This window comes from Mytilus trossulus, chromosome 5 (assembly GCF_036588685.1).
Source record: "Mytilus trossulus isolate FHL-02 chromosome 5, PNRI_Mtr1.1.1.hap1, whole genome shotgun sequence".
Lineage (NCBI taxonomy): Eukaryota > Metazoa > Mollusca > Bivalvia > Mytilida > Mytilidae > Mytilus > Mytilus trossulus.
This window is the reverse complement of record NC_086377.1, coordinates 39,400,293-39,541,759: the sequence shown is the minus strand read 5'-3', so window position 1 is coordinate 39,541,759 and position 141,467 is coordinate 39,400,293. Positions and strand designations below refer to the sequence as shown.

Here is a 141,467-nt window from a genome sequence, read left to right as displayed (position 1 = left end):
CAGACCCTCGCTCCTTTTATGAGGAAGATATAAAGCTGGCCAAACAAATTGATGCGATTAATAACCTGATACGGCAACTAAATACCACAGAACAGGCCAGATCTCCCAGATTTTCACTTGATTTGACTCGACCAACCAAAGGCCACAAAGGTCAAAAAGCAAAGGCGCACAGTCAATCACTACAACTACAAACAAGTCTACCTGGACGGGGAACATCCAAACCCCCTTTTAGCCAAGTTATGGTACCAGCGTATTGGTAGACAAATTGTATTTGACTGCTTTACCAAAACAAAGAAGAGTCGTCATAAACACAGACATAGACGTAACTCCAGAAATCAAGAAACTGAAAATTTGTAGTAAAAACTGTTTTGCTGCCTATTTAGTAACACCCAGCTACTGACTCCTAATTAGTCAATTGCCAAATCAAATCAACCAACATCTCCATGTAAAGGGCTTGAGTACAAAAATTATATCTCATATAATTAACAACAAAGATTATCTTACAGAGCTTACGATAGTAAAAACTGTTTTGCTGTCAAGGTCAATTATACTACAAATTATATATAATAAAGAACAACTCTAAGGAACTTCTACATCTATAGATAATAGAATTAGTGAAATAGCAACAAATAAATATTTCTCACACTGCTCCAATATTAATGATAGTAAAAACAGTTTTGCTGTCTAAAGAACAACACTAAGGAACATCTGCATATTATTAGTTTAACTTTAACAGACCACAAAAAGATCTAATAGTTCACATCTAGATCAAATAGGTCACATCACATGCAACTTCAAATAGCAACAAATCTTTAACACTGACACTGCTCCAGTATTATTGATAGTAAAAACTGTTTTGCTGTCAAAAGAACAACACTAGGGAAATTTACAACTAAAAAGTTTTATTTCAGCATAAGCCAACGAATTAAGGATTCATATCACATGCAAAGTTCTTAATATAGCAACAAAATATCTCACACTGCTCCAGTATTTATGATAGTAAAAACAGTTTTGCTGTCTAAAAGAACATCACTGTGAACTGTTGTGTCTTATATATATAGGTTTAATTTTAAACAAACAACAAAAGGATTTAAGCAGTCATATCACATGCAATTTCAAATGACAACAAATTAATGTCTTGGGCATTGAATCAGAAAAATTGATAGTAAAAACAGTTTTGCTGTCTAGTGGACAACACAAGGGAATATCTACAGTTTATAGGCTTGATTTCAACAGATTTTATAAGTTTATAGCTATAGTCTCCAAAAGAAAAACTTTTTTCAACTGATCCTTTAAAGGGTACAGGATAGTAAATACTGTTTTGCTGTCCAAAATTTTGATCAACATCAAGGTATAAAAAATAAAATTAAAATAATAATAACATTTTATATCCTATCGATAGTAAATACTGTTTTGCTGTCCCTAGAATAAACACAATGGCCTCACCAAGAAGGTCACATAGAGACAAAATAACACCATACAGATACACACCCAGTCTGGCTGTTGCAAAACACAAGGCAAGACTGAAGAGCAAGGAACTAGTACAACCCTCTAGTAATATCACACCAAATAGAACACAAGGGAAGACAACTTATACAAAGTACACACTCAATACAACTAAAGCTGCCCAAAAAATGGTTGATGCAACTGAACAAATGGATGTTCAAGCTGAATTTAAAAGAGGGACACTAGTTATGAAGTTCACTCCTGCTGCTTTTTTTATGTTTCACAAACACACTTTATTATTTTACGAAAATTCTACAAAACTTACCGCCATTTCTCATTTAAAAAGAGACAAAAACAATCTTGTTGTAGAAGAATATCTCAGTATAAAACCAATCACTACTACAGGAATTGGAAGGAGACAGGTTTATAGAATCAACATGTACAAAACTGCTTTTTCAGTAGAAGCCAATGGTAGAGACATAGGTGATTTTATTAGGAATGATCTACACGAAATATTACAAACTCTCCCTTCTACAAGTCTCCTGAACAAAATGAATTCAAGGATACAAGAATCTTGTAGCTCATTCTTAGCAGATAAAAAAGTACACAATTCTATACAATCAATTAAGATCTCATCACATGATTCTCCAACAATACAAGTGCAAAATAGAGGCGACAATGGGGCACTGCACACAATCTCAAACCATGATACAGATGCCGCTACTGCTACTTCAATTACTCCCTCTCAGATCTATCCATCTTGTCCTGCATGTTCCAGGAACATAGTCGATTATGGTTTCATTATCTGTGCTGTATGCGACGAAAAATTTCATTTTCAATGCCAAAACATCACATCAGATTTTTGCAAATCAATGAGCTTCGACGAATTAGAAAGTTTTCAATGTATGCAGTGTAACGTCTCATTAAAAGACCTATCAATTTGTGAACTGGAACCAGGTACTCAAATTACTGAACAGAGTACTAACTCTTTGAACTCACCTGAAACCATAGTAAAAACTGTCCATAATAACCATGAACCTGTTGAACTATCACTTGGAACTGGTTCATCTGATAACATCACAAGATCCAGCCCTCAAGACCACTTGCATTTAAATATGCAAAGTTTCAAACAACCTGTAAACGTAAGAGCTCCTGATAACATAACACCAAACCCTCAGACCTGCTTAGATCAAGTAGACACCACCAACAAGCAAACTAAACAAGTGGCTCCAAAGAAACAAAAGAACATAAAGCAAGAAGATCTTAAGTCGAAGCTTGCTGTAGCTGAAGCTCACATTGCAGCTCTAGAAAATGCAGTTCTAGATAACAATAACACAATAAGGAACTTGAAACTTGCTCAGTTGGGGACATAATGATAGTAGTCAGAATAGAGTAGACTATCTCAGCTCAAACCCTTATGTGTTGACCACAAATTCTTCTATTCAAAACTGCCATTGTACACAACTTGATAACAGGGTTAAAGAACTAGAACGAGAAATGACCAATCTCAGATTAATAAACTTGGAAAACCAAATGATAACGCTCAGGAATCAAAGTCAAAATAATTTCCACACACAAGGTCATGTACAAATGGTACCACCACAACCTATCTTTCATGCTACTCAGACAGCGACACCAAATCCATGGATGCAACAAGCGCAACCTCACCCATTTTTCCAACATGGTGTACCTGCTCCTCCACCGTATATGTATGGACAATCAGTTAGAATACCAGAAACCTCAAGACAAGTTCAGAGACCTAATATTTATCAACAAGTTCAACAGACTCAAATGTTCAATCCTTTACCAAGGGAATTTGTAAATCAGTTACCAACCACTGATAGTAATAACTGTATTGCTGTCGACCAATCATCGTCTCCACACATTTTATTCAACCAATCATACAGGAATCAAGGAAAAGGCAATGGGGAACCAAACATGAAATTGGTTCAGAGACTTAATACTAATCAGCAAGCACAACAGGCTAGAATATTCAATCCACTATCTAGAGAACTTGTTACTAATTTACAAAACTCTGATAGTAATAACTGTATTGCTGTCGACAAAACTTTGTCTCAACAAATTTTGTTTAACCAATCACACATGAATCAAGAAAAAAGCAATGAAGAATCAAACATGAAATTAACACAGCGAACTCATATTGATCAGCAAGTTCAGCAGGCTCAAATGTTCAATCCTCCACCAAGTAAAGTTGTTACTAATTTACAGACCTCTGATAGTAATAACTGTATTGCTGTCGACCAAACATCGTCTTAACAAATTTTGTACAGGAATCAAGGAAAAGGCAATGGTGAATCAAATATGGAATTTAAAGTCACTGAAGATGAAAGGAACACACTCAGCAATGATAGTAAAAACAGTTTTGCTGTCAGTGAAGACTTGAAATTTAATGTTCCTGAAGATAAATATAACACATTGGACAAAGATAGTAAAAACAGTTTTGCTGTCCGCATAGAAAATGCTATGGAGAAAGCACCAACTAGTTCTATACAGGATCGTCACTCTACAGTTTCAAACTTGCCGCACGATTCTCATCAAAAGTTCATCCCATTAATCGACTCAGCTGCTACTACTAATAGTAAAAACTGTTTTGCTGTTAAACATATGAAGATTTCAGACAACTATCCGAAAGCTGTTCAACCACATCAAAATCATTCTGTTCCCAGTGCGCTAAAAAATGTAACCTCTTTTTTAGACAACGGACAATTCATTCTCCTAGATCCGGATATAGCGCCCCCTGTGAATCGAATGATGTAATTTTGGAAAAAAACAAGTCCACTACGTATCGTCACATTCAACATTAAAGGCTTCAATTCTAACAAAAATTACTTTAATGAACTCTTAGATATACATGACATCATACTGCTGCAAGAACATTGGCTTTTTAATTACGAAAAAGAACAACTGAAACAACATCATACAGACTTTCTCACCTTCTCAAGACATGTTGACGATGATGAACCAATATCACCAATAGGTCGTCCAAGGGGATATGGCGGTATCGCAATCTTATACAGAAAATCCATGTCTTCAATGTTTTCTCAACTTCCTGACGGAAACAACAGAGTTCAAGCTATTGAAATATCTACAACTGGAAATCCTACTTGCCTTATTAATGTATATCTTCCTTCTAGAGGTACCGATAGTGGACATGATGCTTACAGAACAGCCTTAGACACTCTTAAAGAAATTATCCTCAAGTACCAAGATACGCACTCAATCATGATAGCAGGGGACTTTAACGCCTCATTTATTAGATATTACAAAGACCCCCAAGATAAACTATTTTTAAAAACAATTTTGTAAAGAGAATGGATTAGAACTCCCAGCAAAATACCCTACTGATCACACATATTTTCAAGGAACATCTAGATCACAGATTGACTACATATTGATAAAAGTTATTGAGAACAATATACATTTAAAAAAAACTAATTCAGGTTAAAATCCTACTTGAAGGTCACAACACCTCTGACCATTATCATGTGTCTGCCGATCTCTGTATAGAACTAAGTACCAGTCAGAAACAGCAAAAAGAAGTTGTCCATACAAAAATTAATTGGGAAAAAGTTAATAAGGATAACTATGCTCTTAAAGTTCAGGAAGTACTAAAAGATAGAAAATACCTTAACATTAGAACACCATATGGAATTGACCAAGCTACAAATCAATTACTTACCGGATTAAATAACGCTTTGGATGCATGCTACGCTCGTAGAAAATCAAAATTTAATAGAAGGAAAAAGATAAGTTGGTCACCAAAACTTGCCAATGCCGTTAGTAAATCCAAAAAGGCATTCTTCCTCTGGAAAAAAGCAGGATCTCCCCCTTCAAAAGATAACATCTATAGTATACACAGGCTTGATTCTAAACGGTAGGTAAGATCAATACAAAGACAACAAAGTGCTGACAAAAGAAATCAGCTACATGAAGAAATTATGAAAGCTTCCGATAGAGACAATGAACTATTCTTTAGGTTAATAAAAACCCAAAGATCATCTTCCTCCCAATTCACTCATACGCTGCAAACTCCAGATAAAGAAGCTTCTACGCCGGATGATATAAATGAACTCTTTAAAGAACATTTTGCAAATTTAGCTAAAACAAAAGACAATCCGTTCTTTGATAAAGAACATGACAACCTGGTCAAATTAGACGCAGAAACAATTGTAAATTTATGCGAAAATGATGACATAACTGTTCAACCGGTTACCTCTTCTGAAATTTCAAAACTTATTTCACAATTAAAAAAGCGGAAGTCTGGAGATGTAGACGGTCTTACTTCAGAACATCTTATATACGGAGGTATAGCTCTAATTGACTACCCGACAACCCTGATCAATAACATTTTCTATACAAAACATGTACCTGCTGCCATAAAAAAGGGACTTTTAACTCCAGTCCACAAAAAAGACAAGGATCCAACAATCCCATCGAATTATAGAGGAATAACTGTAATCTCTATCATATGCAAAGTTTTAGAACTCTGCTTAAGAGTTAGAATCGAAGGTACCTTAAATAAGCAACAAAATAAACTACAGAAAGGTTTCACAAAAGGCGCTTCCTCAATTAACATTGCTCTTTTGATCACCGAGGCAATAAATGAAGCAAAGGATAATAATGAAAAACTAATTTTAATTACTCTGGATGCAGAAAAAGCGTTTGATGTGGTAGATCACATACATCTTTTCTGGAAACTTTATCACCAAGGAATTACAGGCCCTACCTGGTTACTGATCAGAGAGTTGTATAATAATACATCAACCCAAGTAAAATCTCAAGGATGTATCTCGCAGGCTTTCACAAACGAGCAAGGAGTAAAGCAGGGAGGTATTTTATCTGCCAACTTTTATAAATCATACAACAAGAATATCCTAGATACACTTGAAGCTACAAATATTGGATTTAAGATCGGAACCAATTACTTAGGTTGTCCAACATGTGCAGACGATATTATGCTATGTGCAACTTCTGAACAGGATGCTTCAACTCAACTCTGTATAATTGAAAGCTGTACAAAGAATGATAGAGTAAAAATCAATAGTAAAAAGACGGAAATTTTACTGATCAACAAAAAGAGCAAAGAATTTAACCTTGAACTTTTCAACGAGAAAATCAGCGAAAAACTAACCATAAAACATCTGGGTATTGAAAGACAAGACCGAAATTCCCCAAATGTAGTCAACAGAATATCCACCGCTAGAGCTACCATGTATTCTCTCGTGGGAGCAGGCTTGCATGGAATAAATGGAGTAAATCCGTTGATTTCATATAAACTGTGGAGAACATTTGTCATACCAAGAATGCTATATGGTTTTGAAATTTTGAATTTTAATAAGGCTGATATTTTGAAATTAGAGAATTTCCAGAAAAATACATTTAAACATCTGCTATCTCTGCCACAAAGAACTGCAGATGCTGCAATATATATTTTGCTTGGAGCAGAAGCCATTGAACAACTCATCCACAAGGCAATGATTTCTCTATTCCTTAGAATTTCAAAAGATACAAATTCCATTGAATACAAAATAGGAATCAGACAATTAGCAACAAAAGATGATAACTCCAACAGCTGGTATATCAAAGTGGATCATATTCTCAAGGCATATGGATTGCCCTCTGCGCATGAGATAGTCTTAAATCCAAACAAAAACTGGAAAAGATTGACCCATGATATGATAGACTCAACATGGAAAACAAAATGGTCTGAGATAGCTAAAACAAAATCATCATTAAATCATATAGAAATAAGCAAATGGAATTTCCGAAATCCTAATAAGTGTTGGAGCAGTGTCAGAGACAACAAGAGAGATGTTGCTAAAGGCATAATTAAATCCAGAATACTCACTGGAACGTATAAAACTCAAAGTATAAACAACCGCTTTGATTCAACAAAATCTCCACAGTGCAAACTGTGTACAGAAGAAACGGAAGACTATAAACATTTTCTTATGAACTGCAAAAGCCTTAACTCAGTCAGGAAAATTCACCATATTAGACTCAAAAATTTGTTGATAGAAAATCAAATCAACTACAATAACATAATTAAATCTGATGACGATCTACTCCAATTGTTAATTGACAGTTCCACTAACCTTCGGATACCAAAAGCTCAATTAGGAGATATAGATAGAATATGCAAAGACTGGGTATTTGCATTACACACCAAGAGAGCTGAATTATTGTGAAATATACATAACAATTACACTCTGCAAATTAACTGTAAGAGTTCTGGAATTCAGTGAAGGATAATGAACAATAGTACTCGACTCCCTACTGATGAACATCACATCATCTAAAATTTAGCTAGTATCGGTCATGAGAATGGGTATAAATATTAACTTATCGTCATGATTATTAATGACATATATGATTGTTCCATTCCAACCATATTAAAATTCAATAAACAGAGAATTAAATCTGTTGCTAGACGATAATGTTAAATTTTAAATCTAATATGAGCCTCAACGTTATAAGTATAACAAAATTATAATACATGTTAAAATAAATCTACAACATGAATTAATGTTTTTTTTAGATTTTATATAAACATAATGAGGAACCTCGTTTGATAAACTTTTTATCATCACTGCCATAGATGAACCATAAACATATTTTTATCTTTTAATAAGTGGACTCCTATATTCTTATTAACTTTAGGTTTTATCCATTTTTTAAACTTTAAATCTAAATAGTGTTTTAATCTTGTGACAGTATGCTATGTACAGTGGAAATACAAGTTTTTACCTTTTATCCTTATTATTTTGTTTTACTAAAACTAAGTAAATATTAAAGCCTAACAATTTTAATTATTATTTATTTTATAAATAACTGCGCATTTTAAAAAATTAACCTAAAACTAGGATATTTTTAATGCGGTGACCCTGCAAATAGGGTGGACTTCCGAAGAAGAAGAAGAAGAAGAAGTATGTTCTTGAAAAAAAAAAGATTATAAAAGATTCTAAATTTTCTTGATTTAATTTTTGGGTTAAGATTGCAAAAATGCTTCAATTCACAGTCTAAACCCTTATCAGAATGGACAACTTAGAGTCATAAGCAGTTAGAGCTCCAAATCTGTCATCCCATGATGAGTAAGCCTGGACAGAAAATATAATTAACTAACAGATGTGTAAAACTAAATGCTGCGTTTGTTCGTGTTAACATCGATCATTTTTATAAAGTTCTTATCATGCATGGCTAGCATGGAATTTTAAAATTAAAATGAATAAAGGGAAATTTGTGATGTTTTATTTCCCTTCACATCAAAAAGAGTTTTGTTAATTCTTCCAATTGGATGACAGATTTGGAGCTCTAACTACTTATAATTGAGAGAAGATCATGACTATTTTTATCTGAACGTCACTGAGAAGTCTTATGTAGAAGAAACGTGCGTCTTGCCACTCTTGCGTATCAAATTATAAACCTGGTACCTTTGATAACTATAATTATAGATATATCAAATATTTTCAGAGATTGCAAAGATATTCCTTAATTAAAAAAAAAAATCGATATTTGATAACAGCAAATTCCAATGAAAAGAACGACAACAGACAATCTACAGCGCAGTTCGAATGTCTCCATACCCTTGACTTGTTGTTCGTTACAAATTTTGAATAGTACTTAAAAAATATCTGCAGAATATTATTTTCTGTTGTTGTTGATTGTCACTAATCTAATGTTAATTCCTTGGCTTAGCATATGGGCAATCGCAATCGACTTATAACAATACACCATGTCTTCAGTGAACCAACGTTAGTACCAAACATTTGCACGCGGAAATTCGTAAATTGTGCCCATATATCATGATACACAATTTACGGGTGTAAAGATTTATAAGATATTTTGTAATAAAATAATTAAAACAAATTTCTATCAAGTTGATTATCCGTTCACTATTGTCAATCTGTTGTGCATTCGTCAAGAGACAGCTGTCCAAAAAGCGCAACCTGTCGACGTAAAATAAAACTGAAATTCAGCAACATTTATTCGTCATTCTTAAAACTGTTAGATATTACAAGATGTCGATTCACACGACCATAATGTTAATTTCGTGTATTTTGATAATATCTGGATTTATATTTGTATATTCTGCTCCAATTGAGGGTGATGGAACGGCAGAAACTTCGGTTATTGGAACGGATGGGCAAATCGTTCCGGATATAACCGAAACAAGTGACGCAACGATCGGGACTGCTCCATTCGACGACGTGCTTGGTAAACAATTTGTTGATGACGGCGCCGTTGTAGACGAAGATGTAAAAGACCTGTTAGGAGATATAGCCATCGAGGAAGCAAATGATACCGTACCATTCCTAAATGCCAAAAATTTAACTGATGCGTTGGTGGCTGAAGCTAGAAAATTTAACTTTTCTATGAATATTTTCAACCCAACTGCTCCCGGTTATAATGCAAGCGTTTCTTTGAAACTGATAGATGTTCTCACAGAAGGCATACGTAAGTGTTTATAAGTGAGAGTTTACATGTGTATTATATATAAATGCAGTAGTGTGAACTCTATGTTTTATTTTTTTCTTATCTTTAAATGAATTGCATATCTAAAAAAAGATGTGATTGGTCCGTCGATTCTTCAACACCCCCCACACCCCTCCCCCCTGATTACACTATACGATAAACTATGTTACCGAAACTCCTTTCATAGTCTACGTGTGCTTGTCGGTTTCATTTCAGAATTGAATGCTGCTTTTCGGAATTTTATTGCAGTGTAAAAGTGTTGACCGAAGCACATTTTGCATGAAGCGCGGAACTTTTAGAAATGTACGCACGCTCAACACTTTCGCAACCCTATTAAATTACTCATTCAATTCTTTTAATTACATTTTAATGTCTTTAGGGTCATGAAAAAATCGATTTCTATCATTCATTTCTATAATCAACCTTTATTGTGATAAAACGTGTCATCATGAATGTTACACTTCATTGGGATATGAAGGTTGTTTGTAGTACGACGAGCAAGCGTTGTTATCCAATCAAAATAAAGGATTCTTCTGAAAGATATATGTATTATTATTATTATGAATAAATAATCACATCTTAGATACCAGGATTGAAATTTAATATTTAAGCCAGACGCGCGTTTCGACTACAGAAGACTCATTGATGACGCTCAAATCAAAAATGTTAAAAAAGCCAAAGTAAAGTGCGAAGTTGAAGAGCATTGAGGACCAACAATTCCTAAAAGTTTTGCCAAATACAGACAGCTAAGGTAATTCATTCCTAAGGTAGAAAAGTCTATAGTTTTTAAAACTAGATGTGTCAAAGCGACACGAATGGCCCCGTCTCAAAAAATTGATAAATCTGCACATGTGGACACAAACATGATGGTAGTCTCACATCTCAAAAATAAGCTCAAAATATGGAGGCGTATAGAAAAAAAGTATGTATAACTGTGATTTCCAACCATTTTTTACGTTGTAAACCCTTAATTTTGATAAAAATTAGCGGAGCGGAACAAAACTTAAACTTGATCTGTATCTCATCTGATGTCATGGTTAGCTCACATACCAAAATTCAGCCCAATATTTGAAAGCATTTAGAAAAAATGTCCGTATCACTGTGATCTTCAACCTTTTATCAAAGTCCAAAGCCCGTAATTTCGGTAAAAATTAGCAGAGCGGAACGAAACTTAAACTTGATCTGTAACTCATCATGGATAACTCAAATACCAAATATCACTGAGCCCAATATCTGAAAGCATTTAGAAAAAAAGTCCGTATAACTGTGATTTTCAACAATTTATCAAAGTCCATAGCCTGTAATTTCAGCAAAAATTAGCCAGGCATAACAAAACTTGAACTTGATCTGTAACTCATCTTGGTTAACTCACATGCCAAAAATCATCCCAATATCTCAAAGCATTTAGAAAAAAGTCCGTATAACTGTGATTTTCAACAATTTTTTATGTCCACAGCACGAAATTTTAATAAAATTTAGCGGAGCGGAACCAAACTTCAACTTGATCTGTAACTCATCATGGTTATGTCACAAACCAAAAATAAACCCAATATCTGAAGGCGTTTAGATTGATTGATTGTTGGTTGCTTAACGTCCAGTGGCAAATATTTCATGCATATTCAGGACGAGAACAAGTTTACAATAAATACAATAGGTAGGTTGATACATAAGAGGCCATCTGGGATGATGGTCGGGGAAATTTGGACTGCCACTGGAAAATGAGGGTATATTGGATAGGGACAGAAATTTTGCCTTGCAACAGACCACCTACGGACCCCTCAGAAGAGTTGTTGCAAGGGTTGTTAACGTGCAAAGAGCGTGGCACTCTCTTTACACGAGGCATCGCGGATTTAACGTCCCCCTTCTGACCGGACGTGACTGCAAACTTGGTACATCCCGCACAGCCAAACTGACGCCCCACTTCGGCAAGCGTTTTACTGCCGGTCGGGAGAAGACCAAGTGACCATATTTCTATACACCAGTCGTGTAGGCTTTTAGAAAAAAGAACTGCGTATAATGGTTTGTTGCGGAATGACGGAATTTCGGAATTACGGAATTACGGAATTACGGAATTACGGAATTAACGGAATTTCGGAATTAATGGAATTACGGAATTTTGGACAAGGGTAAAACTATATGGCACCGACAACTTCGTTGCGGGGCCATAAAAAAATCAAAGTTTTGTTAACAGATAATTTATAATTATAAACACATCAATGATAACTCTAGTCAACACAGAAGAGCTGACTACTGACCTGGTGTTACCCTCGAGGAATTAAAACTCCGCCAGCAGTGGCATCGACCGATTGGTTGTTAATAAACGCATCATAGATACCAGGATTGAAAATCTATATTTACGCCAGACGCGCGTTTCGTCTACATAAGATCGACTCATCAGTGACGCTGGAATAAAAAATAATGTATATAAATTCATGCCCGATACACACGAATTTCACGAAAGTTATTTTTGAAAGAAAAAAACACAAATGCTTTATTGAGAATTATAAGGATAACATACATTGTTCTTAAGGTACTTAATATGTAAACTTAATTGGGTTAAAAAATAAAAGTCATTGGTTATATATATATATATTTCTCTAATTCTATGGAAATTTATCCCTTTCCGAACCCATTGGATATAAAAATTTAATCAACGTGTGGTTGCTTGTGATCTCAAAAGATTATTGGATGATTTTAAGGGTCATGACCTTTTTAGCTAACTGGATGAATCAAAATATGATAACAGGTGTTAATGAAATCGAGGCGGCTCGGACTTAAAAATTAATAATTTAACTATCTCGATTGGATAAATCCGATAATCCACTGGTATCAATGTAAGAATCTATATATATATATATATATATATACCATAGGCTATATGAGGCGATCGAAAATATATATCCTTTCAGGGGTAAGGGATGACATGAATGAAGGATAGAAAACTTAATTCAAAATTTGGGATTGGAAAAGGGGGGAGGGTAAAAATTGATGCAAGTTTTGTTCAATTGACATCGATTATATATAGATCCTTATTGGTCAATCGATTTTTCCAAAATTAAGTAAAGAGGGGGGTAGGGGGGGGTCATTAAAAAAATATATATTTATTCAGTTTTTTATCCTACATTGAACTTTTGATGTCGTCCCTAACACCCTCTCATCTTAATAAACACCCCACAGGCGGAATATATTGACCTGACTGTACGTGTGATAAAATGCACAGATAAATGTTTCCTTTGAATACGGACATTACATTTAATGGCTATCAAAAATAAAAGAGTCAGTGTAACAGTATTAACATGTTAAAGAACCCCTGTGACAACTATGTGAGTGGTCCGTAAGACTTGTGAGGTAAAATGTTCCTACCCCATTCATAAATAAGAAGGAAATTTACAAAGTTCAATATTCAAATGATTTTCGATGTCTCCTTATCTTCTTTCTATTTATCTTACTGATCCTAACACTAAACAATTATAACATGTTGATGTCTGAGATTATGTTGATATTGATATCTGAGATTATGTCGATATTGATGTCTGAGATTATGATGATATTGATGTCTGAGATTATGTTGATATTGATTTCTAGATTATGATGATATTGATGTCTGAGATTATGATGATATTGATGTCTGAGATTATGTTGATATTGATGTCTGAGATTATGTTGATATTGATGTCTGAGATTATGTTGATGTTGATTTCTGAGATTATGTTGATATTGATTTCTAGATTATGATGATGTTGATTTCTGAGATTATGTTGATGTTGATTTCTAGATTATGATGATGTTGATTTCTGAGATTATGTTGATATTGATGTCTGAGATTATGATGATATTGATGTCTGAGATAATGTTGATATTGATTTCTGAGATTATGTTGATGTTGATTTCTGAGATTATGTTGATATTGATGTCTGAGATTATGTTGATATTGATGTCTGAGATTATGTTGATATTGATGTCTGAGATTATGTTGATGTTGATGTCTGAGATTATGATGATATTGATTTCTGAGATTATGTTGATATTGATGTCTGAGATAATGTTGATATTGATGTCTGAGATTATGTTGATATTGATGTCTGAGATAATGTTGATATTGATGTCTGAGATTATGTTGATATTGATGTCTGAGATTATGTTGATGTTGATGTCTGAGATTATGTTGATATTGATGTCTGAGATTATGTTGATGTTGATGTCTGAGATTATTAATATTGATTTCTGAGATTATGTTGATGTTGATTTCTGAGATTATGATGATATTGATGTCTGAGGTTATGTTGATGTTGATGTCTGAGATTATGATGCTGTTGATGTCTGAGATTATGATGATGTTGATGTCTGAGACTATGATGATGTTGATATCTGAGATTATGTTGATATTGATGTCTGAGATTATGTTGATATTGATGTCTGAGATTATGATGCTGTTGATGTCTGAGATTATGATGATGTTGATATCTGAGATTATGTTGATATTGATTTCTGAGATTATGATGATATTGATGTCTGAGATTATGTTGATGTTGATGTCTGAGATTATGTTGATGTTGATGTCTGAGATTATGTTGATATTGATGTCTGAGATAATGTTGATATTGATGTCTGAGATAATGTTGATATTGATGTCTGAGATTTTGTTGATATTGATGTCTGAGATTATGATGATATTGATGTCTGAGATTATGTTGATATTGATTTCTGAGATTATGTTGATATTGATGTCTGAGATTATGATGATATTGATGTCTGAGATTATGTTGATATTGATGTCTGAGATTATGTTGATGTTGATGTCTGAGATTATGTTGATATTGATGTCTGAGATTATGTTGATATTGATGTCTGAGATTATGTTGATGTTGATTTCTGAGATTATGATGATATTTTGCAATTTTTTTACAGGAGTTCTGGCATGTGAAGAACATAAAATAGAAGAGGTTGGATGTCCCGAGAAAGATGAAGAGAACGACTGTCATTACCAGATATTCACTCCATTGGATGGTTATGGCGGACTTGCATGCCGTACTCAGTGTATTGCAATGTCTTGTAAAGATGTGGTATAATAATTTTACTTTTTCTCCCTTACCAAGTCCATACTCTTCTGTTGATTTTTTTACATTTGATTCCTGTGTGGATTAAAACTGTTTCAGAAATAGGTGTCATGTTAAAATATAAATTCAAGAGTCACAAAATGTTCCTAGTTACATTGTAGTTGTGTTGTTTACCAGAGGGTCTGTTCTTTGTTCTTTCAGTAGTATCTGGTCCATTATGCTCAATTCTAATATCGCTTTAATTGTGTCATATGTACCAAAAACCACTTTCAAATAATACATATGTAACAATCAATCCGTCTTATTGTTATGTGTAAGGAATCTGATGTACAGTAGTTGTCGTTTGTTTATGTAATTTATACGTGTTTCTCGTTTCTCGATTTTTTTATATAGATTAGACCGTTGGTTTTCCCGTTTGAATGGTTTTACACTAGTAGTTTTGGGGCCCTTTATAGCTTGTTGTTCGGTGTGAGCCGAGGCTCCGGGTTGGAGGCCGTACATTGACCTATAATGGTTTACTTTTATTAAATTGTTATTTGGATGGAGAGTTGTCTCATTGGCACTCACACCACATCTTTCTATATCTAATTACATAAATCAGAAATCTGTATGGTATGACCGCTCTTATAAATATATAGACGTAAGTACTATTATTTCCAAATATTGTTCTGTCAACGTATATTTGTTCCACCTAACAGAAGATCCACTTGAAATTTTATAATAAACAATGCCATAACATCTGTTCCCGCTTGAACACATTTTCTCTACCAATTATTCCGTTATGAACATCTACTGTAATATTTATTCCAGTGAAAATAGTATTCAAGAATATTCATTCCAGTGGAAATAATATTCAAGAATATTTATTCCAGTGGAAATAATATTCAAGAATTTTATTCCATTTGGAATATATCCTATAAAGGAACATCAATTGCGTGAAAGTTTAAATCGATTGGGTCACTTTGATTTCTCCCAATAACATTTCTTCTCAATATTTTAAACTCCACCAAATTAATTTCAATTTTCGCCATTTTAGCCAAAGGATGAGGAGGAAGAGCTAGAAGCTGAGGCGGATGGGACAGCAATCCTGGAAAACACTGTAGGTGAAACCGAGGCCGAGAAAACCCTGGTGAATACCATCAATACAATGAAGTTAGAACACACAGAACCTATAATGCTAGCGATGGCGTACCTCAAAGATCATATGAAAATGGACGGCACTGAAACAGTCGTGGACAAATCAGTTGGTGAAGCAGAAACTGAATTGGAGGATGCAATTGACTCTTGATTTGATAGTCGCACAAATGCCTATGATAAAGTTGATTAAATAAACTTTTGAGTTTTTGTTTGGAAAATATTTTTTTTGTATAAAACAACCATACAAAACAAAATGGTTAAATTTAAAGAGCAAACATGCAATCTGTGCAACCTTTGTTTTTTTTTCTGTCTTTGGGGTTATTAAAAAAAGAAAAGAAATTGATGATTCATACGTTTATTGTTTTTTTTTATATAATGTTATTTATTTGTAATGATATTTCCCTTCTGGTTTTCAATATCTAAGTCAGATGTGAAAAGATATTAACGTTGGATGTATTACTCATCTCAACATTTCTTAAATTGCTTCTCCGAATTTAATGTTGATAAAAAAGCAGAGTAAATTTTATTCATTCAAACAACTGCATAAAAACATACTTCTGTTTGCAGATTCAGAGGTTTAGCTTTGAACTGGAGCCGAGGCTACATGGAGTTTGCATCGTCCAAATAGTAAAAGTTTTGCCAAAGTGATATCAATATACTAGGTTCATTCTTATAGCATATAAACTCATTGTTGTGCGTTTACTTTTCTACATTGGCTACAGGTATAGGGGGAGGGTTGAAATCTCACACACATGTTTAACCCCGCCACATTTTTGCGCCTGTACCAAGTCTGGAGTCTCTGGCCTTTTTGCATGAACCCCTCAGGGGGTTCATGCTTATATATTGGTGAGTTTTGGATGTGTCTATGGGCCACTCGATATCTCTCGGCCGGAAGTCAGAATAAAATTCTCGGAACGTCTCGAAAGTTTTCGGTCATTTACACAGGTCTTAATAACTTGAATAATTCAAGCCCTTTCCGTGTCCGATTTTCTCCCACACGAAGGCTTGAACTCCTTGTGATCATTGCCCGCGTCGCCTGCTCTCTGTGAGAGAGAGCCAATCAGCGGCGATCAGGATAATGAGTCTGCGCAACTGTCTTGTAATTGTCTTATCAAACACGTGTGTTCAATTAACACAAATCCGATAATAATTAATTAACTTCAATTAACATTAATTAACATCAGTTTACATCGTTTAACATCAATTAACATCCAAAACTCCTCCTTCTTTAGCTGCCAATTTAAATCAAAATTCCCATATTGCAAAGCGGTGAGAATTTTCCGGTTGACGGTCTTGATCGAGGAAGACGTTCAGGCGTTAATGTAGCCTTCGTAGATCAGCGGAATATAACGACTGAATTATTCGGGTTAAGGTCTTAACAGGTTTTTATCTACGTCTTTGATATGGTCCCTTGATGACCCTTGACGACGCAATTATATTTGTTTCAAAACGACCATTGTACACTGTTTGTATCTGGGTCAATTATAGCCTGGGATCCGGCCCAATCTAGCTGCGCGTCGTAAGTATACTGACAAGATTAGCCAGGACCCCAGGCTAGGTCAATTATAATGTGGTACTGTATGTTGCCTCGATAACATGTGAATAAATTATGTTTGAAGATTTAACCACGGGATACTGAGTGTGTATTTCATCATAGACTTACGGGAGAGAAGAATCTGGTTAACATATTGATTTTTGATCGAAAAACAGAAAGATGTTTAACTTTGTAATGTATTTAGCCTTTTAACTTTTTTCATTCGAGCGTCACTGATGCTTTTTTTGTATCTACTGAACTCGTGTCTAGCGTACATCATTTTAATTCTGGTATCTTTTTATATATACATACCTTTTTATATAATTTGGTTTAAACTTATTTTGAAAGTGTGTACAGGTATTCATAAACTTCTGAATTAAGAAGGCAAAACTAAGTTTCCCAGTAGAATGTTTGAATTGATTTAAGTAAAATCAGGAAATCCTTAAAATTTCAGATGTTTTATGAGACCAAAATAAGTCTCTTCATAAGAGGTCCCAATCAATTGCATGCCACAGGTTTCATCGCATACAGCATCTCCCATGAGTAAAGACAGCTTCAAATACGAGTTGAGGATATACAGGCATTCATGTAGGAAACAAAATATAAAGCTATGATAGATAAAATAAATGCATCCAGAATTCCAAAATTACAAATGTACAAAGCAAACTGAGTAGGTTTGTGCAATTTGCGTAAGTCATCCGGTTTGTAGTAATTATGATTTGCCAAAGGGTTATCATCGGAAGAAATATGTACATTCCCAAGTAATAAATGAAATAAACGAGCTTTAAAATAACTATTCAAATAAAAGCTGTAAATATATTCTTTCAACTGGCTTCTTATATTCACAGTCAATTATTTCAATTCAAACGCAAACACAAATTCAGCAACAATCTTTTGATGACCCGGCAGTCAGTGGTCTTAGGTTCATGTATTGCTTTTCTTTTTTTAAAGAAAGCAACTTGTTTAGTCTTGATCAGTCTTGTACTATTTTAATTTTGGTTTCTTGTGTACAATTTGGAAATTAGTATGGTGTTCATTATCACTGAACTAGTATATATTTGTTGAGGGGCCAGCTGAAGGACGACTACAGGTGCGGGAATTTCTCGCTATATTGAAGACCTGTTGGTGACCCTCTGCTGTTGTTTTTTTCTTTGGTCGGGTTGTTGTCTCTTTGCCACATTCCCCATTTCCATCCTCAATTTTATCATCATAGATACCAGGACTAAATTTTGTACATATACGCCAGACGCGCGTTTCGTCTTCAAAAGACTCATCAGTGACGCTCGAATCCAAAAAAAAATAAAAGGCCAAATAAAGTACGAAGTTGAAGAGCAAGGAGTACCAGACTTCCTAAATGTTTTACCAAATACAGCTAATCTAATCTATGCCTGAGGTAGAAAAGCCTTAGTATTTCAAAAATTATAAATTTTGTGAACAGTAAATTTATAAATATAACCATATCAATGATAATTCATGTCAGTCAGCACAAAAAGTGCTGACTACTGAGCTGGTGATACCCTCGCATAGCATAGCATTATGTCAATTCCCAGAGCAGACCACTAGGTACATTCTTATAGGAATACATTAGGTTCATTCGTATAGCATAGCACCAGGTCTATCCTGAAGCAGAACACTAGGTACAATTGTATAGAAATACACTATGGCAATTCTTAAAGCATATAATTAGGTCCATTATTAATAGCAGACCGCTAGGTACATCATTACAGTTATACAGTGGGTCCATTCCTGAAATAGCAGTTAGTACTCATGCAGTCAGATAAATGAGAAGCTGTTCGATTACTCAAAAAGATGTAGATTACACTGGATCCATATTCTGATATGCAAAGCTGTGCCTCAATCAGATGCATAGGAGACAAGCTTGTGGTCTCTTAAGCAGCAGATGCTTTTGGGGAAGCTTCACACTAAACCATACAGACACATATGCTTTATCCCTTCTTAATCACATGTATGAGATGATGTACTCTTACTCAAATCTGAATAGCACACCACTGTGTACATTATTGTAGAAATAAACTCGCTCCATTCTTATAGAAAAGCATTAGACCAATCCTATATCATTATCTTAGGTACATTATTAGAGCAATACACTAGGTCCATTCTTATAGCAAAGCATTAGATCCAATCTTATATCAGAAAAATAGGTACATTATTAGAGCAATACACTAGGTACATTTTTATAGCAAATCATTAGATCCAATCTTATATCAGAAGGTTAGGTTCATTATATGAGCAATACACTCGGTCCTTTCTAATACTAGTAACATACCATAAGATCTATATGTATAGCACAACATCAGCTACTTTATTAGAGTAATACACTAGGTATAATCCTACAGCATAACATCATGTTATTTCTTATAGCAGAACACTAAGTCCTTTCTTATAGCAGAACACTAAGTCCTTTCTTATAGCAAAGCATAAGATCCATTTCAGAGGCGGATTTAGGGAGAGGCATTGGCCCGGGCCCCCCTTAAATGTAAAAAATTCGGTTAATTATATAGGGAATCTCTGAAGTATGACCGGAAAGGGCACCCTCTTAGGCAGTCATTGGGCCCCACAAATTCTAGATCCACCAATGCATTCTTATAGCAAACAACTATGTACATTATCAAATCAATACACTAGCTTCATTCTTATAGCATAGCAAATAAACTCATTATAGATACCAGAACTAAAATTTGTATATACGCCAAACGCGCGTTTCGTCTACAAAAGACTCATCAGGTCAAATAGTATTGCAAAACCCTAGGTACATTATTATAACAAAACACTAGGTTCATTCTTATAGCATAGCCTAATGGCCATTCTTATAGCAGAACACTAAGTCAATTTGTATAGCAAATAACTATGTACATTACTATAGCAATACACTAGGTCCATTCTCATAGCAAATAACTAGGTACATTACTATAGCAATATACTAGGTCAATTCTCATAGCAAATAACTAGGTACATTACTATAGCAATTCACTAGGTCCATTCTCATATGAATAACTAGGTACATTACTATAGCAATACACTAGGTCCATTCTCATAGCAAATAACTAGGTACATTACTATAGCAATACACTAGGTCCATTCTCATAGCAAATAACTAGGTACATTACTATAGCAATACACTAGGTCCATTCTCATAGCAAATAACTAGGTACATTACTATAGCAATTCACTAAGTCAATTCTTATAGCAAATAACTAGGTACATTACTTTAGCAATACACTATGTCCATTCTCATAGCAAATAACTAGGTACATTACTATAGCAATACACTAGGTCCATTCTCATAGCAAATAACTAGGTACATTACTATAGCAATACACTATGTCCATTCTCATAGCAAATAACTAGGTACATTACTATAGCAATACACTATGTCCATTCTCATAGCAAATAACTAGGTACATTACTATAGCAATACACTATGTCCATTATTATAGCAAATAACTAGGTACATTACTATAGCAATACACTATGTCCATTATTATAGCAAATAACTAGGTACATTACTATAGCAATACAGTAAGTCAATTCCTATAGCAAATAACTAGGTACATTACTATAGCAATACACTAAGTCCATTATTATAGCAAATAACTAGGTACATTACTATAGCAATACACTAAGTCAGTTCTTATAGCAAATAACTAGGTACATTACTATAGCAATACACTAAGTCAATTCTTATAGCAAATAACTAGGTACATTACTATAGCAATACACTTGGTCAATTCTTATAGCAAATAACTAGGTACATTACTATAGCAATACACTAAGTCAGTTCTTATAGCAAATAACTAGGTACATTACTATAGCAATACACTAAGTCAGTTCTTATAGCAAATAACTAGGTACATTACTATAGCAATACACTAAGTCAATTCTTATAGCAAATAACTAGCTACATTACTATAGCAATACACTAAGTCAATTCTTATAGCAAATAACTAGGTACATTACTATAGCAATACACTAGGTCCATTCTTATAGCAAATAACTAGGTACATTACTATAGCAATACACTAAGTCAGTTCTTATAGCAAATAACTAGGTACATTACTATAGCAATACACTAAGTCAATTCTTATAGCAAATAACTAGGTACATTACTATAGCAATACACTTAGTCCATTCTTATAGCAAATAACTAGGTACATTAATATAGCAATACACTAGGTCCATTATTATAGCAAATAACTAGGTACATTACTATAGCAATACACTTAGTCCATTACTATAGCAAATAACTAGGGTCATTACTATAGCAATACACTAAGTCAATTTTTATAGCAAATAACTAGGTACATTACTATAGCAATACACTAAGTCAATTCTTATAGCAAATAACTAGGTACATTACTATAGCAATACACTAGGTCCATTATTATAGCAAATAACTAGGTACATTACTATAGAAATACACTTAGTCCATTCTTATAGCAAATAACTAGGGTCATTACTATAGCAATACACTAAGTCAATTCTTATAGCAAATAACTAGGTACATTACTATAGCAATACACTAAGTCAATTCTTATAGCAAATAACTAGGTACATTACTATAGCAATACACTTAGTCCATTCTTATAGCAAATAACTAGGGTCATTACTATAGCAATACACTTAGTCCATTCTTATAGCAAATAACTAGGTACATTACTATAGCAATACACTAAGTCAATTCTTATAGCAAATAACTAGGTACATTACTATAGCAATACACTTAGTCCATTCTTATAGCAAATAACTAGGGTCATTACTATAGCAATACACTAAGTCAATTCTTATAGCAAATAACTAGGTACATTACTATAGCAATACACTTAGTCCATTCTTATAGCAAATAACTAGGTACATTACTATAGAAATACACTTAGTCCATTCTTATAGCAAATAACTAGGGTCATTACTATAGCAATACACTTAGTCCATTCTTATAGCAAATAACTAGGTACATTACTATAGCAATACACTAGGTCAATTCTTATAGCAAATAACTAGGTATATTACTATAGCAATACACTGGGTCCATTCTTATAGCAAATAACTAGGTACATTACTATAGCAATACACTAGGTCCATTCTTATAGCAAATAACTAGGTACATTACTATAGCAATACACTAAGTCAATTCTTATAGCAAATAACTAGGTACATTACTATAGCAATACACTTAGTCCATTCTTATAGCAAATAACTAGGTACATTAATATAGCAATACACTAGGTCCATTATTATAGCAAATAACTAGGTACATTACTATAGCAATACACTTAGTCCATTACTATAGCAAATAACTAGGGTCATTACTATAGCAATACACTAAGTCAATTTTTATAGCAAATAACTAGGTACATTACTATAGCAATACACTAAGTCCATTCTTATAGCAAATAACTAGGTACATTACTATAGCAATACACTAGGTCCATTATTATAGCAAATAACTAGGTACATTACTATAGAAATACACTTAGTCCATTCTTATAGCAAATAACTAGGGTCATTACTATAGCAATACACTAAGTCAATTCTTATAGCAAATAACTAGGTACATTACTATAGCAATACACTTAGTCCATTATTATAGCAAATAACTAGGTACATTACTATAGCAATACACTTAGTCCATTATTATAGCAAATAACTAGGGTCATTACTATAGCAATACACTAAGTCAATTCTTATAGCAAATAACTAGGTACATTACTATAGCAATACACTGGGTCCATTCTTATAGCAAATAACTAGGTACATTACTATAGCAATACACTAGGTCCATTCTTATAGCAAATAACTAGGGTCATTACTATAGCAATACACTTAGTCCATTATTATAGCAAATAACTAGGTACATTACTATAGCAATACACTAAGTCAATTCTTATAGCAAATAACTAGGTACATTACTATAGAAATACACTTAGTCCATTCTTATAGCAAATAACTAGGTACATTACTATAGCAATACACTAGGTCCATTATTATAGCAAATAACTAGGTACATTACTATAGCAATACACTAAGTCAATTCTTATAGCAAATAACTAGGGTCATTACTATAGCAATACACTAAGTCAATTCTTATAGCAAATAACTAGGTACATTACTATAGCAATACACTAGGTCCATTATTATAGCAAATAACTAGGTACATTACTATAGAAATACACTTAGTCCATTCTTATAGCAAATAACTAGGGTCATTACTATAGCAATACACTTAGTCCATTATTATAGCAAATAACTAGGTACATTACTATAGTAATACACTAGGTCAATTCTTATAGCAAATAACTAGGTATATTCCTATAGCAATACACTGGGTCCATTCTTATAGCAAATAACTAGGTACATTACTATAGCAATACACTAATTCAATTCTTATAGCAAATAACTAGGTACATTACTATAGCAATACACTAGGTCAATTCTTATAGCAAATAACTAGGTACATTACTATAGCAATACACTGGGTCCATTCTTATAGCAAATAACTAGGTACATTACTATAGCAATACACTAGGTCCATTCTTATAGCAAATAACTAGGTACATTACTATAGCAATACACTTAGTCCATTCTTATAGCAAATAACTAGGTACATTACTATAGCAATACACTAGGTCCATTATTATAGCAAATAACTAGGTACATTACTATAGCAATACACTAAGTCCTTTCTTATAGCAGAACACTAAGTCCTTTCTTATAGCAGAACACTAAGTCCTTTCTTATAGCAGAACACTAAGTCCTTTCTTATAGCAAAGCATAAGATCCATTTCAGAGGCGGATTTAGGGAGAGGCATTCGCCCGGGCCCCCCTTAAATGTGAAAAATTCGGTTAATTATATAGGGAATCTCTGAAGTATGACCGGAAACGGCACCCTCTTAGGCAGTCAGTGGGCCCCACAAATTCTAGATCCACCAATGCATTCTTATAGCAAACAACTATGTACATTATCAAATCAATACACTAGCTTCATTCTTATAGCATAGCAAATAAACTCATTATAGATACCAGAACTAAAATTTGTATATACGCCAAACGCGCATTTCGTCTACAAAAGACTCATCAGGTCAAATAGTATTGCAAAACCCTAGGTACATTATTATAACAAAACACTAGGTTCATTCTTATAGCATAGCCTAATGGCAATTCTTATAGCAGAACACAAGTCAATTTGTATAGCAAATAACTATGTACATTACTATAGCAATACACTAGGTCCATTCTCATAGCAAATAACTAGGTACATTACTATAGCAATACACTATGTCCATTCTCATAGCAAATAACTAGGTACATTACTATAGCAATACACTATGTCCATTATTATAGCAAATAACTATGTACATTACTATAGCAATACACTAGGTCCATTCTCATAGCAAATAACTAGGTACATTACTATAGCAGTACACTAAGTCAATTCTTATAGCAAATAACTAGGTACATTACTATAGCAATACACTAAGTCAATTCTTATAGCAAATAACTATGTACATTACTATAGCAATACACTGGGTCCATTTTTATAGCAAATAACTAGGTACATTACTATAGCAATACACTAAGTCAATTCTTATAGCAAATAACTAGGTACATTACTATAGCAATACACTAAGTCAATTCTTATAGCAAATAACTAGGTACATTACTATAGTAATACACTAGGTCCATTCTTATAGCAAATAACTAGGTACATTACTATAGTAATACACTAGGTCCATGCTTATAGCAAATAACTAGGTACATTACTATAGCAATACACTAAGTCAATTCTTATAGCAAATAACTAGGTACATTACTATAGTAATACACTAGGTCCATTCTTATAGCAAATAACTAGGTACATTACTATAGCAATACACTAAGTCAATTCTTATAGCAAACACCTAGGTACATTACTATAGTAATACACTAGGTCCATTCTTATAGCAAATAACTAGGTACATTACTATAGCAATACACTTAGTCCATTCTTATAGCAAATAACTAGGTACATTACTATAGCAATACACTAAGTCAATTCTTATAGCAAATAACTAGGTACATTACTATAGTAATACACTAGGTCCATTCTTATAGCAAATAACTAGGTACAATACTATAGCAATACACTGGGTCCATTCTTATAGCAAATAACTAGGTACATTACTATAGCAATACACTGAGTCCATTCTTATAGCAAATAACTAGGTACATTACTATAGCAATACACTAAGTCAATTCTTATAGCAAATAACTAGGTATATTACTATAGCAATACACTAAGTCAATTCTTATAGCAAATAACTAGGTACATTACTATAGTAATACACTATGTCAATTCTTATAGCAAATAACTAGGTATATTACTATAGCAATACACTGGGTCCATTCTTATAGCAAATAACTAGGTACATTACTATAGCAATACACTGGGTCCATTCTTATAGCAAATAACTAGGTACATTACTATAGCAATACACTAAGTCAATTTTTATAGCAAATAACTATGTACATTACTATAGCAATACACTTAGTCCATTCTTATAGCAAATAACTATGTACATCACTATAGCAATACACTAAGTCAATTCTTATAGCAAATAACTATGTACATTACTATAGCAATACACTTAGTCCATTCTTATAGCAAATAACTAGGTACATTACTATAGCAATACACTAAGTCAATTCTTATAGCAAATAACTAGGTACATTACTATAGCAATACACTAGGTCAATTCTTATAGCAAATAACTAGGTACATTACTATAGCAATACACTGGGTCCATTCTTATAGCAAATAACTAGGTACATTACTATAGCAATACACTAGGTCCATTCTTATAGCAAATAACTAGGTACATTACTATAGCAATACACTTAGTCCATTCTTATAGCAAATAACTAGGTACATTACTATAGCAATACACTAGGTCCATTATTATAGCAAATAACTAGGTACATTACTATAGCAATACACTTAGTCCATTCTTATAGCAAATAACTAGGGTCATTACTATAGCAATACACTAAGTCAATTTTTATAGCAAATAACTAGGTACATTACTATAGCAATACACTAGGTCAATTCTATAGCAAATAACTAGGTACATTACTATAGCAATACACTAGGTCCATTATTATAGCAAATAACTAGGTACATTACTATAGCAATACACTAAGTCAATTTTTATAGCAAATAACTAGGTACATTACTATAGCAATACACTAAGTCAATTTTTATAGCAAATAACTAGGTACATTACTATAGCAATACACTAGGTCCATTCTTATAGCAAATAACTAGGGTCATTTCTATAGCAATACACTAAGTCAATTCTTATAGCAAATAACTAGGTACATTACTATAGTAATACACTAGGTCAATTTTTATAGCAAATAACTAGGGTCATTTCTATAGCAATACACTAAGTCAATTCTTATAGCAAATAACTAGGTACATTACTATAGTAATACATTAGGTCCATGCTCGTAGCATAGCATTAGGCCAATTCTTATAATGGTGGTTGTGGTGTATAGATTCTGCGTACTGACGTTGTTTATCATCTTAATAACGTGTTATACTGTTTTTTTTATTTGTCTTTGTTTTCTTCTTATTATTAATATTACCTTTACTGTTTAGTCTTTTATCTGTGGTATCCATTTTTGCTGGTGTGTTTTGTAGAAGTGACTTTTTGTGTTTCTTGGGTAGAAACTATAAGGAATAGGTCTACCAAATGTGGTGTATGGAATGATTGTAAGGTGTTTAATTGTCAAGTGTCATCTTATCTCATTTTCATGATTCAGTTGTAATTTCAGTTTTTGGGTTTATTTTTGATACTATATGCAATTGGTCAACTACATTTTGTGAATTAAAATATTTTAACCCGTACATGTCAGTCTAGTAGTTTTTTTCTCAACTTGACCTCAATTCATGGTTGATTGCTCACTGTTCCGTTTTTGTGTTTTGGTCTGTTTTTGTTAAACTCTAAGCTATATGTCAACTTTAATCTGTGTATGGAATGATTTTAAAGCATATAATTATGTCTGTCTGGCAGGTATAATTCGACATTGGCCTTATTTTCATGGTTCATTAGTCAATGTTAAATTTTCATAGTCAACTTTGTTTCTTAGATACCATAAGCATGATCAGCAATAATTCAACTATATTTAATGCATAGATTAATTGTAAGGTGTACATGTTTGTCTGGCAGGGTTCATCTGACCTGGACCTCATTTTCATGTTTTAATGTCCAATATTGCAGTTTCATGGTAAAGTTTATTTCATTTACTGACAAATTAATGAAACTGTAAGCAGTAGGTCAACTTTATTTGGGTATGGAATGATCGTAAGCCGTGGTACATTTATTTCTGGTTTGGTTTATCTGAACTTGACCTCTTTTTGATCAAGTAAAGTTTATTTGATGCTTGCAATAAAGCTTTCTATCTATACCAATCAATATACAATCATTAATTTGTCAGTAAAGAAGGCGAGTAATTTTAGCCTGTGCACTCTTGTTCTCATAATTGAAGGTCGTTCATTTGACTTAATTTGCTTACATCCATTTCATTTGAAATTTGGGAAAGTTGTCTTATTGGCAATCAGTAAATCTAAAATTTTAGAACTTCATTCTATATATAATCTGTCAGCTGAGTTTTTCACTTATTATGAGTAATAGGATAACTATATTTGGTATATAGTATCTTTGTTCATCTAATCTTGACTACATTCCATAGATCAGCGATTGCAGTTAACCTTTCTCAAGTGTCCAAAAACTTTTAAAAGGCCCTTGTGGTTATGTGAAGTTAACACCTGGAATATAAAAAAGACACAACAAACTTCAGTGAATACACATTTATTACAAGCCCTTAGGGCACATGATTACCTAGGGTTACACCAGTAAACAATCTGCTGTACACAGTTCTATAAATATTCATGACAAAAAACATGCATACATAAAAATAAAAATACCCATAATTCCAACTTCAAAGATGACTCTGAGTCATCAAAATGTTTATGATTAGGCACAATTCACTGTGTGCATGACAAAATAAAGCAACTGACAATGATATAATATACCTGACATATATGACCTGATTTACTGAAAATTTGTCAGACTTAAAGGGGAAGACCTTGATTCAAGGAGATAACTCTTTAAATCAGTGATGCGATTGTAAAAGTCAAGTTTCATCATTGTATTTAAAGTACTTTCCTGAAACAGATTAGAAATAATCTGTGTAACCTAGAGGCTTAGAATATATTTATTAAAATGGTTGACACAAACGTACTGATGATTTTAAGAATTATTTCCCTTATCCTAGGTCTACCCCCTTAATAAATGAAAACGTTTTCACAACTTTTCGACTTTTTTAAACACCCTTTTTTTCACAGTCCTGAAAACACATTAACTATTGATCGTCATCTATAATGGATAATAATGGTCTACATATTCTAATATAGAAATAAGGATTTGTATAGTGAGCTCAATAAAATGTGTTACACGAATCTGGATGGGGTTCACTGTATAGGGAATAATGGATTTAGAATAGAGAAACCCAAAAAAAGAGAAAAAATGGAGGAAAAGAAATAAAGCAAAGAAATGATGAGATGATGAAATGAAAATAAAGTAAACTGAGCCAAAAGGTAGATTGGAGGAAAATGCCAAAAATATAAAGCATAGCGATAATGAGAGAATAGAGAAAAATGGCAAAAAATAAGGATAACAGAAATGAAGAACATCCAATACAGACCTCTTTTGGTTGAAATTTTACTGAACGAAACTCAAGCACAAACCATTCATCATTTGAGGGGCTGGGCAATTTTATATTAAAAATAAATTATTCAGTTTTAAAATTATTTTGAGATAAAAATAAAATTGTTTCAGAGAGGAAGTGAAATTGTATTGAAAATAAGTTAACAAAATAGCAGGGCCCACTCACCAATGGCCCCTAAAATTTGGTGGGGGCTATTAAAATTTCGTTTTTTTTGTACAGGACTATATATATTGCCTACCAAAATTTTAGCTGTGGGCTACCATGCCAAAATTTTAACTTCAATCCAGTAGTACTGTTATATAAGCCTTCATTGGACCATATCCAGAAATTTTCATAAGAAAGGCCCACTGACTGCCCAAAAGGGGGCCCGCTCCAATCATGCTTCAGTGATTCCTTATATAAACACCCAAAATATTTCCACAAAAGAGGGGGGGGAGCCCCTGAAAACTCTCCTAAAGCCACCTCTGATATTATTTGCATTTATTGTTTTTTTTTAATGGATATGTTCATTTACTATCAAAGCTGAACCATTTTTATAAGACTGAAGTCAATAACACAAAAGGGTCAGAATAAAGAATAATGAAAAAAAATGAATATAGTAATAAGGAAATTTATAAAGAAAAGAGAATAGGGTGCATCAGTACTAAGAATTACAGCTGAAAATAAGAAATAAGTTAAAACAAAATTGATTACAGAAAAAAAGGAAGTAGGGAATAAAAAAAAAAAATTTACAGAAAAAGTCATTTTCTTAAGAATTTAAAAGAATAAATTTTATTTTTTTATTTATAAAGATAAAGAAAAATGCTAAAACCATTAAAAGGATACAGAAATTAAGAAACCCCATCCATACAAATTAATAAATGGCACTGGATGTTAAGTGATGACAATAGATCGCATTGCTCTTAAGCCAGGTGAGCTTTACATTAATTACCGCTTTGTGTGCATCATTTCATTAATGGGAAATATCAATCATACTTAAAAGACATTTTTGCAAGGTTATCCTCTTGAACCTTCAAAGAACATGGTAAATTTAAAACTACACTAATGATAAGGAATTTTTTGAATTTTGATCCTTAAAAAATAAGAAAGATTTTTTCTGAAAATGTTTTGAAATGAATGGATGAACACATGCTGCAATGATAGCCAATATGTGAATAAAAGAAAGATTTGAAAAAAAATTACTAGCCAATATGTGAATAAAAGAAAGATTTGAAAAAAATTACTAGCCAACATGTGAATAACAGAAAGGTTTGAAAAAAAAATTACTAGCCAACATGTGAATAAAAGAAAGATTTGAAAAAAAAATACTAGCCAACATGTTATGAAAGAAAGATTTGAAAAAAAATTACTAGCCAACATGTTATGAAAGAAAGATTTGAAAAAAAATTACTAGCCAACATGTTATGAAAGAAAGATTTGAAAAAAAATTACTAGCCAACATGTTATGAAAGAAAGATTTGAAAAAAAAATACTCAGGTCACATAAAAATAAAAGAAAGATTTGAATTTTTTTTACTAGCCAACATGTTAATAAAAGAAAGATTTGAAAAAAAAATTACTAGCCAACATGTGAATAAAAGAAAGATTTGAAAAAAAATACTCAGGTCACATAAAAATAAAAGACAGATTAACAAAAATATATTTACTACACTAAAACAAAGATTTGAAGAAAAAAAATTACTCATGTCACATAAAGAAAGAATAATTTAAAAAAAGTATTACTGAATTCACAAAAAGAATAAAAGAAATATATTTCAAAAAAGAGAATTACTCATGTCACATAAAAATGAAAGATTTGAAAAAAAAGAACAACTGATGTCACATAAATACACTATATATCAATACATGAAATAAGTACAACCTAAAATAAAATATGCCATCATTAGTCATAAGAATAAAGAAAGAAAAATCTATATAAAACAAATGATAAAGGTATTTAACTCTTCCTATAACAAAGGGAGCTAACTGTTCCAATTACAAAGGTAGATAACTCTTCATATTACAAAGGGAGCTAACTCCCAATTACAAAGGCAGATAACTCTTCCTATTACAAAGGGAGCTAACTGTCCCAATTACAAAGGTAGTAAACTCTTCCTATTACAAAGGGAGCTAACTATTAAAATCAATATAAATGACCATGTTTACAAATATCTTGATGAGATGAGGCAGCACTTGACAAGGTAGTCTCCGTTGATATTCTCCCTGAGACGAAGAGGTTACCATGACACAGAGGTAGTTGACTGGAGGTAACTATGGTTACCTAATTTCGAAAGTCAATTTTGACATACAATTATTTAAAATTTTCTAAATGTTCAATTGAAATAAATTAATATGAAACAATGCAGCTGATTTTCACACATAATAAATAAATTGTTTAATTTACATTAAAGTTGTTGGTAGAAGAATCCTTAAAATTCTTGATGCTTAAGTGATATAAGGCAGAGCTTTTGTTGTTGGGACATTTTATAAGAAATTAAGTGAAATTTAGCCTGGATTAGATTCAGACGAAGGGCACAACCTTCACCCCCTCCCCCCAAATAAAAAAAATATAATTTGATTTGAAATTAGCCTGGATTAGATTCAAAACGAAAGGCACAACTTTCACCCCCTCCCCAAAAATTAGGATTTGTTTTGGGTCAAAATATGGTAATTTAACTCCTAATTCCTAGGAATGCCCCCTAACATCAAATCTTGAATCCATGCCTGTTGGCGGAGGTTTGATAATAGTTAGGGAAGACACATCATAGGCGACACGAAAATTCATAAGCATGCCTGCCTTTCCCTAATATTTAGTATCCATCACTTATTACTGTTTATAACTGTCATGGGACTGCTTACAATTTGAAAGTTAGGTGTTAGTTAAAGAAACAATTTGTGAATCTATTTCTATAAAGTTACATTTTATTGAATGATTTTAATATTAACTGAGTGAAAACAAATTGGTAATGTCTTTATGTCTTATGTATTCAGGACTTTTTTTTTATTCAGTAAGTTACTGACAGATATTTTTTCTTACATTATGTGTTTCTTTCGTAAGTATACAGATTGTTATATACATCATCAAAATTTAAGAACATATTTACTTGAAATACCTGAAACTCAGATGAGGGAGCTACCATTTGATTTTTATGGGGGGACTAGGATGGATTTTTTTTTCCTGCATTTTTTTTTAGATATAATCTCTGTCCTGCCTTTTTATTTTTCACTCTGTTCGGTCCTGCCTTTTTTTTTTAGTTTATCCTGCCTTTATTTACCTAAATTGAGTCCTGACTTTTTTTTTTTTTGCAAGTATCTCATCCTGTCTTTTTTTTTACTCAAAACTCCTGTTCTGCCTATTTTTTTCAAATTTCATCCTAGCCCCCCCCCCCCCCCCCCATAAAATTCAAATGGTAGCTCCCTAATTATAAAACTATAATGTTATAAAATTCAAATGGTAGCTCCCTAATTATAAAACTATAATGTTATAAAATTCAAATGGTAGCTCCCTAATTATAAAACTATAATGTTATATAAGATTTCTTTATGAGGGGAATTTTTTTTCTTCAAATTTTGATCTCAAAATATCTGTAAATTAGACTATGTACTAAGATTAAAATCAGGGACAAGAACACATGACTATATTCCTCTTCAATTAATATCATTTAAACATTTCAAGGTCATTGGGTAAGCTTCTGTTTTATAGTTTGACTAATGTGATATTACAAGGTCAAAGGGTCAGCTTTAATTTAGCTAAACTGAAGTGAAGTTTCAAGGTCATTAAGTCAGCTTTTTTCTAGTTTAATTTATCTACAAGGTCATAGAATCAGCTAAAATTATTTGATATCATAAAGTCAAAGGGTGAGCATATGTACTTTCAATATTTCAAGTTAAAGGGTGAAAACTCTGTTAGTTTAATGGATCTGAAATTTCAAGGTCAGAGTGTAAACTTGATTAGTGTTATAAAATAGGATATATCGATGTCAAGGGTCAATTTTTGTTAATTTTAAATGACCAGATCTTCATTTTGTGATTCATGGAACATTAAAGGGGCAATTAATATACAGTGCAATTTGCAGAGGCAATATAAGGTCAGGTTTTTAAAAAGCGGAATTCTTAATGATACTAAATAATTCATCTTACTAGTATATAGATGGATGGCAATTTACTACCATGGAAGCACACATGTGCTTTATTGCAGAGGGTGGAAAATTTTGATCAAACCAATCAAAATGTTGTATTTAGGAGGAGAAAATGTAATAAAAAACTTCACTGTCCATAAGATGACTATTTTTATGAAACTACAGCTAAAAAATGTACAATGATGACAAAATGAAAAAAATGTAAATAGATTTTAACAAAATTTACAGCATTTGTAAACATGAAATAAATCAGACTAAATAAAATCAAACATTCTAGCATCCTGTTTTCTGATATGTCGTGAGACATATATAAATAAACGATAGCTAGTAAGAGGTATGATATTTATCAGACTTCAAATAAATTACACCTAATGAAATCAATGACAAAAAACTTGTGCAACCAAATTAATTGATTTTGATAAAAACAAGGCCAAATATTTAACTGAGATATTAGAAACATGTAATTGGTGATTAATACTTTAATTTGAGGTTTTCAGCTACACCAAATAAGTTCCCATGTTAAATTAACAACAACCTGTACTTTTTTTTTAAAATTTACAAAAACTAAAAACTAAGTTGACAAAAATTTCATAAACAACACAGAAAAGAACAAAAATAAACAAGTCAACTAAAACAAACGAAAAATCTCCCCTAAAAATATGCATGTGTGCGAAAAAGATTGAAAAGTTTGAATCATCAGCGAATATACTTAATGTATATCTGAAAATACATACATTAAGTTGAAATACTTAAATATCTTCCTGAAATACATATTAAGTTTGATTAACATTAAATTTCTGATCAAAATTATGAAATGTGAGACTGCAAGCTGAAACAATGCATCATCCAACTTTTATGTGTTTGCCTGAAATTTGGTTTTTGTTAAGCTGCCATCTCAAATCTACCTCATACAAATGTGGAATATCAACACAATGTATTCAATGAAGGTAGTAAAGGGGTATCTAGTGCCAAATGTATGAAATTTTCTATTTTAAGTGACGAGCTATTCTATAAAAATGTAAATTAGAGGGGTAGGAATGGAAGTTATATTTTTTAGATAGGAGTTGTAGGTCATTTTTTTTTTGTTGGTTGAAAAGCTTTTTAAATTCCTTCCTTCCACCCCTCATCTATTTCAATGGAATAGCCCACACATGCTTTTGTGCAAAAAGAGAAATCTCCCTTTCAAGCCAAACCATTCATAGCTTCGTCTCTATTCTTATTTAAATTTCATATTTGCACATACCTCCCCTTTACGACCCTCTTCAATATACAACATAGGTTAGGCTGATTGTTTCCAAACTTGCATCATAAAGGGAGATAACTCGCATCAATAAGGGAGGTAACTTGTATCAAAAGGGGAGATAACAGGACTATATTTCTAATTATTTACAATATTTCCTGACAAAAGTAAATACTTGTGATTTCATAGAAATATGAAAACTTTTATCATTATAATAAAATAAATATATATCTGAAAGAAATATGTTTCCTGTGGTAGAAAATTGAATAAAATTCCAAGAGAAATGACCCGACCATAAATCTAATTGAAAATGTGGATTTATGTGAAACTAACATGGAAAATTGCAAGTGACCTTCATCTGAGGGATATTCAAATACCTGAGAGAAAATATGTTTGACAATTTCAATTATAGCAGTGCAATTATATAAGTTATAGGGTGCCAAATGCAAGTTCAAACCATCTGCATATATCAAATCTGTTATGACATTAAACAAAGAATTACATTCTACATGAAATACACAATTTCTTTTAAGTTTGCCATATGAAGATTGACTCTTAGAACTGAATAATCATTAAATAATTATCTTAATATATCAACAACATCATTATGATGTTCTAGGAACCAACCAACCGTAACCTTACACTCAGCAAATAGAAAAATGCAAAATTTACATAGCTCACAAAAATCAACAAAAACACGAAACATATATATTATCTAGTCTAGTCAAAATAAAGACATAAATATTAACAATTCTTCCCTGTGTAGTAACAGTAGTTGCTTAGCAACTATAAACAACAGATCTATGTCTTAATGTAATCAAAAACAGTTGTTAAGCATCCACTGCTAACAGATCTGATATTTCCATGGTTACACTTGACCCTGACCTTTGAGGTAGCGTAGAACATACGTCAGAGCAGTCTGTAACTGAGGTTGTAGCTTGTAACATTTTAGAGATTAAATCTCCACTGTCTTCAAGGTCATGGTCGCCATGACTACCCGCGATTTGTCCTGGAGGAGCACCATTAGCCTGAGAATTCTCACTTGATGTAAGCACTTTTGAGGTAGCGTTATCAATATCATTTGAATTTCCTGATGATTTTCGGTCCTCATACTTATAGCCTCTTTCTGAGTTTTTGTGAGGTAACATTGGGACATTCCCGTCCGACTGGCTATGAGTAATGTAAGAATCTTGGTGAGAATTATCGGACACCTGCTGTGAACTTTTTGATGCTATCAGAGCTGTGCGTTCGCCTACCTTCAAAATACAAAAAGTTATCTACCTGGTGATTTCACTCCAATATGTGACAATATTTTGGCCTAGTTTACAATTAACAAAGAATAACAACAAAGCTCACACTAAAAACCACAATTGATAGAAAGATACTACTGGTCTTGTTGGCATATGTATTATTTCTCTGATGTTGGACAATCATATTTCGTTTAATTTATTGGCATATGTATTATTTCTCTGATGTTGGACAATCATATTTCCATGGAAATTTGATTTCGTTTGTAACAGTAAAGTTTGACCTATGAGACTATAGAAAATTTGTACTGAATTAATGGTTCACTTTCATGACGGGTGTAGCAAAAGCAACAGGATCTGCATACCCTCCAGGGGCATCTGAGATCATCCCCAGTACTGATTTTGTGGGGATTTGTTTTGCTCAGTCTATCTACTGTGGATCCATTATTATTTGTTGGATACCAATTTTCGTGGATTTCGTGGGTACAGGTTAACCACGAAATTTAATGTTCAACGAATACCAAATTTTCTATAGGGTTGTATGCAGATTTCGCAAAAACCACGAAATCAAATATCCACGAAAATGTAAGTTTTCCTCAATCCACGAAAATTGTTACCCACGAAAATAAATGAATCTACAGTATGTTGTTTTGTGTACTGGTGTTTGTATTTTCTCTTTAACCATAGCATTGTCAGTTTATTTTTTAACTTATAAGTTTGAATGTCCCTTTGGTATCTCTATTTTTCCATTCATGGAATTCAAGAAACTTGCTATCTGACACATAATAATGAATTGACAGTTTTATATAAACACCAGATTATTATCAGCTGTAATTAGCTCTAGCTGTATATTTTTGTGCTGTTTGATTACTGTCTCTGTATTGGATACCCCTCATCTCCTTTTATTCTAATTCATATATGAAACCTAAAGATCACCTCGCTATATCAATAATACAAGCTTCTTCAACTTACATCAAAATTTCTGATATGGTACATATGAAACATTAAACAAATACCCTTTACATGGATGTTGATGTGGTTCTGAAGTGTTACTCATTTTTTTTATATATATATATCAGACCATTGGTTTTCCCTTTTGAATGGTTTTATACTAGTCATATTTTGGGGCCCTTATAGCTTACTGTTCGGTGTGAGCCAAGGCATCATGTTAAAGACCATACTTTGACCTATAATGGTTTACTTTTACAAATTGTGACTTGGATGGAGAGTTGTCTCGTTGGCACTCATATCACATCTTCTTATATCTATGTACTATTATCGATGTTTTCTGTTCTTTGGTTGGGTTGTTGACTCTTTGACACATTCCCCATTTCCATTCTCTCTATATACTAGTATATTGACCACTCACCTGTCCATTTATAGGACTAGCAACGTAAGCTCTGATTTTACCATTAGGTGCTTTCCCATTACAAAGATAAATCACTCGTCCATTACCTGGGAATCTAACAGTATCATCAGGTCCCTAAAAATACATACATTTATTGAAGAGATATTATGATCAAATAAACTCTGCATCAGGATAGTTGTACACTGTGTAACAAATTTACCCTGACTTTTAAACAATCATTACCCATGTATATATGCCCTGTTTATGACGTTGACAATGAATTTTCTTACAATTTTTTTTGTGACGTCATTTTAAGTAAAAAACAATTGAATTTAGTCAATGGTATTAGGGGGTATTCAAACTGACTTTATGAAAAATTGCACTGAAATTTATTACGACAAAATATCAGCCAATGAAGTTGCTAGAAATTACTATTAATCAGGATAATTTACTTTTTCATTACTATAAACTTGCAAGGCTGGCACAATTGAGAAAATCTATTTTTTAGATGATGATCAACAAAAATCTATTATGCACCAACCTTAGTATCAGAGAGTGCATTTTCTTGTATCATTGGCAGTCGTGAATCCTCATCAACCATGTGATAGGGTGATCTCCCATTGTGGTTGCTAAGGTAATGCCCAACATTTCTATCGCCAAGGCTACCATTGACTCCTTGTTGTGTCATGTACATTCTAGCATAATGCCTGTAATCAAAGAATGCAAAAGGTCAGTTAGAAAAATATGATAAAACCTTAGACACATTAAAAAGAAGTAAGTTGAGAGGAACAACACTATTGCGCAAAAAATAAAAACAAATACAGTTGACCTATTACTTATAGTTTAAGAAAAATAGACCAAAACACAAAAACTTAACACTGAGCAATGAACCTTGAAAATGAGGTCGAGGTCAAATAAAACCTGCGCGACTGACATAAAGATCAAAAAATATTTCCATACACCAAATATAGTTGACCTATGGCATATAGTATTAGATAAAAAGACCAAAACTTTAAAACTTAACTTTGACCACTCAACCATGAAAATGAGGTCAAGGTCAAATGACATCTGCCCGCTAGACAGGTACACCTTACAATCATTCCATACAACAAATTTAGCAGATCTATTGCATAAAGCATGAGCAAAACAGACCAAAACACAAAAACTTAACTATAACCACTGAACCATGAAAATGAGGTCAAGGTCAAATGACACCTGACAGTTGAACATATACACCTTACTGTCCTTCCATACACTGAATATACAAGCCCTATTGCTTATAGTATCTGAGATATGGACTTGACCACCAAAACTTAACCTTGTTCACTGATCCATGAAATGAGGTCGAGGTCAAGTGAAAACTGTCTGATGGGCATGAGGACCTTACAACATACATGTGAACCTCCCGACGGGAGTACAAAACTCCCGTTTTCAGGGGTCTCCTCCCGTCCTCCCGTTTAGGAGAAAAAACTCCCGTGTATGAAATATTTCGTAAATGAAAAATTTCAGACGCCATATTTGATCATTTCTTACTACTGTAAGAGTGTAATTGACACCTGTGTAAAAGTTTACCTGTACATCAAAGAAGATGTATAGTTAATTGGCTTCACTTGACAGCTTGGGTGTCAAACATACTGGTAATCAACGATGTTTAACCTATGGCTAACTGCCGTTGTGTTATAAAAACGATGTGTATTGGGAATATTGAAATACATTTTTGTTACTTCCCTTTGTTTTATCCTGTTTTCAGTTATTTTGCTTTTAAAAATGTAAATTGTAAAAAGACTAGAAATGATTAATATTTTAATCAAATAATCATAAAAGGATGTTGATTAAATGAATTTAAATGTTTTGGGACAAGTAAAAAAATATAAATTTATAAATTATTTTAGCAATCTAGACCTCCTTTCAATGATCAAATTGAAGTTTATATTACAAATCTGTTTATAACCCATGTAATTGGAATAAATAATATGAACATTTGGAATAAAGATAAAAAAAAAAGACTGATAAAAGTTCTAATTGGGATTATAAAACCTTAGGATTGAGAAAAGAGTTGATGTTAGAATATATAACATTTGATTGTGTAAGCTAGAAATAGCAAAACATTTTACACTGTTTAACTCTTTTTTAGTTTTCTACAAATATGACTTTCATAATGCTTAAAAGCCATGCAGTACTACTGTTAGTGTTTGTTATTTTTTTAATTAATTTATGATGTTGCAAACAAACATGTACAGCTTATTTCTTTCTTATTTGTCTATACATTTACCAATGATAAGGAGATGGAGACATGAATAAAAGATATAATGATTTATTTGCAAGCAGTGAACAATCATTTATCAAAAACAAAACAAAACTAAACAGGAAACAGATTCTTCTTAACATTTTATTTTATTCAAATAGAAAGGCAATAAGGGTACTATAAACATATTACAATTTGTAGAAAAAACACAATTTCTACATCATACGGTTATATTTACGACCAAATTTATGTCGATAAAAAACCTCCTGATCTGAGTCCTAATCTCCTGACCAAAATTTCCAAATCTCCTGATCTGAGTTTCACAGTCCATCACATGTATGTTACAAGGTACGCACATACCAAATATAATTATCCTATTACATGTACTTATAATTACAGAGAATTCAACATTACAAAAAATCTGAACTTTTTTTTCAAGTGGTCACTGAACCATGAATATGAGGTCAAGGACATTTGACATGTGACTGACGCAAACTTCGTAATAAAGGCATCTATATACAAAGTAATAAGCATCCAGGTCTTCCACCTTCTAAAATATAAAGCTTTTAAAAAGATAGCTAACGCCGCCGCCGGATCACTATCCCTATGTCGAGCTTTCTGCAACAAAAGTTGCAGAAAACAAAAACCAAGAAATAAGAGCCTCTTTCACATAATAATAGATAAAATTATACAATATCATAAATGAAGTCAGAATGTCAGGAAGGTTAAATTGGGCTTAAGACAAAATTGGTAATAATTGTTACATACCTGCCAACTGTCACTATTTGCGGGGGATTTCCCCCATGGAGGCTCCCAAATTGAGTATTTTATATAGCAATTATGTGCACAATTTTTCCAAAACAATTAATTTTACAATGAATTGAGGCTTGTAAAGGTATGAAGAAGCCAAAAAACAACATTACACTGTATTTGAAGGCCCCTTTGAAGGTTTTTTAGGAGTATGGCAGCCATCTTGCACACAAAACCCCCATGGGCATTTTGAAAACTTGGCAGGTATGTTGTTATGGCAGAATTAATGGACACTTGTATTTAATTTAAAGACTGTTGAGATTTAGAGGTGTTTGTTGTTCATGTGTGTTCTTGAGGGGGCAATCAAATTGACATTTGCCTGTAAGTCCATTGATAGTATTTTTTCATAAGAAAACATCTTCAAAATTCTCAGAACACACATGACTTTTAGTCAATTCTTTTCCACAAAAGTAGACACAGAGTTACCTACCTTTGTCGAACGATGACAACAACAATACAGATGACAATACTACTGAGTCCTATTGAACAGCCTATAATTATACCAAGTCTCTCGTTGTACTATACAGAGTTACCTACCTTTGTCTAACAATGACAACAACAGTACAGATGACAATACTACTGAGTCCTATTGAACAGCCTATAATTATACCAAGTCTCTGATTGTAATATACAGAGTTACTTTTTACCTTTGTCTAACAATAACAACAACAATACAGATGACAATACTACTGAGACCTATGGAACAGCCTATAATTATACCAAGTCTCTGATTGTAATATACAGAGTTACTTTTTACCTTTGTCTAACAATAACAACAACAATACAGATGACAATACTACTGAGTTCTATGGAACAGCCTATAATTATACCAAGTCTCTGGTTGTAGTATACAGAGTTACCTACCTTTATCTAACAATAACAACAACAATACAGATGACAATACTACTGAGTCCTATGGAACAGCCTATAATTATACCAAGTCTCTGATTGTAATATACAGAGTTACTTTTTACCTTTGTCTAACAATAACAACAACAATACAGATGACAATACTACTGAGTTCTATGGAACAGCCTATAATTATACCAAGTCTCTGGTTGTAGTATACAGAGTTACCTACCTTTATCTAACAATAACAACAACAATACAGATGACAATACTACTGAGTCCTATGGAACAGCCTATAATTATACCAAGTCTCTCGTTGTACTATACAGAGTTACCTACCTTTGTCTAACAATAACAACAACAATACAGATGACAATACTACTGAGTCCTATGGAACAGCCTATAATTATACCAAGTCTCTCGTTGTACTATACAGAGTTACCTACCTTTGTCTAACAATAACAACAACAGTACAGATGACAATACTACTGAGTCCTATGGAACAGCCTATAATTATACCAAGTCTCTGGTTGTAATATACAGAGTTAGCTACCTTTGTCTAACAATAACAACAACAATACAGATGACAATACTACTGAGTCCTATGGAACAGCCTATAATTATACCAAGTCTCTCGTTGTACTATACAGAGTTACCTACCTTTGTCTAACTATGACAACAACAGTACAGATGACAATACTACTGAGTCCTATGGAACAGCCTATAATTATACCAAGTCTCTCGTTGTACTATACAGAGTTACCTACCTTTGTCTAACAATAACAACAACAGTACAGATGACAATACTACAGAGACCTATGGAACAGCCTATAATTATACCAAGTCTCTCGTTGTACTATACAGAGTTACCTACCTTTGTCTAACAATAACAACAACAGTACAGATGACAATACTACTGAGACCTATGGAACAGCCTATAATTATACCAAGTCTCTCGTTGTACTATACAGAGTTACCTACCTTTGTCTAACAATAACAACAACAGTACAGATGACAATACTACTGAGTCCTATGGAACAGCCTATAATTATACCAAGTCTCTCGTTGTACTATACAGAGTTACCTACCTTTGTCTAACAATAACAACAACAGTACAGATGACAATACTACTGAGTCCTATGGAACAGCCTATAATTATACCAAGTCTCTCGTTGTACTATACAGAGTTACCTACCTTTGTCTAACAATGACAACAACAGTACAGATGACAATACTACTGAGTCCTATTGAACAGCCTATAATTATACCAAGTCTCTCGTTGTACTATACAGAGTTACCTACCTTTGTCTAACAATGACAACAACAGTACAGATGACAATACTACTGAGTCCTATGGAACAGCCTATAATTATACCAAGTCTCTCGTTGTACTATACAGAGTTACCTACCTTTGTCTAACAATAACAACAACAGTACAGATGACAATACTACAGAGACCTATGGAACAGCCTATAATTATACCAAGTCTCTCGTTGTACTATACAGAGTTACCTACCTTTGTCTAACAATAACAACAACAGTACAGATGACAATACTACTGAGACCTATGGAACAGCCTATAATTATACCAAGTCTCTCGTTGTACTATACAGAGTTACCTACCTTTGTCTAACAATAACAACAACAGTACAGATGACAATACTACTGAGTCCTATGGAACAGCCTATAATTATACCAAGTCTCTCGTTGTACTATACAGAGTTACCTACCTTTGTCTAACAATAACAACAACAGTACAGATGACAATACTACTGAGTCCTATGGAACAGCCTATAATTATACCAAGTCTCTCGTTGTACTATACAGAGTTACCTACCTTTGTCTAACAATGACAACAACAGTACAGATGACAATACTACTGAGTCCTATTGAACAGCCTATAATTATACCAAGTCTCTCGTTGTACTATACAGAGTTACCTACCTTTGTCTAACAATGACAACAACAGTACAGATGACAATACTACTGAGTCCTATGGAACAGCCTATAATTATACCAAGTCTCTCGTTGTACTATACAGAGTTACCTACCTTTGTCTAACAATAACAACAACAGTACAGATGACAATACTACTGAGTCCTATTGAACAGCCTATAATTATACCAAGTCTCTGATTGTAATATACAGAGTTACCTACCTTTGTCTAACAATAACAACAACAGTACAGATGACAATACTACTGAGACCTATGGAACAGCCTATAATTATACCAAGTCTCTCGTTGTACTATACAGAGTTACCTACCTTTGTCTAACAATAACAACAACAGTACAGATGACAATACTACTGAGTCCTATGGAACAGCCTATAATTATACCAAGTCTCTCGTTGTACTATACAGAGTTACCTACCTTTGTCTAACAATAACAACAACAGTACAGATGACAATACTACTGAGTCCTATGGAACAGCCTATAATTATACCAAGTCTCTCGTTGTACTATACAGAGTTACCTACCTTTGTCTAACTATGACAACAATAGTACAGATGACAATACTACTGAGTCCTATTGAACAGCCTATAATTATACCAAGTCTCTGATTGTAATATACAGAGTTACCTACCTTTGTCTAACAATAACAACAACAATACAGATGACAATACTACTGAGACCTATGGAACAGCCTATAATTATACCAAGTCTCTGGTTGTAGTATACAGAGTTACCTACCTTTATCTAACAATAACAACAACAATACAGATGACAATACTACTGAGTCCTATGGAACAGCCTATAATTATACCAAGTCTCTCGTTGTACTATACAGAGTTACCTACCTTTGTCTAACAATAACAACAACAGTACAGATGACAATACTACTGAGTCCTATGGAACAGCCTATAATTATACCAAGTCTCTGGTTGTAATATACAGAGTTACCTACCTTTGTCTAACAATAACAACAACAATACAGATGACAATACTACTGAGTCCTATGGAACAGCCTATAATTATACCAAGTCTCACGTTGTACTATACAGAGTTACCTACCTTTGTCTAACTATGACAACAACAGTACAGATGACAATACTACTGAGTCCTATGGAACAGCCTATAATTATACCAAGTCTCTGATAGTAATATACAGAGTTACTTTTTACCTTTGTCTAACAATAACAACAACAATACAGATGACAATACTACTGAGACCTATGGAACAGCCTATAATTATACCAAGTCTCTCGTTGTACTATACAGAGTTACCTACCTTTGTCTAACAATAACAACAACAGTACAGATGACAATACTACTGAGACCTATGGAACAGCCTATAATTATACCAAGTCTCTCGTTGTACTATACAGAGTTACCTACCTTTGTCTAACAATAACAACAACAGTACAGATGACAATACTACTGAGACCTATGGAACAGCCTATAATTATATCAAGTCTCTTGTTGTACTATACAGAGTTACCTACCTTTGTCTAACAATGACAACAACAGTACAGATGACAATACTACTGAGTCCTATGGAACAGCCTATAATTATACCAAGTCTCTCGTTGTACTATACAGAGTTACCTACCTTTGTCTAACAATGACAACAACAGTACAGATGACAATACTACTGAGTCCTATTGAACAGCCTATAATTATACCAAGTCTCTGATTGTAATATACAGAGTTACTTTTTACCTTTGTCTAACAATAACAACAACAATACAGATGACAATACTACTGAGACCTATGGAACAGCCTATAATTATACCAAGTCTCTCGTTGTACTATACAGAGTTACCTACCTTTGTCTAACAATAACAACAACAATACAGATGACAATACTACTGAGACTTATGGAACAGCCTATAATTATACCAAGTCTCTGGTTGTAGTATACAGAGTTACCTACCTTTATCTAACAATAACAACAACAATACAGACGACAATACTACTGAGTCCTATGGAACAGCCTATAATTATACCAAGTCTCTCGTTGTACTATACAGAGTTACCTACCTTTGTCTAACAATAACAACAACAGTACAGATGACAATACTACTGAGACCTATGGAACAGCCTATAATTATACCAAGTCTCTGGTTGTAGTATACAGAGTTACCTACCTTTATCTAACAATAACAACAACAATACAGACGACAATACTACTGAGTCCTATGGAACAGCCTATAATTATACCAAGTCTCTCGTTGTACTATACAGAGTTACCTACCTTTGTCTAACAATAACAACAACAGTACAGATGACAATACTACTGAGTCCTATGGAACAGCCTATAATTATACCAAGTCTCTGGTTGTAATATACAGAGTTACTTTTTACCTTTGTCTAACAATAACAACAACAATACAGATGACAATACTACTGAGACCTATGGAACAGCCTATAATTATACCAAGTCTCTCGTTGTACTATACAGAGTTACCTACCTTTGTCTAACAATAACAACAACAGTACAGATGACAATACTACTGAGTCCTATGGAACAGCCTATAATTATACCAAGTCTCTCGTTGTACTATACAGAGTTACCTACCTTTGTCTAACAATAACAACAACAGTACAGATGACAATACTTCTGAGTCCTATTGAACAGCCTATAATTATACCAAGTCTCTGGTTGTAATATACAGAGTTACCTACCTTTGTTTAACAATGACAACAATAGTACAGATGACAATACTACTGAGTCCTATTGAACAGCCTATAATTATACCAAGTCTCTGATTGTAATATACAGAGTTACTTTTTACCTTTGTCTAACAATAACAACAACAGTACAGATGACAATACTACTGAGTCCTATGGAACAGCCTATAATTATACCAAGTCTCTCGTTGTACTATTAAGAGTTACCTACCTTTGTCTAACAATAACAACAACAGTACAGATGACAATACTACTGAGACCTATGGAACAGCCTATAATTATACCAAGTCTCTCGTTGTACTATACAGAGTTACCTACCTTTATCTAACAATAACAACAACAGTACAGATGACAATACTACTGAGACCTATGGAACAGCCTATAATTATACCAAGTCTCTCGTTGTACTATTAAGAGTTACCTACCTTTGTCTAACAATAACAACAACAGTACAGATGACAATACTACTGACACCTATGGAACAGCCTATAATTATACCAAGTCTCTCGTTGTACTATACAGAGTTACCTACCTTTATCTAACAATAACAACAACAATACAGATGACAATACTACTGAGTCCTATGGAACAGCCTATAATTATACCAAGTCTCTCGTTGTACTATACAGAGTTACCTACCTTTGTCTAACAATGACAACAATAGTACAGATGACAATACTACTGAGTCCTATGGAACAGCCTATAATTATACCAAGTCTCTGGTTGTAATATACAGAGTTACCTACCTTTGTCTAACAATAACAACAACAATACAGATGACAATAATACTGAGTCCTATGGAACAGCCTATAATTATACCAAGTCTCTGGTTGTTATATACAGAGTTACCTACCTTTGTCTAACAATGACAACAACAGTACAGATGACAATACTACTGAGTCCTATGGAACAGCCTATAATTATACCAAGTCTCTGGTTGTAATATACAGAGTTACCTACCTTTGTCTAACATGACAACAACAATACAGATGACAATACTACTGAGTCCTATGGAACAGCCTATAATTATACCAAGTCTCTGGTTGTAATATACAGAGTTACCTACCTTTGTCTAACAATGACAACAACAGTACAGATGACAATACTACTGAGTTCTATGGAACAGCCTATAATTATACCAAGTCTCTGGTTGTAATATACAGAGTTACCTACCTTTGTCTAACAATAACAACAACAATACAGATGACAATACTACTGAGTCCTATGGAACAGCCTATAATTATAACAAGTCTGTGGTTGTAATATACAGAGTTACCTACCTTTGTCTAACAATGACAACAACAGTACAGATGACAATACTACAGAGACCTATGGAACAGCCTATAATTATACCAAGTCTCTCGTTGTACTATACAGAGTTACCTACCTTTGTCTAACAATAACAACAACAATACAGATGACAATACTACTGAGTCCTATGGAACAGCCTATAATTATACCAATTCTCTCGTTGTACTATACAGAGTTACCTACCTTTGTCTAACAATAACAACAACAATAGTACAGATGACAATACTACTGAGTCCTATGGAACAGCCTATAATTATACCAAGTCTCTCGTTGTACTATACAGAGTTACCTACCTTTGTCTAACAATGACAACAACAGTACAGATAACAATACTACTGAGTCCTATGGAACAGCCTATAATTATACCAAGTCTCTGGTTGTAATATACAGAGTTACCTACCTTTGTCTAACAATAACAACAACAATACAGATGACAATACTACTGAGTCCTATGGAACAGCCAATAATTATACCAAGTCTCTGATCCTTCAAAATTCCACCATCATCTAAACATAGTAAAAAATAACATTTATGAGATTATTCCATCAATCTTCTTGCCTACTTTCAACAAAACCCGATCAGACTTAATTTTGGATTGGTAAAATTGTTGCAAACATTAACTGAAATTGTTTATTTAAAGTGTATATAATGTATGTACAAGTCTTGTGATTAGAAAATCAACTTGTCTTGAGGTCTTGTGGTTGCATGTTTACCTCATAAGACTGTAAATTTGGTATTTGCTGCTTCTCGCGCTCAGGCAGTATGGTCGGAGACTATCTGGTTTAGTGGCATGTCATATATGTGATTCTTCCAGTTGGAGTCAAAGTCTCCCGCTTTTTAGACCCTCTTCCGTCCCTCCTGTTTAAATTTGAAATCTTTCACTTTTTGAAAATGTCAACCTTGCAAAATTTTCAGTAGACATTTTTGTTTTTCGAAATCATATCAAACAGAGAAAAAGTCAGAGAAACTCGAAATTGATATGGAAAATTCTGAGAATCTGGCTCAGTATGTCCATCTAGTACAGAGCATGTAAATTAATGATATATGTGGTAACCAGAGAACAAACCTTCATCTTTCTTTGTGGTGATTATGCTGCCTTGCTCACAATGTAAAGTACAAATCCAGGCTTTAAGCTCTACTGTCCTTGATGGGTGACTTTCACCTTTGTTGGTACAAGCTCTCACTTTGAAGTAGTAGTTAACTTCCTTACTTATCCCATTAATAGTGGCTTTAGTCATTGTTCCTGTTTAAAAATAGTCAAATTTTAAATGGATATTTAAAATTTTACTTTTTATATAGATTAGACCATTGGTTCTCCCGTTTGAATGGTTTTATACTAGTAATTTTTGGGCCCTTTATAGCTTCCTGTTCAGGACTTGGTGTAAGCCAAGGCTCTATGTTGAAGGCGTACCTTGACCTTAAATAGTTTACTTTTATAAATTGTTACTAGGATGAAGAGCTGTCTCATTGGCACTCATACCACATCTTCCTACATGTATTTGCATGTATGGCAAAAAAAATATAAAAAAAGTTTGAAAAAGGCAAATGACCTCCACTCTAAATAAGTGCATGATGGTTTGACAAAGTTATTGATGTCTAAAAAGACTTTAAACCCAGACTATATCTAAATGTTAACTGCAGTAATAAAAAAAATTTAAGACTATTTTATTAGTAAATTACAGTAAAAACAAGTAACTGCGAGCTACTGCTCACTGATGATACCCCCGCCGCAAGTGGATAATATTAATAGTGTAAAAATATGCAAGTGTTCGGTAAACAGGAAGTTGTAAAGTGATCAATATGAAAACGCATCACACGGTAGAGCTGACTTAGATAAACCCTGAAACTAAATTTCAGAAATCCTTGTATTGTAGTTCCTGAGAAAAATGCGACGAAAAATATTCATGGGACTGACTGACGGACAGACGGACGGACTGACTGACAGCCTAAGTTATAAGAAGTCATATTTTCACAGAATTCCATGAAGGTTTTCCAAATATTTCCTCTGATACTTTTCTTTAATGCATACCATTTTTCTCGAGAGACTGCCACAAGTTTTCTGGGTCCTCTTTCTGGTGGTTATACTGTATGACGTAGGAGGTTATTACACCATTCTGTTTAGTCGGAGGTTCCCACTGTAGATTGACCTTGTCTTCATCAATACGCTCTATGTACAATTTCTCAGGGGGAGAGGGCACTACAAGAAACAATATTAAGTATACAAGATATTAAAACAGACAAAAGTATAGCATAAAGGCAACAGTAGTATACCGCTAATCAAAACTCTTAAATCCATGGACAAAAAACAAAATCTGGGTAACAAACTAAAACCGAGGGAAACGAATTAAATATAAGAGGAGAACAAAGACATAACACTAAAATGTATCACACACAGAAACGGACCTAGCATCAGACAAAATCCCATGAGAATAACAAATATAACATCAAAACCAAATACATGAATTTGGTATAGACAAGTACCGTGACACGTCTTAGCATAAAATAATAAAGTTAGACAGTGAAAATAAATATTTAACCTTTATGAAGTTCGGATCTTCCACCAAGTCCAAGGTTAAAAGTTTCATTTTTTTTTCTATTATTGATTTTCTTTCATTTCAAACCTTTTTTTTCAAGTTTCCATGGACAATTTCATGACTGATATAAATCTGGCCTTATATGTGTGTAATAAAATTAGCATGATATTATATTGACATTTTTTACTAGTTTAATGCTTTTTTTTTTCTTAAGACCTTCACATCTTGTTATAGAAAACTAAAAAACAAGAATGTGTCCCCAGTACACCAATTCCCCACTTGCACTATCATTTTCTATGCTCATTGGACCGTGAAATTGGGGTAAAAACTCTAATTTGGCATTAAAATTAGAAAGATCATATCATAGGGAACATGTGTACAAAGTTTGAAGTCGATTGGACTTCAACTTCATTAAAAACTACCTTGACCAAAAACCCTAACCTGAAGCGGGACAGACAGACGGATGGACAAACGAACAAACAAATGGATGCACAGACTAGAAAACATAAAGCCCCTCTACTATCGTAGGTGGGGCATAAAAATATGGCTATGCTGAAACCTGCTAAACAAGAATGTGTCCATATTTCATTGATGCCTCACATCCTTTAACATTTTCTATGTTGAGTGGAGCGTGGAATTGATGTCAAAACTCTAATTTGTTTTTGCATTAATATTAGACAGATCACATCATAGGGAACATGTGTACTAAGTTTCAAGTTGATTGGACTTCAACTTCATCAAAAACTACCTTGACCAAAACTTTTAGCCTGAAGAAGCAGGACAGACAGATGAATGGAAGAATGGAAGTATGAAAGATATACTGACGAACAAACAGACAAATTTTCAAAAAAACATAATGCACAAGGTGGGGCATAAAAGAATATGGGTTTGCTTAAACCAGCAGAACAAAATGTGAATTAGAACATCCCATTGCATTTAACTATACATACACCAGCAGAAATAAATGTGAATTAGAACATCCTATTGCTGTTAACTATACATACCATCTTCTAGAGTTCTAACATCTACAGGATCACTGAAGATTCCATGGTCATGTGTTGTATGGGACCTCACTCTGATACTGTAGTAAGTATACGGTTCAAGATTCTTCAGTTCATACTCTAATGCATCACTGTAATTAAAAACAAATTATAAAATATGAGGTTCAAGATTCTTAAGTTCATACTCTAATGCATCACTGTAATTATAAAACAAATTATAAAATATGAGGTTCAAGATTCTTCAGTTCATACTCTAATGCATCACTGTAATTAAAAATAAATTATAAAATATGAGGTTCAAGATTCTTAAGTTCATACTCTAATGCATCACTGTAATAATAAAACAAATTATAAAATATGAGGTTCAAGATTCTTAAGTTCATACTCTAATGCATCACTGTAATTAAAAACAAATCATAAACTATGAGATTCAAGATTCTAAAGTTCATACTCTAATGCATCACTGTAATTAAAACAAATTATAAAATATGAGTTTCAAGATTCTTTAGTTCGTACTCTAATGCACCACTGTAAAAAAGAAAGAGAAAAGGGTCAATATTTCTTTTAACTGGTTAAAAAATATTATGAATTTATTTGAGATTCAGGATTTTTCAACTCATTTTCTAATGTATCACTGTATCAAGAAAGAGAAAAGCCTCAACATTTTTTTTTAACTCTTAGTCATACTCAAATATAATACTCAAAATAAATAAATAATGATATAATTGTAAGAGTCCGCTATACAAGATGTGCATCACCTGTAATCTGCAAATATTATGAGCAGAAATTGAGAACTCTATGTTTCTTATCGGAATTTTCCCCTAAATTACTGATGAAAAAATTATATAGTATGAGCACAAATTGGTGTCCTGTCTAGTGATTATTTTCCAATTTGATTGCATTCTGTGAAGCCATTTTCAAGAAGTTCAGGATTAACAGAGAGTGTGAAACAGAGGACGACAGACATCATATGTGGTCCCTAGTTTTTAGTGCAGTACAAACAATCTAAGGAGAATTAATTTCAAATTGATTCTTTTTTTTGATACGTTGGTTTACAGATCCAAGCTGATTTACTACAAATATTACCTCCTAGCATACATAATCTTCTGTGAATTATCCTTTTGATGGAACTGAACAGTGTAAAACTTGATGTCATACTGACGTCCAGGTCTCTTCCATCGTACCATTATCTCGCTGGAAGACATGGTTCTAGCAATAATCTGCAGGGGAGGGGGTGGAAGTGGAGTTTCATTGGGTGGAACGGTCTGGAAAATCTCCTCCACCGTAGCCAGTGCATTGCTAGAACCATCCACTACAAACATCAACTCGTAGAACTTCTCACTTTCTGAAAGAACCAATATTTAGATTACATTAACATCCTATTCAATAATGATTTTACACACATAACATTCATCTTTTGATGGGGAGTGGGAGAATGACAGTGGATACTATCATCTTACTAATTTTCATGTCCTTCTTTTACTTTAGGGGTCCCAACCCGTATAGAGCATTTCTAAACTATCCTAAACCTAAAATCTTACCCCAACCCATACCTTACCATAACACTAGCCCAAATCTTAAAACATAACCCTAATCTAAAACAACCCCTAACCTAACCATTACCATGAATGAATCCTACCCTAAAGTAAAAGAAGCAAACATTTTCTTAAGTTGAAAAATAACACAAATAAACAATATCACATATTTGAGTGGGAGTTATTTCCCTTTGCAGGATAACTGGTGTTTCTATTTCTATGACTACCCAAATTAATTTAAATGGAACCAGCAAGATTTTTAAGAGATCTGCACTAGAGTTAAATCATACAAGGCTTAAACTAATTAAAATAGTTCAGAAAATATTATTGAAGTTTTCTAAAGTCTATAGTGGTCAGTAGAAGATAAATTTAGTTGGGTTTAAGAAGGAATCGCCCCAACATGGCATTACAGATGAATAACTCTGTTATCCAATTATTAGAACCTATAGTCTACTTTTCTATTTTTTGCTGTATATTCATCAAATTTAGAAAAATTGCATCATTGACTTTTTCATGAAATTTAGTATAAATAATTTTCAAACGTAATCAAACCAAACATCATTATAAAAAGGGTCCACAAACTATTTTAAAAGTTAAATCAGTTTGAAGGATAAAAATCAGTTGAAAAATGCATCTTTTCCTGATATGTCACAGTTTGACGTCTCAAAAATAACATTTTACTTTAACCTGTTCTGTAACTGTAACATATGCCCTTAAAGTAAAAACAGCATAACATTTTCTTGAGTTGAAAAATAAAGAATATCACATATTTGAGTGGGAGTTATTTCGTTTTGCAGGATAACTGGTGTTTCTATTTCTATGACTACCCAAATTAATTTAAGTGGAATCAGCAAGATTTTTAAGAGATCTGTACTAGAGTTAAATCATACAAGGCTTAAACTAATTAAAATAGTTCAGAAAATATTGAAGTTTTCTAAAGTCTATAGTGGTCAGTAGAAGTTAAATTCTAAAAAAGTTCGGTTTATGAAGGAATTGCCCCAACATGGCATTACAGATGAATAACTTTGTTTTCCAATTATGAGAACCTGTAATCTACTTTTCTATGGCAAACCCTAATCATCTTGAAAAAAAATTCAACTGCCCAATACCATTAGGTATTAATCATTGTCTTAAAGTTTCACTCAAGGGGTCCAGATGAAAGCACTAACAAGCACATACAAATCACTATTAAGCCTTTTATCTATCAAAGATAGGTTTAATATACATATAAACATCTGTTTTGGTGGTAAAAAACAATGCATATACATTTCATAACATTTGGGTGATGCAAACGTAAGTAAGAGAATGGAAACTAGTTTTTGGACAAAACGCAGATGGCATGAAAAGCTAAATTCTAAGGCAAAAAGCAAATAAAAGCTTTATTATTCAGTGAGTAACTCTTTGTTACATTATCAATCATGTGAAGAATAGTATCTCATACTCAAATATCATTCATTTACAGCTGATTGCATTGAGTGTGTAGGAAAAGGTAATATCTTTGGTTTAGCTTGCTGGCTGAACTTAGGTTAGGTATACTACCCTCCTTTCGAAGTAGCCTAGTCCTACAGACAAATTGATTGGTTATTGGTTGGACTAATCTACTCTTAAAGGAGGGTAATTTACCTAACCTAATAATGACTTCACGGTTCAGCTGGCAAGAAGGCTTACCAAAGATATTATTTTTATCTACACGCTCAATGCAAACAGCTGTAAAACTATCTATAAATGAACCCTCCAGTAGTCTGAAGTGAATCTATCTACAGTGAAACCTGTTCAAACCGAACCTCTTCGGGACTTAAGATCTTGTTCGGTTTTGGCCTATTGAGTTTTATCAGGTTCACAACACACCTAATTTGATATAATGGTGCTTAAGAAAATGTTTGGTTTATACAGGATTTGGTTTATACAGGATTCTGTTTAGTCAGGTTTCACTGTATAATGTACAGTAATTACCTCATGTCTATCACCATGCAAAGCACACACACACAAAGCTTATAAAGCAGCACCTGAAAGCAGACTATGTGTTATAGGATAATGGCTCAAGCTAAAAAAAAAAATAAGCCACATAAAAATTATAAATATGCCATGTATTGTACCTACAAAATATGGGTGTAACCCCTTTAGGTACAGTGGATTCATTATTATTTGTGGGATACCAATTTTTGTGGCTTTGTTGGTATACATCTTATCACAATAGACAATATCTGATGCCATAATGGAAAAGTAATCGTTGTATGGTGTCAAACGTTCAAGATGCGCAGATTCTCTGGTCAACTGTGGCAGATTTCCAAAATAGCAATAAGGTGAACCACAAATTCAAATGTTCATCAATAGCAACTTTTGTTATGCTTATATGCAGAAATTGACAAAACCAAGAAATCAAATATGCACTAAAAAAGTATTTTGTTAATCCATTTAAATTAGTAAAATGTAAAGTAAATGAATCCACAGTATTTGATATTGAAAGAAATAGTTATAATTATAAGTAAAGCTTAGACCATAAAAAATCTCAGCTTCAGAAATATAAAAAAATAATATGTAATCTAAAGAATAAAGTTTTACAGAACTAATTTCTGAATAAGTTAAGTGGTTACACCCTTAGAAAATCTTAATCTGAATACATCACTTATATAAAAGCTTAGCAAATAGCAGCAACAACTATTGCCGAAGGAGGAGGAAGATTACAGAGGCTCAAGAAGGGAAAATACTCAAGTTATAATATTTGCTTAGTTTGATTACTGTAAATTCAGAAATTATTGCGTGCATTTATCATTGCGATTTTGTCATTTTACGACTTTGGGAAAAGTCATGCTTAATTCAGTTAAAATATTACAAAATGCGAGTTTAAATTATTGCGTTTACAACTCAGTCGCATTATTCGCAATAATAAAAACCTTGCAATAATTTCTGAATTTACAGTATTAACTTGCATTCAAAAACGCATTGAAGTATTTCAAAGTCTTTCACCCTCAATCTATAAACTGAAATTTCTGACACTTACAGTTAAACAAACTTGACACTGATTATGTTGACCCTTTTGGAACCTCAAAATGATGTGAAGTCATCCAAAATATAAAGAATTATTTACTTAATGTCTTATACATGTATAAACAAAGTTAAAAGATTTCAAGCAGAACAGAAAAGCATGCATAGAAACGTATTCAAAAACATATTTTCTAGTGTTGCACCATAAATTAAACATGATAAAGTATGTATATGACCATATATGCCAACCTATTTCTGGTCAGTAAAAAACAAATTTCAGATGTCCTTTTAAATTGGAACTGTTCCAGAAAGTGAATTGGAAACAAATAGACTTTTGTCCATACACCTTAATTTCAGCCCAAAATTAGAATACTAACCATAACAGTTGGCATATATGCATGAGTGAATAACTAATTAAATAACTATATCAATCAAATGAAGCTGAAGAAATATAAATTCTACCATTGCATCAAGTATTTAGATAAAGTGGTTTTCCTCTGAACACACTTACATTCTATAATTCTATAATTTCAAGAACAAAAGCAGCGAAACTAAAAGTGCAACAGATTCAGTGATGAAATACTGTAAGCCAAATTATTTTCTTGCAATTTTCTTTTGCATTTTAATACCTCTTTCTGGTTATTCAAATTCATGATTTCATGATTTACTATTAGACAATGAATCGCTTTCAAAAATAAGTTGGTTTACGGGAAGAGTTTCCTCTAATGACTTTTCCATGATATGTAGGGAAATATATTTTCTTCATCAATAATATTCAAACATATCCTTTTTAGGGGTGACTGGAGTGTCATCAGGGATTATCGGCTTTTCTAAGACCTTATAATAGCGATTTCAGCAGAAAGCAAAAAGGCTAACATGATTGATGAAAATTGATTGACCAATGAAGAACTGAAACCAATCTAAAGTAAACCAGTATCCTTTGATTATTAAAAAATAATCAGTCTTTTATGAATATGAAAATCAGCTTCGATTCTGATTAATTTTTAACAGAATGAATGGTTCCAGCTGTCTAAATTAGTGGCTATACCCTTAAATTCTAAATCAATAATACCCTGACTAAAAAAGCATTCAAGTATAATAAAGTCTTACCAAACACATTTTTTCTAAACCTAAATGGCAAGAGAAAATTCTTACCAAGACCACACATTATATAATTTGTGCTTTTAATATCATGTATTTCAAAAATTTGAGCAGCATCTATGTTTTGGATCTTCTTGCTGAGGTATATCTTATAACCAATGACTGCCTGGTTGTCTGTTATGTTCCATTTAACATCAACACACGTCAGGTTCAACTGAGAAACATGGATCTGAACTTTTACTGAAAGAAAACAAACACAACTAATGTTATAATAATTATGATGGGGTTGGGGTTGGGGAAGAGGGGAAGGAGGGTCCCGATCCCGAAATCCTAGGTTTAAAAACATGAAATCCTGATGTCCCAAATTAAAAGAAATTAAAATCCCAACTTCCCGAAACTCGAAAAAAGAATTTCAGGATCCTGAAATCCCAAGCTTAAAAACACCTGATCCTGTAAAATTTACTGCCCCATCCATTGTTTATATCACAAGAAGATCACAAATGTTGAAATGGAGATGGAATAAAATAAAATTTCAAATTATTATACTCAAACTTATTTAAATATCTATCCATACAAGGAATAACTTTTTAAACACTTGCTCATGCAACTTTTAATACTGTTCTCTTAGATGAAGGGGGGATCGGTGGGGTCCTGATCCTGAAATCCAGGGCTTAAAAACATGAAATCCTCAGGTCCCAAATTTAAAGAAATTTAAATCCTGACATCCAGAAATTCGAAAAAAGAATTTCCAGTATCCCAAAAGGATAAATCCCGAAATCCCAAGCTTAAAAACACCCGATCTTGACAACCTGAAAAAGATACTCCCCCGCCCCTTATATGAACAATCAAATAATTTGTCTAACATGAGTATGGATGCATAGAATTTTATAATTACCTTGTGGTTTTTCATTATGTTTTGGTGTTCTATGTATCAGCCAGGGCCACTGAGCATCTAACAGCTTTGGAAATCCCACTGCTGTACCTGCTAATACTCTTACTTTGTACTCTGTGTCTGCTTGGAGTTCTGAAAGAGAAAGGTATTCTGAATAACATGTTCATTATTAATTCTGATTTACTAAAATTGTTTATCTTTAGCTTTCCTAGGATGTTAGTCTGAAAAACAATCTTTCTAAATAATCTATTTAAATAAAATACATTTATCTTTTTTGTAAAACGTTCAATAAGGATCACATTTTACCTTATTGTTGTAATTTATGTGTAAAATCATACAAGTGTTCGGTAAACAGGAAGTTGTCAAGTGATCAATCTGAAAATGCATCACACGGTATAGCTGACTTAGATAAACCCTGAAACCAAATTTCAGAAATCCTTGTATTGTAGTTCCAGAGAAAAATGCGACGAAAAATATTCATGGGACGGATGGACTGACGGAAGGACAGCCAGAGGGAAAACAGTATACCCCCCTTTTTTTAAAGCGGGGGTATAATTATATCATAAACATATCTATAAAAAAGAAGATGTGGTATGATTGCCAATGAGACAACTATCCACAAAAGACCAAAATGACACAAACATTAACAATTATAGGTCACTATACTGCTTTCATAACAACACCTGATATAATATTTTTACCTTTGACAGTGTAACTCTGGTTAGTAGCAGACACATTCTCCATGATTTCATGTCCACCATTAGACACAAAAATCTGGTACCCTGTGATTACACCATTGCATTTCTCAGGAGGAACTAGATCCCATTCTACATCTATACTGGATGGAGATGAACTAGAAAGTCTCAGATTTGGAGCTGCATCAGGAACTGAATAAGAAGATAATTATTAATTGTAAAAGTTCAATAGAGATTTTTCAAGGCTGTTTGCTATGAAATTTGAAAAATAAAATTTGCTGTTTCAGAAACTAAAGGACTATGGGTAATGTCACTGTTCATATTAACCCAAAATGAAAATAATATTACGCCATTGGTTGAATTTCCATTGTGCACAATGTTTTTATCCAATCATAATGTTTTGGTGTATGCATTTGATAATATTATCCCCAATCCATAAGATTCTGCAACCGTGAATTAATCTTTTAATTTACAGTTTCAAAAGTGTCAAGAAAATATTGTGATTTGCTAGCAGTCATTTCAAAAAATTATTTTCAAACAAATAGTGTCACGTTATTCATATTTTTGTACAAATGTAAACTATAACAAGAATGTGTCCAAAGTACATGCATGCCCCACTCACACTATCATTTTCCATGTTCAATGAACCTGTGAAATTTGGTAAAAAAATATCTCATTTGGCATTAAAATTAGAAAGATCATACCATAGGGAACATTTAATTCCAACCATACCTGATTCTAATGTTTTAACAGTCACTGTATCTGACTGGGCTCCAGCGCCATTCCTACTGTAGGCTCGTATGTAAAACTTGTAATCTGTATGAGGCTTAAGATCATGTATGCATTCATTTTTCTTCAATGTAACTGCCTTCTGTGTTACTGGAAAAAATATGATATTATCAATTATGGAAGTAATTACATACAAATGTAACACATATTTTCTTGTGACATTGTGACTTTAAACATTTTTTTTTGGGGGGTTTTAATCCTTTTTTGACATTTTCTGAGAATGTTTGTTTTTTCATAAAAGGAATTATCTTAATTGGACAAATAAGTTGGTCTCATTGGGGTCTAAGCCTGATGCGGGCTTGCTGTTTTTTTGTAAGTGTGACACGTGAAAGTAAAATAAATTATTGTGCCGTGAAAAATGGAAATGAAGTCTATTGGGACATGGGAAATTACAAAAAAATGAGAATTGCTTATGTTCATAGTGTAAGCAGGATATGGGAATCTGACAAAACAGTAAGCGGGATTTGGGATCAGAACCCCCAAATAAATTACAATATTGTTTGTTTATCTTTGGGGCAAGTAGCAAAGTAGCTCTTTATTGCAGATGATCCTTTTTGTGAATGTTTAACATATTCAAGGCTATTTATATTCACATTATTTTTTTTTGCTCACAAAAGTCACATAACTATAGCTCCCAATGTAAGAAGTTAGTTTTATAGTATCTTTAAATAGTATTATTTAAGAGTTATGTCCCTTATTACAGGTATCCAACATCACTCAACTTACCATCCTTCAGCTCTCCATAGTGAACAGTATAAGCTAGAACAGGGCAGCAGTCTGGATACTCTGATGGTGACCACTGTATACACACTTCTGTACTGGTGACACTTGTTACGGTCACATTTCCAGGAGGTTTGGGTGCATTTTCTGAAAAAAACAAAAATTATAAAGGCTTTAGCTTTTTTTTCTTAAACTAAAAAGGTAATACAACTTTTATAAACAAGGGTTGTATTGGTTTCGTGGTCCACTGATTTACAAGCAAATTTAGATTCATTGTTCTTTTCAAATGCTCAAATAAATAAGCTGTATATAAATAAATCTACCGGCATATCTTATTCTATGATATAACATAACAAAATATATTTTCCTTATAGAGTTATTCCCCTTTACAAAATACTTTAAGTTCAATAATTTAATCTTATTGGTCTAAACATTGCCTGATTCATACTGATTATCCCTTCATAAAATTACCTATCATGGTTTTAATAGGCTAGAATAAGTATGAAATAGACGGACCACAGACATTTGAATGTTTGACTCAAGATTGTCATTATCGACCTCTGCCTTTTTTTACTTTTATCCCCCCTCCCCAACAATTCCAGTCTTAATTGCCATAATACCATATATTGATAGCATGTGACACAACACAACAAAATCATTAACCATGTGAATATACACAATACAAGTAAATATTACAAGAGTCTCCTGTTCTCAGTTCTATAGACTGTTTAAAACAGAATCACAGCTTATTTACCCAAAAGGGTAATCTTGAAGGGGATAAAAATTAAATAATGCAATCTAAATTAAATCTATAATAAGATTTTCATCATATAAATATTGTAAAATACCAGCTGCTTCACAAGCTGTGCTCACTCCACACAAATCTACCTACTGTGACTTGCCACAGATATTTGACATTTATAAATATCTAGAAAACCTGTCAATGAGTACAAAAAAGTTCACAAACCTTTCAGTATAGTTTGTAATCTAACTATTATAGATATTTGTTAAGGGGCCAGCTATAGGACGCCTCCAGGTGTGGGAGGGTCTCGTTGCATTGAAGACCTATTAGGACCTTCTGCTGTTAGTGTGTTCTATGGTCAGGTTGTTGTCTCTTTGACACATTTCCCATTTCCATTCTCAATTTTATTTCTATTGTAATTGCCATATCTACACAGACATTGTTTTTGATATTTTACATTATCAATATACAGAAAACTAGCTATCAGTACAAAAAGTTCCCAAACCTTTAAGTATAATTTATAGTTTGGCAATTGCAATGTCTACATGGACAGTGTTTTTACATTTTACATTATTAATATGCAGTAAACTCAGGGGTGGATCCAGTCATTTTATAAAGAGGTGTTTCCTACCCAGGACAAAGGGGGGTAATTATATGTCCCCATTCAAATGCATTGATCGTCCAAAAAAGGGGGTTCTAACCCTCGAACCCCTCCCCCTGGATCTGCTACTGAAACTAGCATCCAGTACAAATAAGTTCACAAACCTTTGAGGATGATTTGTAGTCTGGCGATTGCCATGTCTACACCGACATCGTTTTTGGCAATACACTGGTAGTATCCTGAATCACTTGTGCTACTATCTATCAACAGCTCATTGTCTGGGTTTATCTATAAAAATACATCAAAACATTTTTACAAAATATATCATAAAATTTTACTTCTTATACTAATAAATTGTGCAATGTTAAAGAAATAATTCATGGCTCCAATGGTTAAATGTAACTTATTTTAAGACTAGATAGAGATTTTTAGCATTATGCTGCTACCAATATAGACCAGCGGTAGAATCCAAAAATATTTTTTTTAATGCACCCACCGAACACACGGCTAAATTATATATCATTGAAAAGATAAAATTATTAACTTTAATATTAATGATGCCGTAAGCATGAGAAGTGGTCGGAATTTTGCATAATTGAGGTCAAAGGTCAACAATTGAATAGTTCAAAATTTTGTCTTTACTGTCTATTTTGGGCTAAATTTAGGAACATAAAACATATTAAACAATCAGGGGACAATATTTCATTCAACATATATGGAACCTGTTGTGAATACCAATTTTTTTCTATACATCGTCATTTTTAACGTTAAAATTGACGTTTTTCGTTATATGATACATTTTGTTTATTTATGACTTAATTTAGTTTCCATACAAGGATGACCTTGAACTTTGGTAATATTTTTTTCCCATAAAAATGAAGTCTGAAGACGACTTGCTACTATACAAAAGGTTAAAGTTAGGTAAAGGAGGGATAAAAGTTAATTTCATTGATTTCAGTTTCAATGGTCATGATGGTTATTTTCGTAAACTTTTTACATTTTTTTTTTCAAATAAAGGCTGCCATATATATTTTTGCTGTAAAATCAAAATGAATTCAAATAAGGTTTATAAAATATGTTAGCATCATGTCAACGTTTTTTGACGTTTTTTAACATTCGGAATGCCCGATCGTCCTTCCATAATAAACGGAAATAGCTTCAGTGTCAAAGTTAACTAAACGTGTATTAAATCAACAGAAAAGGTGGACAAAACTAAAAGCAAAACAAGTGTATGTATGAATTAGCATTATTAAGACGTAAAAAGGTCAGGTAATCAAGCATCATCATCATCATCATCTATATCTTCCAGGTGTGTATTGATGGTTTTACAAAGGTCTGATGCTTGACATTGACAAAGTTCAGTACAGGACAAATTCTGTTCAAAACACACACAACTTTTTCTGCAAACTGATTTTCCTTTCCATGTGCACACCAAATCTTGAAGGAAGTCAGATGACATTTGACCTTCAAACAAGACAGGTTCAAGACCACACTATCCTTCTTTCCAACCAAACTGTAGAAGCGATCCAATAGCAGACTTGGCGATATGTGTAGTCATTCAGATATTTGGTTTTGAAATAAGACCTAAGGACGTGCTGTTTGAAAGATGCTTCACAAGGAGGGAATCGGACCAAGCTAGAATCTTTACATGTGGCTAATTTCACCCAGAAACTGTTCAGATTATTATGGCAGCCTTTGGACTTTCCTTTAGGATCATAAAGCCTAGTTACGAGTTTCCGACTGACGGCTACTGAATCTTCTATATCTAATAAAGATATCTGGGACAAGTCAATGAAATCAACAGGCACTTCTTTTAGTGCCTTTAGCATGATTGGATTTCTTGCCTATGCCAAATAAAGACAATGTAGTATCACATCCTGTAATAGCATGTGCAGCTGGTAGAATTTTGCACAAAACTGAATTTAACGACCCACACAGCTCGTGAACAGGAATATAACGCGGACAATCCTTAATGCTAGGGATCATTCCTGTTTGAAACCACAATTCAGATATATGAGTCATCTGTGGGAAATAATGTACTAAAAGTACTAGCACGTCCGTATCCGGAGACTTTACAATAATGCGACCGTTTACACCGTTTTCCCTGTACAGTTTGTCAGCATTCAATGCATGCAGAATAATATATGTATCTGCCTCTTCTTGTGTACTTGACAATTCACTGCAATCTGATATACCTTTTGGACTTATTATTTTCACTATTTCTGGATTGGCAAATTATCCAGCAAGGTAGTTTTTGTCCATCCATTAGACAACTATTTTCTTTAATATATTGCAAAGTGATTTCACCAAGAAACTTTATAAGTGATTGCTTGTTTTCACCTGAACTAAGAAACGGAGTCTTAAGAGGCTTCACATCTTTCTGAACAAGATTGTTTATCACTATATGCATTGTCACGACGGGGAGGCTCATGACGCTCTTTTGGCTTGTTGAATGGTACACAGTTTATCAAAGACATTGTCTGCTCGTCGACTGGTAACGATTTTTCCTGTCCTCGTTTACCTTTAACCTGTTCAGCATGTACAGCGCTTGCATCTGTCATTTAAATCTGCAGTTGGAAAACAGCCCTAGCCATAGAATGGAAAGTATCCTTGTCATCCACCGTTTCCGTGTTTATGTCAATGTTATCTGATCCTTCCTGGATAAGACAACCATTGGACGACAGTGGTACAATACCGTTTGGAACATACACGCAATATTTGATCCTATCAATTTCCTGACTTGATAAGCTTGTTAGGTAACGCCTTACCTTATCATACGAACTGCAAAACCCATGAGCATTTAATGTTTCCACTAATTGTTTTGATCCAAATTCGTGATACAATTGGAATGCAAGACCAATTTGAAATGGAGTGATAACATTAGTACTCATTGAAACTATGTTTTCTGTAAGCGACATACATTTTCGCATTTTTTCTACGGTAGTATGATTTTGGTTTGTAACGGCCAGAAAAGACGTTTCATCTATTAACCAACAAATAAATTTGGTCAGGTTGGGGGGCATTGATTGAATTGACAACGGCAGAGAACATTCGGAAGGTGTTGGGTAATAATCATTGCTTAGATCAAGGCTATGTATATCACGCCTTAAAATATTGGCAGCGGTGTGTAAAATCTGTTCTTCACTTGTTGTATTTTTGGAACTTCCAATTTCCAAATCTAACTGTGCTATTTTGAGTTTAGATTTTAACTGACTTACAGCTTCGATTGCGTCACCGAAAGATATAGAGCTGCTGAACATGATATTTGATTTACCCTGGCCTTGTTGTGGTTGTATGACAATTGCATCGCCGTAATAATTCATTAACCTATTTTGCAATTTATATGTTGTGTATTTATCGGCATAGTTTTGGGGAAGCAAGACACGAAATTTCTCAAGCAAGGTGGACATCATAAAAGCCTTATGCTTTACCATCAGGTCTGAATTAATTTCTGATACCAGCTTCACAAATGCAGTATCGTGGTCAGAAGATTCTGCTTTTGCTTTTTGGGGTGTTTTCAGTAGATATTATGTTATACAGGCCGAATGATAAAGGGCATTTTCAGTAAAATTTTCATGTAAAACCATTGACTCAATTTCATGATCCGAATTTTTTCTAGCTGCCTCAAGTATATTCTTAATTCTGTCTTCTGATTCCACTTTGTGCAATTCAGCATCTTTTTTGTAAGTTTAGTTCTTACAAAAAAATGAAGGCCGTACTTTAACCTATAATGGTTTACTTTTTAAATTGTTATTTGGATGGAGAGTTGTCTCATTGGCACTCACACCGCATCTTCCTATATCTAGGAATACCACTCTGATCGAGTTGTGATTCTATATTCTTGTTTATAACAAGATAGATTCTGCTTACTGGTGTGAGATTTACAACAAGATCTATGGTATTTAACATCAACATTTTCCGAAAAAAAAAATGATTAATAGAAGCCATTTTTACGGAAATTCGACCATACGATTTTCTTACGGCATGTTTAAAATACAAGTTTAACATGTATTCTTTCATTTAAAAAAAAATCCAGGTGTGTGTTCTTTGGGTGCATTAAACTCCTTAACTAAGCGTCTTTTCAGATTTCGCCGCTGCACTAATAATTCTATCAATTCTAACACAAAAAAAACAGGCCTTTTTTGCCTCCCAAAGCTATCTATTAGACAAGATTAGAATGTGCCAAAATTTAAAAAAAAAATAGTTTAAAAATTAAGTGTACAAATACTTATATGTTCTAGACTTACTCATGTTACAATCAAAATATTTAATTGAAAATCATAACCCTAAACTCTCACATAAATGTCAATTTTTTTCTCAAGTGTCATTCCCAATACAAGTGACATTTAAAATTAATTGTAATGACAAGGATGTGTAATTAATTTATATAAAAAAAAGTTTTGATTACAAAACAAAAGTAGAGTGTCATATTAGAATAATTGATACATGTAATAAATCTAATCATCTTAGCATATGTTCATTTGCATTTTGTAATACATTTCACAATATTAGTTAAGTTTAAAAATTGTTTTCCATGATACATGTATTAACCTTCCCTTGAAAGAGATATTCCTCAATCATCTAGGTAGGTCTATTCCAGAATTAAATGTAAGTACAAAAGGGGGGATGGCATTGGATGACATATTTTCTCCCTAGACTCAAATACACCTTAACTCTATTTGTACTGTAAATTTTTCACGTCATAAAGAAAATGTCTGACGCCACAGTAGAGAAGTGATTGATGTATGACGTCAAAAATTCAAGTGGGATAGATGCTTCGGTCAAGCGGGACAGATTTCCAAATAGCAATATGGTGCATCCAAAACAATTCTAATTAAAAAACTAAATGTGTTTTTGTGTGGAAACTTGTTTATAACTTTTTATTTACATTGGGTGACCTCAAACCTGCCTAACAATTTTTCTGGAACAGCCCTTACTAAAGAAACAAACAATAAGATCAATATGATAGCAAAGAAAACAATATCAAACCTGCATATTTTCCAGGGATTCAATCTTTTGTCCGTTTTTGTACCATGTGACTTTCGGTGTAGGAGTCCCTCCCACGGTACACTTTAATCGGAACCTCCTGGCTACAGGGTACCCCTCGCTAACTGGAGCTTCGATTATGAATGGAGGCACTGAAAATTAAATATTAAATAAATAGTTTAAAGATGATAGATTTTTCAATATATAAATACAAGATAATATTTCTGGCTAGATTTGGACTTTACATACCTACTCCCTTATTCACAAATGTTTTTTTATGGACACCAATATATTGATGAAGACCATGTTGACCTTTTGATGTCTTTAATGATGTTGTTGTGTCAGTTTGAGAATTTTTGTCAGATGTTTGGACTCTACAGGTTTTTCTCTTCGATACATGGTAAAATATTTTCCTTGTTATCAGTCACTTTATTTTCAAAGAAGACTTAATGCCGTTAGTTTTCCCGTTTGAATTGTTTTACATTGTCAATTCGGGGCCCTTTATAGCTGACTACGTAGTATGTGCTTTGCTCATTGTTGAAGTCTGTACAGTGACCTATAGTTGTTAGTTTCTGTGTCATTTTGGTCTCTTGTGGACAGTTGTCTCATTGGCAATCATACCACATCTTCTTTTTTATATTCAATAGCTCATAAAAGATCATTTACCAAAATTTAAGCAGATTCTTGATTTTTGTTTTGAAGATTTGAGACCCAAATAATGCCAATGCTAAAAATTATACAAAAGTCTTAGTAAGCCTTTTCACACCTTTTAAAAAAAGACTTAAAAAATAAGTTTCATAACTTATTAATATTTCAAGCTTATTTTGTAACTAATCCTTTGTGATTTAGTTTCAGCTGAGTACATCCTTAAGTGGTAATTTTCTATGTAATGTTGGTGTCTTACTGATGTATACCTTAAATCTAAATTCCACGTCTAGATACCGACAAATTCGCTCACACCAAGTTATATCAATAAATGCTAAGACATTTTTTTGTCTTATTCCAATTTGTTATGCAATATTGGCAAAACAAAACGAATTGACATCTCATGGGAGATTTATAAAACAGAGATCTCATCTACTGTCATGATTAATTTGCATGAATTAGGAAACTAAGGTTAAAATCTGACATACAAGTGCAGTCCATTAATATCAAAAGAAAAAAAAAAACAATTCTAAAATTTCGTAGATTTCTTATCCTGTCCAATAGATTTTGACAGCTGTGTTAAGGATGTCTGTTTCAAATATACCTTATTGACTTGTGCTTCAAATACTAGTTCACTGAACTATACTTAGTTTTTGTTATTGATTTTTAATTTATCAATGTTTCAAGTCAATTCAAATTGATAAGTTAAGGTGGTACCTAACATTACAGGGAGATAACTCTGTAAAGTCAGCTAAACTTTTTAATTATGTTGTGTTGTAAAAGGAATATTAAGCTTCTCAGTGATCAAAATTGGTGTTTGTCAAACTGCTATATAACCAGTGTAACTTTTCTGACAAAACAGTTGGTTTAAAATTTTTGAAATTTTTTTATTTTTGTTAAAGGATCAAAGTAAGTACTTTGTCAAAATTTTATGAAGATTAAACGAGCCAAATCAATTTTAGTGCAAGTGTTGGGTACCACCTTAAGTTTAATCTCAAATGTTTGGATAATTGATTGTCAGATTCTTTTCAGTGTTCACTCAACTTTGTCACTCTTTCATTTTTGAGGTTATTATTTTAGCCTTCAGTGTATTATATATTCTATATGTAAAGAAAGTATTTATGATCTTGAGATATCAAAGGGGTGTTCCAAAATTTATCCAAACCTTCAAATAATTTATTTATTTGTGAGAGCCGTGGTGTAGTGGTAAGTGCATCAGAAGACTAACACAAAGGTTCTTCGTTCGATTCCCGTTCTGGATGAAAATTTCAGGAACACAATTTTCGGCTCTCCCTTGACACCATTTGCAGGTATGGTCTTGATGATAGTCTGTTGGAAGGGGACAATAAATGGCTGACCCGTGTTAAGAGAGAGCAATATCTCTTGCACGTTAAAGACACCCTAGTAGATTTCGAAAAAGAGTAGGCTAATGCTGCTACAAGGCAGCACTAGCACCCATAAAGTGGAAAGGGATTAATATAAGTTGCAAAACTTGTTTCCCAATACCCTATAAATAAATATGTTTAAACTAAATAATTTAATATGGATGGTTGCATTTTTCTTTAAATTTTTAGGCAAAATGATTAATTTTATTTTGTAAAAGACTTATATTAAACAGTTGATTAAATATTAATTTAATTTTTTTTGGCCGCCTTTTATACTAGAAAATATATGGGAACTCAATTAGTAAAATGTGTAATAAATTCAGTGTTGATGGCAGCCCTTTTATAAATGTTCTGTTAAATTATTCACAGATTATAAACATATTGTGATCATGGAATCATTTTTTGTACAGTATAAATGCATTGATTACTTTAAAGACATTATTCATGTCACGAACCAAAATAGAAATCAATTAGCTTATCCAATTATATTTCAGTACACTTAAGTAAAAGTCAATAAGGTCAATGTGAAATAAACATCCAAGACATAAATTGACAAAATCTTTTGATGAAGATAATATGCATAAAATAAAAAACTGCATGTACAAATTTATTACCAAATTTTAAAACTATACTGTTCTTTTTATAAACATTCCGGTAAGAAGTATTTTGAATACATACATTATTCATTAATTTTCAATGTTTTTACATTTAAAATGTCCATACCTCTGACTTTTGTTTGCTTTTTGTTAATTTACAAATATTTCATGCAAATTTTTCTTAATTGTACAATGGCAAATATTTCATGCATGTTCAGGACAGAAACAAACAAATTAGGTAGATTGTGCAAGAAAGTTATTTAATTGTCTAGTGGCTAATGTTTCATACAGGTTCAGGAAGTGAATTAATGAATACTTTATATAACATGTAAGTTTTGCAAGTTATGGTTGAGCAAAATATAGTGTCATGAATTTTTACTGCCACTGAAATACTTACCTTTGACATTAAGTTTGGTCTCAGCTACTGCATCTGGGAATCCAGGTGACGAAGCCACACATTTGTATGTCCCAGCGTCAATCTTGCCAACTTCTATAAACTTTAAGTTACTTCTGCCAGAAATCTCCTTAAAGTTATCATCTAATGTTGGATTTCCATCTATAAATAAATAATTTAATTTTGGATGTAACATGTCTTCTGATTGGCTGACGTTATTATGTTATGAGCCCATAGACATAATTCAGTCATGTGACCTTGACGTCATCAACGTTTTTTCATTGTTTTCTACGGTTTAAAATGGAATTTGGAATTAAATTATAAGAAATGACTGTAATTATTTTTCTGTCTAATAATCGAAATAACATAAAAAATGTGGTGCACACTGTTAAATAACCCACAACGCGCATTATTCAGTGTGCACCAATTTTTTTAAGTTATTTCTTCATAGACAGAAAAAAATATTACAGTCATTCCTTAAATAAAACAAAGTTCTTACTGTGGAAACATATATTGATGATTTATAGATTGATGGATTTGTGGTGTTAAACATATGTCATTTCAAAGCTCAGACTATGAGGTTTGAGTTTTGCTCATTGTTGAACAGTGACACAGTATTGTAAATTTCTGTGCCATTTGGTCAATCATACTGTGTCTTATTATTTTTATATTGATACTTGAAAACTCATCGTATACTACTGTGAATTCATTATTAATTGGGGAGGGGGGTAAGCATTCACGCTGATTTAATTGGTATAGGGAAACCATTATCTTTATCTTACAAATATAAGTGAATATACAGCATTCTTTTTATTTTTAGGGCATTATCTATTGTATTTTTGAAAACAAAGATTTTCTTTTTTTCAAAATGCATCAAGGTTTTGTTCTGAAGTACAACATATATATATCAATTTAAAAAAAGCACCACACCAAATTTATTAATAGATTTAAAAACCTTTCATCCATGTGACCACTGGAGATGGATTTCCGTCAGCCAGGCATTCTAACGTAACTGAGTGTTTTATTGTGGCATTCACTTCTTTAGAAATAGCCACAATCTTAGGTGGTCGTCTTTCTGTGTCTGAAAAAAGTAAGTTGAAAATTTAATATGTGTGAAATATTTGCCACTGAACAGAAAACAAGATTGAAAAATTTGTACCATTTATGTTATTATTCAATCACCAAGTTGAAAGTAAAAACAGCAGTTAGAAATTTTTGCTAGGTCTTTATATTTACCATATATATATATATGCATTTTAATAAAAATGACAAAAGTTACCCCTATTGTCATTTGATTTAGAAGATATAATTAGACAAGGACACAGAAAACTGTACAATAAAATATTGCAAACATGTTTTGACATTCAAAATGCACAATTAAATCTCTGCATAGATAAAACACTATGTTAAATTGAGAATGGAAACACCTGGGAATGTGTAAAAGAGACAGCAACCTGACCAAAGAGCCCAAGATGACCAATGCTTCTTCAACATACTAACTGTATGGCGACTTGTAAACTAATTTTGAGGCCAAATTTGCAAAAAAAATAAATAGAAACTGTAAATTTTTAACATTTTGCTTTTAAGATAGTATCTATTTGTCACAATGCTTAAAGTGCAGATTATGATTAACCCCTACAGAGTACGGTACAATAATTAGCTAAAAGATCAAACAAGTCAAAACCATTAATGACAATTTTTGCTGGTTCTTCACTGGTTTGTCAAATTTAACCATATAATTTAACAAATATGAAATATTTAAAAACAAAAGAATCTCTTGTCATAAACCATTACTCAGACAATGCTTGCTGCTTCTGACTGTTTTGTCAAATGAAACCATATAATTTTACAAATATGAAATATTTAAAAACAAAAGAATCCCTTGTCTTTTATACCGATATTGACAATGCTTGCTTCTTCAATGTTTTGTCATATGAAACCGTATAATTTTATGAATATGAAATATCTAAAAGAACAGCATCTCTTGCCTCTATAAACCATTATTACCAATGCTTGCTGCTTCTGACTGCTTTGTCAAATGAAACCATATAATAAAACGAATATGAGATATTTAAAAACAAAAGAATCTCTAGGCTTTTATACCAATATTGACAATGCTTGCTTCTTCACTGTTTTGTCATATGAATCGAATAATTTTATGAATATGAGATATTTAAAACAAAAGCATCTTTTCAGTTTTGCCTTTTATAAAACTCTGCTTTACAGAGAAGATAATCTGTCATCTAGTATTGATTAGGTGTCTAATGAAACATATCTACTTGAGATATACATATAAGCTATAAACATTCTCAGGAATCTGAACTTTGGACTTTTAGAAATAACAATCCCTGTCACTTATTTAAGTCCAATGCTGTTGATTCATTATGTTTTATTGGTTTAAATTTTGGTACTGTGGATTCATTAATATTCGCTGGATACCAATTTTCGTGGATTTCAAAGGGAACAGGGGAACAACAAATTTCAACTTATTACAAATTTTCTAAAGGAAAGTATGCAGACTTTATCAAAATCATGAAATGAAGTTTCCACCAAAATGCAATTTTATATGAATCCACAAAAGTTGGTACCCACGAATATAAATGAATCCATGGTAGTTGGAGAAAAGTTAGCTATTTCTTGGTTCTTAATTTTTTGCCGTATGTATCAATTGCTCTTGACAAATAATAACAAGAAAAGGACACATCTGTGGCGACAAATTAAATGAATTGAATATGAATATAGAAATGAAATGAAAGTTTACTAAAGCTAAGATTAATTTAAACATATTTATCTATAGTGGATTGGGAAACAAGTTTTGCATTTTATATTAATCCCTTTCCACTTTGTGGGTGCAAGTGCTGCCTTGTAGCGGCATAAGCCTACTCTTTTTCGAAATCTACAAGGGTGTCTTTAGCGTGCAAGAGATATGACTCTCTTTTAACACGGGTCAGCCATTTATCGTCCCCTTCCGAGGGACTATCATCGTTTCCTCAAGACCATACTCAAAAATGGTGTCAAGCTAAGATTTGCAAGTGTTTAGTATAACCAAAGCTTTTCAAAAAGATCTAGATTTCTTGAACTAGAGTATTAAAATATTAAAACTACCAGGAATATAATTTAGTACGCCAGATGCGTGTTTTGTCTACATAAGACTCATCAGAGACGCGCATATCAAAATAGTTATAAAACCAAACAAGTACAAAGTTGAAGAGCATTGAGGATCCAAATTCCATAAAGTAAACTATATGCTCTGGTCTAACAGATATAGAATTTTGCTCCTAGATATTTTCATTTTCATTAGAGTACCAAGAATGACATGAAACTTTTCCCATTGATATCTATAAAATTATGGCTAGACAATTTTCCACTAAAAATATGAATTTCATTGGTATTCCCTCTTTAAAACACCTTTTTAAAACCTCTTGGAGCCAAATTAATCATCTAATTATCATTAATGCACCAAGTTAATAGCAAATCATGATAAACTCCTTCTTATAACCTTTTCCTATTCTTAATTAATTGAATACAATTTATTTTTTGTTTGGTCATTGTTATTGCTTTGGTGCAGATAAGGTATAAAAAAAAACCAGCTGATACCAGGGTCCATGTATTTCCTTTATTAAGTAATTACTGGATCAGTGTTGCCTCCTTTTGTGAATATAAAAACATGAGAATGGTCAAAGTAACAACACCCAAATTTGTTCTTGATCTAATTATTTGATGCTTATAAAAATTGTGATATTTGTGGGTAAGTTTCTAATCATTTGGTCGAGGCAACTAAAACTCAAGAACAGAAACCAGTATTGAAAGTACTAGTAAAAGTATTAGTCTAAGGGTAAACATAATTGCCCCCTATGCCACACAGGGGCAAACAATGTAATTTTATCAAAATTTAAGTCAAATATAGTTAAAGGTTCACCCCTAAGGAAGTGACTTTTGATCACTTATGCTCAAGTAACACATATGGTACCATAATGTTAGCTGCAGAACCATAGCTCTTGGGTGTTTAAAATATTTTTTTGAAACATCAGTAATATGTTATTTCTGGAGATGACAGACACAATTAGATAGACTGCAGAGAACATATATTCCAGAGACCTGAGTGCACTAAGATCAGTAAAGTACTTTTGCACCATATTAGTGCACTCAGGTCATTAGAATATATGTAATAAAGTACTTATGCACTATATATCATGTTGCCATGGAGTATAATAATTTCCAACTTACATGCAAACAAAAATGAAGGATTTGTCCATATACGGTGGTATCATGCAGTCTATTGACTGCTGATATCTAACACCAGAAGAAATTCCCAGTTTGTCCATAGTGTATATTGAATTTCAAAATTATACAATGGGCAGAAAATGTCCTACATTTTTAGTTAAATAACCATCCTTTTGTTTAAAATCCAATTTTAAAAGCAAACTTTTTATAGCAGTATACATGTACTACACAATTTGCAGCATGACACCATAAAATGTATTCTGACATTCTTTATATTTCATGCTTTATAATAAAATTTGATTAAATTGCTAAATGATTCCCTCCAAAATTATTGAAAGCTACCATTTTGCAAAACCAAAATACAGGGTTAAATCAAACACACCTATTTAGGCTGACAGTGACTGAAACCCTTATAATATGCTTATTTGTCTGGATGGGATTTACATACTAGATATAGGAAGATGTGGTATGAGTGTCAGTGAGACAACTCTCCATCCAAATAACAATTTATAAAGGCAAACCATTATAGGTCAAGGTAACGCCTTCAACACTGAGTCTTGGCTCACACTGAACAGCAAGACATCATAGAAGAAGATTGGAGAGTGTGAAGACAATATTTTATCATGCTGGGGTCCGAAATTTTTTAGCTGACTGTACAGTAAACGTTTTGCTTATTTTTGGATTTCAGAATCCTTCCGTACGGAAAGTTCATAACATACAATAATCGTTGCATTAATTATATACGGTTGTTAAAAAATTACAAACAAGAATGTGTCCTCAGTACACGAATGCCCCACTCTCACTATCATTTTCTATGTTCATTGGTCCGTGAAATTGGAGTAAAATCTCTAATTTGGCATTAAAATTAGAAAGATCATATCACAGGGAAAATGTGTACCAAGTTTGCAGTTGGTTGAACTTCAACTTCATCAAAAACTACCTTGACCAAAAACTTTAACCTGAGGCAGGACAGACGGACGGACGAATGGACGGACGAATGAACAGATGCACAGATGAACGAATGCACAGACCAGAAAACATAATGCCCCTCTACTATCATAGGTGGGGCATAAAAACCATGAATAAATCTAAATTAAGTATCAGTTTAAAATGTTTTAATTACCATCAATTTTATTATACATATCTTCTTTTTTATAGACATGATAAAGAATAATGTGAAAAAGAACAGAATAAAACAACAAAAGAAGATTGGAGAGTATGGGGTAAAAAAAAATATCATGCTAAGGTCTTTAAATTTTTTAGCTGTCTGTACAGTAAACGTTTTGCTTATTTTTGGATATCAGAATATTTCCATACAGAATTTATTACACATATATCTTTCCATTAATTAAATGCAGTTGTTAAAAAATTACAAAAAATGATGAATAAATCTAAGTTAAGTATCAGTTTAATATGTTTTACAATCAATTTTATTATACATGTCTTCTTTGTTATCATTGAATTTTAATGAATTATATATTTAGATGTTATACAAGTGTTACATATCAAACTGATCCAAATACAAGATAACTAATTATCAAGCTTAAAAGTGAGAGATTCTGTTGACATCGCCACAACTTTACAAACATAAATTGCTCAAAACACAACTTTTATTTGAAATTTGACGTCTTTTATGTAAGCTTCTGTATAACTGATAATGATACTGTCATGTGTTTTAATCTCTGTTCCAATTTTACACCAGAAGCGACTGTAGTTCTAGTTTTTAAAGCTATTTCTATGTGTTCGTAATTATATCATGCCCTAGATTATTGAGGACTCATTCAACAGTGTTTTATATGTGTGCCAACAAAACCTGTACTGATGCAGATACTGTTAACGTTTTTTTTAACAAAAATATTCCCCGCTTAATATTTAAAAAGAAAATCATTTTCTTGCAATGCATCTGTTATGCAGATCAAAAGACGAGAAGATGATACAAAATTGTGAATTGAGATTAACAGATATGACACAAGTACATTTTTTAGTGTGTCTTTCTATGTTGTTATGTTACACTATTGTTTCAGTGTAGGATGAAGGTTGGTGCCTATTTAAACATTTAAACCTGCTGCATTTGTTTGCACCTGTTCCTAGTCAAGAACTTGATGTTCAGTGGTTGTCATTTGTTTGCACCTGTTCCTAGTCAAGAACTTGATGTTCATTGGTTGCCATTTGTTTGCACCTGTTCCTAGTCAAGAACTTGATGTTCAGTGGTTGCCATTTGTTTGCACCTGTTCCTAGTCAAGAACTTGATGTTCAGTGGTTGCCATTTGTTTGCACCTGTTCCTAGTCAAGAACTTGATGTTCAGTGGTTGTCATGTGTTTGCACCTGTTCCGAGTCAAGAACTTGATGTTCAGTGGTTGTCATGTGTTTGCACCTGTTCTGAGTCAAGAACTTGATGTTCAGTGGTTGTCATGTGTTTGCACCTGTTCTGAGTGAAGAACTTGATGTTCAGTGGTTGTCATGTGTTTGCACCTGTTCCTAGTCAAGAACTTGATGTTCAGTGGTTGTCATGTGTTTGCACCTGTTCCGAGTCAAGAACTTGATGTTCAGTGGTTGTCATGTGTTTGCACCTGTTCCGAGTCAAGAACTTGATGTTCAGTGGTTGTCATGTGTTTGCACCTGTTCCGAGTCAAGAACTTGATGTTCAGTGGTTGTCATGTGTTTGCACCTGTTCCGAGTCAAGAACTTGATGTTCAGTGGTTGTCATTTGTTGATACAGATTAATAGACCTTTGGTTTTCTTGTTTGAATGGTTTTACACTAGTTATTGTAGGGACTCTTCATAGCTTGCTATTCTTTTTGAGCTATTAGAGGCTCTGTGTTTGAAGCTGTATTTAATTTGACCTATAACAGTTTACTCTTACAAATTGTGATTTGCACTTTTCTGTAGAGCTATTTAAGGTGGTACCCAACACTTTCACTCAAATTAGTTTGGCTCGTTTAATTTTCATAAAAATTTGACAAGTATTTACTTTGACCCTTTAACAAAAATATAAAAATTTCAAAAGTTTTGAACCAACCATTTTATCAGAAAAATTATACTGGTTATATGGGTGCTATAAACAGTTTCGTATAAAAAACTAGGGGTTATTCCCTGACTAAAAATAACCATGGAGGGAAACCCCTGTTTATTAACTCAATTGGTGCAAACGTATCATATTTTTTGTGTTTGATAGTAAAAAATAGTTAATTAGCTTTCAATTAAAACAGGTTGAATGATTGAAATATTTTTAAAAATTAAATTAACTTTACATGTTTTGAGGGGAGACAACTTTGTAAACATCCTGTTTTTTTTGGCAGTGAAAATTGAAAACTTATTTGCAGCCACTGTAGCTCTTTTCGGAGCAGGAAACCGTACCCTGAAACAAGATTTTTTTGAAAGGCCAGGTAAAAACCTACAAATTTCATACAGTTTTGATTATGAAAAATGTGCATGGATCATGTCTTCATGTCTGAGCACATGACCTGGTTTCAAGTTTTTTTCTGTCAAAACTAGAGCTTTTTTCCCCCATGTTCATTGGATGAAATGTTTTTAATATAATAAAAGTACACATTATTTTTATTTCATTATAAACTAGAGAACATTCTGATTCCAGTGATATCAAGTTTTATACAAGTATCTTTATTAATCAGTCCACCACTAAGGGTCACTTATGCATGGTCCCTAAAAATGTGACGTCATAGAAAAAAACTGTTGATTGCACCCTATAGCAGTTTGACAAACACCAATTTTAATCATTGAGAAGCTTAATATTCCCTTTACAACATAACGTTATTAAAACGTTTAACTGATTTTACAAAGTTATCTCCCTGTAGTGTAAGGTACCACCTTAATAAAGTAGAAACAGTCTTATAACCATGGACAAACCCATCACGGCTAAATAACGTGTTTTGTTATTTTCAAAGCATTCAAACCTTTAAAGTACATTAGAAACAAATTTTCTCCAATTTCATTGTTAATTTTAGGGCAAAAGATACAAGAGCTCTATGAATAGGAGCGTCAGCTGACCTCTCACATTCTAGACAGAAATTATCCTTATAAGTTCTGAGGAATTACAGATATATTAAGATCTTGATAATGGCTATTGATTATGTCTGTCTGAGAAAACACAGCCTTGACTTAGATCATCGACATAGATTCATGTACCCTAGTGTCAAGCGATGAAGTCTTAAGATTCCTTGTGCAAGCAAAATATTGGGATAAAATTTAATAAAACCAAGATGTAAAGAAATAAAAACATTAATTATTCTAGAATTGCAATTTAAATTGAAAACCACAATTAAGGAATAACAATAGAATCATTTTAGAATTAAAATTAATTTGGAATATGTCCACAGAACACTTTCATGACTTTCATGCTCAGTTCAAGTTATCACTGACACATTTTCATTTTAGCAACAAAAAAAAATCTTGGTTAAAACTCTAATTAGGCACATATTTTTCAAGCATTGTCAATTTATTTTTCGATTTATGAGTTTGACTGTCCCTCTGGTATCGTTCGTCCCCCTTTCAAAAATTCAAATCATAAATAGCATGTGTTTTAAGTATCAAGTGGATATAACCAACCACAACTTTTGAAAACAAGTAACCATTTCTAATCAAAAACATCAACCTCAGTGCTTTTTACAATAACCTATACATCTATAAATCCTGTGTTGCCCACTTGAACACAATTATGCTATCTATCTGTAATAACCTTGAGTTCTACCTAGAAATGACTGTGCTACCTACCTACCTGTTATAACCTTGAGTCCTGCCTGGACATGCCTTCTGCCTACCTGTTGTAGCCTTGAGTCCTGCCTGGACTAGACACGCCTTCTGCCTACTTGTTGTAACCTTGAAACCTGCCTAGAAATAACTGTGCTACCTACCTGTTATAACCTTGAGTACTGCCTAGAAATGACTGTGCTACCTACCTGTTATAACCTTGAGTCCTGCCTGGACATTACTGCTACATACCTGTTATAACCTAGAGTCCTGCCTGGACACGACTGTGCTACCTATCTGTAATAACCTTGAGTCCTACCTAGAAATGACTGTGCTACCTACCTGTTATAACCTTGAGTCCAGCCTAGACATGCCTTCTGCCTACCTGTTGTAGCCTTGAGTTCTTCCTAGACATGCCTTCTGCCTACCTGTTGTAGCCTTGAGTCCTGCCTGGACTAGACATGCATTCTGCCTACTTGTTGTAACCTTGAAACCTGCCTAGAAATAACTGTGCTACCTACCTGTTGTAGCCTTGAGTCCTGCATGGACTCGACTGTGCTACCTACCTGTTATAACCTTGGGTCCTGCCTGGGCACGACTGTGCTACCTACCTGTTATAACCTTGAGTCCTGCCTGGACACGACTGTGCTACCTACCTGTTATAACCTTGAGTACTGCCTAGAAATGACTGTGCTACCTACCTGTTATAACCTTGAGTCCTGCCTGGACATTACTGCTAATACCTGTTATAACCTAGAGTCCTGCCTGGACACGACTGTGCTACCTATCTGTAATAACCTTGAGTCCTACCTAGAAATGACTGTGCTACCTACCTGTTATAACCTTGAGTCCTGCCTAGACATGCCTTCTGCCTACCTGTTGTAGCCTTGAGTCCTTCCTAGACATGCCTTCTGCCTACCTTTTGTAGCCTTGAGTCCTGCCTGGACTAGACATGCCTTCTGCCTACTTGTTGTAACCTTGAAACCTGCCTAGAAATAACTGTGCTACCTACCTGTTGTAGCCTTGAGTCCTGCATGGACTCGACTGTGCTACCTACCTGTTATAACCTTGAGTCCTGCCTGGACACGACTGTGCTACCTACCTGTTATAACCTTGAGTCCTGCCTGGACACGACTGTGCTACCTACCTGTTATAACCTTGAGTACTGCCTAGAAATGACTGTGCTACCTACCTGTTATAACCTTGAGTCCTGCCTGGACATTACTGCTACATACCTGTTATAACCTAGAGTCCTTCCTAGACATGCCTTCTGCCTACCTGTTGTAGCCTTGAGTCCTGCCTGGACAAGACATGCCTTCTGCCTACTTGTTGTAACCTTGAAACCTGCCTAGAAATAACTGTGCTACCTACCTGTTGCAGCCTTGAGTCCTGCATGGACTCGACTGTGCTACCTACCTGTTATAACTTTGAGTCCTGCCTGGACACGACTGTGCTACCTACCTGTTATAACCTCGAGTCCTGCCTGGACACGACTGTGCTACCTACCTGTTATAACCTTGAGTCCTGTCTGGACTCGACTGTGCTACCTACCTGTTATAACCTTGAGTCCTGCTGGACACATCTGTGCTACATACCTATTATATCCTTGAGTCCTGCCTGGACATTACTGCTACATACCTGTTATAACCTTGAGTCCTGCTTGGACATTACTGCTACATACCTGTTATAACCTTGAGTTCTGCCTGGACACGACTGTGCTGCCATATTAGATCAATAGTAACTGGTACATTGTTGACTTTGTTAAAACTTTGGTATACTGAGCAGTGGAAGGAACCGGCATCAGACTCTGATATATTGTGTATCTGTAATATTCCTGAGTATAGGGTTATATACCTGAAAAATATCAGTAATCATAATATAGCAATACAAATCCTGATTGCTTGATGGATTGTTGGTGTTTAATACTGTAATATTCCTGAGTATAGGGTTATATACCTGAAAAATATCAGTAATTATTACATAGCAATACAAATCCTGATTGGTTGATGGATTGTTGGTGTTTAATACTGTAAATTCAGAAATTATTGCGTGCATTTATTATTGGGATTTTGTCATTTTAGACTTAAATGTGATTTTTATTTTTACGATTTTGAGAAATCTCCTGTTAAATTCATATAAGATATTTCAAAATCAGGATTTAAATTATTGCGTTTACAACTCAGTCGCATTTTTCGCAATAATAAAAACCTTGCATTAATTTGTGAATTTACAGTACCACTTTCAGTATTATTAAATATATCCTTACGGTCGGTTTTAATTAGAGGTGATAGCAAGGGTGTCCATAGAGAACCACCAACTTTGGCAGAAAACTGACAAACCTAGCCATGGATTCATCAGTGGCAAGAGGGCTTTGAACTCACAGTGAATAGGTTGACATGCCTTCCCCTGAAATGTTACATGAGCAACACAAGAGGTGCCACATGTGGAGCAGAATCTGCTTTAATAACCCTCCCAGAGCACCTGAGATCACCCCAGTTTTTGGTGGGGTTTGTGTTGCTTAGTTTTTAGTCTTCTATGTTGTGTCATGTGTACTATTATTTGTCTGTTTGTCTTTTTCTTTTTTAGAGGTAGTGTTGTCATTTTATTTTTGATCTATGAGTTTGACTGTCCCTCTGGTATCTTTCACCCCTCTTTTTACGGTGTTGTTGAGGGTTAAGTTTTGAACTACCTTGACTTCCCATGAAGGTCTTGCCTTGGTCTGTAAATTTGTGAATAAGCATGTAAAAAAAAAAATGCTAAGCAGATTACAAGGTCTAGTACAAAGCATTGTTCATAAATAAGACCATTGGTTTTCTCATTTGAATTATTTTACAATTTGTTGTGGGGGCTTTTTGTTTAGCTTGCTTTGTGGTATGGGTTTGGCTCTATGTATCACTTTATCAGGTAGATGTTAGCTTTAAGTCTACGTTGAAGTGGTTCATTTATAACTTTGAGATATAAAACAGCAGTAAAAGTATAGTTCCTCTGTTTTAATATATGTCAAGTGTACCAGTATGCATGGGTTTTAATTGTGTCATAAAAAATTAAGCCATATTGCATCTGTTTTCTTTTTCTTCATGTACTTTTGTAGAACTGGCACACATTTTCTATTTAAGATCTTTAAATAAGTATGGGTGTTTTTCTTTTTATCAGTTGCAGTCATTATCGATAGACCTTTTCAGCCCTATAGAACTAAAAATACACTAATTTGCAAGGCATAAGTATCAGTTTACTTTGAAGATAATATTTCCACCAGTGAGAATTTAATGAATATACAAATCACACCCATTTTTTTATGGATTTTTTTTTAAGGTAAAATCATTTATATAACAAACATGTTTTATTTATAAATGTCATAATTATGGGTTTTTTATGACTTTTTGTTGCCCTGTAATTTTTTAGATCAATATCTATATTTCAAAATAAAAAATTTGAAAAATTCTTCAAATTTTTTGGTCAGTATAAAAAATACTAATTTTAACTTGTTAATCAATTCTGTCATATGTAAGATTCTGGCCATACATGGGAAGGGGTCTCATTTGGGGAGGAGGGTCTGATCCCAGATCACACTTATTGTTTTGTCTTGCCAATTCCTCTGATCTTTCTATCATTAGTAATTTCAAGTGTCCCTACCTCCTCCTGTGCCCCCCCCCCACACTTTTTTTATATTTACCCCCCTTCTGAGACCCACATGTAGGGAAAAGTGGTATCTTTTTACAGGCAGTCTTTGAATACTGATTCACACATATGTCGCCTAAAGGTCTAAAATTTTGAAGATGTAGCTAAATGTTATTAAATAACACCATATTTGTCTTATTTGCAATTACACCAAATGCCCTATTGTATTTGTTAAGTACAACTACAAATAAAATTACATAATTCTTTATGTCAAAGAAATGAACATATTTTTCTTATTTGTTTGAAAATTCCTTGCATTTCTAATAACAAGTTTTTCTCAATATAGCTAAATTTTAATGACACATGTTTCAAATAAAATAAATGTATACATTTTTTATAAATTTTGAACATTTGAAGTTGTTTTTTTTAAAAACCAGTCATGAAGTTGCTGCACAAAATCTATGAACAGAGGTAATAAAAACTAATTTATTTCTACATGAAAAAAATCTTATAAACATCAATTAAGACAATGGACAAAAAAAGTGAACAACATCTGGAGATTCTTTTTCCCCGCAGGTCCTTTGATCATTATAAGGATGCACTTAGGTTAGGTTTTGGAATTTGTGTAAAATGTTCGGACTCCTTGGTGTTTTTCCATACAATACAATGTCTGGAGAAGAATCCCAAATTTAAAAAAATGGCTTAAAATTATTCCCAAAAAGACAATTTTTTTCCCAAACAATGCAGTTTCAGAGTAATTGTGCATGAATTCAAACTGAAAAACATTCATTTATACTTTTTTCATGCCTAAATTTACTATATGTGCAGATTTCAGGATCTATTTATGTATCATCACTAACAAAAAGGGGTCTTATTTCAAAGCAGGGTTTGACTCTTGAAATGGGGTCTGTAAATTGAAGTTTCAATCAAATTCATGGTTTATATTCAAAATTCTCAATTTGATGAAAATTACACATATTTTCCCAATAAAAAAGGGTAGAGGTAGTTTTGAGAAAAGCCAACAATATCACTGCAATGTTTTGAATTAAAGATTGAACCATAATTTACTAGAGATGACAGAATAATTTCATTTAATCTTGAAGCAAGTGCAGTCCAAATATTAAGTAGAATCTGATGTAATATTGTCCATTCAATAAGCAAGGGTCTTCATGGAGGCTCTTCTTTTTTCTAATACATGTACTATTTTCAGGCCATTTATGGTATATAAAAAAAATTGGCCTATCATTCTCTATTCTATTATTTTGGCACCCTGTTATTGAACTATCCTATACTGTAAATTTAAATAATGCAACTACATGTAAGTGAGTACATTGCAATAATAAGACTTTGCATTCTTATATCACTGATACATACATCTGTATGCAGATTTTCTAACATTGCAATAATTAATCTCACATTTTTGTACATTTTAAAAAAATCACAATAATAAATGTAATAGGGGAGGGTTGAGATCTCATAAACATGTTTAACCCCACCGCAATGTTGCGCCTGTCCCAAGTCAGGAGCCTCTGGCCTTTGTTAGTCTTGTGTGATTTTTAATTTTAGTTTCTTGTGTATAATTCAGAGTTTAGTATGACGTCCATTATCACTGTACTAGTATGCATATTTTAGGGGCCAGCTGAAGGACACCTACGGGTGCGGGAATTCTCGCTACATTGAAGACCCATTGGTTTCCTTCGGCTGTTGTCTTCTCTATGGTCGGTGGTTGTCGCTTTGACACATTCACCATTTCCTTTCTTAATTTTAAGCAATAATTTCAGAATTTACAGTATTTCATAAGCCCTTTGTTCTGCACATTTGGCTTTTGCCCAGATTATTCTCCATTCTTTACTTAACTCTGTTGAAATTAAAAAAAAGAAAGTCCCAAGTCAATGGCAAAATCAAAACACATTAAACAAATTGTCATTTTCTTGACTTGGTACAGGCATTTCCCATCCAGACCCTCACAAGTCAGTGCATTTCACATAATATAAATGAATCCATGACTTATAGGACAGGGTAATTTACAAAATGCATTGTATTTGTAATTAGGTCTTTAGTATCAAGACATTTTACAATTTGTAAATTACTTTAAAATTGACAAATCAAATATGACAGGCAATTTCATTTAGATGCATGTGTCAAGTTGTTATTTACTGATCCGCCATTTAATAAAAAGGGAGGCGTGTCAGTTGTCCAAAAAACTAGCGTAAACCTCACACAACAACTATTTTGAGTCAATTATGGGCCTATCCAAGGTCAGGCACCATACCAGGAGCTGTCTAAAGTAATATCGTAAAAAAATTGTTTTGATAGGCGGAGAACTTGGTGTTAATGGAAAAGCTTCAACTGTTTGTGTTAAATTATTCACATCTTTTATGAACAAGAGCTAGACTTCTGTTAATGGTTGAAATCTGTTTGCTTCTCCTCTCTATGTCATAATTGTTTGCTTTTAATTGTCATTGAGCTGTTGTCTCCTTGATGTATACTCAACATCTCTTTTTAGGCAGCAACCATTTGATTTTCTGGGGAGGGGGGCTATGTTATTTTTTTCTGGACAATTTTTTTTTTTTTCGCAACAAGTCGAAAACAATTTTTTTCTTTAAATTTTACCATTACATATAGTGGCAGCTGAGGGGGAAACAAACAATTTTTTTCCCTCAGAATCAGACTTCTGACATCCAAATATAATGAATCCACAATAATCACACTGAAAACTGGGCTAGAGGTATTATGGGAGAGTATGTTTATTAAATTTCAGTTAATTTTTTGGAGTTAGTGTGAAGCCCATTTTCCCTGAATTAGTATACATTCTTTTTAGGGGCCAGCTGACGACCACCACCGGGTGGGGGATATTGTCTCTGCCTTGAAGACCTTTTGGTGACCTTTGGCTGTTGTTCACTCTTTGGTTGGGTTGCTATCTCTTTGAGATATTCCCCATTTCCATTCTCTATTTAATTTGCTGTACTTTCCAATTTTGGCTGTATATTTTGAAATACCATCTTTAATACTTAAGTTCTTAAAAGGCTGCCAAGATTTTCAGAAAGCATTTTCTTATATAATCTCCAGGCAGTTTCTAGATCAATAAATCAAAGACTATATATTATGAAAGTAAACACTATATTCATTGCAACTTTCCGTTTAACATTGTGACAGACAGAATCATTGTATCTATACAAAATCTCAAATACAATTATATCCTTATGGTATTTCATTGATTTGTTAAGATAAGATGTTCTTAAATTCTTCTGTAGAAATAGTTTGTTGGTGCGAATATATTTTATCACCATTTTAGAATATATTCCTAATTGTGGCTGTGTGTGGGTGTCATAATAGCTATTTTTAGGTCAATAAATTGACATTTCATGGAAACTGTGGTGTTTCACTCCTTGAAAATTATTGTCTATAATCCGTGTCATACAAGGCATTTTTTAATATACATGTAGCAACTATAAATCATTTTTTCGATTTTAAAATTATAAAATAGAAAGTTAAAACCTTACAAGAATTTTTTAAACGCTCCACAAAAATAAAGCTAGGGCAAGGTATGAAACTGTTTTAAAAGCTATATATGTTTAATTGCCAATTTATTGAACATTGCGTGTTATAAATAGCAATACTGTATAAACAAAGCCATACACATTCTAGAAAACTATCCTAATGATTTAGATTTAACAAGGAGAGTTAAGGTTGGGCAGGGGCGGATCCAGCCATTTTAAAAAGGGGGGTTCCAACCCCCAGAACCCCCCTTCTGGATCTGTGCCTGTTGAGGTTCAAGTTTTCAAAGACAAATTTAACCCCTATACTTTCAGATATGTTTGATGATGATATTATTCAAATATGAATATAACCCCAATACCCATAACCATAACCCAACTAAAACCATTACAGTTTTGACCAGATGCTCTGCAGGGCGCAGCTTTATACGACCGCAGAGGTTGAACCCTGAACGGTTGGGGCAAGTATAGACACAACATTCAAGCTGGATTCAGCTCTAAATTTGGATTGTGATTAAATAGTAGACACAGCATAGGTTTCTGACACAGAATGAATGTGGTCTAATGAACTTAAATTTTTTTTTTTTGCCTTTGAGCAATTCACTATGCTGTTGAATATTAATCCTCTCAAAAAAATGTTTAAAGGAGTTTTCTTTTTATTTATTAAATTTTTCAAATGAGAAAAATTGAACCCCCCTCCCCCCAAAATTTTTTTTCACATCCCCCTTTCCTTTATTCCAATCTCAACCGATCTCAATTTAAAATTTCTAATGGAGTTTGTAACAATAATTACTCATTTAAATACATCATAAAATATTAAAATGTAAAAAAGTGCTTGTTATCACTGAATGGTAAAGATTGTTTTAATTTATCAGTTGGTAGTAAAAGTAAATATACATTGTATATTGTATAAAACAATGATTTAAGTTGATTCAACTACTATTCTGGACAAAGAAAGATAACTCCAATTGAAATTTCTTGCTATTGCACAATATTGTGCAATTAGATATTTCTTGCTATTGCGCAATACTGTGCAATTGAGAATACTTGCTATTGCATAATACTGTGCAATTGAAGATTTCTTGCTATTGCGCAATACTGTGCAATTGAAGATTTCTTGCTATTGCTGAGTACTGTGCAATTGAAAATTTCTTTCTATTGCACAATACTTAATATAATTTTGGATCCTGATTTGGACCAACTTGAAAACTGGGCCAATAATCAACCAGATGCTCCGCAGGGCGTAGCTTTATACGACCGCAGAGGTTGAACCCTGAACGGTTGGGGCAAGTATGGACACAACATTCAAGCTGGATTCCGCTCTAAATTTGGATTGTGATTAAATAGTTGACACAGCATAGGTTTCTGACACAGAATGAATGTATTCAAATGAACTTAAAATTTTTGTTTTCTCTTTGAGCAATTCACTATGCTGTTGAATATTAATCCTCTCAAAAAAATGTTTCAAGAAATTTTCTTTTTATTTATGAAATTTCAAATGAGAAAAATTGAACACAATTTTTTAATCACATCCCCCTTTCCCTTATTCCAAAACTAATTTCAATTAAAATATTCTAATGGAGTTTGCAACAATTACTACTCATTTAAATACATCATAAAATATTAAGATGTAAAAAAACTGCTTGTTATCACTGAATGGTAAAGATTATTTAAATTTATCAGTTGGTAGTAAAAAGTGAATATACATTGTATATTGTATATAACAAAGATTTAAGTTGTTTCTGGACAAAGAAAGATAACTCCAATTAAAAAAAATTCTTGCAGATATTTCTTGCTTACTATACTGGACAAAGAAAGATAACTCTTAATTAAAAAAAAATTTGCAATTTCACAATATTGTGAAATTAGATATTTCTTGCCATTGCACAATACTGTGCAATTGAAAAGACTTGCTATTGCACAATACTTAATATAATAATTTTAGATCCTGATTTGGACCAACTTGAAAACTGGGTCCATAATCAAAAATCTAAGTACATGTTGAGATTCAGCATATCAAAGAGGCCCAAGAATTTAATTTTTGTTAAAATCAAACTTAGTTTAATTTTGGACCCTTTGCACTTTAATTTAGACCAATTTTAAAACTGGACCAAAAATTAAGAATCTACATACACAGTTAGATTTGGCATATCAAAGAACCCCAATTATTCAATTTTTGATGAAATCAAACAATGTTTAATTTTGGACCTCGATTTGGGCCAACTTGAAAACTAGGCCAATAATCAAAAATCTAAGTACATTTTTAGATTCAGCATATCAAAGAACCCCAAGGTTTCAATTTTTGTTAAAATCAAACTAAGTTTAATTTTGGACCCTTTGGACCTTAATGTAGACCAATTTGAAAACGGGACCAAAAATTAAGAACCTACATACACAGTTAGATTCGGCATATTAAAGAACCCCAATTATTCAATTTTGATGAAATCAAACAAAGTTTAATTTTGGACCCTTTGGGCCCCTTTTTCCTTAACTGTTGGGACCAAAACTCCCAAAATCAATACCAACCTTCCTTTTGTGGCCATAAACATTGTGTTTAAATTTCATTGATTTCTATTTACTTTAACTAAAGTTATTGTGCGAAAACCAAGAATAATGCTTATTTGGGCCCTTTTTTGGCCCCTAATTCCTAAACTGTTGAAACCAAAACTCCCAAAATCAATCCCAACCTTTCTTTTGTGGTCATAAACCTTGTGTCAAAACTTCATAGATTTCTATTAACTTAAACTAAAGTTATAGTGCGAAAACCAAGAAATTGCTTATTTGGGCCCTTTTTGGCCCCTAATTCCTAAAATGTTGGGACCAAAACTCCCAAAATCAATACCAGCCTTCCTTTTATGGTCATAAACCTTGTGTTAAAATTTCATAGATTTCTATTAACTTTTACTAAAGTTAGAGTGCGAAAACTAAAAGTATTCGGACGACGACGACGACGACGACGACGACGACGACGACGACGACGACGACGACGACGACGACGACGACGACGCCAACGTGATAGCAATATACGACGAAAATTTTTTCAAAATTTGCGGTCGTATAAAAATCTAATTACATGTTTGGATTCAGCATATCAAAGAACCCCAAGAATCAATTTTTTGTTAAAATCAAACTAAGTTTAATTTTGGACCCTTTGGACTTTAATGTAGACCAATTTGAAAACAAAACCAACAAGAATGTGTCCACAGTACACGGATGCCCCACTCGCACTATCATTTTCTATGTTTAATGGACCATGAAATTGGAATAAATTCTCTAATTTGGCATTAAAATTAAAATGATGTTATCAAAGGGAACATGTACACTAAGTTTCAAGTTGATTGGACTTCTACTTTATCAAAAACTACCTTGACCAAAAACTTTAACCTGAAATTTGCACCATCATTTTCTATGTTCAGTGAACCGTAAAATTGTGGTCAAAACTCTAATTTGGCATTTAAATTAGAAAGATCATATCATAGGGCACATGTATACTTAGTTTCAAGTTGATTGGACTTCAACTTCATCAAAAACTACCTTGACCAAAAACTTTAACCTGAAGCGGGACAGACGGACGGACGGACGCACAGACAGACAGACGAACGGAGGCACAGACCAGAAAACATAATGCCCCTCTACTATCGTAGGTGGGGCATAAAAATTAAGAATCTACATACACAGTTAGACTTGGCATATCAAAGGACCCCATTTATTCAATTTTTGATGAAATCAAACAAAGTTTAATTCTGGACCCTAAATTTGGACCAACTTGAAAACTGGGCCAATAATCAAAAATCTAAGTACATTTTTAGATTTAGCATATCAAAGAACCCCAAGGATTCAATTTTTGTCAAAATCAAACTAAGTTTAATTTTGGACCCTTTGGACCTTAATGTAGACCAATTTAAAAACGGGATAAAAAATTAAGAATCTACATACACAGTTAGATTCGGCATATCAAAGAACCCTAATTATTCAATTTTTGATGAAATCAAACAAAGTTTAATTTTGGACCCTTTGGGTCCCTTATTCCTAAATTGTTTGGACCAAAACTCCCAAAATCAATACCAACCTTCCTTTTATGGTCATAAAACTTGTGTTTAAATTTCATAGATTTCTATTCACTTATACTAAAAATATGGTGCGAAAACCAAGAAAAATGCTTATTTTGGCCCCTAATTCCTAAACTGTTGGGACTGAACTCCCAACATCAATACATACCTTCCTTTTGTGGTCATAAACCTTGTGTTTAAATTTCATTGATTTCTATTAACTTAAACTAAAGTTATTGTGCAAAAAACAAGAATAATGCTTATTTGGGCCCTTTTTAGGCCCCTTTTTCCTAAACTGTTGGAACCAAAACTCCCCAAATCAATCCCAACCTTCCATTTGTGGTCATAAACCTTGTGTCAAAATTTCATAGATTTCTATTTACTTAAACTATAGGTTGTATATAAATGTTCCTTGATAATTTTGTATTTTTCAGTCATTCAAAATTGTACTATTTCAGTACAACATTGTACAGTTCTAGTACTAGATTTGTACTTCAAGTTGACAGTGACAGTATTTTTACTTTTGCTGTGGTTGTACATTACAGGTATAAACCTTTTTTGGCAGAAAGTTAAAATTCAAAATAGTTTAAAACTAATAGCAGTTTCAATAAAATGTCTGTTTAAATAATGGTATACGAAGAGTACTTCATATCCATTGTATATTCATAGTATATGAACGATCGTTTGACAACCTACATTATATAATTACTACTAAATTTTTACATGTACATTTGCACACTGCACAATTTTATAGCACTACGATAATAAATTACACGCAAATTAAAACGCTGTTTAAGTACTGAAAGGTGAAGAACACCATGCTAGTTCACCTCGGTAAAAATGCATCTTCAACAAAAACGCCCCCTCGTAACTGACCATTAGTCAAGGTCGTTCAACCCCCCAATAGTGGTAGACTCTTTCAAACATTAAAGTTCATGACTTATTTTTGGTTGATCTGAACAGTTTTGCAGATCAATTTTTCAGATACAGTTTCTGAAAAAAAAGCTCAAAATTGCTCAATCGGCCAAATGAGCTTAAAATAAAAGACTAAAAATTTTAAAAATGTGAAAAACAAAAAAATGTGAAAAACTGTAAATCAAAAATATAATTGCAATTATGTTATACTCTCAAAACGTCAGCTGCCCTTCATCAGTCCTATGGATAAGAAATTCTGATTTTTAGTTTAAACATATTTATTTATAGTGGATTGGGAAACAAGTTATTGCAACTTATTTTAATCCCTTTCCACTTTGCGAGTGTGAGTGCATAGCCTTGTAGCAGAAATTCTGATTAGTTTAAAGATGTTGGATAAAAATTTCTGCTAAATATCTTATTTTGAATGAATTTGATTTTTATGAGCTAACAGATGAATACAATGACAGTCCTACTGATAAAAATAGATCCAGACTGATAGAAAAGCTTCTAAGTAGTATCATGACACTACTTTACAGTAAGAGTAAGTAAGTAAGTAAGTTATTAAGTTTATCACATATTTGTAACGAATACCTTGGGTTTTGCATATATGCAATTACCTCAAAATTGCCCTGGGCAAAAAAGAGTATATTGATATTGTGGCCTGATTCCAAATGACATCACGTCATTGCGTCCTTAACGACACTTTTGTGATACAAAATTTTAGATTTTACCTTTTATGTTTCATTAAATTGTAATAATTGAACTGTGTGTCTCTATTCTGCACAACTTAGATATGTGATAAATAGATTATTACATGTCTTTTCCATATTGGCCCTGGTATCATCCCTCGACCCATATCATCCCTCAGCTAAAGCCTTGAGGCCGATATGGGAGTCTCTGGATGATACCAGGGCCAATATGGAAAGGCCATGCTATAATCTATACTTGTTACCTGCCCTGTAACTCTTACCTGTTATTATGAGGTAGAGGTGAACTGTTTTTTTCCCAGACATAAAGTGGAGGAGGTATTCCATCAATCTGACATTTAAATCTGGCCACCCCCCCTAATTTAACTTCCTGATCAGCTGGCTCAATACTGAAGGACTTTGAAATCCCTAAAAATAAAGAAATAATTACTGGTCAGTTGGCTCAATACTGAAAGACTTAGAAATTCCTAAATATAAAATCAATTTCTATTTCAGTAAGTTATAAATTTCATATATCATGTATATAGCTAACAAGGATTAAGGTTATGTTTTTGTTGTGTGGTAGTTCTCTAATGTTTGATGCATTTCCCTCAGTTTTAATTTGTAACCCGGTTATGTTTTTTTTCTCTATCGATTTAAGAATTTCGAAAAGCCGTATACTGCTGTTGCTTTTATTTATACCATGCAACCTATAGTGGTTAGTGCATCTGACTACTAACACAAAGGTTCCTGGTTCGATTCCCGTCTGGGATGAAAATTTCAGGAACTGAATTTTCAGCTTACCATTTGAGAGTATGGTCTCTAGGAAACGATGATAGTCCGTCGGAGGGGGGCCATAAATGGCTGACCTGTGTTACGAGAGCCATATCTCTTGCACGTTAAAGACACCCTTGTAGATTTCGAAAAAGAGCAGGCTAATGCTGCCACAAGGCAGCACTCCCACCTGTAAAGTGGAAAGGGATTAATATAAGTTGCAAACTTGTTTCCCAATCCACTATAAATATATATGTTTAAACTAACCTGTCCATAGTAGCAATGGCCAATATTTTAGCTCTCAAAGTTTCTACCCTTTATAGTAGACATGTAATTTCTTTCACTTTTTAATAACCCTAAAAATTGTTTACATTACCTTTGGGGGAAAAAAGACAAGCCTTTAATTGCTTACATGCACTTCACTTGAACTTTGGAGGATTAAAAGTTGTCTCATTGGCAATCATACCACATCTTCTCATTTTGATCAGCTAATACAACTCAATAATGTCTTACAGAATCTTATGTTGAATTTCATTGAACATGGACGGTGAGCTGCCCAGCGTGGGCAAGTACATGATACGTAAAATCTAAAATGGTTTTTTTTTCATTAACAAATTCATTTTTGTGTACAAGCAAAGAAACTGCCAAAAGTAATTTCTACTGTAAAGTGGTGAATTAAATCAAGATCTCTTTTCAATTTACGAACATGAGTTTAACAATAAAGTTGACTATCAACATTAACCTCTGCAATTATTCCAGCTAAAAATCATTTTTGTGTACAAGCAATGACATTACCCATAATACTTTCTATTGTAAAGTGGTGAATTAATCATGATCTTTGGCAACACCACTTTTAGACATTGATCTGAAGTCTAAAACGTAAAATTGGCGTGAAAACCTAATTGGATTGAAAAAAATTCTGCTTGAGTAGGTTTTAGTCAACAGATCAATGTTTTGTGAAGTGGTTTATGATTAATTTCTAAAAAAAATCAAATTAAAGCTGGAATTTTGTGTCTTCCCATGTTTAAATGTTTGTATAAGCTGTCTTCAATCATAGCAGTCCCAGATTTCACATAGTTCACAGCCTCTTTTGGGTACTAGTTAATAGGGTTTCTCATGGCTTCCTTTAACCAGTCCCAAAAAGAGGCTGTCACGTGTCAAAGAAATCTAAGACCACCATATACAATAGACATGATAGATTATACACTCACAATTTTTATTTATATTTTCTATAAGTGTTTTTGCTAGATGTATTTCTCTTTGTATCCATCTGATGAGTTAATTGTCCCTAAATTTCACGGATTTTTATTGTTTGTTCTTTTTTTTGTAGTTCCACCACTATCCAAGGTTAGGGGAAGGATTGTTATCTGTACATTCTGTATGTGCCTGGTCCAAGTCAGGAGCGTGTAATTCAGTGGTGGCCGTTACATATTTGTTTTTTGTTATTTTTGTATACATTAATTAGGCGGTTAATTTTCTCATTTGAATTGTTTTACATTTGACATTTCAGTTTTTTTTTTATATAGCTGACTAAAGGGGTATAGGCTTTTTTTATTGTTAAAGGCCATACTGTGAGTGACCTATGTTTGAAAACTATACTGCGTCATTTGATCTAGCTCTTGTGAAGAGTTGTTTCATTGGCTTCTTTTTAATAGTTTAATACTTTAAACATATTTTATTGTCAAAAACATTGACAATAGGAATAGACACAAGTTTTGCAACTTAGATCGAACGTCTTCTTTTTAATATTCAACAAAAAGTAAAACCTTCATAATATTATTAAAGGCCTTGAAAAGACAAATGCAAACCAATTCAAACCAGAACCAGATGCTCCGCAGGGCGTAGCTTTATACGACCGCAGAGGTTGAACCCTGAACGGTTGGGGCAAGTATGGACACAACATTCAAGCTGGATTCAGCTCTAAATTTGGATTGTGATTAAATAGTTGACACAGCATAGGTTTCTGACAGAGAATGAATGTGTTCTAATGAACTTAAAATTTTTGTTTTCTCTTAGAGCAATTCACTATGCTGTTGAATATTAATCCTCTCAAAAAAATGTTTGAAGAAATTTTCATTTTATTTATGAAATTTCATTTCAAGTGAGAAAATTGAACCCATTTTTTTTAATCACATCCCCCTTTCCCTTATTCCAAATTAATCTCAATTAAATTTCTAATGGAGTTTGCAACAATAACTACTCATTTAAATACATCATAAAATATTAAGATGTAAAAAAACTGCTTGTTATCACTGAATGGTAAAGATTATTTTAATTTATCAGTTGGTAATAAAAAGTGAATATACATTGTGTATAACAAAGATTTGAGTTGATTCTGGACAAAGAAAGATAACTCCAATTAAAAAAAATATTGCTATTTCACAATATTGTGCAATTAGATATTTCTTGCTTACTATTCTGGACAAAGAAAGATAACTCTAATTAAAAAAAAAATATTGCTATTTCACAATATTGTGCAATTAGATATTTCTTGCCATTGTGCAATACTGTGCAATTGAAAAGACTTGCTATTGCACAATACTTAATATAATATTTTAGATCCTGATTTGGACCAACTTGAAAACTGGGCCCATAATCAAAAATCTAAGTACATGTTTGGATTCAGCATATCAAAGAACCCCAAGATTTCAATTTTTGTTAAAATCAAACTAAGTTTAATTTTGGACCCTTTGGACTTTAATGTTGACCAATTTGAAAACAGGACCAAAAATGAAGAATCTACATACACAGTTAGATTTGGCATATCAAAGAACCCCATTTATTCATTTTTTTATGAAATCAAACAAAGTTTAATTTTGGACCCCGATTTGGACCAACTTGAAAACTGGGCCAATAATCAAGAATCTAAGTACATTTTTAGATTCAGCATATCAAAGAACCCAACCGATTAATTTTTTGTCAAAATCAAACTAAGTTTAATTTTGGACCCTTTGGACCTTAATGTAGACCAATTTGAAAATGGACCAAAAATTAAGAATCTACATACACAGTTAGATTCTGCATATCGAAGAACCCCAATTATTCAATTCTTGATGAAATCAAACAAAGTTTAATTTTGAACCCTTTGGGCCCCTTTTTCCTAAACTGTTAGGACCAAAACTCCCAAAATCAATACCAACCTTCCTTTTATGGTCATAAACCTTGTGTTTAAATTTCATAGATTTCTATTTACTTGTACTAAAGTTATGGTGCAAAAACCAAGAAATATGCTTATTTGGGTCCCTTTTTGGCCCCTAATTCCTAAATTGTTGGGACCTAAACTCCTCAAATCAATACCAACCTTCCTTTTGTGGTCATAAACATTGTGTATAAATTTCATTGATTTCTATTCACTTAAACTAAAGTTATTGTGCGAAAACCAAGAATAATGCTTATTTGGGCCCTTTTTTGGCCCCTAATTCCTAAACTGTTGAAACCAAAACTCCCAAAATCAATCCCAACCTTTCTTTTGTGGTCATAAACCTTATGTCAAAATTTCATAGATTTCTATTAGCTTAAACTAAAGTTATAGCGCGAAAACCAAGAAAATGCTTATTTGGGCCCTTTTTGGCCCCTAATTCCTAAAATGTTAGGACCAAAACTCCCAAAATCAATACCAACCTTCCTTTTGTGGTCATAAACCTTGTGTTAAAATTTCATAGATTTCTATTCACTTTTACTAAAGTTAGAGTGCGAAAACTAAAAGTATTCGGACGACGACGACGACGACGACGACGACGACGCCAACGTGATAGCAATATACGACGAAAATTTTTTCAAAATTTGCGGTCGTATAAAAACAAACGCTTGATGTTTGTACAAAATAATGAATGAAAAAAACAATATTATACAGCAACTAACAACAACCACTGAAGGCATTGAAGGAGGGTCAGGAATCGTAGCGTCTACAAGCATATATTAATAATACAAGGCTCTACAGAAAATTTCAAAATGAAGGTGGACGTGCACAAACACCGACCAAAAATGAAATAAACAATCATCAAAATTATTCATATCAAATCTTGTAACTGAACAACACTACTTAAAGTTGACATGAGAATAATAAGGGGAACTTTCTTCATAAATCAACACAAATAAAATTTAATATCATTTAACCAAGTTTTATGTTCAAGTATTACATCAAAGAGAAGGGTGTTTCATAAATTTTATGCAACACTTTAAAATAAATATGATTGTGTAACTTTCACACACGCTTCAACAATCGGAAATCTTCACTGACGAAATCAAATGATACTCAATCAAGATAAAGTTCGTAATTACAATCTCAAGTAATTCGTCTTTTAAATGTATCCTACATTTGAAACGAACTTGTGCAAATCTCATAATTTCTTTAAAAAAAAATAGGCCATTGATTTAATTACAGAATTTTGATTAAGATGCAAATTTACAGTTGACATAATAACATTAATATTGAACAAGTACATGGAGTTGTGAAAACGCCAAAAATCTTCACTGACAATATCGAATGAATATAATTTCAATCAGGTTGAATCTTTCAGTTTTAACATGCAGTCTGCTTCAAATTGTTTTTGTATCCTACATTTTAACCAAACTTATTCAAATTCATAAAATTTCTTTAAAAAAATAGGCCATTAATTTAATTACAGAATTTTGATTAAGATGCAAATTTACATGCGACATACTAATATAAATATTGGAACAATTGGAGTAGCGAAAAAGGCAGAAATTTTCACTGACGAAATCAAATCGTATTCAATCAAGATAAATCGTACAATTTTATCATGCAGTCTATTGCAAATTGTCTTTAAAATGTGTATCCTGCATTGTAACTTAACTAAATATGCTAAATGCAAATCAACAGAATTTTAAGAAAAAAAGTAAGGCCACGGTTTTTTAATTTGTTGGTTTACGGATTTTCTCCATGAAAAAGTCGGGTCGGTCGGTCGGAAAAAAAAGAAAAAAAATATCTTTCAAGACAGAAAACTGATATGCAAAATAAAAATATATTTCACCTTTCTAATAATATGTTTGTCATACTATTTTTTCATCGTTCTTAAATTTTAATTTGATGAAATATTATTGCTCAGCTGAAAAAAAAAAGAAAAAAAAAAGTAAAAACGTCGTACGAAAATAAGTTTCAAAACACGTGTCAAAAATGTAATAGACTCGTCCACTGGAAAACGAGAATATCAGGCTAAATAATCTGTTGTCATGCATTCCCGTTTTTTATCCAAATGGACGATATTTTTTTTTTATCTATTAAACAAGAAAATTTCAAATGATTTGTTAAAATTCAGTATTTTAACTTGATGTCTTGAACTTCCACCTGTCCACATTTGGACAAGTCTATTTATATGAGAACATGCATCTTACGGACTGGTGACAATTAAGGGAAACGAACTTATTGTGTAATTAGTTTTAAACACAGGTTTCGTTCCGCAAAATAATTTGCCCAAACGACATCTCAAGGTCATTAATAATTGATTTGTCCATTTTTAGAAACGTAAACTGAAAGTTTCATTTTTCACAACAGAAAGTGTCATCACTTCTGTTAGTGATTAATGCATTTCATTTCATAAAAAAGGATATTTTAATTATTTTTCAGGGATAATGCATTTGTTAGGGTCGGCGAGAATAAAAAAAAAAGCCTGAAAATTCGATTTTATTTTTATTTTGGAAATCCACAAAATCGGGTCGGCGGATCCGTAAACCAACAAATTAAAAAATCCTGGCCTAAGCCATTAATCTAATTCCAACATTTTAAATAAGATTCAAATTTAAAGTTGACATAATAACATAAATATTATAAACAATTGGAGTGGTGAAAAAGACAGAAAACTTCACTGACGAAATCAAATCGTATTCAATCAAGATAAATCGTACAATTTTAACAGTCTGTTGTAAATTGTCTCTAAAATGTGTATCCTACATTTAACTGAACTTACAATAATATATGCAAATCAATAGAATTTCAAGAAAAAAATAAACAATAAATTTGTTTCTGCCATTTAAATTCTGATAATGATTTACAGTTGAGAAAATAAATGTTTGATTTCTGAACATAATCAGATCATAAGAAAATGTTACATAAATGCTGTACCAATATTAGGTACATTTATATGTTTTGAAAAAAAGAACACTTTTATACAGTAACGTAACAACATCCATTAGAAAGTTTCCTCAAGGCCTTTGTCCTTTTAACATAACAACAAGCATTAAAATCTATTACAAATGTATACATGTAACTGTTATGTCCCATTATATGCCAAAAAAAACTTTATAATGGATGAAATTATTGATGTTAAACTAAGTCTCATTGTACTCAAAACTTTCTGAAATTTGACTGGTAATTCCTGAGCAGTATGTTTTTTTTCTTCTCATTGTTGAAGGCAGTATACAGTTGCCTATAATAATAAACCCACTTCATTTGAGATTCATTCAGTGGATTTGGCAATCTTACTACATTTACATGGCTTATGGTTTTGTTGACTATTTCTCCAGTTAAGAGGGATTATTAAAACTCTGCAATAGGCAAGCATGATATATTAAACTGCAATTTCAGCCGCTAAAAGAGATTTCTCAAAATCTGTTTTCACCTGCTTGTCCACCGTCCAACTTATCATTCATTTTGCAAAATATCAAAATGTGTCAGTCATTTTCAGAATTTGGGGGGTTGGGGGCAAAACCTTTGAACCAAATTTTAAGAATTCTGCCCCTTAAATCACCAATTTATCATTTTGAGCTAGCTTTAAGTATTACTGCATAAAAGTTTGGCAAATAAACATAGGAGCTTTGTCAGATAGAAATTAACCTTATGCAAATGATTATCAATATGAATACATCTATTAACCTATTTCTGGTGGACAAAATCTCTATGCAATTAGGTTAAAAAAATCTCGAAGCAATTAGGTTGACAAAATCTCTATGCAATTAGGTTGACAAAACCTCTATGCAATTAGGTTGACAAAATCTCTATGCAATTAGGTTGACAAAATATCTATGCAATTAGGCTGACAAAACCTCTATGCAATTAGGTTAACAACTTCTCTATGCAATTAGGTTAACAAAATCTCTATGCAATTAGGTTAACAAATTCTCTATGCAATTAGGTTAACAAAATCTCTATGCAATTAGGTTAACAAAATATCTATGCAATTAGGTTAACAAAATTTATATGCATGCAATTAGGTTAAGAAAATCTCTATGCAATTAGGTTAAGAAAATCTCTATGCAATTAGGTTAAGAAAATCTCTATTCAAAATCTGTAAATTTCAGGAAAATAATTTGATAAAAGATTTAAAATAGTCTAAAAATCATCTTTTATTTGGAGTTGAATGTTCCAAAGTCAATCAAAGTATAATAAAATTGAGAAAGGAAATGGGAAATTTGTCAAAGCGACAACAACCCGACCATAGAGCAGACAACAGCCAAAGGCCACCAAAGGGTCTTCAATGTAGCGAGAATTCAGCTTGTCCCTAAAAAAATGTATATGTGCATTTGCATCAGGTTGATCTCTATTTGTCGCAGCTAATATAATATTAACACTTACTTGCAACTTGAAGATGGACCTGTCTTGCAATAACAGTACCATACTTGTTCTTTATAAAACACTCATAAAATCCATTATGATTTCTGTTTTTGTTCTTAGAATTACGATTTTTCTTCACTTGTGTGAAATAGAGGGAGCCATTTTCTCTGACTTGTACCCGTCTGTCAATGACCACAGGCTGGCCATCCTTAAACCATGTGATGGTGACCGGACCAGCGTCCGGTGAGGATGAGGCAGAACAGTTCAGCAGTAGTGGACTATTCTTTTGAGCAATAACAACTGATGGTGCTGGATGGATGGTGATCCCAGGATCAAGTTCTACATTTCCTGAAGAAGAAAAAATAAAATTGAGAATGTTTTTTTGTTTTGTTTTAGCACCACTTTAGAACTTTATTATAGGCTATTTGGTGGTTGCCAGTTTTTATAGGTGGAGGAAGCTGGAGTGCCTGGAGAAAACCACTCACCTTTGATAGGAAAACTGACAATCCTAGTCATTTAAGATTGGAGTCCAGTGCACACGTAAGAGCGGGGTTAGAACTCACAACCTCAATATTGACTGGATTGTGATTATAGTAGTAACTACTTACACTCCTCTGCCACCAGGCCCCCCTAATTGAGAATGGAAATGGAGAATGCATCAGAGACATTTATTTTACAGTAACAACCTGACTAAAGGGCAGAAAACAGCCCAAGGCCAACAATGGAAATTTACTAAATTCTGAAACAAATACGTAAATTCAGAAATTATTGCAATGTTTTTATTATTGTGAAAAATGAGACAGGGTTATAATCGCAATAATTTAAAGTCACTTATTGATTATTTTTGTATAAATTTAACAGGGTTTTTCTCAATATATAGCTAAAATTATTATCACTTTTATAGTCTGCAATGACAAAATCACAATAATAAATGCACTCAATAATTTTCTGAATTTACAGTAGTTATCTTGAAGTATCTGAACAAATCTAATGCTCCTGCTACTTTTGCCTGTGGACTTTTTTAACTTTTAGTTATTTTTGTATAAATTAAACAGGGTTGATGTTCATAGCTGTAATACAGTTTTAGAACTATATAACTTTAAAGTACTGAAAATAAAAACTAAATAATGTTATACTATTTTTAGTACTTATAATTAAGAATGTATAGTTCTAATTTTCCTTATCATAACTTCACAGTACATTATGTAATGAATTTGAACTGCAACTTGTAAGTAACAGTTTATGACTTTAAACATGTAATACATTTAAGGAGCAAAAACTATTAGTACGAGTTCAGTGCATTAAAATCATTGCGCTCAAATTAAGTAAAATATTCTCTATCAGATCAGATTAAAATACTGTAAACCAACTTATTTTCGCGAGCAATTTATTTTCGCGACTTTCGCGAGTGGAATAAAAACGCGAATATAAATCGTCGCGAATACGTAAAACTTGGATTTTTCCTTATAAAACATCATCAAGTGAATCAGAAAATTGCGAAATAAAATAGCTGCGAAGTGGTTAAGAAAGGGTAAAACGCGAAATAAAGTATCTGCGAAAATAAGTTGGTTTACAGTACTTATTAAAAGCAGTAATTGTAATAACTTTTATATTTTATAGTACATATTTTTAACTATTGAAACTTGAATTTCAATTTGTAGTCAAAATCTCAAGTACTGTAAGATTATGGTTCTAAATTATAAATCTAAGTACTTGTGAATAGAGAATAGCAAGTACAAGAAAAGTACATCTCCAAAAATAGCAGTGTAAAGACAAGACCTGGGTCGAGTTCAATATCGTAGCTGCTAACGTAGCTGCAAACAATATTTATAAAGCTACTACACGTTCAATAGTCAAAATCTACATAGCAATACGTAGCTGCTACGATATTAAACACAGCCCTGATTCCCACAAAAAAATGTACCACTTAAATTGATCTTCAACAACTTCAGGTTACACTTAAAATCAGTTTAAGATATAAGATATTTTCAGTAATCTATAGCCACTAACCAGGGTTGAAAATAATTTAAATTTTCAAACCCAGCAGCAACAGGTATATAATACAGAGTGTCCAAATTTAGTTTTTTTTATATATTCACCAAAACTAAAATGTATTGAAGCAAGTCAATTTGAGAACAAAGTCAATGAAAGTATTACTTGAATCTAGAAATTGATAAAAAAAAAAAGATTGCTGAAAACTTATCAAACTTTATATCTAAGGGCTATATAGTGTGCATGGCTAAGGTTTAATCTACTAGCTGTCACTAATATTTAAGTTTGAACTAACTTAAACCTACTTTGAATTATGTGAGCATGATGGCTAGTATATTAACCCTTCTAAATTGTGTTCAGTTTTCATTATAAGCAGGGTCTGATCCAGTCATTTATAAAAGGGGGGTTCCTTTTGTAACCCAGGATAATGGGAGGGGAGGGGTTCAACTATTTTTCTTCATTCAAATGCATTGATCATTAGAAAAAAGGGGAGGGATTTGAACCCTGTAAACCTCCCCAAGATCCACCACTGATACGTTTCCTTTGCTTATCTATTTTCCAGAATTCAAAATTGTTCTAAAATCCAATATTTCCTTGTTTTAACCCCTAGACAAGTTGGAAATGTTACAACTTAATTCTATCCCTAGAGACCACCCTACATAACTGCTTAGGTTGACTTTGTTTTTTGGATTTTATTGCATTAACCTCAGTTCTTATCATTGATCAATAGTTGATTGCTATGAGCCTTCAGTAACTAAAGGCTATAAATTCATGAAATCTATTGTAAAATGGATGTCCATTTTTCAATGTTAAAGTATTATTTCTGATTACTAGTAAAACATGTTTGCTGATCAAATAAAAAATCGTTTTTCTTTATTATATATTATTTCTTAATAAATATTTTGTATCAAAAAATGCATAAACACAGGCTTAAACCACCAACCTTAGATAGGAAAACTGACAATCCTTGTCAATTAAGATTGGAGTCGAGTGCACAGAGCAAGAGCTTGGTTCGAACTCACAACCCCAGTGTTGACAGGATAGTGATTACAGTAGTAACTAATTAGACACTCGGCCACCAAGGCCCTCTGACAGTATGAAAGATGTTACAAACCACCTACACCCAGTGCCTCAGCAAAAAAATAAATGTACAAACAAAACAAGCAAAAATATTATTGTTCTTGGCCAAATAATTTTAAACTTTTTCATTTACTTCAAGCAAAATCAAAATCAATCACAATTTAACTGTGTTACTATCGGAAATATGCTTGGAAAATTAGATCATGTATTGTGAATTAATTGTACCTTTATTATATTATGTATTGTTCTCTGCTATCTGTTGTTTTGTCACATTGTATATATACTTGTTTATGTATTGCCATAGCATATTATTTATGCTTTCGCAAATAAAATATTCATTCATTCATTCAAGCAAAATTTAATATTTCATGTTTGTTTAAAAATCAAATAAAAATACGGTTTTAAACTACATGCACCAAGAGTTGAAGACCTTCTTACGTAAAGTCTCTAAGTGTAGGGCTTTGATTATAGTCATTATTTTAAAAAAAATACGATATGTACACATCTCATTCAAAATTATGCATGTCCCTCATTCTTTGTCAACCTTGCAATTAAAGATTTAAATTAAAGCTTGAAGAAAAAAAATTAAAAAAACTTTAAACATGCACATTAACTTGACAGTATAATCAATCATATCGTAATGATCAAATATTTGAGCAATAAACAATTAAATGCCATTTTAACAATTCAAAAAACTATTTACATGTATGTTAGTTAGAAGATTAAAGGCTATTGAGCATAACATGACATATCTCATGACAACTTTGTTTCTTCGTCAAATTTTAGTGCATGTGTTCTCATTTAATTTAAAGAACAATACATCTGCTTAAATGTATGTAATATTTATTTCCAATAAAGTCAAAAATGAATGGAGAATGTGTCTTTGGAATTTTTTGGTTCAGGCAAACTTAAGTTGAAGAGAATGGAAAAAAAAATCAACATTTTTTTCTATTTATTGAAGGGACATAACTTTAGAACAGTAAAAGTAACAAAATCCATATTGTGTATTAGTTTCATAACATGTGGTTGAGGAATACGAAAGTCAAAGAACAGAAACTAATTTTGGATTTAACGTACAGATGGACCAGGGTAACACTTAAATTGCCAACTAACAGACGGAAGGCACTGACCGAAAAACATAATGACCCTAAACTGGGGCATAAAAATTGCTAGCATTATAATATTTACATCATGTATATAGCCTTTTCTGAAATAACAATGTGGATAGAAATGCCCTTTAACGTCAGATGTCACATGGTCATTTTCTATGCTACTATATATAAGTGTCAAAACGAGTAAAATTTTATCATGATTTGTCAGGTCTCAAATAATTATAGGTAAACATAATTTTTGGGAAAAAAAAAACTTAATTTGTCAAAATAATTTCTACATTTTATTTGAATAAACCTCCTAGGCAAGATTTTTTTACCGTTATTTGTCATAAAAGTACCCACCATCATTACGACCCTTCACCATTGTTGACACTATCAACCACAACTTTTTTTTAAAGTTTTTCAAAGATTTTAATAATAAATGCACACAGAAACAACTAAATATACAGTACTTTTAATTAGTACCCAGCTATAATTTGCTTTGGCCATTGAGAACTGTGGTAAGTTATTACTTGTCCAATATCAAGACCACAGTTGTCTTGTACTATAAGACAAACCTTAATTTACAGATACTTTCATTCAATCCTTGTATAGAAATGACTTTTTTCAATATAATGTCTATCTTTGGTCTTACGAAGGAAATCAATGAATTGTTTAAAATAACTTTTTATTTTTAACACTGAAAAAATGACAATTTGATCTTCAACATCTTTCTAATTTTGTTCTATTTCTCCATTTAGTCATGGGAAAAACATGAAGATTTTACATCATATAGGATTGTCAAATGAAATGATCAAGGTTAAAATAGTAAGTCTGTATGAACCAACAGAATATTCATTGACAAAAGAAATAAGCCCTAAGTTTCAATGTCAAAGGCGGCCATTCAATACGTATACAGAGTCTAAAAGCCCCCCCTAAATCCTCCTCTGCACACTATGACAGGCATCCTGTGTTCTTTTTCTTGTGTAAGATTAATATCAATATAAGGTTAATATAAATTAAAGTATAAAAAAAAGTACAAAGGTTATAATTAATGAATTTATTAGAAAACTTTTAGACACCAGGATTTTTGTGACCTAAATAAAAATATTTTTAAAGTTAAATAATACTGAAAATAAATTAAGTCTATAAATTGTGCGTTTGACACCTGTTCCCTGGTGTTACACTGACTTAATAACCTGTTGATTACAGGTAAAAACTTAAATGTCACCAGTAGAGAATTCTTATCTCAAGTGCAGTTAAAGTTGATCTACATGCTATAAATATCAAGTCTTAGCCCATTAACAAACTACGCATACACATCGACTCTCTACATAACATTTTAAAAAGATCTTTTATGCATGCTCTTCAAGGTATAAAGTGACATATATTCGCCAGAGTCATTCATCATTTTTGTGTAGTGTTCGTAACTCAAGACATTTTAAAAAACGTAATTAATCAAATTTAAGTTTAGACCAATTTTGAAACGTAAGATACAAATATAATACCAGCCAAATTAAAAGCATTTTAGGGGAGGGAGAAGGCAATATATAAATAACACATACATTGTAGCTGACAAAGTGGGTGATAGAGCAGTTTGGTACCACGATAAAACATTGTTAACTGTGGGGTGAAGCCCCATAGCCATGGGAAAGAGCAAATTTTCTCCCTCGTATTAGCCAATCAAAATCTAGCATTTTTACATAAAGTATGATAAAACCAAATAAAATATGAGTGTCTGAATGGTGGTCCAGTCCTTCTTTCTTTATTCTATAATATTTAAGTCCATTTCCCTACTCCTCTGATATGGATTATTATATTTAATATTAACTTTACTTTAAATTCTAGCAACATTTGCTTCCTAATTATTTCTTACTCGCTTTTTTCCCATTTTTTTTCTTTTTTTTTTACCCTATATTCTACACCAAGTCCATTATACCTATTATTCTCTTTTCTGTAGTTCTCATCCACATCCTCATACATGTACATGCCCTTGAACGACTAACATATGACATATATTAATAAGGTAAATTTTACATGTATATATATATATACATATAAAAAAGATGTGGTATGATTGCCAATGAGCATGATGAGACGAACTCTCCACAAAAGATTAAAATGACACAGAAATTAACAACTATAGGTAGGTAACCAGGCCTGTAGCCAGGAATTTCCAAGGGGGGGTCGTTGGACTCACAAACTCCACTTTAACAGTCACAATTCGAACAGAACATTGACTTTAACATTGCTTATTTGTTTTCAAGGGGGGTTCGTCCAAACCCCCCGAACCCCCCTGGCTACGGGTATGGTAACCATAGGGCCTTCAACAAAGCCCATAGGGCATACTCAGCTAAAAAAAAAGGCCCTGAAATAACTTTCTGGTCAAATTTTAATTCAAGTTAAGTCTAATTCTTTCAGATGTATAACTTACGGGTTACATAAGCTCATGCAAATATACTTCTTTACTGAATAATAGTTCCACAAATTTAATTTTGAATAAATATTTAATCATAGAAAAGAGGGTTTGATTCAACTGACACCAAACTGTAACCCAAGAATCTGCAATGAGGAGAAGCCTTCAATGTAACCATGCATAATTTTACATTCGTAATCATGGAATAAAAGATTTTTTGGGTTTGTTTCCCTCCTTTTTTTAAACAATTTGGCAATTCAATCAATGCTTACTAAGTATGTTGTAAGAAATTGGCTTTTCATATTTTACTTTCTCATTTTTTAAAGAACTTTTAACTTTTATCCGACAATACTTTTCTGTAAAATTTATAATATGACCATTTTTATTTATTTAAATTAATTAAGTTATGCTGAAACCCAAAGTGGCAATTTTTATAAACAATAATATTATTGTTTTTCTTTTAAGTCTCCAGGAAATCCTGTAAGATTAAAACAGCTTTGTTTACAAAATGGGTTCAAATTAAGTACTAGGTACAATTTGGATACAGAAAGTGTAATGACCTTTGTAAGTCAAAACAAAATTCTTGAGACGGAAGGCAAATTTAAATAAGATATTTATATGTACAACCCTTTAAGGTGTAAAATGACACATATTTACATGGTTATTTGTTACATATATTTTTAAATGATTCACATATTTCTTATCTGAGTTTTGAATTCACACACAAGACAAGAACAAATCTGCATTTTGTACAGTGACGGATCCAGAACTTTTCCTAAGGGGAGGCCCGCTGACTGACCTAAGGGGGAGGGCCACTCCAGTCATGCATCCCTATATAATCAACCAAATTTTTCCCACGAAAAGGGGGGGAGGGCGGGCCCTCCAGCCCCCCCTCCCCCTGGATCCACCTATGTTGTCTGTAAACTCAAATATTTCTAGATTGATCATTTGTTAAATATTGTCCAATGTATATTTTAAAACAAGTTTTGGAGCAAAAACGTAAATTTCTTTCCACACTTATTTCTGATAAAAATAAAGACTTTTTAAGTGTTAAATACATTATACCTCAGTGAAGCAAAGGCCCTGCAGAGAAAAATAAAATTCTATTATTATATAATGATGTAACTGTGTCACGGAATAGAAGTTTCTTCATAATATGAGTTCCACATGGAAAAAATATTCTGGAATAATATTACAGTAGATGTTCCTAATGGAATAAATAGTATAGAATACTTGTTCCATCAGGAACAGGTATTATGAAGTTGTTTATAACAGTTTCCACTGGAACTACTGTAAGGTGGAACAAATATACGTTGACAACTGTCCACGCAGTCAACTCAATTTTTCACTAGCCATTAGGGTAACGATCAAGGAGGGGACCTAAATGGCTTTCAATATATCAATTTTCAAAAAATAAACCTGCAACCCTTAAACCACCAAAAATCAAAAAGTTGTCCTTCAAACAAATCTTTATAAAAAGAAATGTTAAATCTCTCCCATCACAACCCTCGTAAAGATAATCTTCTATGCTATCTCCAAGCTTTTAATTTTAGTATGTCAAGAAGTCCAAAATTTTAAAAAGTTTTAAAAGGTCAAAATGTTGACATTTTGTTTTACCTGAGTGAGCCATAGTTAAGTTCAAAAGAGTTCCTATGCAGTTTTAATAAACAATAATTTAAACTGATCTCATGACATGACCTTTTCAACCTTCAAACCTTTTATCATAATGACCTTTTCGACCTTCAAACCTTTTATCATGATGTAAAGTTTCACAAGATGCAAAGAATATATTGATCTCTCAAAGTGGTTGCAGATAAGAAATTGCTCTGTTTTACCTGAGAACAGGTTAGACCTATGAGAGGTTATCCAAGGTCGCAATCACCTGGTTTTTATGATGCACATTAAAAGACTATACCATCATTTTAAAATTAAGTTGTCAGTTGAAATTACCTTCAAAGTTCATTGTATTTGTTAAAGGTGCAGAGAAAACCCTGGTACCATGCCCAAGTTTATTATACTAGTTGTGATGTGGTTTGATACAAATTACATATGACAGAGTCTGAATTATGGCGGGGAAACAAAGGAAAAAGAAAGTTTTATCTACAAAGTCTTAAAGTCGACACCCATATGACATTACTACAAAAACTTTGGGTTTTTATATGAATATCCAGCTGCATGATTTTTTTCTGCATTTAGTATGTAAACAATATTTTATTCAGAAACAGATAAATAAATACGTACATAAATACAATACACAGATTGGAAAACAAGTGACAAGTCACTTATAAATACAAATTCCTCTCCTTTTGAATGGCAAAATCAATTACAATGGACAGAAAATGTACAATCATATAAGGATCATAGAAAAAGAAATCAAATGTAATGGAAATTAACACATAATGCAGATAGTATTTTATTATATTGGGTGACATGTTGTTGGGCCAACAAGAATAATTATGTGAATCTCTTAGTTTTCAATATATATAGTCTTGAACAATAAGAAAGTTCATCAAAGATCATAATGGATCTGCTTGCATAGTATATTATATAACTAATTATAACGTTATAAAGGGGCATAGCTCAGGAACAGTCAAAGTGACCCCACCCACATTCTAACTTGATCTGAGTTTTGTGGCAGTAACTGGTAATAATGTGTATATTAAAGTTTTATAGCATGTGGTTTAGGCAATTAAATTTAGAGAACAGAAACTCTTTTTGGGAAGATTAAGTTGGGATGTACACACAGAAGGACGAACATACAAACAGATGGACAGACAATGGTATTACTCTTAATGCTCCCTCTGTTTGGAGAATAAAAAGGGGAAATTCTGGACTCTACAGTATGTGTTTAAAGCCAAATAAACAAATTCTTCAAGGACGTTTGACCAAAAATAGTGGGAATTTAAGGGAGCTATATATACATTTCAAAATTGCATAATTTGTTAATTATATCAATCCACATTTTTTGTGACGGCTGTAAGTCATAATATGTATGCATTGTTTGAAATGTATAATGATTGGATGAAATCTTTCTTTACTAAAAAAAAATCTTTTATTCTTCCTGGTTTTGTTTAGGAACACACACTGATGTGTTCCATCATGAAAATTTGTTTCATTTTATAAATTAGAAAAAAAAGAAAATGTGTCAATTGACATTTATTTATCTTATTTAATCTAATTTCCCCCTCAATTATTGTTTTTTTGTGTTTACATTTATTCATTGATTAGTAATATAAAACTTAAAACAATAAATTAATAGTGTCACAATAAATGCCGATTTGACATAATTGTTTGATTAAACATGCATAGCTTTTCAGGATGGTAATGGAACCGTCATGTCATACAAAAAATGCACATTCAACTTTATAAAAAAAATCCCACCATGTTTACACTTGTTTGATGAAACATGCACAGATTTTCATGGTCAATTTGTTTTTCAGACTGGCAGATAAAGAGATATTATCTTAATTTTTATATCCTTTTAGAAATTTTCTGTCTATGGCAGCTATATCTTCCCCGCTCTTCTGAAAAAATTGCTTAATTAACTTTTAAGTATTTTAAGGGGTATCTTACATTCATCTTAGGGTAAATTTCTAAGAAATAATGTTAATATGATTTAAATTGCTTCTTAGACATGTAAAATAATTCTTGGCCCTAACAAAAGAGAATTATTTTCTCAGGGTAGATTTACAGCTATTTTCATTAAAAGGATGAAAGGGGTGGCCTTTAGAATTATTACGGTAGGCCATAAAATATCTGCAATTTTTTGGAGATTCACTTCCAAAAGTGCCTACAGAAACTTTAAACAGGTGTTTGGGGGGAAACTAAAGGGCAGGTAGGTTAATTAATCCTACAACAATTGTGACAATTTATAGTCTGAACACTTTTCTCTCTTTACATTGATGTTTTACAGTATAATGTACTTAGAAATCAGCTATTCCCAGATATACATGCGTTTTGAAGCATAGAAAGAGGTTGCAGTGGCGTATCCAGGGGGAAGGATCCAGGGGGAGGGTTCCAGGGGTTGGAACCCCCCTTTTTTTTTTGAACGATCAATGCATTTGAATGGGGACATATAGTTGGAACCCCCCTTTGTCCTGGGTTGGGAACCTCCCCTTTTAAAATGGCTCCCTGGATCTGCCCCTGATGTTGGTACATGTAGGTTAAGCCTTTAAGCACTTTGCTCTCTATAGTATTATACATTGATGTTCACATTACAATTGTACTTATTAAGAAATAAGCTAATTCCAGATTTACACAGACATTTTGGTTGGTCCATATAGGTTAATTCTACAATTAAGCATTAACACTTCTCTATCAATACCTAGATATTTTACTAAACAATTAAAGCTAATTCCAGCTGAGTATTACAAATCAATCCATGAACCAGGAAGTGATGGAGGCTGAGGGAGATAAATTCTAAGGATAAGCATGTAATAATAGAACACTTTCGAGTTAAAATTCATCTGCCACCGAAAAAAAATCGTCAATTATACGTGCCTTTATGACGTCATTTACCAGAAAGAGGTGGTCGCCTGTATCCCTGCACTATTTATGTTCATCAAGCGTCTTAGTGATCGTCATTGTGCAGGATAAACTTGAAATAATGGTTGTTCTGTAGGTACTTAATGACAATTCCCTAATGACAGCAATGCTGATTGTCAATTTTGAGAATTCAATTTGCCAAATAATCCGTACAATATAGGATTATAGTTTTCCAACCACTTGCTCAACATTGGAATGGAAGTGACAACGCCCCTAAACGCACAAATGAAGTTCACTAAAACCAGAGTTTTTGACGGAAATGCATCGAACTCGAAAGTTGTCTATTACAACTTGACATAGATATTTCTCTTTCCCTTTCTGCACCCATTGTATAAGAAAAAATAACCAAGGTATCAGATCTTTATTGGTTTTAATTGGCTTTAAAATTCTTTACTTAAAATATTCATTTGCTTTCTACACTATAACATAGGGACTATGCCTGAACTTCTCTACCCCCTGACTATATACAGATATGTAGCTACAAGTACAATGTACATGAATGCATACCTGCCAACTGTCACAATTTGCTGTGATTTTCCCCATGAAAGCTTCCTAATGGAAATTTTAAGAGAACAATTGTGTCCACTATTAAACAAAACAGTTAATTGTACATAATTGTTGTGTATAATTCGGAGTTTAGTATGACGTCCATTATCACTGTACTATTATGCATATTTTAGGGGCCAGCTGAAGGACACCTACGGGTGCAGGAATTTCGCTACATTGAAGACCCATTGGTTGCCTTCGGCTGTTGTTTGCTCTATGGTCAGGTGGTTGTCGCTTTGACATATTCACCATTTCCTTTCTCAATTTTAATCTTACAATGGCTTTACTGCTTTTAAAGGTATGAAGGAGCTAAATAAAAACAACATTAAATTACATTTGAAGGCCCCCTTGAAGGTTTATCATTTTTTATTTTTATCATCATTCCAATTCTAGATTTTATTTTGACTGCATGACAAAAGTTGCCTCCTCATACAAGATTATTAAGTTATAAAATTGCCATGATAGCGTTTGGAATTTTTGTAATTTTTCTACAGGCTGTTCAATGTCAATACATCACATTGATGGAGAGAAATTAATTTGGCTCAAATAATTATGAATTGCTGACTGATTGAGAAATACTGGATGAATAAAATATGGCACAACGTTAACATTTTTGAAGTTACCACATGCTTAAAACATCTGACTTTTAGTCTTCGGGATAAATTTTGTGGCCACAATCCGCAATGCCAGTATTGTTTTATTTTTTATAAAGATTTGAAGAAATTCTATATATATATTGTGGGTATAATTCTTATTCTCCCACTTCTGCTATTTCCGGATGCTTGCTTCTCTATCTAATTTTTGAAATTTTGTCAGATTTTTCGGAATCCTCTTGTTTTATCCATGTATTGCCATTATAAAAGAGATTGCCTACAAACTCCTACTTTTCTTTTCATAATTTTATTACATAAAGTTTGAAATGCCATTTTTCAAAATCTTATAAAATCCTTGTTATTATTTCATAGTGCTTGACACAAAAAAGGAGCCAATATTAAATATATGAAAAATCTAGAGAAAATTATTTCCCCCCAAATTTTTCAATGGCTTATATTTCCAAAACAAGCTCACGAACCCTCCTTATTTCTGCTTTTTTAGTTTCTTTTTTCATAAACTATCAATACATAACAGTCTTATAAAAAGCTTGTTATTTTTAAACAGAGTTAAGCGAACATCCTTAAGGTGGTATGGGAGTCTAAAATAAAAATGATAGAATTTGTTCATACTTTGTCAAAATGTAGTATCTATTGATACATGATCAAAAATATTATAAAAATGATAGGTCACCGTGCATTTTCTCAAGCTACAGGTTGTGACAAAATGACAAATTTTGTTTGGATTATACAGGAAAAAACACCATTTTGTAAATAAAAACTAAACAAAATGATAGAATTGTAAAATAAATTAGGAAAAGATTGCTTTCAGACAATGCTTTGAGAATATCAAAAGAAAAGATAGGGTCACCGTACGTTTTTTCCGACTAAAAGACAAAATAGGAAAATTTCATGTAGAGTCCTAACCCGAATAATCCAGTCGTTATATTACGCTCCCTATCGATCACTACATTAACCTCGAAAGGTGGAGAGAATCGGAGACGGTAAGGGCTTGAATTATTCGAGTTAGTAGAGTCCTTTAGAAAATGCACTGTTATAGAGTTACCTCCCCTTAAAATGCCAATTTGAAAAAAAACTTCAAAAACAACCAAAATTAATCTACACTTTGTAAAAATATTAATATTTCTAAGTTATATTCTTATAAATTAGTTCTTTTAAATGAAACTTCACATTAAATTCTGCATTCCTCCTTCAAATTTTGCTAATTTGATAGAAAATATGGACCTTAGATTCTCTGTTTTTTACAATCCAAGATGGCGAAAGACACCCATACTACCTTAACAAGCCTCACCTAGGACTGTTGGATCTGTGGTTTAAGTGATGATTGCTGACTAAATCATTACTTTGAATAGAGAACTGAAACAAAGAATTCAGTAAATTTTTTTTCATTTGTAAAGGGGCATAACTCTAGAACCGTAAAATCAACACCACCAAAATTCAAATTTAATCGGTATTTTGTGGAAATTAGCATTGTGAATAAGTATTATAACATTTGTTAGAAGCAAACTAATGTTGGAGAATGGGAATCAATTTTGGGACTTGCAGACAAGGGTATAACTAAATAATGCTCCCTCCTGCTTATGTGGGGACAAAAAAATAAGGTTTTCCCTAGTTGAATCAGGTATAACATGCACTTAAAGAACAGTTGTACAAGAATTATCCCCTACTTTAGAGGAACTTTTCATGAATATTTAATAAATTCCCCATTATTTCTTTTCAAAATAGTTTCATTAAATCAATAGTTTTATTATCATTTTTATAGTACCTCAAACTAATCTATTCAAATAGTTATATGGTGAATTTCACACTTGAAGCATGACAATAGTCATAAAAATTCATATTGTGATTTTTATATCCATCATAAAAATAATAAATTTGTCTCCAAATATGTTAAAATCTAAATGAATTAAACCAATAGATTATGATTTTATGCATTCAATTCGTCATCCATAATTTATTTACATGCATTTTTAATTTGGTAATCTGTTCAGGCTTAAAAAAATATATATATTTGTTATTCAGCCCAATTTAAGACCCGACTTAAAAAATCCTTCTCGGTACAGCTTCAAATACATGTACAGGTACAATGCAGTATCTAATTTAATTTTTCCAATTAAATATTCACTGTGTACATTAATGATTAACTGTCAATTCAGAAATTATTGTATATTATTTTTGTGAATGGAAACAAATGTGAAAACTAAGTTATTATGATTTAGGAAAATCTGTATAGATCTTTATAAACCAGATAGCAGAACGTAAATTTTTGTTATTGCCCCTAACACGACCCAATTGAATTTTTCACAATAGTAAAAACCGCTCAATAATTTCTGAATTTACATTAGCAGAATGCAAGTTTTAACTTTTTGCTAATGCGATTATCACTCAATTGAACCAATATACATTCTTGTACTCAAGAACATCTGTATCGTTTTAAAAGACCTAATAAATTCAAAAGTATCATTTACCAACACCTTAAGAAGCACAACCATCCTTTTAAATATTTAGCAGTTCAACCTTTAGAAGTAGTAAATAAGCAGCCTGGTGAATCGCATTCAAAGTTTGTACGATCACGGAAAATAATTGAATTAAATTGGATTAAAAAATTACAGACAGTTTACCCTCTCGGTCTAAATGATAATATCATGGGAATTGGTAATATATCTAGAACCAATTCCGTTAACATTTTGGATATTGTTTCTAAAACTGTTCGTAAAAACCGTTCTCACGGTTGTAGAACAAATCGCAATCAAAGAAAATTTCGGGCCAATCATACCAATATTTCGGACCTTATTTCTATTTCAAAAAACAACGGCAGACATTATCTGTTAACAAAACTCTGTTCGTTACCGGTTAATAAGTTAAATAAAATTTTGGAGGATTGCAACACAATTTCATATAGCAGTCCTAAGTATGAAATTATTCAAATTATTATGGCATATTGTTATTCTAAATTATTTCCCAAAATTGATCGCCCTAAGATCATAAAAAACATTTTATTAAAATTAAGTATGTCAACAAAGGCTTTGATTTTGTAAATATTGCCGGTATATTTAACGACCATTCTGTTAAAGAACAAATTCCTGGATATTTTGACAATACTGAGCTACCTCTTATTTGTTATATTTACAAGAAATCTACCCGGAAATTTGTGTTTAATTATAGTCAATTGTGTAAAGATGTTAATATCAGTGAAAATACACCTACTTCATGTAATTGCAGTAATTCCGAATATATGTATGGACCCATTTCCCATGTTATAACAGGAGATCTTAACATCGTTCAAGACCGAGAGTTAAAATCATTTCTCAGTAAAGGACCTAAATATCGTCCCCCGTTAATTATTAATTGGAATGAGTGTCGTAATATCATCCACGACTCACTCCTTACTTACTGTATGAAATGGATAAAACGGGAAAAAGCTGACAAAAAATCTTTGGACTCTTTTTTTAATTCAGTAATGAAGATAGTTGATATACGTATTCAACATTTTAAAGAACATTTTACTATTAACAATAACCACAATAAACCTATTTCTCGTATCAAACATAAACTAAAAGAACTAGCCAAGGAATTTGTTTTTGTCCCGGCCGATAAAGCTGCTAATAATATTATTATTGTTTGACGTAAATTTTACATCGAGGTTCTGAAAAAGGAAATCACCAATTCACCAACATTCCAACTGACTCCATTTTCAGAAAACGAAATCTGTAACAAACATAAACTTTTAGCCACCGCTTTACAAGCAGAGCCAAATACAATGAAAGTTCCAACTATGTATTGGCTTCCGAAGCTACACAAAACCCCTTACAAATATAGATTTATTTCGTCTTCAAGCCATTGTTCAACTACTAAATTGTCTATTATTCTTACCAGCACACTTGGTACAATTAAAAACCTTATAATAAATTGTTCAAATAAGGCCTTCGAAAATAGTGGAATAAATTACTTTTGGAGTGTCAAGAACTCGTTGGAAGTACTTGATAAATTGCATGCTTATATTGGTGATTTTGAATCTGTTCAAAGTTTTGATTTTTCTACCCTGTATACCACATTGCCTCACATTCTCATTAAGAAAAAATTCACACATCTAATTAAATGGGCATTCAAAAAATCAGAATGTGAATATATATGTTCAAACTCTTTTGGGTCATTTTTTAGTAGCAATAAACAAAAAAACTATGTTAATTGGACATGCTTTGATACTATATATGCCCTTGAATTTTTACTAGAAAACATTTTTGTTCGCTTTGGGGATTCCGTATATCGTCAGATTATCGGAATTCCAATGGGGACTAACTGTGCACCACTTATTGCGGACCTCTTTTTGTATTGTTACGAGTTACAATTTATGACAAAAATAAGCAAAGAACCATCAAAACAACATCTGATAAACAAATTTAATAATACTTTTAGATATTTGGATGATATTTTGGCTCTCAATAATGACGACTTCAGTATGTATATTAATGAAATTTATCCTGGTGAACTCACTTTAAATAAAGCTAATACTAACAATGACCACTGCCCTTTCCTCGATCTTGATATCTATATCACTAACGGAAAGCTGAATACTAAAATTTATGATAAAAGGGATGATTTTTCATTTCCTATCGTTAATTATCCGTTTTTAGATGGTGACGTTCCCTTGTCACCATCTTACGGTGTTTATATATCTCAACTTGTACGATTCGCTCGTGTATGTAACAATGTTTTAGATTTTAACGAGAGAAATTTATGTATTACTGAAAAATTATTACACCAGGGTTTTCGATATCACAAACTAGTCAAAACATTTACTAAATTTTATCATCGGTATAAAGACATCATTCGTAAATATAGCTCAACATGCAGACTTTTTATACGTTCAGGTATTTCACATCCAATTTTTTATGGAAATATTCTTTACAAAGCACAAAGGTGTCAGTATTCACCTCATAAACTTACAAAACCTTTGAATAGACTTATTAAGAAGGGATATAATTACGATACTGTTGTCAAGTCATTAAAGATTGCATATTTTGGCGTTAATATTGAGTCACTGATAAGGTCTTTGCGTCGGAACTAAACACATTTATTCTAAAAACAGTTGTTGGCATGACACGGGTTATGTTCTTCTCATATATGTTATGATGGTATGATACTAAACCCCTTACGGGAAGGATTGTGCCTGATGTTCATATGATGAAATCATAATCTTTCAGTCAGTTTAATTGAAGTCTGGAGCTGGCATGTCAGTTAACTGCTAGTAGTCTGTTGTTATTTATGTATTATTGTCATTTTGTTTATTTTCTTTGGTTACATCTTCTGACATCAGACTCGGACTTCTCTTGAACTGAATTTTAATGTGCGTATTGTTATGCTTTTACTTTTCTACACTGGTTAGAGGTATAGGGGGAGGGTTGAGATCTCACAAACATGTTTAACCCCGCCGCATTTTTGCGCCTGTCCCAAGTCAGGAGCCTCTGGCCTTTGTTAGTCTTGTATTATTTAAATTTTAGTTTCTTGTGTACAATTTGGAAATTAGTATGGCGTTCATTATCACTGAACTAGTATATATTTGTTTAGGGGCCAGCTGAAGGACGCCTCCGGGTGCGGGAATTTCTCGCTACATTGAAGACCTGTTGGTGACCTTCTGCTGTTGTGTTTTTTTATTTTGGTCGGGTAGTTGTCTCTTTGACACATTCCCCATTTCCATTCTCAATTTTATTGTAATTTGAATTAATAAAAACTCGCAATAATTCCTGAATTTACAGTAAACGGAGATGCTTTGAACTTTAAAAAGTGCCTATACTAAAGTATCCATATCAAAATATGTCAACATGGTCAAGGAAGGCATGAAAATTAAGGGTATTCTGGGAGCCAGGAAACAGAACTATATTTATTTGGCCTCACGAGGTTTACATCACTGATTTCCCTGGCTTCTAATTCTATCTTTTTTTTAAACGTGCCTGCGATACAAAATCATCAGTCACTTACATACATTAATACAATTGTGCAACACAAATAAAGGGATAAATAATTAACCTAGCTAAGAGAAACCATTACGTTACAGGATGCATTTAAGCAACCCATTCCTGGAATTAAACATTCTAATCTGTTATGAAAATGGACTTGTGACAGCTTAATAAATACCCAGGAGTAATCAGTATAGGTTTAAAAGGAGCAAGTTGATATACAGTGTAACCTGCCTAATCTGACACCCGAGTATTCCTACATCCTGCTTTAACCAACACATTTTTCTGGTAAAAAAATATACAAATCCTTGCAGGAAAAAACTGAGTATTTCGACACCCTGCTTAATCCAACTTTTTTTCGGGTCCCCCAGTGTGTCAGGTAACAGTCAGGTATACACTGTATATATAAATTCCAGCTTTCTAGTTAAGAGAAGGAAACAATTAAACAATCTAAAAGCGCTTGTATTGTGAAGTTACAATGAATGTTACTCTAAATAAGATTTTTTTGTTAATATATTTTATTGTTAACTTTGATTCAAAATATTATCCAAGGTTACATGAAAATCTTGAACAGAAATTTTAGTCTAAATTTAGATCAAAGACTTTGAATACAGGGAAATATTGAACCACAAGTTTTCTGTGAAATTTTGAGTCAAAGACATGAGGATACAGGGAAATCTTGAACAAAAGCGCAAATTTCCAGGACACTCTGGGTCAAAAACATGTAACCAAACTTATTCCTTTAATAGATTCCATGAAATCATGTACAAATATTGATTTTGTTAACAGCTGTTTATTGTTAAACACTTATTTTTGAGAAAAAAAATGCTTTGATGTAGCATGTGTTTTTACTTCCTTGTCAACAATACAAGAATAAAGGGTACAAATAGATCAATCTCCTCTCACCATTTAAGGAGGCCAATTTAGGGGGCTCATGAGGCCTAGTCCCCCATACAGGAGGCCAATTAAGGGGCCCACGAGGCCTAGTCCCCCTTACAGGAGGCCAATTTAGGGGCCAATTTGGCCTAGTCCTCCTTATAAAGCTATTAATCATGATTACACAATGCATTCTACTTAAGAATTTTTTACAAGTCCTACTCTGAAGGTTGTCTTGTTGGAGGGTTACGTAATGGGGGTACTTTCATGACAAATAACAGTAAAAATTCTTGCCAAATAACCTTAACAGTAATATTTTGTGCATGACGATATTAAACATGTACACTTTCTATTAGGACCTAAATTAATAAATTGTTTGATTCCCCAATTCCGACCCTGCCAAGCAAGGTGTGGGTAGGTAAATTATGTAGGTAGGGAACTAATTTTATTTTAAAAAAAAACATTATAGGACGATCTCAGGCAAGCCTGAAAATCCAAAATGAATAAAATAATATTTGATCTAGTTTTGACAATAAAATTTTATGAGTAGCACCATTTTTGTAGGGTCGGTCGGGATTGGGGAAACAAACAATATTTTATTTTAGGCCTAGATGATAAAAAAATCAACTGATTTTGACTCAGCACAATATTTTTTTTCCAAAAATGACGCTAATGATGTTATGATGATTATTATAAGTGGTTGATGACACCTATGACCAATCGGGATAATGATATTTTGACGTATCATGGTAAAATGTTAACCAATTTGACACGAACATTACCTGAAAATGACCCTTTGACGCCTGATGGTAAAGGGCATTACTACATCCCTCTTGGGGTTCCCCTCTTTTCATAATCCTGAAAATACACCTGATGTATGTGTGTCTTTCTTGCATGTCTATTTGAAGAGGGGCGGCAGGACCTTTTTTGGGACGTCAGGATCAGGTGTTTTTTAGCTAGGGATTTTGGGATTGATCCTTTCAGGATCTTTGAATTCTCTTTTCGAAATTCAGGATGTCAGGATTTAAATTTCTTTAAATTTGGGCCCTCCGGATTTCATATTTTTAAGCCCAGGATTTCGGGATCAGGACCACTTGAACCCCCCTCTTTAACAATACTGGGTCTAAGTAAGTGATTTTAGGATTAAATGGGAAACATTTCAAACATTGGATAATAAAAACAAACAAAATTTTTAAAATTGTTAGTTTCATAATGATTTAAAACCTTCACCAGAATTTCCTGATTTTGGTGAGGCCTCAAAAGTATTATACAACCATTGCATGGCCCTTAGTGCTAAGATTCTGGCATGATCTGATTGTATATTTTCCTTTTTTTAATGACCAAATATTACTTACATGAACTTAGAGACTCAAGTCACTACTCAATAGACCACAAATAGTCAAAAAATAACATAGGACCTAACAGCTAACCAAAATATGACTTTAAAAGTTTGTAACTTAAGTAACTACCCCAGTACATCCTCAGATAATAACCAATCAAGGCTTAATTAGATATCGGCCCTGAAAAAACTCCCAAACTTCCAACAAATGTACATCTTTCAATATGAGTCTAAAGAACACCACAACTGCAACAAAAACTTATCTTTTAATTTGTTCTTCAACCATGGCCACTTTACAACATTGTTTCACATAATACATCATATGCTAATATAAAAAGCATTGGCAATAATTGGTTAACCAATTATCCCATACAAGAGGTTGAATCAACTGTAGAGAGGGTGACATTCTGAATTCATGAAATTATAATGCATTCTTGACTAAATCCCCAACAAATAATCATTTTATTCCCAAGTCTTGATAAACTTTAGTCCCAAATTCCAACAAAATATGGACCCTATCATAAAACTCAGAAAAATTAAGGGATAGATACCAGGATTAAAATTGTGTACGCCAGACATTGTTTTGTCTTCAAAAGACTCATCAGTGATGCTTGAATCATAAAAAGTTAAAAAGGCCAATTAATGTATAATGTTGAACACCATTGAGGACCATATAAGCTCAACTTCTTGAAAAGGTCTATCTGGACCTTATAGAATAACAAGTTTATACATGTATCTACTCATTAATGTTAATGTTCTTGTCTGTCATTATTTAATCATTGATAGGTTCCAGCGCCCCTTTAACTAAAAATCTAACGATTAATATTGATAAATTGATTGAAGTTATACTTAAATGTTCACAACTTACAAGTATTTTACTCATAAGATTTTTTGTGAAAAGATGGAGTCGCATGTTTTATGTTCAAAAACATACATACATTTGAATTATAAGCATGACAGACGAACAACCTACAAGGCAATTATAAAAAGGACTTAAGAAGAGAATGGGACTATTTATTTGGATTTGACAAGATAATTTAGGCTAATGTATTGATTGCGTCAGGTTACACACAATCTTGTAAACACTATAATTTTATCTTTTAATTTAAAAGGACAGGATATAAAAAAGAGAAAGGCACACGAAGGTTGAGTCATTGAAAACATCAGCTCAATTAATGTAGAAAATGGTGACCTGAAGAATCAAGTAACAGCGGTATTGAGGGGTATTATTACAGGGGTACTTAAAAAGTTTCAAAACAAGATACATTGATGATCTATAGGTTATCCAGACAGGGTTATCTTTTTAGAATTTTAAGACATTTTAAACCCTGTCTATTAACAGTTTTTGCCACAACCTCTGAAATATGGGTTTAGGAGGTACATTTTTGGGGGGCTTAAAAGTTTTCAGAACAAGATACAACAACGAGCTTCAGGTTATCTTTTCAGAATTTTCAGACATTTTATACTCTTAAGTCTGTCTATAAACAGGTTATGCCACAACCTCTGAAATAAGGGGTTAGGAGGTATATTTTTTAGGGAGGCTTAAAAGTTTTCAGAATGAGAAACAATAAATAAATGATCTTCAGGTTATCTTTCAGAATTTTAAGACATTTAAAACATTTCTATCATGTCTATAAACAGTATATGCCACAACCCCTAAAATAAGGGGAGTGCGGACTTGAAAGTTTTCAAAGCAAGATACATTATCTTGATTCACAGGTTAATTATATATGAAACATTCAAAACACGGTTTTTAAACAGATTATGCCACTGTAACCAATTAGGGGGTGGGGCCCTCTCAGTGGCTGAGTGTTTTAAGTAGTTACTATTGTAATCACTAGCCAGTCAACCCTGTTAGACGTTGTGAGTTCAAACCCTGTTTCTGCAAGTGCACTCAGGGATTGTCAGTTTTTCTTAATGAAAGTCAGTGGTTGACTTCATGCACTTTGGCTTCCTCCACCAATAAAAACTGGCTGCCACTAGTTCAGTGATAATGAACGCCATACTAATTTCCAAATTGTACACAAGAAGCTAAAATTAAAATAATACAAGACTAAAAAAGGCCAGAGGCTCCTGACTTGGGACAGGCGCAAAAATGGGGCAGGGTTAAACATGTTTATGAGATCTCAACCCATGCATTTTTAGGATGATGGTGAGTCCCTATGGGATGACTATAGAGTAAGACAAAATAATTCAGAAGCCAATCCAGAATTTGTTTTTAAAATGGGACTGCATATTAATATACCCAGTATTTAAAGACATATTGCCAAGCAGACCACAGTGGAAACATCTTTTGGACAATTTAATACTCAAAATATACATGCAGTGGCGGATCCAGAACTTTTCATAAGTGGGAGGGGGGCCCGCTCCAGTCATGCTCAGTGATTCCCAATATAATCAACCAAATTTTTCGCCTATGATTTGATGTAAGTATGTAAATTTACTTGAAGTCGAGCATTCAACATACATGTATTGTACTATTTCGTTAAAAAAAAATTAGATTTTTTATTTCATTTGCAATCAAAAGGGAGCATAAGCCCTCTATGTCCAATTTGATCCAAGAATGGAATGAAATAAATTTACATAATATCCAATTGGATGAGGAAATGTTAGCATTTTAACATCATGTTATATTGTTATCTGATTAAACAGTCAATTTCTACTGGAGTTAATCAAGGTGCAATCTTAGAACACATTTACATTTACACATGTTGACTTCATACATGTAAATCAAATATGACCTACATATATATAAAGGGTTCAAAACTTCCCATATATATATATCATGTTTATAGCAATTTTATGTTAAAATACTGTGACTCAATATATTCTTAAATGAAAAAGTATATTGCTTTTATATGTACATGTATCTTATGATAGACCTACATATAAATAAAGAGTCCAAAAACTCCCATATAGATAGCATTAGTATGATGTTAAAACACTGACTCTAAATATATATCCTTAAATGAAAATGTAGATTGCTATTGTATGTACAAGTATCTATAGACCTACAATTTTATAAAAAAGAGTTCAAAACCAGTCCGGTGTATATGCAATTTGATGTTAAAACACTGTGACTCAGTATATTCTTAAATGAAAAAGCAGATTGCAATTGTATAATGTATGTGCATGTAAAATGTATCTTATAGACCTACAATTTTATAAATAAAAATTTCAAAACCATCCTGTATGATATAGCATTTATTATATGATGTTTAAACACAGTGACTCAATATATCCTTAAATGAAAATGTAGATTGCTATTGTATGTACATGTATCAACATTGTTAGCCCCCACCATTTTTTGCCCACAGACATTCATTGATAAATATTTCCAAGGACAGGGAATGTAAATACATGTAAAAATGAAATATTATCATAGTTGTTTGAAACCTGACTTTTGTTACAGAAAAAAAACCATATGAAACAGTTGGTGATTTTGTTTGTTTTCATTGTAAATAATGGGCTGTTTTTTTACCAGAAGAATCAACATGCATGAAGAATGTATATGAGTACATGTAGCTTATATCTATCAACATTGAAGATATTAACATGACCATGATGACATAATGAATGAATAAAGCTTTGACTTTGCAGTCATTTTCAAGATTATCATTTTCAAGAACAATTTCTGAAAAAAAGCTAAGATAGCAGTGATTCCATGTCAGTGCCCAATATTCTCTTTGCCTGTAAATAAGAAAAAGGGAAAGCAATAGTACAACAGTTAAGGGCAACAGTTAATGGCATTGGTTTCTCAATTTGTTCAAACTTCTTAAAAATAAAAACACCACTATTTTAATGAAAAATATTTGTGTTTCTGCTATTTACCATTGTTTACCCCACCTGTACCCTCATTTTTAGTGCCTCCTAACGCCCTAAGAATTTAAGAAGCCAGTGGCTCTTGAAAGTCATACACATTTCAGTATATCTTACAATCAATTTCAATCAGAAGATTTTTAGTTAAAAACAGATTTATTCCTACCCTAATTTTCACTTATTTGTAAATGTTGCATGGACCAATTTTTGCTATGGTCAGTCCCCAATAAATAAAACAGGACGTGCAAGATGTCATTGAGTACATGGAGTATGCAAGACTCAAAAGATTCTGTAAAAATTTGCTAATTAATTGTTGCATTTGACTTGTAATGTCCAATGGCAAATGTTTCATGCATGTCAGATCAAGAATAAATTAAGAAGAAGTTCTGTACACTAAATGCAGATCTATGTAACAACAAACGTATGTACCTTTTCTGCATTAAAAGGTTTAATTTTCTATCAAAGCTGGAGCCTGAAGAAAAAATACAAACAAAAAAATAAATATACATGATCTATGATTATCAAGGACACTCTACCTGTTGCTTATAATGGCAGAAAATTACCCCCCCCCCCCCTTAATTTCTAATTTCCTAAAAAAAATACAGATATTTTGATTCTTGAATTGCAATTATTTCCAAGTCCTCTACAATTTAAATTACAGGTGTTTAACCTTTATGGTAAATAGTTTGTTTATTCAAAAGCGAGATGGATCATTTACATGTATCAGGTATTGTCTTTAAAACACTTGCAACTCAGCTTACGTTAAAGAGTGCATAAAGTTGAACCTAATATTGTGTAACTTCTCTGCAATAATCAAGACAAGTTTCCGTTTGAGCAGTCAAATAAATCAAGTTTTGATTCTTATACATGGTATAGGGATCAAGTTTTGATTCTTATACATGGTATAGGGATCAAGAATGATCAACCCAGCATGAACCAACGGAAATGCACAAGTCGTAAAATCTTCGTTTTATAGTTAATAAACTTTAATAATCATAATAAATTTACATTTTTATGCTTAATATAGATAAGTGTTTTGAAAAATTACCAAACAGTCAGAGAAGCATATAAAAATGTCCAAGGATTTGTAAGAATCCTTGAAATATCCAACTTTATCAGATGTAAATTTTGATTTTTTTTAAATAAAATACACCTTACTCATGATCTACATTTATTTTATATGTTATATTTATATTAAACAGACTATTGATCTCCAATAACAATAATTCCGGCATATAGACAGCCTGCATATATTTAGGACTTTCATTAGTACTATAAGGTGAATTAGTTAATTAATCCAAGAAATAAAAAAACTGAATAAGTACATGTATGCACATATTCTAATTTTGTCTCAAATTATCACAATGAAAACATTTTTATTTTATAGGAAAAAAGGTATTAGTCACAAAAGAGCAAGGATTTTATTTTATTGAAAGAAAAAATTTGAAAATAACAAATCAATTGCACATTTAAAATATAATGTATTCATAAGAAATATTTGCAAAAAAAGAAAAGTAAACAAAAAAAGATGATTTATTTTGTTTGTAATTTGAAGTCTTAAATCTATGGTTGAGACCCCATAAACCCATTTGTTATTCAAAAAATGACATGCTAAGGTGCACATTGTTTACGTTCAGAAAATAACAAAGAAACAATATGTTACACATTGTGCACTTATGCAATTAAATTTTACACAATGTGTTGATTTTGTATAAATGTACAAATGTAAAAGTAATTCATTGAAATCCATCATCTTCAAAAACTCGGGTCAATTTGAGGTCAAATATCTCTGACAACAAGAAGCTCCAATACACAATTTCTTGTTTATTTCATCGAATAATAAATATCGCTGTGAAATCTTCTTTCCTGTTTGATCTGTTTTCATTGATAATTCAACTGCACTACAATTTTACAACTGTCAACAATATCTGACCCTTGTATCTTGTGATAATCCACAAAAAACAAATGTTATGTAAGAAGTAGGTCACGATTGTGCATACAAACTTATTGAAAAGCACGCCGCCATTTTGTGCAGCAATTTTAAAAGGTCACTCCTCTTGAACACAAGATTATTAACATTATTCAAGCGTTAGATAAAAAATAACAAAGTACTTACCTTGAACGAATATAAATAAATATACTACCGCAAATAATCCAGCGGCAAATGAGAAAAACATGGCAAAACTGTCCAAATCATGAGGACCTGCATAAAAAATACGGTTTAGGTGTTCGCCCCGGGTGAAACCTTTCAACTCTAGCGAGCTGTGATACGGTGCAATACTTTACATAATCAAGTTCCTGAATGGAAAATAGGTTAAGTGTTGATGCACGGTGCAGATTTTATCAGTAATTGTCGCAAAATGACTATTTCTTGATGTTACTAACAGTTTTTTATTTGTGACACTGGTTTTAAGCGAAAAGTTATTGTACTATCGTATAATGTTATGTGTTACATTACATAATTTATGCACTACAAAGTATAAGTTTTGCAGAAGATAATTTTTAACTATTTATAGTAAAATGAGGGTCTAGAGAAATATCGAGTTTTTTTCCTTAAAGGTGTAAATTTTAAATGATCTTAAAGGGAAATGCAATACATTTTGAAAAGAACTGATATTTTATCATTTTATACTATAGAAAATTAAATCTTTGAATATTATGTAATGAAGTTTACTTTGCGAATTTATGAATGAAAACGATTCTATCTCACCGGATATTGTAATTACATTACTAGTCGAAAATTTCCTTTCAATTCCGAAATATATATGGTGTACATTGTAACGTATTGAACGTTTGATGTCATGGAGCGCGGATAAACTAGATGCTTTCTCTGAGTACACTGCTTCTTTTTGTCATATCGAGAAAAAAAAATGGAAAAATGGGGAATGTGTCAATGAGACCTTATGAGACAGTAACCCGACCAAATAACACAATATCGAACACCAAGAAAAATGATCAAATGTCAAAATCAAATGCTCAAACTATAGATTTTATCTATGCTCAACAACAAACCAAGTCGAACTGCTGGACTAACACCGAAATAAATCTTAAATATAATCATAATTGTTTTTTATATGACGTGATGTACATATAGGCCTTTAGATTTACAACAAGGAAAATGCGCATAAAGTCGATGAAAAGCGTCATTAAAATTATCTTAAAAACAAATTCATGAGCCGCATGATTTCTGAAAATCCAAGACATAGATATAAAAAAAAACGTTTACAAGTTTAACAAGGACTAGTATACATTTATGAGTCAGGGGTGATTGGCGGACCCAGAGGGGGGGGGGGGGCGGGGGTTCCGGGGTTTGGAACCCCCTTTTTTTGGATGATCAATGCATTTTGATGGGGGCATTTATGATTGCAACCCCTCCCCTGTATCACGCGTTGTCCCCCTTTTCAAAACGACTCAGGCGACCAATGCGACCCGTTCCCCTTATGTCCGATAATTCTCTTGTATCTGTAGAAAATTTACTGATTTTAGACAGTATAACCCTTTACTTTTGGGGGCCAACATTTTTGTATATGTTCCCAAAGACTCCTTTTTAAATCCGCAACCTGCTTATGTTAGGCCCAGGTACTCAAACCTTTATTCCTTCTTCTTTTTCATCAGTGGTCCATTTTAAAATGAACTCTTTTCCAAGAGTAACTATTTGCAAGAGTTTTCTGATATGGCTTATTATAGGCTGACCTGTCTTATTAGGCCAAGTTATCTTTTCTCATCACTTGGTGTTAACTTTTACAAAAAATGTCTCCACTGAAACTACTAGGCCAAATTTGGTAAAACTTGTCCACAATCATCATTGGGGTATCCATTTTTAGAAGTGTGTCCGATGACCCCACCTATGAACTTACATGGCCGAAATGGCTAAAAATAAAACATATGGGTAAAATGCAAGTATTGTTTGTTGTCTAGAAAACTGCTATGAATAGAGAAAATCTGACGAGGCGAACATGTTCAAATGATGAAATCATTTTACAGCAAATATGCAATAAAGATATTATTACGTTAAAAAAAAAAAAAATTAAAATGATGAGATCTACATATTGTCTATAAACAAAGGATATAATCTTTACTTTCATTCGACTTATGGGTATGCATTTATGTTCCTTTTGGTATTTTTTTGCCTCTTTTTTTATATGCACTTTAAAACTGTCAGACTACTTCTTATATGCGTTATTGACCTTAATTGACGAATTTTACCGAGTTTTCCCTGTTTGGCCAATATCTGGAAAAAAACTATAACAGATAGAGAAAATTTTGTATTCAACGAATGATCAACCAGACAAAATATACTAATATGTCCCTGGGCTTGCTCGAAATCATCATCTTAATGGAGTTATTCTCCTTTAACAACGATATCACTTGTTTTGTGTTTTGTGTTTTTGTTTATTATCTTAAAAAAACTAACTAGTATAGATGGGTGGGAACTTAAACAACCAAAGGGAGCAACAAGACAAGACCTACAAAGAAGATCAAAGGCTTGAAATTGTCTGACTACCACTTATTGGTGTTTTTGCCTTTTACTAATGATTTTCATGCACCTTGTTTTTTTTTTGTTTTGCGTTTTTGCCTAATACCTAAAAACTATAAAAAAAGAAAAAAAAGAAAGATAAACACATAATGAAGCTAAAATGATCATCAAGACTTGATTTAAAATGAGAAAATAGCAGAAATCATCAGTCGACTCATTGTAGGAGTACTTGCCCTTTCAGACCCATAGCCAGAAAGTTCCAGGGAGGTGGGGGTATTAGGACCAACGAACTTGACTTTGACAGTCACAATTCGAACAGAACGTTGACTTTAACAGTGCTTATTTGTTTTCTATGGGGTTCGTCCGAACCCCCCGACCCCCTGGCTACGGGTAGGTCTTTAATGAAGATGTTACGTTTTTGCTTACTATCTTGAAGACTATAAGAGATTGGAAGACACCTCATAAAACTATAGCTAAAATAATCAACAAGAGAAGATTCAAATAAGTTAACATGCACTCACACCACATCTTCCTATATCTATATATGTTGGTTTACTCTTTTTAAGACTAATTGCCTTAATTGATATTGTGTTTACCCTTTTGTTTTTGTGTTTTGTGCAAAAACTAAAATAAATAGAGAGAAACTGTAAAAAAAATCTTATATCAGATATACAAGATCAACAAAATAGAGCCTTGTGTCATGAATTTCTTTTTTAATCCACAATTTTAAGGAGTGTTCATTGTTGAAGTTACTCACAGACCAAAGTTTGCAACACAGACTGAAGAGCATCTAGTTTTCATTCGTCTCAAAGTGAACATAAACCCCCATGCATTTGTATGTACCTGTCCTAAGTCAGGAGCGTGTTGTTCAGATGTTGCCGTTTGCTGATGTGGTTCATAAGTGTTCTCGTTTTTCGTTTTAATAAAGATTAGACCATTTTTCCTGTTTTAATTTTGTTTTCGTGACACTTGTCATTTTGGGGTTCGATGTTAGCCAAGACTTCGTGTTGAAGGCCTAATTATAAAAAGATTAGGATGATTGTCAATAAGATAATTGAACACAAGAGACCTAACACCACGGTAATTAACAACTATAGATCACCGTACGGCCTTCAACAATGTGTTGTGTCGATACTTGGGGGTGTTTTGTATCGTGCTATACTTGATAACTTTTTGCTGCTGGACCTTAAATATAATGGACACAAATTCAGGCTATATCTTTATTCTTGCTATCAAGTGACCAAGTCAACATCATGAACATTTAATTACAATTTTACATACATTATGAATTAACGATATCAAAATAAAAGAAACATACATGCATATAAAGAACCTTAAATATAAATTCTGCATATTCCAAAATCATCTTTTAACAAGGGAACTAACTCTCATCTTTACATTCTTAAATATATATATGAAATTAGAGTTAACACTCAATTTGGATAGTCCCTGACTATTTGTCAAACTAAATACTTTATTATAAACCTTTAACAATGAACATTGTAAAATTGTATATCTCAATCTCGTATGTAATCTTCACATTTCAAGCTCAAATTGAACTGGCAGTATATTTTATTTCTTATAAAAATTAATAACTTATATTATAAAATGCATGATCAGAATTGAAAGACATAATTAATTAAGGACTTTCGAGCAATATATATTTACTTATATCTTTGCATTCTTAAGTAATAAACATTATTTTATAGTCCTAGTATCCCGTTGATATAAACATTTTCTCTTGTTGATCAAACCTAATTATTTTCGCCTTCCCAAGACTTACAGCTTATTGTTCAGTTTCCTGACTATCTTAGAGTTGAACTTATCTATAAATATCATTTTAAATATTCCTTTGGTTCTTATTATTTCTAAAATTGTTTTCTTCAAACGAGTATCGTTCTAAACAATATCAAATTATGTCCCTTTAATATTATAAAATAAAACCAATAGCTGCAAACATGTAATCTTTACGGAACTTATCATATGCTTAAATTCTTGATTGAATTACCTAATATTCAACAAACCTATAAACTTAACAAATTATATAAATATACTTATCGTAACTGAATAAGTTCTTTTACTTTAATTTGATTTAACAAAAATAAATCCATTAAGAGTTAAATTATTATTCTTAATTAATTGTTAACACTTATACTTTACATACCTTAAATATAATGGACACAAATTCAGGCTATATCTTTATTCTTGCTATCAAGTGACCAAGTGAAGTTTATTATCAAAATTTATCCCTTAAAACCTTTTTTCCACGTGGTCACTCAAAGATCAACCTAAATTTGTTTGTCCAATCAAAAGATAATTTATTCCTCAATTTAAAATTAATTTGAGTTACTCCTCCCTAAAACCTATTAAACAATAGACGATTATTTTTTTATAAAATAATCGCTTTGCCTTCGGCGGGACGCTATCCCTATTGATAATGATTTATTGTCTAAAATGTGCCCCTTTTCATAATTATTAAAGCTTAATTTATTTCAGGGGGATTAACATGTCACAATCTTTTTGATAATGTTTTCTATAATTTCCTGTTACATAACATTGCGTTGTAACTTGGTTTAAAACTTTTTAAATCAATTTTATTATGTTTCTCTTAAAATATGAACCTCTTTATTTAATTGTAACTTTAACAAGTCTTTGTTCTATCTATTGAATATACTTTCATTTATTAAATATTCTTCTATTCTATTTTGAACGAATATTTTCTACGTCACAAATACCCTGTCGGACAAAAAAAACTTTGGTCCCTCAAAGTTAACTGTATGCTAAATAAAATAACATCAAAATACTCATTGTTACTGTTTCTATATAAAAAAAATTACACCAATAAAATATATACATATATACATGCACATCAATTTTCATCTATTCTACATTTGTAACCTGGATTCATTTTCACTCATGTTTTTTTTTATTTGTTTTACCCATGATTGAATCAATTGTTCTGATGGATGAACACCATCCACCAGTTTTGCATATGCATATCTTTTCTTTGATCCAGTAGATTTGTGTACATATGCTTGTATTAATGGAGTTGCCAATTCAGATGTTTTATTGTGGCTTATAATATATATATTTATCTGATGAACAGCCCAATTTAAGTTGTCTTGCATTTTCATATAGTTTTCTGTATGAAGAAGGAATTTTGTTTTATTTATATAAAGTCTATGGTAGTTCCATTTTTCAATATTTATTGTTGTAATTGGAACATAAATGATATAGCAATTTATTTTACTTAACCTTTCTGTAATAAATTCTAAGGCATGTTTAATTTCAATGACTTTGTCACTTTTTTTGTCAAAATATACTTCTTCATATGTTTTCTTGTAGTCTTTGTCTTTAACACAAATGTCAGGAATTCCTGCCATAATGTAAACTAATTTCTTTTCTTTTATATTTTTCAATTTTTGAAATGCAATTTCACAAAGATCAAAAAGTTTGGCACCTGGTTTAACAAAAAAATCTTTGCATTTAATATGTTGTTTGATTCCACGTCCTCTACTGGATGAAAAGAAGTAACTATGGTTAAATATCTATAACAAAATAATACAACATATGATTAATATTCAAACATAATGTAACATATATATGATCATACATTTTCACAAATAAAACACATTTATATTTTTGTTAATAAGTAAAAACAGAATACGAGATAATTTTTGTATAAAGGTAACAAGGTCGCGCAATATACGGAAAAATACATTATATTCGGTTATTTCTTGTAACAATATCCATGAATTATATCTACACATTTGGTTTCTCCACACGAAATAATGATGTTATTGAATCCTATCCTTCTATGTTGAACGTATAACACATGACATCTTGTAGTTCCTTAGTATTCTTCAATATTCACATATATTTCATTTCTTCGAATTCCTCCGTTTTTCTCATTTCCACTAATGTTAATGTCATTTAATAATCCGGTGCCATTTTTCACAATCCTAACCTTACTATATATTATTTATATGATGACAAGATAGAAAATATTCATGTTCAGGCAATTATCAACAAAACTCAAGGCTCGTTTATGATTTTGTACATATTATTGTGTTTTAATAAAATATAAACAAAAAATGGTTGTTTTAAAATTTGTTTTAAGCGTAAAGCTTCCCAGAAAGAAATTTTAATACTTTTAGGACCTACTATAGATTTTTGTGTCAAAGTATTTGTTATGATAAAATCTTCCCAATTAATATGTAAACTAGGTCTAAAAATTCCAGAAACACTGAGACTTTCAACTTCTGGTGGCATTGAAAAAGTCCAATATGATGGACATAGTGGTAGCTTGCAAAGGGGAAGAGTTAAGCAGTTTGAACCTGTGGTTATCTCTAATGATATAAATGTGTGTTGAGAACTTTTCCTCTTTTTGTATAATACAAGAAAAACCACAATGACAATCAAAATACCAATGATGGCCACCAAAATATGATTAAATTTTAGTTCATTAAAAAAATTTGATGAAATTGGGTTTGATGTTGTTGTTTGAATGTTTTTATAAATAAATGATGGTGCTGTCATAGCTTTTACATGGCAAGATCCTTGAAGTATTATTATTGCTGTTGTTAGTTTTTTTATTTTAAAGAATGCCCATATAGCAAAAATAAATGATATGGATGCTAGTACTGTTCCTATCATGCCTAAAATACCATTTAAATCAGGCCAACTATCTTTAACATTTATGATTCCTTCTAGCAGTGGCTCTGCCAAATTATGGAAAACCATGCCTTCTTTCTTTGTAGCTTCAGCCATCTTTGTAAGGCTTAAATGATTTCTTCTATCATTTGACAAAAATGTTGAAAAAGAATGATTATACATTTTAAAGTTTGGAATTGCAATATTTGGTAATGTACTAAATGTAGAATTAGGTTGAATATCTTTTAATTGTTTAGCATCAAAAAATTGTTGTAATAAAGCAAGATTTATTGGATATATAGTAGTTATATTATTTGATGTTTTACAATTTGTAAATGATGGTGGAATATATAAGTTTTTAGTTAAAATAGAACATCTGCATGGGATTTGAATTATACAAAAATCACAACCTTGTTTTATTATTTGTTTTCCATTACAATCCATATTTAACTGTGGGGTTTTATATATTACTACAGATGATTGTGTTAATGCAACAATTTTTGGTTTTATTACATCATGTAAAAATCTGAAGTCACACAATTGGTTTACCTTCTCTTTTTGGTTATTATATATTGATATTAAACATGAGTTTATACTAGTTGAAAACGATTTCGTAAACTGACAATGAAAATTATCATTATATTTGGTACATTTTTCTACTTCTTGGTCTGACAATGTTATATAATATTGTTTATCTTTTGTAATAGCTATATATTTAGGGGTATTTAACAATTGCGTAGCATGAGTTGTTGAATTATGTGGAAATGGCAAAGACGTTACTTTATACAAGTCAAATTTTGACATTTTATATGCTAATGGTATGTTTAACATCACAAATATATCAGATTTATGTTTTGAAAATACAAAATTTTTGGTATCATAATAAAAATTTTGACTAGTTTGCGAAATATAAAATCCTGGGTATTTTGTGTTTAATACCTGTTGTATCCTGTTTAGTGTGCTGGTTATAGTTGAAGGTTTTATTAGTAAGGGAGACAATTTTCCCTGTACTAAATCAAAAATTCCCAATTTCAATTGTTCCAGTTGCTGATTAATTTTTGAAGATAAAGAAAATGATTCTATTATCTTTGCTTGAAGATGTAGAAATAAATTTTCTGATTCTCTGACATTGTCTAATACAGATTTTTGCATCATATTAATTTCATTATGATTGTCTGATATTTGCGTAACTAGGTTTGAAATCCTTTTATCCACAGAAGCCATATATGAAGATTCATGCTGATCATGTTGAGCCATTGTATTTGTTAACTTTAATGTTCTAGTAGTTAGGGCATTTATGTGCCTTGCTAATAGGTTTACATCATCCATAGTTGCTGTATTGAATAGAGTTTTTGATAATTGCCCCACGAAAGATAAGATTGCTCTTTTAGATTTTCTTGTACCTTTGACTAGTGTTGGTTTGTTGGTTGGTATTAATTCTTTTATCACATTCACGGTTTCATTTAAATTAACCACATTTTGCTTTTGCAACAAATCTAGTTGTACAATCATTTCATTGTATCTTTTGCATATTTGCTTTTGTTTACATTGCTGAATTTCTACACTTCCTTTCTTTATTGGCATTTTAATTTGAAAGGTATGTTTCCAGACATCTTTTCCAAAATGAATTCTACCTTGTTTTTCAAATATAATGCCATAATTAAGTTTAAGAATTTGTTTATGAGTAGACTTTGCTTCACTTAACTGAATGAAAGCTGCTAACATGATGAATATCCAAAACAAAATGGCAATTGGGCTGATCAAAGCAGACACCTGTCTTTTTATCTACAACGAGAGAATTTTTGTCTGTTAGATCCAAGATATACACATTAGAAATCGTACGTTTTTCTTATGTATAAGCACTAATTTATCTTTTTAGTTTTACCTAAATTGATTTATTCTCATGATTCTAACAAAGAAAGTTCAAATATTGTTTTAGTTTTGATAATTTTTGTTTTGTTTGCCGTAATGAAATTTATCATGTATTTGGTCACTCTACAAATCATACTTTTTTTTTTTTTTTATTATTATTTCACATTATTTCCCTCAATATTTTACTATGCGCATAGTTTTGGGGTAAGATTTTCTTATTTTCCTTTTATAGTTTTTCCATTTCTCCTTATCAAATTTCATTTCGCTTGACTATTTAGGATTAATTTTTATTTCCTCCTAATTTTTATAGCTAAAGCTTAATATTTGATTTTTATTCTATATTTTTCTCATTTAATCTTTATGTTTTTGATTTTGAAAACATGTCATATGTTTTCTTTTTCTTCTTTTTCCATCTTTGGTATGTTTATTGTGAAAGTCAACCAACAAACCTTCACCAATGTCTTTTTCAGGTATCCAGGTTGTTTTTTTATATCCAACCCATTTGACCCTGTAAAAATTTTGCCCATTTTGTCTTTTCTTTGCTACTAGCTTTTCAGCTTCAAATTGATTATCATCATTTAATTCATCATTCTCATTCTGATTATCATTTTCTTGAACATTATCATTATCATTTTCTTGAACATCATTATTATCATTTTCTTGAATATTTTCTTCATTATTTTGTTGTTCGTCATGTGTATTGTCAGTCTGTTGTTCGTCTACTTGTCTATCTACTTGGGGTTGCCTATGGTCCCTAGGATCCACATATATTTTTATTCTATTTGCATGGATTCTTGACTTTATCAATTTATGATCACTTAACCTTCTTAACTTATAAGTGTTTTCATTGGCATGGTTAATATAAAAAGGACCTACCCATTTTTCATGGAGTTTAGGTGCTGACCCTTTAGGTACTTTCATGCATTGCATCAAAACTCTGTCACCTACCTGAAATTTTGGTTTTGCTGCCTTTTTGTCATAGTATGTCTTAGTTTTCTCCTGACTTTTACTTACATTATTCTTGGCAATTGTTTGGACTGCTTTTAAGTGTTCTATAAGATCATTAATATGTTCTTTCACTGACCTACCTATGTTTTCTTTCGGTTTAACTGAGATATCAAATGGTATGTTCATTTCCTTACCAAAAACCATATGAAATGGGGAGTATCCTGTTGACTCTGTGTTTGGTGACATCCGTAAAGCCATCATAACACTTGGAATTAGCTCTGGCCAATTTATTTGGTCTTTAGTACAATATGTACGCAAGGTTTGAGCTATTGTACTATTCATCCTTTCACACGTTGTATTTGATTGTGGGTGATAAGAACTTGTCGTGTGACGTGTAACATGGAAAAGTTCACATAAAGCTTGTATGAGCTTTGAGCAGAAATTTTGACCTCTATCAGACACCAAAGTTTTAGGACTTCCAAATCTAGTAAATACCTCTTTGTACAAAATATGAGCAATTTCCTTAGCTTCTTGTGTTCTCAGCGGGAATGCTTCAGCCCATCGTGAGAAACTGTCAACCACTAGTAATACATGTTGATACTTATCTTTACTTGTTGGAAATCCTGATAAGATATCCATGTGCCATCTTTCAAATGTTTCTGCGACTGGCAGAGGCATCAATGGTGCTGGTCGTTTATTTGTTGGTCTTTTTGCTCTCTGACATGCATCACAAGAAATGACATAGTTGTACACATTTTGATACATACCAGACCAGTAGTATTTTTGTTGTAAAGCTGCATATGTTCTACGAAAACCTTTATGACCTCCACCAGCTCTACAATCATGGTATGCTTCTAAAGCTTCTTGTCTCATGCATTTTGGAAGTACAATTTGTTCAATCATTACTTCTGATCTAGGTACTCCTTTCGTTCTAGGTAGGTATTGATGTATTAACTCACCTTCTGTGCCGAACCTGTACAGGTCTTTTTCGTATATTATACTTTTTGCCTTTTTATCATTTTGAGGTAATATACCACTTTCTAGAAAGGTTACTAAGTCTGACAATTCTGTACATTGTCTTTGTAGCTTTGCTATTTCCGACATATCATTTAATGTTACCTCATTGTCATTTTCATCATTTATGGCAGCAATACATGGTTTTTGAATTTCATATTCAAATGTAATTTCTGTTAACATACTTACATCTTCTGGTTCATTTGTTTCTAAGCCTAGTACCTCGACTTGATTACTATCTACCTTTTCAGTGGTGGGTGGATAGGGTATTCTTGAGATTGCATCTGCATTTTTGTTATTTTTACCTTCTTTGAAGATTATATCAAAAGTAAAATTCTGCAACTCTAGTGCCCATCTTCCTAATTTTGCATTTGTATCTTTAACCTTATTTAGCCATAATAAAGCTTTGTGGTCAGTGAAAACAGTGAATTTGTCATGGGATAAATAGACCCTATTGTGTTTAATTCCTTCTAACACAGCCAAACATTCTTTTTCACTAACAGTCCATTTCTTTTCTTCCTTTTTCAGGGCCCGACCACCAAAAGATATTACTCTTTCCCTATTTTGGTCATCTTTTTGACCAAGTATATACCCTATCGCTTGACCTGATGCATCTGTGGTTAGAATAAAAGGTTTTGACATGTCTGGGAATGCCAAAATTGGTGCAGATATTAACTTTGATTTTAATAATTCAAATGATTCTTGACATTTGTCTGTCCATTTGAATTCACTTTCCTTTTGTAGTAGGGAATTTAATGGAATTGTTATTTTTGCATAGCCTTCCACAAATTTTCTGTAATAGTTACATAAGCCTAGAAATTGTCGTACCTCATGTTGGTTTTTAGGAGCTGGATGATTTTTGACAATATGTATCTTTTCAGGATCTGTTGTAACACCTTCTTTTGTCAAAATATGGCCTAAGTAGTTTACTTGTTTAACTCCAAAGTGACATTTGCTTGGTTTTAGTTTGAGGTTAGCCTTTTTAAGTCGGTCAAAAACTTGATCTAAATGATGCATGTGATCCTCTAAATTTTTACTAAATACCAGAATATCATCTATGTAAGCCAATACATTTTTCCAGTTTAAACCTTGTAGTACTTGACTTATAACTCTTGAAAAAGTAATACTGCTGTTTCTCAAACCAAATGGCATTCTTGTCCATTCATATATTCCTGAATGAGTTACAAAAGCAGCTTTTTCCCGTGAGTCTTTGTGGAGTGGGACTTGCCAATATCCCTGACAAAGATCGAGACTAGTAAATATAGTGGCTTTTGCTTCCCCAATAGCGTCGAAAACGTCATTTAAGCTTGCTAAAGGCCAGCATTCTACAGTTGTCTTAGCATTTAGCTTGCGATAGTCTATACAAAATCTAAAGGACTTATCCTTTTTCTGACAAAGCACAACCGGGCTGTTGTACGGGGAAGTGGACGGTTCAATAATTTTGTTATCTAACATTTTGTCGATTTGCTTTTCTATTTCAGCTTTAACCTTGGGCGTTGCTCTGTATGGGGGTACTCTAATAGGAATGTTGTCAGTAGTTTCAATTTTATGTTCCCCTATATTACATTTCCCCAGTTCAGACAAGTCAGCTGCAAACACATCTCTATTTACATTTAAAAATTTCAAAAATTTTTGTTTCTGATCATTTGTCATATCTGATGAGTCAAGGTCAAAATCTATTTTACTTTTAGATCTTTTACTTTTTTCCTTTTTCACTTTTAAGCTATTTATATTTGCTACACATTTGTTTTTTTGTTTTTCACTTTTATCATCAGACAAGCTTTGAATACTATCTTCAACCACTGGCATCACATTTGCTATTATGCTAAATTTAGGTATTGTGACTGCCATATCAGTGGGGTTAATAATTTGAAATTTTGAACCCGATTTAGAAACTTTTACTAAACAAGAGGCTCCTATCAGTTCATATTTGTTAAGTAAAGGTAGTGGTTCTAATAACACTACATCATTCAAAAAAATTTCTGAAATTTTTACTGAAACATTTGCCATACTATTAGCAGGTACTTTAAATCTTTTAGCCGTTCTTGCTTTTCCAGATTTTGTACTAAGGAGGGAAATTTGTAGTGACCCTTCATGTATATACAATGTACGGGAGGGATAATGGATATTACATTTATTTTGTAATAAAAATTCATCACCTAAAATTACAGGATATTGTAGATCTTGAACTACATGAAATCTATGTTTAATGACAAGTCCTTGAAATTTAAGTGGGAGTGTAACTTTACCCAATACTTTATGTTCTTCACCTCCTACTCCATAAATATTCATAAAATTTGTTCTCTCAAGTTCTATTTTACTATTACTTAACTTATTTATCAAGTTTTCTGAGACACATGAGATAGAGGCACCTGTATCAACAAGTCCTATTGTTTTAACATCATAAACTTCTATTGAAATTTTATTTTTATCCATAGGGGTTATTAAGTTAACTCTTGGAGACTTGCCACTATGCCCACTTTTAGACAGCCGCCTAAAAATAGGCTCGCGTCCCTAGTGCCTAATAATTTCGCCTCTTATGTTTCTGATACTATGACATTGCCTTGAGTAATGTCCAATTCTTTCACATTTATAACATTTTTTATCACTTGCATCGCAAGTTTCCCTCTTGCCTGAACATGACATATTGCCACATGCTGTGCATGTGTTGGTTTTATTATATGAGTTCCTGGCATTTGAATTGTAAGCTGGTCTGGCTTGTTGATAACTTGAATTCTTTTGAAAATTTCTTTGACCATTAAAGTTTCTGCCAGGAGCTCTATTATTTTGCCAATTTGGCTTGTTTTGATAATTTTGATTGGCCTTGCCAAAGTTGGCCTTCAGTTCTTGATTTTCAATATTTAAATTTTCTACCTTGTCAGATAATAATTTAATTGTATCACTTAATGATTTAAAGTCATTTTGTGAAAGTGACCAAGTCAACATCATGAACATTTAATTACAATTTTACATACATTATGAATTAACGATATCAAAATAAAAGAAACATACATGCATATAAAGAACCTTAAATATAAATTCTGCATATTCCAAAATCATCTTTTAACAAGGGAACTAACTCTCATCTTTACATTCTTAAATATATATATGAAATTAGAGTTAACACTCAATTTGGATAGTCCCTGACTATTTGTCAAACTAAATACTTTATTATAAACCTTTAACAATGAACATTGTAAAATTGTATATCTCAATCTCGTATGTAATCTTCACATTTCAAGCTCAAATTGAACTGGCAGTATATTTTATTTCTTATAAAAATTAATAACTTATATTATAAAATGCATGATCAGAATTGAAAGACATAATTAATTAAGGACTTTCGAGCAATATATATTTACTTATATCTTTGCATTCTTAAGTAATAAACATTATTTTATAGTCCTAGTATCCCGTTGATATAAACATTTTCTCTTGTTGATCAAACCTAATTATTTTCGCCTTCCCAAGACTTACAGCTTATTGTTCAGTTTCCTGACTATCTTAGAGTTGAACTTATCTATAAATATCATTTTAAATATTCCTTTGGTTCTTATTATTTCTAAAATTGTTTTCTTCAAACGAGTATCGTTCTAAACAATATCAAATTATGTCCCTTTAATATTATAAAATAAAACCAATAGCTGCAAACATGTAATCTTTACGGAACTTATCATATGCTTAAATTCTTGATTGAATTACCTAATATTCAACAAACCTATAAACTTAACAAATTATATAAATATACTTATCGTAACTGAATAAGTTCTTTTACTTTAATTTGATTTAACAAAAATAAATCCATTAAGAGTTAAATTATTATTCTTAATTAATTGTTAACACTTATACTTTACATACCTTAAATATAATGGACACAAATTCAGGCTATATCTTTATTCTTGCTATCAAGTGACCAAGTGAAGTTTATTATCAAAATTTATCCCTTAAAACCTTTTTTCCACGTGGTCACTCAAAGATCAACCTAAATTTGTTTGTCCAATCAAAAGATAATTTATTCCTCAATTTAAAATTAATTTGAGTTACTCCTCCCTAAAACCTATTAAACAATAGACGATTATTTTTTTATAAAATAATCGCTTTGCCTTCGGCGGGACGCTATCCCTATTGATAATGATTTATTGTCTAAAATGTGCCCCTTTTCATAATTATTAAAGCTTAATTTATTTCAGGGGGATTAACATGTCACAATCTTTTTGATAATGTTTTCTATAATTTCCTGTTACATAACATTGCGTTGTAACTTGGTTTAAAACTTTTTAAATCAATTTTATTATGTTTCTCTTAAAATATGAACCTCTTTATTTAATTGTAACTTTAACAAGTCTTTGTTCTATCTATTGAATATACTTTCATTTATTAAATATTCTTCTATTCTATTTTGAACGAATATTTTCTACGTCACAAATGAACAACGTCCATATTGCATACGGTCAGCTACAAAATGCCACGAAATGACAAATGTAAAACAATTCAAACGAGAAAAACTATAACGGCCTAGTTAATGTATCAAAAAAGAACAAAAAACAAATATGTAACACAGCAACAAAAGAATACCACTGAATTACAGGATACTGACTTGGACAGGCACTACATGAATAATGTGACAGGATTAAACGTGTTAGCGGGATCCCAACCCTCCCCTAACCTGGGACAGTGGTGTAACAGTAAATGATAAGAACGAACTTTAAAAATGAGTTGAAAAAGGCTTATAACTCATGAGATGGAAATGAAAAAAACATTTAACAACAAGAATGTGTCCTCAGTACACGAATGCCCCACTCGCACTATCATTTTCTATGTTCAGTGGACCATGACATTGGGATAAAAACTCTAATTTGGCATTAAAATTAGAAAGATCATATCATAGGGAACATGTGTACTAAGTTTGAAGTTGATTGGACTTCAACTTCATCAAAAACTACCTTGACCAAAAACTTTAACCTGTAGCGGGACAGACGACGGACGAACGGACGCACAGACCAGAAAACATAATGCCCCTCTACTATCGTAGGTGGGGCATAAAAACACAGAGTGGACGTGGCCGGGTACTTGTACATCCCAACAACAAAAAGACACCCAGTACAGATCTGAGAGAACTGACAGCTAGTGGCAGCTTGTTTAGTTTTTACACATTGTGACTTGGATGGAGAGTTGTATTATGGGCCATTATTATACCACATCTCCTTATTTATATCTATATAAGAAAAAGAAGATGTGGTTTGGTTAATCATTAACAATGAGAAAACTTCTCACCAGAGACAAATTACCTAGAAGTTAATAGCTACAGGTCACCAAATGGTCTTCAACAATGAACAAAACCAAACCACAAAGTCAGCTATTGAGGGTTGTTGTTCACAAGGACGATATTAAAAC

General features: G+C 32.5%; 3 protein-coding genes across 3 annotated transcripts; 2 read left to right on the top strand and 1 right to left on the bottom strand.

Moving 5' to 3' along the window:
* The first annotated feature begins 5,405 nt into the window (after positions 1-5,405).
* LOC134717932 (uncharacterized) lies at positions 5,406-7,655 on the top strand. Its single transcript, XM_063580431.1, has one exon. It carries the CDS (start codon positions 5,406-5,408, stop codon positions 7,653-7,655), a length of 2,250 nt encoding a protein of 749 aa, XP_063436501.1.
* A 1,821-nt stretch (positions 7,656-9,476) lies between these two features.
* On the top strand, positions 9,477-16,319 carry LOC134719631 (uncharacterized). The gene is made up of 3 exons (XM_063582618.1): positions 9,477-9,921; positions 14,848-15,002; positions 16,033-16,319. Exons 1-3 carry the CDS (start codon positions 9,486-9,488, stop codon positions 16,282-16,284), a joined length of 843 nt encoding a protein of 280 aa, XP_063438688.1. The 5' UTR covers positions 9,477-9,485; the 3' UTR covers positions 16,285-16,319.
* A 16,528-nt stretch (positions 16,320-32,847) lies between these two features.
* LOC134717931 (protogenin-like) lies at positions 32,848-125,540 on the bottom strand. The gene is made up of 22 exons (XM_063580429.1): positions 125,226-125,540; positions 98,859-99,185; positions 90,838-90,982; positions 79,470-79,642; positions 69,812-69,937; positions 68,860-69,018; positions 65,840-65,988; positions 62,482-62,694; positions 61,015-61,138; positions 59,514-59,654; positions 58,731-58,877; positions 58,005-58,190; positions 57,307-57,435; positions 56,466-56,651; positions 51,877-52,135; positions 50,794-50,921; positions 49,285-49,452; positions 48,322-48,498; positions 47,656-47,761; positions 37,948-38,113; positions 37,428-37,541; positions 32,848-36,067 (listed from the first exon to the last, which is right to left on the bottom strand). Exons 1-22 carry the CDS (start codon positions 125,284-125,286, stop codon positions 35,642-35,644), a joined length of 3,810 nt encoding a protein of 1,269 aa, XP_063436499.1. The 5' UTR covers positions 125,287-125,540; the 3' UTR covers positions 32,848-35,641.
* Between the last annotated feature and the right edge of the window lie 15,927 nt (positions 125,541-141,467).

Bases quoted from the DNA above. Each gene is read 5' to 3' on its own strand.
- LOC134717932 (XM_063580431.1), top strand. From the start codon at position 5,406: ATGAAAGCTTCCGATAGAGACAATGAACTATTCTTTAGGTTAATAAAA.
- LOC134719631 (XM_063582618.1), top strand. From the start codon at position 9,486: ATGTCGATTCACACGACCATAATGTTAATTTCGTGTATTTTGATAATA. The intron at 9,922-14,847 runs GTAAGTGTTTAT...ATTTTTTTACAG, and splicing joins TGTTCTCACAGAAGGCATAC to GAGTTCTGGCATGTGAAGAA. The intron at 15,003-16,032 runs GTATAATAATTT...TCGCCATTTTAG, and splicing joins CAATGTCTTGTAAAGATGTG to CCAAAGGATGAGGAGGAAGA.
- LOC134717931 (XM_063580429.1), bottom strand. From the start codon at position 125,286: ATGTTTTTCTCATTTGCCGCTGGATTATTTGCGGTAGTATATTTATTT. The intron at 57,436-58,004 runs GTAAAAATATTA...TTTCTCTTTCAG, and splicing joins CCAGAGTTACACTGTCAAAG to AACTCCAAGCAGACACAGAG. The intron at 37,542-37,947 runs GTTGGTGCATAA...ATGTATTTTTAG, and splicing joins ATGCACTCTCTGATACTAAG to GGACCTGATGATACTGTTAG.